Here is a 109,776-nt window from a genome sequence, read left to right as displayed (position 1 = left end):
CACTTGAGTTTATGCTCATGAGATCACTATGGGTGGGGCCTCTAGATGGCCTCAGGGTGAAGCCAGTCACCAGGAAGACCAAGTGGCCAGATCTCCTGCTGGACCTCCAAGCAGGAGTGGGGGAGGGGGCTGGAGGGGACGGTCTGTACTCTCTTCAGCAGTTGAGATTTAGAGAGCTCCTTCGTTGGTGAGCACATTGAACCCCGGGAGGATGGTGTGCCCCTGCGCCCCTCGCTTTCCTTGTCCTGTGCATCTCTTCCACTTGGCTGTTCTGAAGCTATAGCTTTTTTTTTTTTAATTATTCATCTTTGGCAGCACTGGGTCTTTGTTGCTGCACCTAGGAGACTGGGATTTACTCTGTAGCAGTGATGCACGGGCTTCTCATTGCAGTGGCTTCTCGTGTTGCAGAGCACCGGCTCTAGGCACACAGGCTCAGTACCTGCAGCACGCAGCCTCGGTAGTTGTGGCGTACAGGCTTAGTTGCTCTGAGGCACGTGGAATCTTCCTGGACGAGGGATCGAACCTGTGTCCCCTGCATTCGTAGGCAGATTCCTATCCACAGTGCCACCAGGAAAACCTAAGCTGTCTCTTTTATGATAAACCAGCAAATTGACGTAAATTGTCTGCCCAAGTTCTATGAGCTGTTCTCAGGAAAACATTGAAGGGAGAGGAAGAGAGTTGTGGGAACCCTCTGATTTTATGAGCAGGTTGAACCTAAGGTAATCTGGGAACCTGACACTTGTGACCAGCATAGGAAGTGAGGGCGATTTTATGGGACAGAGCCTTTAAGCTGGTGGAGTCTGACAATAACTTTGGGTAGTGTCAGAATTGAACTGAATTGTAGGACACCCAATTGGTGTCTGGAGAATCAGAGACTTGGTTGTTAGTGTTGCCAAACGCCCTACAAATATGCTATCGGTGTAACACTGAAGTTCAGTTTCAACATAATGTCTCATTGGGTTTACCTATGCTTCAATATTAGAGAAGGAATGTTCTTTGAAGAGGCCAAAAAAAAAAAATCACAATTCTGCATAAAAGAATTTTATTTAGCGATCAGATCTCAATGAATAATGCCAGTCATTGCTTGATTCTGTTAAAATGTGCTATTAGATATACTCTTAAAAAGTGTACAGTGCATCACCAAAAGCTATTTAACTTGGATTGTGTAGAGTAAAAGAAAACTTCATAAATCTTTGTTCTTTGATAAAATTTTTAAAATATAAAAATGAAAAAAAACTTCCAAAGCAGTATTCAAAAATAACAAATGTCACCTTGGACTATTTACAGTAAGATGCCTTTCTAATAGGAGAACACTCTTTTTTTTCTCACATTTTACTTGGCTGTTAGAGGTATTCTTCCTCCCCCACCTCATGATTTCTTCCATTCCTATCTTGCAGGAAACTGTCATCTTCTCTCTCATTCATCTTTGAGTCTTTCTCTGATGCGCCCTTTTCCCACTCTAAATTACCAGTAATTCTAGTCAACAGACGTTGGTTGAGCACCTAATGTGTGCCAGGCACTGTGCTAAGAAGTGGGGATAAACACAGAAGTGAAAAGTCGTTGAACCCCCTCCTCAAGAAGCTCAGAGTTTGTGTTGCGTTAAAAAACATTGTTCACATTATAGTCCTTGAAATCTCAAGTCCCTGCGAAGTGAATTTGGGGATTTCTTGAAACAAAGTGCACTCACAGGGTCTGTCAGCTTGGCCCACTCCAAGACATTTTGAATTTAGAATTCTGCTCATTTTTATGAAACACAGCCTCTATAAAGCCCAGGCCTACAGTTTGAGATCTAAACTCTTTGCAGGTGGAAACTACATGCTGAGTTGTAGGGCACTAGCTGAACCAGTTTGTTTGTGGGGGGAGGGTACCCTTCTAACTGGCTCCTACAAATTCTGAGAATGAAAAGCCCGTAACCTCCACCACCCCAATACAAAATTTAAGCGATGGGTCCATTTGAGAAACTCCCCTCTTATTTGAACCTCCAACAAGATGCTCTAAAACTCCTACCTTTGACAAATGTCCAGAAGGAGTTCTTTTTATCACCTTTGTGCTTTTCTGTGACTATTTTCTTAGCTTCAAACATAAAAGCAGCAAATTGAGCCTACAGGTGACCTTTTCCCCCCGCTTTATCACGGTTGAACCCCAAACAAGTTCAGTTCTTGCATTTGGTCTACATCTTTATCCACGAGACCTTGAAAGACCCATGGTAGTTCCTTACAAAAAAAAAGAAAGCAAATCACGAAGTAGAAAATAAAAACCAAACATAGCGTACTATGGAAGCAAAAACGAAACCACACCCTGGCTGCCCCCATCTCTCCATGCCTGGCAGACCTTGGTCCTGCAAATATTCACATTGGGAAATATTTTCCCAGTCACAGTAAAGTCCAAATCATGTGGTGGACTTCCCTCTCACAGCTTACAGCGTCGAATCTGGTCAGCCAACCACTGAGCGACGATGAAGGGAGTTTCTCTGGGAAAGTTCCATCCTTTGATCCCACATCGTCCGCAGATTACGAGGGGTCACATCTCTATACAGTGTCCGTCCAAGTAAATGATACTTGGTCCATTCAAGAGCCAGATTCACAATTTCCTCATGAGCTGGTTCCAAGCCCTTTGGATCTGAAGGCAACTTTGGGAGTTGGCACTGTTCCCACGTTACATTTGGCCTGCCCTACCCAAGGTAGGGTGATCATAGTGGCTGGAGTATGCGAAGAGGACAAGAAGAACAGGGGGTGTTGGGAGAGAGGGGAAAAGACGTGATCATGCACAAGCTTCTTGCTCTGTCGTGCATTATATTTTCAGTGTAACAGCGTGTGTTTCGACATATAGGGCTTGTGCTTTTTCGTAAAATAACTCGCCCTGAAAAGCTCATTTGGCAAATGTGGCCACGAATGTGTGTTTCTGCGCGCGCGTGTGTGTGTGTGTGTGTGTGTGTGTGTGTGGTTATATGTCAAGTCCTGTGGGTGTGTCCTGGCCCCTCCCTCGCTGCCACACCCACCTCCCTGGCAAGGAAAAGCTGAAGGGTTACACCTGGTCGGTTTGATACTCGGAAGCTTCAGACAGGCTTTCTGAGAAGCTTAGGAAGTTCTCCTGGTATTCGGAGCAAACAATCTCGTAGCGATAATGCCGGAACTCCACGGCAAAGGTGCCAAAGTAAGACAGGAAGCACATGACCAGACCCCACTGGACCCTGGCGGCGTACATGTGGATGCCTTGTGCCATGAGGATGAAGTCTGGGGAGAGGTGGTCAAGGAAAGTGCCTCCATTGGCCACGTTAAGGCTGGGCTCTTCTCTGGGCAGAGATAGGTGACAGAAAAGAGCCAAAGAACTTGACAGGGCCAGCTGAACTCTGTCTACATAAATAATACAAGGTCATGTTATTCAGCCCTTCCTTTGTGCCAGACATGCTTCTAGGCGCTTTCATGGAACACCTAGCTTGACGCTCACAACATCCTATTATCATCAGTTTGTTTAAAATAGGGAGCACAGACCGATGAACCTATTTTCAGGGCCGCAGAGGAGACGCAGACATAGGGAACAGGCTTGTGGACACAGCGGGGGGAGCGGAAGGAGAGGGGGGACGAATGGAGAGAATAGCATGGAAACGTCTCCACCACCGTATGTAAAAGAAACAGCCAGTGGGAATTTGCTGTATGACTCGGGTAACAAACCGGGGCTCTGTGACAATCTCGAGGGGGTGGGAGGGAGGTTCAGGAGGGAGAGGATATATGTACACCTAGGGCTGATTCATGCTGATGTATGGCAGAGACCAACACAATGTTGAAAGCAATTATCCTTCAGTTAAAAATAATTAATTTTTAAAAATAGGGAGTACAGGGGCATGCGTGCATGCTCAGTAGTGTCCAGCTCTTTGTGACCCCATGGACTGAAGCCCTCCAGGCTCCTCTGTCCATGGAGTTTTCCAGGCAAGAATACTGCAGTGGGTTGCCATTTCCTACCCAAGTCTCCCGTGTCTCCTGCATTGCAGGCAGATTCTTTACCTGTTGCGCCATCAAGGAAGCCCTTAACATAGGGAAATGGAGGCCAAATGGGTAACACACGTATTTGGTGGAACTGGGGTTCAAACACAAGAACTCTGAGTCCTTGCCCATGTATTCGACCACTATTCTTGATGGTGACCTAATAAACTGTGAGACTAGCTAAAGACTTATAATTCCAAAGTAATTATTTGGCCAGAAAAATAATGTTATATTTTTAAAAGAGACTGCAAATGACTATGGAACAAGGTGTACTTACCAAATAGCGAACTACATCCATATAAGCTGTATTTGTCTTTGCAGTGCTGCCAACGATGTTTAAGTGGCATTCCTTCCTCTAAGTTTTATTACTGTCTTTCAGACAATATTGTATAGGCTGGTTTCATTCCTGGTGTTGCATTAAACTTGTGCCCAAATAAAAATAGGCAACTAAGAAATCAAAGGAACAGATGATATGTCTATGCCTGAATATATATGAACTATATGCATATATGTACACACACATACACACACACACACTTCAGTATATATAAAGGTAGGAGCTTGGAAGAAGGAAGGTTCATAATATTTTTGATTGCAGGGGTCCCCAACCCCCAGGTCATGGACTGCTGCTGGTCCATAGCCTGTTAGGAACCGGGATGCACAGCAGGAGGTGAGTGGCAGGTGAGGGAGCGAAGTTTCCTCTATGTTTTCAGCTGCTCCCTATTGCTCTCATTACACCTGAGCTCCACCTCCTATCAGATCAGTGGAGGCATTAGATTCTCATGATAGCGTGAGCCCTATCTTGAACTGCCTGTCCAAAGCATCTAGGTTTGGCACTCCTGATGAGAAACATCCTGAAACCATCAGCCTCTCCCCACCGCCCCAGTCCATGGAAAAACTGTCTTCCATGAAACTGGTCCCTGCTGCCAAAAAGGTTGGGGACCGATGCTCTAGTGAAAGGCTAAGAGGTCAAGGACTAAATAAAGTTATTTAGAAAAGTCAGAAATGTTCCCTTAGAATTAGCTCTACCTTCAGAACTTAGACTTAAAATCTTGGGAAATTTTCAGAGAGCAAAAAAGTATGTGAGAACTACTTCAGCTAAACTTTGCTCTCCTGACTAGACTTGGATCCATTCACCAGGGAACCAAGAAATGGTTCCAAGTCTTCAGAAATAACATGGATCAGAATTGTTTAGTATAAGCTCAAAATTAAAAGTAACTCAAAACCCTCACATACTCTTCTGACTGAGGGTTCAAAATATTGCCAAAACAATATTATTATTACTTAATAGGGGAGGGATACATCTTCAGATCTCACACTGGCAGAATTCTGACTTTACTCATAAAATAATTCTGACCTATTTACTCAGATTACTAGTAATAAGCAACTTTTGGCTTGAATTTCAAGTCCTTTGATGTTCTCTATCTAATGTGACCATAGAACTTCAGCAAACCCCTAAAATGATTGAATGGCAGTTTGGGAAGGAAGAAGAAATAAACCCCTCTAAATACTCCACTAACTAAAGAACGTCTTTGAACACTAAATGTTTTCATATTTTAAAGCCACTCTAAGTAAAAGAACTGAGCCTGAGTTTAAAACAAACTGACACATTCCATGTGTGATCTTGGGTAACTAACCTCTGTTACTATCCTTGTTAAGTGAGGATTAAAAGCGTAGACATATTTAAAGTTGCTTATAATAATGCCTAGCACATTATAAGTGCCCAATAAATACTGGCTATTCATGAAGTTATACAGTTTCTATAAACTGTGTAACAGTTTCTATAACTGTAAAACATTCGTGTTCATTATACAGTTTGCCATCTAGGAACCTTATTCCCTTCTCCACGGTTTCCAGAGAACCTATTGGAGTGAACACTTAGGAATGATTGACTGATCTGACTGGTGGGCTAGGAACTGGCCCGCTTCCACTGGGCTCCACCCTAGACTAGTCCCTCTGCAATCTGTTTGGGGTTCAACTGAGTGAAGTGCTGTTCTCTGTCTTTTCCTGATTTCTCTACTTGTTACTGGGTGGATAAATTGGATTCTAACGTGTGAGATAGGAGGCCTGCATAATTCTCCCTTCCAAGTTTACTAGGAATAAAGGCTGATTTCTTCACACCCATTTGGCACCCATTTGTCTCCTTGTGACTGTTCTCCATTGGTTCAAACTCCAAGGGAGGAAGGGAAACAGCACATCAAAACCTCAAAATTATTTGTTTGGGACAACAGTGCAGGCTGTGGTAATCTAGTTCTTGAATTTCTTTTCCAGAAAAGTGTACTTGTTTTTCTGAAAGTTAGAAATGTATTTTTGCCTCTTGAAATTCATTTTTACAGCTTAATAAATTAAATGAAATAACAGAGCCAAGATAAAGTCACAAATGAAAAAAAAAATTGTCAAGATGGAAGAAAAAAAGCACAATTCCCTCTTGGGTTATGCATTCTATCTATTTCACAAAAGGAAACCTCACGCCATTTGTGATAAGGTGCATGCATGACACCATTCCTACAGATTGAAACAGTTTTGAGCAGGCAGCGCTTGTTTTATCTTTAGTTCTCCATCTCCTCTTTGGCATGAAAAGTAGGTCTGAGCGGTTTTGGTTTTTACTTTTACTTTTTGTTTTTGTCTAATATTCTGAGATGATCTGACAGTATATCCTAAGCAACTGAGAATGGCAATGTTCTCATCTTCTACAAGGACAAGTCCTCTGTGTTTTAATCTCACTGGCAGAGAACCTTTTCACACCCAAAGGATACAGAGGACCACGCAGAGAGTGATGGACGCTGAGAGAATAACTCGTGGAATTCCAACCTTCCGTCCTTCATTCTTGATGTTGACTTTGAGTGTCAGCGCCGCCTGAATCCAGCAGGTCAACGTGCCAAATCCAAAAGTCAAGGAAGTTCCGACATTATGGATTTCTTCATCATTTGTGAGCTAAGGGATGAACAGACAATGACTTGTGGAGGCCCATTCAGAAAATACATACAGGCCAATGGAACACATGAAGGAGAAAGAAATAGGTAAAGAGATGTTCTAAGAGCGGGCTAACAGATTGTAGAAAGAGCAAAATCCTTCATCTCCACTAGCTCTTTGGGTCTGTTCTCCATTGGTTTGAACTCTGAGGGAAAGCAGGGAAATGACTAGTACCCTCAAACCTCAAAGCATTTGCTTAGATGAACCAATGAATGAACAGGCAGTGGTGATTTATTGTTTGAATTTATTTTCCAGAAAAGCTTTGGGGAAAAGTAAAAGAAAAAGGCAGGAAAGTTACACATAAAAAGAGAAATGTCAAGTTTTTACAGACATAAACCCCAAACTCTGTTCTCTAGATTAAGAAATGAGACCAGAATCTGGCTGTGTATTTACTGATTGAGGCCAATTCTAAGCAGGTCAAGATTTCATTGGCCTGGACAACTAACAACACTGGTTGTTATCTACTCTGTTCTGTAATGTGGCCAATCATTGTTAGGTTGAACCTGTGCCCCCTGCAGGGGAAGCATGCAGTTCTAACTACTGGACTGCCAGGAAATTCCCTTTTCTCCCCCATTATAATAAGAAAAATGCACTTATGAGCTTTTGCCATATCTGGAGACCCATTAAAAGGCAACAGTGTTTGAAGATTCATGGTCAAGGCCTTCATACAGTTAATAGGTTAAAGGAGACCCATTTGGGTTGTCTCATTTGGAAGTGAGAGATGTAAACTGCTCAAATCATTGCCCGCTGATTTAAAAAATACACAGTAGTACAGTAGGATTTTTTTCTTCTTTGAGAAGAACCACCACCCAACAGGTCAAAACACATATTTTTGAAACATTTTAAATAATGATTCCCCAAATCAAATTCTTCTAGAAAACTGGCTTTCCATGTTGTACATAATCTGTTTATTTATTTTTTAAATCTAGTTTTAAAAATAGATGGTATATTTAGTAACATGGGTCAAATTTTTAAAAATTATGAAAAGAGTACAGGTTGAAAAGTCTGTCTCCTATCTCATATAGTAGTTACCTGGTTTCTCAATAGGCAACTGCATTATTTGTTTCTCCTGTAATCTCTGTAGATACTCCAGAAAATGTGCTGTGAAGAACATGTAGTGTCATTATTGATGGTTTTGAATATTTGTGGTTCAATCAGTGGGATTGAAGAAACCCATCAATGGCATTAAAGAAACCCATCAATGGGATTCTTTAGGGAACTTAAGTGAAAACCAAAATGTCTACTCAGTAACTTCCATCCAAGACCCAGTTGAAAGAAATGATAGTTATTGAGCTTTTTACAACATGCCAGCACTTGTAGCACAGAAGCATAAGTGGAAGAAAGACTCCCACCAAAATCTCAATAGAAAAAAAATGCTCTGTGCCCTAACATTTTGGAGCTCAACAGATAAACTCTCAAATATTCTCCTGATACTTCACTGTCCAAGGCAATAGGTTCTAAGAAGGCAGCTTTCTCATTATTGGGGTTGATATGGAATGAGACCTTGGGTAATTAGAGGAGTTGGTGGGATTGCAGGCCTATCTGTTAGATGACCTGTTAAGTAAAAAAATACTGTACCAGGGGATGTCTGGGGGAATGAGATACTGCTGCTGCTGCTAAGTTGCTTCAGTCGTGTCTGACTCTGTGCGACCCCATAGACGGCAGCCCACCAGGCTCCCCCACCCTGGGATTCTCCAGGCAAGGACACTGGAGTGGGTTGCCATTTCCTTCTCCAATGCATGAAAGTGAAAAGTGAAAGTGCAGTCGCTCAGTCGTATCCGACTCTTAGCGACGCCATGACTGCAGCCCACCAGGTTCCTCCGTCCACGAGATTTTCCAGGCAAGAGTACTGGAGTGGGGTGCCATTGCCTTCTTCCAATGAGATACTAATTTAATGGATCACCCGCACTGGGGAGTCAGGGCAAGAGTCAGTCTTAGAAAACCCACTACCGTATTTTCAGTGAGAACATTATGAAACACTCACTGGAGTGCTGAGTGTCTGGAATGCCTTCACCATTTGGATTTCACTCAGTAGACAAGGGAGGAGTGTCAGGATCAGCGTTTAATTGCAAGAAGGAAGTTTCTAGTAGCAGTATTTAGCAGAGGCTGGAGGATGCTGGGGAGGAAATGGAGGCAGGGAGAACAGACAACCACTGTAACAGTGCAGTGGTCTCCATGACTTAAAAATGAAGTCAAGAGTTGAGTGATGGTATTGACAAGGGAAATTATGCTTAAATGACCTTGGGTGTGTGTTAGTCGCTCAGTGGTATATGCCTCTTTGCAATCCCATGGACTGTAGCCAGCCAGGCGCCTCTGTCCATGGGATTTTTCAGGGAAGAATACTGGAGTGGGTTGCCATTTCCTCCTCCAGGAGTCCCTCCTCTAGGGATCAAACCTGAGTCTCCTGCATTGCAGGCAGATTCTTTACCACCTGAGCCACCAGGAAAGTCCCTAAATGACCTTGCACTTTTATATTTCTGGGAAGAAGAGTTAGGGTTAGTACATCTTTATACAAGTCACAGGTATTCTAAAGAAATTCTGGATTTTCAAACTAACTCCCATGTGAGCCTGCTAATCTGAAACACAAGCTTTCATCCAATAAGGATGTTCAATGTTTAATTATAGAAAGGCAATGGTTCTATTAGTTTTCTAGAAAGGCAGATTAGGACACAATTTGTTATGAAAAAAGTATACGGCACTTTGAAAGCCCTTGTAGAAAATACACAGCTATTTTAGTAGCTGCGTTTCCCAGTAGCTGTGCTCCATGTCTGATGTGCAGCGAGGACTTTCCCATGTATGGACAAGGGAAGCCTGGCATGCTGCAGTCCATGGGCTTGCAAAGAGTTGGACACGATTGAGCGACTGAACTGACTGAGGTGAGGCTCAATGATCAGACAGGCTGCCTGCTGGAGAACCTGTGCATTATTAGGAACCACTGTTAGAATGTTTTTCAAAGTCCATGGAGAATTTTATGGGCCACATAGTGACTATACCCTACTGGCTGTGATAATCATATAGGCGAAGCATGAGATGGAGATGAAAAAGGCCAAATGAAGTACCTGAAAATTACCAAGTAAGGTCATTCCAAAGGAAGCCAGACAGAGAGCCACCAAGCCACTAATATTCAGCCACGGATTTAAAACCTTTGGTTTCAGTTGTATGAAGCGCAGAACAGCTACCACAAGAGCTGGGAATAAAACAAAATGTTATAATTGAAAAATTGAAGTCACACAGTCAGACTAGGAAATAGCATTCTAAAGCCACAATGTGCAAAAGTAAACTTGTCATCGTACATTTTTAAATCTCTGAAATGACAATTTTTCAAAGAAAACTTGCAGGCAATGTTTCTGATTATTGAGATGTTTTATTTTAGCTAACCCGGGGAAAGAAGGAATTGAAGCAGCAGTGTTACATGTTACTTGGGTGATGCAAGATAATAGACTGGTAATAGTGTTGTTCCCAGAGTTTTCAAAAACAAGGTCAGCACAGGACAGACTGGCTTAGGAGAGCATTGCAGAGGCCTGGCACACAACAAATCAGATGCAGAGAGTCGGCCCATGGCACGAGAATTCACTGATTCAATCACCCTTTAATTGAGAGCAGAGTTAGGACAGATGGGGCAAGAAGACATGGGGAAGAAGACATGGTTATCAGTCTAGACAAACCTGCTCCTGCCTGTGCCAGAAATCATTCCTGGGTATGGGAAGGAAGATAAAGCAAGCATACAAATCCCTTCATTACTAGTTTACTCCCTCTCCCCTCTGATTCTACCTGTGGGTGTTCATTGTCAAAGGACAAAGTTCATCCAAATTAGGGCACTGACAGTAATAAAATCATGGAATCTGTATTTTAACCTAGCAGATCTGGGGGTTTGGTATGTATTAAAAATCATACTGTGATTATATTAAGAAAGCCCAGTTCTTTCAAATGATGTTAATTACTCATTTTAAAAGCCCACTCTTTTCAACCAAATTGTCATTGGAGAATCTGAAGAGAGAATGAAGGAAGTTACTTAGATTTCAAATGTGACTTCTAATAGTGACCTTGAGGCTAGTACATACTCAAGCCATTAATCTAAGAATCCCTTTTTTATTAATTGCTTACTGCAGGGATATTTTCATATTTATACAAAAATCTGGGAGAGCCTAGTCTACAAATGATTTTTAAAAAGCACTTGCAATTAATATGTTATAGCTAATATAAGGAAAGGCAGTTACTACTTCCTAAGGCAATTTATTTTGACATTAAGGTTTAGCAGGGAAGATGATTAGGAATTCAGGAATTATCCTATTTATATAGCAATTCAGTAGGTAATTATTTACTAAAAGTCTACCTTGATTACTGGCCAATATTAGTAGCCATTAATAAAGAAACCATCCACAAATTTGCATTTCTCAAGTCTGCTGAATTTAACAGTTTCAAGCTACGAAGTTAGTTCGTCAAACTGACTTTCAGTTCCAAGTACCTCTGGTGAAAGAGTGGTATACATCTTGGATAATATTTGGATTTCGGAAGCAAAACATAAATAAACCATAATTTATGAAATCTTAAATTGTTTGGCTCTGATTTAGCTTTTAGTATATTTATATTTAGCCCATAATTCATCATCAGATTAATAGATTATACTTGAGTTGATAATAGTTTTTCAACCTAATGGTTTGAGGGATCCAGTTAGGAGCTACAGTGCAATATTTTCAGAAGTCTATTAACAGTGACAACAATTATCCTTGTTGTTTAGTCACTAAGTCGTGTCCAACTCTTTTGTGACCTCATGGACTATAGCCCATGAGGAGCCAGGCTCCTCTGTCCACATTAGGAGATGAAAAAATTTCTATTACTTTGGGGATGGAAATAGGAGGAAGAAGTGGGGAGAGGAGACATTCACTACAAGCACCCCAACACAAAATGATCTTCAGAAATGGAAGCCATTAGATTTAGACCAGAAATCTCCACAAAGGGCATCAGGGGAGACACTTGCTAGTTACCTGTGTGTGGGTGTTAGTCAGGGCATAATGGCAAAATCAATCCTAAAGGAAATCAGTCCTGAATATTCATTGGAAGGACTGATGCTGAAGCTGAAACTCCAATACTTAGGCCACCTGATGCAAAGAACTGACTCATTGGAAAAGACCCTGATGCTGGGAAAGATGGAAGGCAGGAGGGGAATGGGATGACAGAGGATGAGATGGTTGGATGGCATCACCAACTTGATGGATCTGAGTTTGAGCAAGCTCCCGGGAGTTGGTGATGGACAGGGAAGCCTGGCATGCTGCAGTCCATGGGGTTGCAAAGAGTCGGACACGACTGAGCGACTGAACTGAACTGAGTGACAAAATCCCGAGGCAAATATGACAAAATGTATCTGAAATACATTTCAAATGTGCTTTTACAAATGACTAGTGGAGAGTATGACTCTGGGAACTCTCAGCTGTCATTCAGTTTGGAGGGCTAGGATGGTGCCGGAACTCTGGCCGAAGCCCCGACTCACTGCCGAGGCAGACGCCAAAACGGCTCTTCACCTTGGCCAGCCAGGTAGTTGGTGCCACTGTGCCCCCAGGGACACAGTCACTGCCACTCCTTGTGTTGCTCCTTTCTCGCCAATGAACTCTGGACGTGTGCCATTCCCCTGGCTCCAGTTATTCTAGCCTTCTCATTTGTAATCTGGATGGTATATCATTTCATCAAGAACAGATAATGAAATTAAGCAGGAAGCAGAAACCTTCCCGAAGACAGGAATCAACCCAACACTCCTCTAACTTCCAGAATTGCAACCCAAACACCACACTTTGCCCTTTTCACCTATTAACTCCATTATAAATCAGCTGAGGGCTTCCCTGGTGGTCCAATGATTAAGAATATGCCTTGCATGCAAGGAATACCAGTTTGATCCCTGGTCTGGGAAGATCCCACACGCCGTGGGGCAACTGAGCCTCTGTGTCATAACTACCGAGCCTACGTACTGCAACTCCTGAAGACCGTGCACCTAGAACCTGTGATCTGTAAGAGAAGAAGCCACTGCAACAAGAAGCCCGTGCACACGAAAGAGTAAGCCCTGCTCACTGCAACTAGAGAAAAAGCCAGAGCGACAAAGACCCAGCACAGCCAATAAATAAATACCTCTTGAAAAAAAAACCAAGCTGAGACAAGGCATACTTTCTTTTTAAAAGAAGATCTAGTTGAAATTTTATGGTTGTGGAAATAATAAAGTTTCTGGTCTGTTAACAATTTTATTAAGAGGTTTAAATGGAGGCAGATTCAGACTATCTGTTATGAAGTCCACTTACAACCAAGTAGTGATTTAATTATAGCTTCTTGAAAGGGTCTTCTGGGCAGTAGGGCCATTTCAAAGCCATCTTTATATATGCAAACCAATTTTTACCACATTAACATTCTGCTCAACAGATTTTTTTTTTAAGTTTTCCTTACATTTTTACGATTTTACTTACAGTTTTAGAAAAGATTTAAAAAACCCACCCATCTGTGGTTTTTGATACTTACAACAGTTCTTTGCTATACAGATGCTCTTTTTAATTTATCTCTCTGTTAAAAAATACAAATATTAGAGAGTAATTGCTTATTTTCTTTGTTAACTTTTTTATTTTGAAGCCGATAGGGTTCTTCAAGTTCAAACTCAAAATAGCAGCTCTTCACTGCAGTTGTAGACTGGTGCCTGGCCAAATTCTTCTTCATTTTGTTTAGTTTTACTGTTTATGCCTCAATAATACCTATTTATGACAGCAGTAGAACATAACAATCAATATGTTTTGGCTGAAGGAGGGAGAGAGGCTGCTGTTAGGTGAGCGAAATCATTCAGCTATTAACTTTATCCTCACAACCTCTCCAGGGCAGAAATATTTCTATTAAGAAATGTGTCTTACAGCAAAAGAGACGCAGATGTAAAGAACTCTGTGGGAGAAGGCGAGGGTGGGATGATTTGAAAGAATAGCATTGAAACATGTATATTATCATATGTGAAATAGATCGCCAGTCCAGGTTCGATGCATGAGACAGGGCACTCAGGGCTGGTGCCCTGGGATGACCCTAAGGGATGGGATGGGGAGGGAGGTGGGAGGGGGGTTCAGGATGGGAAACACATGTACACCCATGGCTGATTCATGTCAATGTATGACAAAAACCACTACAATACTGTAAAGTAATTAGCCTCCAATTAAAATAAATAAATAAATTTAAAGAAAGAAAATGTGTTTTAGATCATAAAAGTGCAGATTTAGGACAAAGAATATAAATAATTCTGTAAAGAAAATCACTGAGCATTTGATCTTTGATTAGTCCATCAAAAAACACAAGATTTTTGCTAACTGATTTTAATAAATACCACACCAACTCATTTGTAGGTTGCAAATTATAATCTGTATGGCTGCCAACAAGCAGGGACTTATATGAGGTCTTCGTTGTTTCTTAGGGCTTCCCCCACGGCTCAGTAGTAAAGAATCTGCCTACAGTGCAGGAGACATGGGAGTCACAGGTTGGATCCCTGGGTTAGGAAGATCTGCTAGAGGAGGAAACGGCAACCCACTCCAGTATTCTTGCCTAGAAAATCCCATGGACAGAATAGTCTGGCAGGCTACAGTCCATAGAGTCAGACAGAACTGAGTGAACACACAGCATGCAGGTTGTTTCTTAGAGTCAGTTATGTCGTCCAAAATGATAGTCTGAGATCTAAAAGGGACAGGCCTGGGGAGACAAAAGCAACCACAGTTTAAGGCAAGAATTATTAGGAAAATGATTCTTTTTCACTCCCAGATAAGTAAATAATAGATGGTTCACTCTCACTGAACACTAATCTTACTCAGCTTTGTGTCTACCAGATGGCACTAAAAGTGATGAAATATAATAAACACTGGATGCTGCAATACCTTAGAGCAAAAGCGAGTAAAAACTTAATTGCTTCTTGATGGAGCAGGGGAGGACTGGAGAATCAGATGCTGATGGATGTCATCTGCAAGAGGGGAACTTGTTTTCATGACTGTGTTTTTAGAACTGCTTTTATAACGAGTTAATCATCAGCTTTGTAAAGGGATAAATTTGTGAGCTGGGAGAACTGGCATATTTTAGATATTGCGCTAAGGACTATTGGGACATATCAATTTGTCTTAAGAATACAAAGGGTAATATGTGGCTTCTGACATGTTCACTGGTTTCTTTAAAGCCCCATGGAGGACAGACATCCTGTGACTTTTCCTCATAAGGGAAGTCTCCTGTGTATTATGATTAAAAGAGGTAATGTTTGCAAAGCACTTAGCATTGTGCCTGGAATATTAAGAGGCTGTCATTAATTACTGTTATTGCTGCGCTCCGTGGGGATGATGGTATGAATTGGTACCAACCTGCCTACATGGTGTGATTGCTGACGGACTGGAAAAGGTCTCTGACCCTGCAAGTCCAGAGTCACTCTTGGGACTTTGTGTTCTATTAGATGCAAATATCTCCTTAGCGGTCATTTATGCCTTAGTATGAGTACATTTATTACATCTTTTCTGAAGAATGGTATGAAGAATAGGAAAAAAGAGTGAGTACTGAGTTCCTACGCAGGAGACACGGGTTTGATCCTTGGGTCGAGAAGATCCCTTGGAGAAGGGAATGGCAACCCACTCCAGTATTCTTGCCTGGAAAAATCCATGAACAGAGGAGCCTGGCTGGTTACAGTCCATGGGGTCTCAAAGAACTGGACACAACTGAATGACTAACATGGAGACTGAAGGCAGTGAGGACAAAATCAGACTGACTAGCAATTCCCCTGGGGTCTCAAGGGAACATTCTCCATGTTTCTCTGCCTTCTGAACCAGCTAAGATTCTGCCTGTGGTGCAGGTTGGACCAACCATCTCCCTTGATTTTCCAGGGAATTTTATAGGTCTTCCCTTTCCCTACAGCAAAAATTTAAAAGGAACATGTAAGAGATAGTAGAAATTTTTTTTGGGGGGGAGGAGAGTTATAAATAGATGAAATAACAGGCCACCTCTTTGGGGGACAGGTGCTACAAAGGTCAAATACTCCCTCAGTAATAACATCATCATTAGATCTCACTTGGAGTGAAAGTCTCAGTATCCAAAAGGACCATGTCCAGAAAACTGCTGTTGAAGGATTTAGCTGTCACTGACTGGACCCAACAAAATGCCAGTGGTGATAATTGGTTGACCTCTTTTTCTTTTTTCTTGGACACACTGCACGACATATGGGATCTTAATTCTCGGACCCAGGATCAAACCCGTGCCCCCTGCATGGAAAGCATGGAGTCGTAACCACTGGACCACCAGGGAAGTCCTAACCTATTGAAAGACTCAGAGGAGTCCTTGGCCTGGAGGAGATGAGCTCGCAATTTGAACTGTGGTGCTGGAGAAGACTCTTGAGAGTCCCTTGGACTGCAAGGAGATCAAACCAGTCAATCCTAAAGGAAATCAACCCTGAAGATTCATTGGAAGGACTGATGCTGAACCTGAAGCTCCAATACTTTGGCCACCTGATGCGAAGAGCCAGCTCACTGGATAAGACCCTGATGCTGGGAAAGACTGAGGGCAGGAGAAGGGAGTGACAGAGGATGAGATGGTTGGATGGCATCACTGACTCGATGGACATGAGCTTGAACAAATTTCTGGGAGATGGTGAAGGACAGGGAAGCCTGGTGTGCTGCAGTCCATGGGGTCACAAAGGGTCAGACACAACTGAGCGACAGAACAACGAGGCTGATTTGGACGAAGACAGAGAGTATGGCTGGTTCCCACAACCCCCGGAGAGAAGCACTCAGAGAACAAAGAGGACAGGATATTAAACGAGAGCTTTAGTCCCTGAAGGAAAAGGGAGCTAGGGCCAGACATGAGTACAAAAGGTTTCTTTCTGTTTTTTATAAACCTGTGTTCCCATTTGCCAGCTTGATATGTGTAAAGGCACAGGGGAGGGCATGACCCTAATGATAATATCAACCTTTAGACTGAAAGATGATGTCTATACACATCAATATTTATCTCAGACCCTATGCATTTTTCATGCTTGCCAGTGAAAGAATATATAAAGCATTCTTTTTAAAGAAAACATATTGCACAATATTATATTCTCATGCAGGATTTTATGGCACATGAAATACATTATTTCATGCAGCAAAAGAAATAAAGTCAAGAATTGGCTGTAATGATTGAAGATGATAAAGAGAAAAGAAAATGGAAGGTAAGCAGGTGAATGTAAAGGGATTTATGAAAAAAAAAAAAAGACCCTCAAAACAAAAAATGCCCACTTTAGCATATTGACATGATATGATGCCAAATTATCAACTAAGCTCACCATACTTTTGAAATGAGTTTCTGGAGAATTTAAAATAAAAAAGAAATACCCCAAAGCATGTAAGGCATTCTTCATGTTCTTCTTACCTAGGAATGCTGCCATGTTCATAACTTGACTAAACACACAGCTTGCAGGAGGTTCATCACCTGCAATACTTGAAAAATATGAAATGTTTTATTATTTCTATAGTAAAATCTATGACTGTTTGTAATGGACTGAATGTCTATGTCTCCTCAAAATTCATATGTTGAAATCCTAACATCCCATGTGATGGTATTAGGAGGTGGGGCCTTTGGGAGGTGATTAAGTGATGAAAGTAGAGCCCCAGTGAATGGGATTAGTGCCCTTATAAAAAGGCCCCAGAGAGCTCTCTAGTCCTCTTTTTGCCATGTGTGGACACAGTGAGAAGATAGCAGTCTAAAACCCGGAAGAGGGTTCTCATCAGAACCTGACCATGCTGGCACCCTGATCTTGGACTTCCAGTCTGCAGAGATGTGAGAAATAAATTTCTGATGTTTGTAAGCCACCCAGTCTAGGATACTTTGTCCTAAGAGTCAGAACTAATACACCCTGCTAACGTTGCCTAAGATACAGCAGATCAGAAGAGAATTATCAAGTTACCTTATATATGGTGCATGCTTCACGCCAGGTTTCCTGGATGACAGAAAAAACCCAGAAGCTCAGGTTAATGCATGGTCACTTTTGCATAGTTTAACTTTACCAGTGGCAAAGTTCTGCTAAATCTACTGATGAACAAAGAGTTACCCAGAGATAAACTTTACCTTTCAGCTGAATTTAATGGGAAAATTTTGTCATCTTCCACAGCTATAAAGTATCTATGAAGAAAAAACAATAAAATTTATAAAACAAAGAAATTTTAAAAAAAGAATTATCTGTTTCCCAGTTTACTGGACTAACCACATTAAATCATATTTGCTTGTTTAACAGTCATTGAGTATAAGGACGTCCTTATACTCAATGATAAACAAGCAAATGTTTGAATATACATATGTATGTGTGCTCAGTTGAGTCTGACTCTTTGTGACTCCATGGACTGGAGTCTGCCAGGCTCCTCTGTCCATGAAATTTTCCAGGCATGAATACTGGAGAGGGTTGCCATTTCCTTCTCTAGGGAATCTCCTCGACTCAGGGATTGAACCCTCATTTCTTGAGTCTTCTGCATTGGCAGGCAGATTTTTTTACCACTGCATTACCTGGGAAGCCCGAATCTGTAGCATGTTAGTGTCAAATTAGCAAATCTTGCAAATAATGAGTCCATATCACCAGTATTCAATATTTGCTTTGCATAATTTATTACTCATACTTATTATTTACTTTGGGTGATAGAATAAAGAAAGGGAGATGGGGACTTCAGCAAGGCTGAGTTAGCAAACGTTATTTTAAAGTATTTACAAATACATTCACAAGAATATGACATACACAGTTGTCCATCTGTATTTGCAGGGGACTGGTTCCAGGATAAGCAGTGGATACCAGAATCTGTGGATTCTCACATCCAATAGTCAGCTCCACATCCTCAAACTCAACCAACTATGGACCACATAGTACTGTAGTATTTATTGGAAAAAAAAATCCATGTATAAGTGGACCCTCACAGTTCAAACTACTGTTGGTCAAGGGTCAACTGTACTCTCCTCACGTCCTCCTGTATACTTTCATTTCTAAGTTATTGATGATACCTAATACAATAGTTGTAAAGATAAAGTAAAATGCTATATAAGTAGTTGCCAGTGCGCAGCAAATTCAAGTTTTGCTTTTTGGAACTTTATGGAATTTTTTTTTTCCTGAATATTTTTGATTAGGAGTTGGTTGACTCTGAGGGTATGGAGCCTGCAGACAGAAAAAAGGGGGACTGTGCTATCAAGACTTTGCTTTTTTATCTACATTACACCTGAATCCTTAAATAAGAGAATACTCACACTATCCACAATCCAGCAGATGTAAACAAGGTAAAAACAAGAGGTAAAAACATCCATACACTGCATTTCTTCCCATCCATGCCTGATGCCTGTACCCCTGAAATAAAATGAACAGGTGTTAGTACCTAAGGCAAAACTTGGTCTCGCCCTTTCAAGATGGAAAGGAAGCTTACTTTAATGAAAAAAAAAAGCATATTTTATGAAACAAAGGCTCAAATGAGTATCATTACTGTCAACTACACAGGTAGGAAATCCCTTGAACAAGTAACATGTTAGACTGTTTTATATGATTACCTTGAATATTCCAGAATTTTATTGAGAATTGATGGAAAATTTCTTCTAAAGACCTGCATCCTTATGCAAGCATCAGTGTATTTAAGAAAGGACCAAAGAGTTTAGGTTAGGACTTTCAGGAGAAAATCTAGATAACCAAAGGCATACAACCTACTTTTCAGTTCAGTTCAGTCACTCAGTCGTGTCTGATTTTTTGTGACCCCATGAACCACAGCACACCAGGCCTCCCTGTCCATCACCAACTCCCGGAGTCCACCCAAACCCATGTCCATTTAGTTGGTGATGCCATCCAACCATCTCATCTTCTGTCGTCCCCTTCTCCTCCTGCCCTCAATCTTTCCCAGCATCAGGGTCTTTTCCAATGAGTCGGCTCTTTGCATCAGGTGGCCAGAGTATTGGAATTTCAGCTTCAATATTAATTCTTCCAATGAACACCCAGGACTGATCTCCTTTAGGATGGACTGGTTAGATCTCCTTGCAGTCCAAGGGACTCTCAAGAGTCTTCTCCAACACCACAGATCAAAAGCATCAGTTTTTCGGTGCTCAGCTTTCTTTATAGTCCAACTCTCACATCCATACATGACCACTGGAAAAACCATAGCCTTGAATAGATGGACCTTTGTTAGCAAAGTAATGTCTCTGCTTTTTAATATGCTGTCTAGGTTGGTCATAACTTTCCTTTCAAGGAGTAAGCATCTTTTAATTTCATGGCTGGAATCAACATCTGCAGTGATTTTGGAGCCCAGAAAAATAAAGTCAGCCACTATTTCTACTGTTTCCCCATCTATTTCCCATGAAGTGATGGGACTGGATGCCATGATCTTAGTTTTCTGAATGTTGAGCTTTAAGCCAACTTTTTCACTCTCCTCTTTCACTTTCATCTTTTTCACAACCTACTTTTAGTGCTATTAATGTTATTTAACATAGTTTTCTTTTTAAAAGTGTTTATGTATTTATTTGGCTGTGCTGGGTCTTAGTTGTGGCATGTATGATCTTTGATCTTCCTTGCAGCATGTGGAATCTTTAGTTGAGTTATGCAAACACTTAGCTGCAGAAGGTGGGATTGAGTTCCCTGAGCAGGAATTGAACCCTGGCCCTCTGCATGGAGAACGTGGGGTCTTAGCCACTGGATGACCAGGGAAGTCCCTAACATAATTTTCTAGTAATATGACATTTTGAAACTATCTACATTCATCATATTTTTATTTATTTATTGGCTGCATGGCATGTGGGATCTTAGTTCCCTGACCAGGGAGCAAACCCATGCCCCCTGCATCAGAAGTGCAGAGTCTCAACCACAGAACCACCAGTAAGTCCTAGTACTATTATTAACATTTATGGATTTATAGATCTATGGACCTGACATGTACATATGTCTACAGCTTGGCAGACAAGAGTGTGAGAAACAAATGGTTACTAAACAAATTAGCAGCACAGAAAGAAATGACAAATGCTTTGCAAATCTGGACTTTCCTCATGACATGTTATTGAGCAACCATCTCAGAAGACTCTAAAGATGAATGCTCTAGAAAACAATGTGTTGTGGATAACTTTAAATTTGCTTCAACCAACACAATGAAAAAGAATGCAGATGTCAGGCATTTTGAATATTGTATTTTAAAGGGAAAATATGTGAACAAAAAATTCTCCACAAAAATGACATGAAAACCAGAAGCTTCAGATATATCTGTGAAAAGTTATTGGTACAGAACAGAAAGAACTAATTAATTATCAGTTTCCTTCTTTGCCCAAATCTATCAGACGAAATTGATTTGAGACACTGGATGCCAACAATCCTTAAGGCAAAAAAGAAAGCTTGTTCCAAGAAACTAAAATGTCCTAAGTGACCTCCACAGGTGACCTGACAAACAGGATAATGTGATTAAATGCACCTCTAACAGTGGCTATTATTTTTGTTTGGCAAGGAAGGAGATGTTCACAGGGAGCTAAAAGCTCTGAATGCAGGTCTCTTGTTTGATTTGAACTAGTAGAGGGTAATGGAAATTTCAACAACCATCATCTTGCCTGCTTTAGCAACACTGTATAGAAGACTGATGACAACTAAAAGTCTCATGGCCCAGTAGTATGAGTGGATGGCTCAGACAGTAAGGAATCTGCCTGCAATGCGGGAGACCCAGGTTCGATCCCTGGGTTGGGAAGATCCCCTGGAGAAGGTAATGCTACCCACTCTAGTATTCTTGCCTGGGAATTCCCAAGGACAGAGGAGCCTGGATGGCTACAGTCCACGGGGTTGCAAAGGGTCAGACACGACTAAGCGACTAACACTTTCACAAGGAAATATCACTGCTCATTATTAATATTTCGGGTTTTATAATTAACCACAAAAAGTTACCTACTGGGTTTGAACCAGTGCTGACACATTTCTGATACTTCCATGATACCTACTTTCATGTGCTGAGATTCCCTGGCTCGTCCGAGTGTTGAAAACAGAGAGAGAACACAGACTTCCCTTCCAGGCTGCTAACCTGCAAGGACTCAGAAAGATCTTAGTTGTCAGAACTGACCTACCTGATTAGGTACGTCTTTCACGCTAAGGCACAGACAACTGGACCTAATAATGTGTCACTGAACAATCATGCTGTTGTCTAAACATCTATCTGAGTAGGGGTGTTAAATAAATTACAGAATCTAGAAGCTGAAACACATTAGAGCCACTTTCAATCAATTTGGTTCAATCGAATCCAATCCAAACCAGTTCATAACTATTGACAACCTACTTGTGACAGGTACTATAACGGGTGGTGGAAATACTCTAATGATCCAACTATTTATAGGTAATAGTCTGTGTAATATATAAAAACTGCTCTATGAGCCAGTGGTGCATAGCTATCCAGTTAACATAATATGGAAAATGATGAGCATTTTAAGCATTCACAATACAGTTTTTCAGTATCCATTCATTAATTTATGTACAGAATATTGTGGGCTCATAATAAAGCTACAAATAATGCTAACAAAATAATTCCACCAGTACCCAAAATGCAGAGGGAGTACAGAAAATAAGGATGTTGATTGAGCATGTAAACCAATTTTTCTGGATCTGGCCCTGAAATAGGGTGCTCCGACAGGATAAGTAGAACTGAAATGGTTATACCAGAGCAACGGATAGGAGACCTAGTTCTCAACCTTAGCTTTGCCAATAACTGACGCTGTAAGCCTGGGAGTTACTTAAATCAGTAACACCATTTTTCCATCTTGAAGACCGATTTCTGAGGCCCCTTAGGGTGGTGGAAGTTAAGTTCAGTATATTTTTACAGTAACAGAATTCTCCAGTACACCCAGAATTATCAGCCATAGAAGAACTCATGTATATTAACCATTTTTAAAATATACTGATGACAAAATCACAATGTCAACTGATTCATGTACAGTGAGAAACACAACTGCCAAAAGGACAAATACTCACACTGGATCCCCTTTTAGGAACATCTATATGAGAAATCAAACTTGGAAGTAAGAAAGAAGAGTGAAGAGAGTTAATGAGGTGATTCTAGGACTACGGCATTAAGCACAATAGCTTTGCGTGCTCACTGCCTTTCAAGAGAGGCAGTGTGGTGGACAGGAAATGGTGTGGCCAGGCAGAGGACTGAAGCCCAGTTCTGCCATTTGGTAGCTGTGTGATCTCTGGCAAGTTTTTTAGTCTCTCTCTCTTTTAAATTTGAGGCACATAGGACCTAAGTTTTCCCAACCAGGGATCGAACTCGTGCCCACTGCATTGGAAAGTGAAGTTTTAACCACTGGACCACCAGGGAAGTCCTAAGTTATTTCATCTCTTCAGCCTTAGTTTCATTATGGAGATAACTATTTTGTGGGGTTGTTCGGAGGATTAATGACAAGGCAGGTAAAGTACCTCACACATAATGCTCTGTAAATCCTCTGTAAATGGCACCTCTGCCAACTCGAGCTGCCAAGCAGGCCAATACTCCTATAAGGACAAGATACTCTCCCTCCAGGGCAGGGATGAGGACAGGTTAATGCTTTCTGCTCTGGGCTCATGCTTTTCTAGAACAATACAGACACCCTTCCTGGTAGTAATAGTTTCTTTCTTTGGAGATGACCCTCCAAAAAATTAATTAATACCTTTTCCTTACACATACACTGAAGGCCCACCTTTCTAAGTATCTACTCTTTGGTTATCTTTAAGTATGTGTTGCTTTGCTTACTTTATTTTGGAAGCATTTAAGGTGGCTAATGGCTACTCTCTTAAACTGTTCTATTTTTACTAGCTTAATTCTCACAAGAAAACCTTATGTTCAAATTATGGAAAAACCAGACTGTATCCTTTGTCTAATGAGAAATGAAAATTTCCCTTTCTTAACCAATGAGATGCCTTGGGAGGTGATAAGAATAAGTTTATGGATAATTGTTTTGTTAGCTTCTAACAGAACTACTCATAATGTTTACTTTGGTTATGTTTTTTGTTTGTTTTAGAAAATTCCAAGTTCACGGGCAGTTGTAAGAAAGAAAAGAGTGATCCTGTATATCCTTCACTCTATATCCCCGTCCTGTATAACCACAGTACAATATCAACACCAAGATACTGACACTGATACAATGCTTTCACTTTATTCAGATTACACAAGCTTTGCATGCTTTCCTTTTTGTATATGTGTATTTTGTTGTTCAGTCGCTCAGTCGTGTCTGACTCTTTGTGATCTCATGGACTGCAGCATGCCAGGCTTCCCTGTCCTTCACCATCTTCTGAAGTTTGCTCTAACTCATGTCCGTTGAGTCGGTGATGCCATCCAACCATCTTATCTTTTGTCATCCCCTTCTCCTCCTGCCTTCATTCCTTCCCAGCATCAGGGTCTTTTCCAATGAGTTGGCTCTTCACGTCAGGTGGCCAAAGTATTGGAGCTTCAGCCACAGCATCAGTCCTTCCAATGAATATTTAGGGTTGATTTCTTTTAGGATTGACTGGTTTGATCTCCTTTCTGTCCAAGGGATGCTCAAGAGTCTTCTCCAGCACCACAGTTCAAAAGCATCAGTTCTTTAGCACTCAGCCTTCTTTATGGCCCAGCTCTCACATCCATACATGACTACTGGAAAAACCATAGCTTTGACTAGATGGACCTTTGTCAGCAAAGTGATGTCTCTGCTTCTTAATATGCTGCCAAGGTTTGTCACAGCTTTTCTTCCAAGGAGCATGTGTCTTTTAATTTCTTGGCTGTAGTCACCATCTGCAGTGATTTTGGAGCCCCCCAAAAATAAAGTCTCTCACTGTTTCCACTTTTTCCCAATCTATTTGCCATGAAGTGATAGGACCAAATGCCTTGATCTTAGTTTTTTGAATATTGAGTGTTAAGCCAGCTTTTTCATTATGTGTATTTAATTTACGCAATTTTACATGTGTAGATTCATATACCACTACAGTCAAGGCACAGGACAGACAGTTCCCGTCACCTCAAAGATACCTAGGGCCACCCTTCTATAACCACACCCACTTCTCTCCCTCTCATCCTCCTTAATGATCTCTGGCACTCATTATTCTGTTCTCTAATTCTATAATTTTATCATTCCAAGAATATTATACAAATGGGATCATGTAGTATGGAACCTTTAGGATTAACTTTTTTTTTTAACTCAGCATAATTCCCTGGAGACCATCTAAGATTTGTATTGATCAATAGTTTGGTACCTTTTATTATCGGGTAGTATTCCATGGTATGGATGAATCAAGTGTGTTTATTCACCCCTTACAAGATATCTGGCTTATTTCAAGTTTTTGGCCATTGCAAATCAAGAAGCTATGAACATTAGTTTACAGGTGTTTGTGCAAACGTAATTTTTTATTTCTCTGGAATAAACACCCATAATTGCAATTGCTGGGTCATTTGATAATACATGTCTAGTCTTTTTATTTTTAACTCAGTCTCCATAGAGACTGTCAAAAATTGCCATTGCAGACTATATTTCAAGTCATCATGGTGGGGTATTGGGAAAAGTTTTCAATTAGCAATAATCACACCTTGGATAAACCTCATTGCCTACAAAACTGCCATTGTGCAAAGCTAAGCGTTTAGTTCTTTCTTAAAAATAAGATGTTTATTTTAATTTTATTTTTGGTTGTGCTGGGTTTTCTGTTGCTATGCTCAGGCTTTTCTCTAGTTATAGCGAATGAGGGCTACTCTCCAGTTGTGGTGCGGTGGCTCGTCTTGTTTCAGAGAACAGGATCTACATGGGCTTCAGTAGTTGCAGAACACAGGCTCCAGAGCACGCGCTCTGTAGCTGCGGTGCATGGGCTTAGTTGCTCTGCGGCACATGGGATCTTCCCGGACCAGGGATCGAACCTGTGTCCCTTGCATTGTCAGGCAGACTTTTATTCACTGTGTTACCAAGGAAGTCCTACATGTTTAGTTTTTAAGGACGTGGTCAAACTGTTTCCAGAGCAGCTGTTCCATTTTATATTCTTACCAACAATGTATGATTGATCCAGGGTCTTCATATCATTATCAGTAATGGTGATATCACTATCTGGTGTTACCATTAAATAATTGGTGTTAGCCAGTGCGGTCACTATTTTTTACGTTAGCCATTCTGATAGTTATATGTTTGATATCTCACTGTAGTTTTAATTTGCATTTCCCTGGTGCTAGTGATGTTGAATATCTTTTCCTGTGCTTGTTTGCCATCTGTATGCCCTCTTCAGTGAAATGTCTTTTCTTTTTACCCGTTTTCAATTTGAATTTCTCTTTTTAACAGTTGAGAATAAAAAAAAACAGTTTGAGAGTTCTTCATATATTCTAGATACTAATCTTTTGTGGGAGGATACCTGGTTTGGAAATCTTCAAGCCTGTAGCATCTCCGTTCTCTTAAACAAAGTCTCTTATTAAAGAATTATTTTAAGTTTTTTTATGTATATATGGTGAAATATACATAACACTAATTTTTTCTTTTTTACCATTTTAATCATTATAAGTGTACGATTCAATGGCATTAAGTACCCTAATATCATTATGTAACCATCATCACTATTCATCCCCAGAACTTTTTAAGTACCTTCCTATTGTTATGTAACTCTCACCACTCTTCATCACCACAATTTTTTCATCTTCCCAAACTGGAACTATATACCTATTAAACAATAACCCTCTTTTCTCCTGCCCCAGCCCCTGGTACCCACCACTGTACTTCCTATTTCTATGATTTTTACTAGTCTAGCTACCTCATGTGAGTGGAATCATACAATATTCGTCCTTTTGTGTCTGGCTTATTTCATTTAGTACAAAGTCCTTAATGTTCATCCCTGATGTGGTGTGTATCAGAGCTTCATTTTTTTTTTTCTTCATTTTTTTTCTTCATTTTTTTTAAGGCTGAATAACACACCATTGGATGTATATATATACACCATATTTTGTTTACCCATTCATCTATCAATGGACATGTGGGTTGTTTCCAGTTTTTGGGTACTTTGAATAATGCTGCTATAAAATATATATTACATATAAACAAATTCATGTCCTTGTTTTCAATTCTTTAGGGTATATACCTAGGAATGAAATTGGTCACATGATAATTCTACGTTTAATTTTTTGAGGACCACTCGTGACAGCCACACCATTTTACATCCACAGCAGTGATACACAAGAGTTCCAACTTCTCCATATCCTCACCAACCCTGGCTATTTTTTGGTTTCTTGCTGGTAGCCATCCTAATGGGTGTGAAGTGGTATCTAACACACCTAATGGGTGTGAAGTGGGTTTGATATGCATTTCCCTAATGATTAGTGATATTGAGCATCTTTTCATTGCTTACAGGCCATTTATATCTCTTCTTTGGAGAAATGTCTATTCATGTCTTCTGCACGTTTATAATTTTTTTTTTTAATTGTTGAGTTGTAGGCTGCTGCTGCTAAGTCACTTCAGTTATGTCCGACCCTGTGTGACCCCATAGATGGCAGCCCAACAGGCTCCTCCATCCCTGGAGTTCTTTATATATTCTAAATATTAATCCTTATCAGGTATATGACTTACAAAATTTTCTCCCAATATGTGAGTTACCTTTTCATTTTATTGATAGTGACCTTTGATGCACAGAAGTTTTAAATTTTCATGAAGTCCAGTTTATCTATTTTGTTGTTTTTGTTGCCTGTGGTTTTGGTGTTCCATCCAAGAAACCACTGTCAAATCCCATGTCATGAGACCTTCTCCTTATGCTTCATTCTAAATGTTTTATAGTTTTATCTCTGCCTATTCAGAACTTTTCTATATCTTGATTCAATTTCTGTATATGGTGCAAGGCAACCATCTTTTTTTGCATGTAAATATCCAGGACCATGTATTTAAAAGAAAGTCTTTTTCAATTTTGATAAATTCTAACTTGCCAAGTTTTCCTTGTGTGGATCATCATTCCGATGTCAAGCCTAAGAACTCTCTGTTTAGCGCTTAATAGCGAAGATCTCCTCCTGTAGTTTTTTCTAAAAGATGTACAGTTTTAGGTTGAAATCTGTGATCTGGTTTTGTCTTTTAAACTATAGATCTTTACCGTCTTATTCAATTGAATTAGACCCCCCAAATCACTTTGACAGGAGTCAGGAAATAGGTGATGAGCTAAATCAGTCTTCTGACCTAGTAATATGTTGTAAAGAAGATTCTTACAATGAAGAACATCTACTTCAGCCATAAGAAATCCTACCATGACTAGGTTCTTTGGCAGTTGACGAGTATGAGCTTAAGGACCACAGTGAGGTGTGTGTGTGTAGACAGCAGAAGCTGCCTTCCTTCCTTCACCTCCCTAGCCACATTTGAGTTACCATGGAGGCCAGAAGATCAAAGTAAAAAGCTCTTTTAGGACCAGCTTTGGTTTTGTGGTGTCTCAGATGGTAAAGAATCTGCCTGCAGTGCTGGAGATTTGGGTTCAGTTGCTGGGTGGGGCAGATCCCCTGGAGAAGGAAATGGCTACCCATTCTCGTATCCTTGCCTGGAGAATTCCATGGACAGAGGAACCTGGCTACTACAGTTCACGGGATCACAGAGTAGAATGCAGCTGAGCAACTAACACATTCTGGTTTTGTTAATCTACCAATGCCCCATCTCACATATCTTGATCCTTTTACTTCTTTCTCTTTCCCTAGTAGGAGAACAACTGTGGTAACTGAATAACTATGTAGTTGTTCAGTCACTAAGTCCTGTCTGACTCTTTGTGACCCCATGGACTGTAGCACACCAGGCTCCTCTGTCCTCCACCATCTCCTGCACTTTGCTCAAACGCATGTCCATTGAGTTGGTGATTCTATCTAACCATCTCACCCTCTGCCAGCCCCTTCAATCTTTCTCAGCATCAGGATCTTTTCCAGTGAGTGGCTCTTCACATCAGGTGGCCAAAGTATTGGAGGTTCAGCCTCAGCCTCAGTCCTTCCAATAAATATTCAGGATTCATTTCCTTTAGGATTGCTGGGTTTGATATCCTTGCAGTCCAAGGAACCCTCAAGAATCGTCTCCAGCATCACAATTTGAAAGCATCAATCCTTCCTTGGTGCTCAGTGTTTATTTATGGTCCAGTCCTCACATCCTTGACTGTATGGACCTTTGTCAGCAAAGTGACGCCTCTGCTTTTTAATTCACTGTCTAGGTTTGTCACAGCTTTCCTTATAATGAGCAAGCGTCTTTAAATTTCATGGCTGCAGTCACAGTCTGCAGTGATTTTGGAGCCCAATAAAAGAAAATCTGTCACTTTTCCCACTTTTCCCCCTTCTATTTGCCGTGAAGTGATGGGACCAGATGCCATGATCTTAGTTTTTTTAATGTTGAGTTTCAGGCCAGCCTTTTCTCTCGCCTCTTTCACCCAGATCAAGAGGTTCTTCAGTTCCTCTTCACTTTCTGCCATTAGAGTGGTATTACCTGCATATCTGAGATTGTTGATATTTCTCCCAGTAATTTTGATTCCAGTTTGTGACTCATCCAGCCCAGTATTTCTCATGATGGACTCTGCATAGATGTTAAATAAGCAGGGTGACAACATACAGCCTTGTCGTACTCCTTTCCCAATTTTGAACCAGTCAGTTGTTCCATGTCCAGTTCTGATTGTTGCTTCACAGTCCATGGGGTGCAAAGAGTCAGACACGACTGAGTGATTAAGCACAAGATACCCACAAACAGGTTTCTCAGGAGGCAAGTAAGGTGGTCTAGTGTTCCCATTTCTTTTAAGAATTTTCCACAGTTTGTTGTAACCCACACAGTCAAAGGCTTTAGCATAGTCAGTGAAGCAGAAATAGCCATTTTTCTGGAACACCCTTGCTTTCTCCACGAGCCAATGAATGTTGGCGATTTGATCTCTGGTTCCTCTGCCTCTTTGAAACCAGCTTGCACATCTTGAAGTTCTCAGTTCACACACTGTGAAGCCCGGCTTGAAGGACTTTGAGCATAACCTTACTAACATGTGAAATTAGCACAACTGTTTGGTAGTTTGAACACGCTTTGGCATTGCCCTTTTTTCGGATTGGAATGAAACTGACTTTTTCCAGTCTTGTGGCCACTGCTGAGTTTTCCAAATTTGCTGACATACTGAGTAGAGCACTTCAACAGGATCATCTTTTAGGATTTGAAATAGCTCAGCTGGAATTCCGTCACCTCCACTAGCTTTGTTTGTAGTGATGCTTCCTAAGGCCCACTTGCCCTCACACTCTCGGATGTCTGGCTCTAGGTGAGTGACCACACCATTGTGGTCATCCAGGTCATTAAGACCTTTTTTGTTTAGTTCTTCTGTGTATTCTTGCCACTTCTCAATCTCTTCTGCTTCTGTTAGGCCCTTACTGTTTCTGTCCTTTGTTATGCCCATTCTTGCAAGAAATGTTCTCTTGATAACTCCAATTTTCTTGAAGAGATATCTAGTCTCTCCCATTCTATATTTTTCCTCTATTTCTTTTCATTGTTCATTTAAGAAGCCCTTCTTACCTCTCCTTGCTATTCTTTGGGAACTCTGCATTCAGATGGATATATCTTTCCTTTTCTCCTTTGCCTTTCACTTCCCTTCTTTCCTCAGCTATTTGTAAAGCCTCCTCAGACAACTATTTTGCCTTCTTGCATTTCTTTTTCTTTGGGATGGTTTTGGTCACTGTCTCCTGTACGGTGTTACAAACCTCCTGTCATAACAGGAGGTAGCTGTTAACCTATAGTGCCTGTCAGTAGTCCTTCAGGCACTCTATCTGTGAGATCTAATCCCTTGAATCTATTTGTCACCTCCACTCTATAATCATAAGGGACTGTGTTATATACACCCAAAGAATGGGACTCTGTTATATATACTTTTCTTGTCCAAAATAACCTATCTGTCTTTCCTTAGCCCGTACCTAGCTGATAATGTGACCAAAAGAACCTGCAATAGAAAAAACACTGATATGCTCTATTCTTTCTGTGCTGGAAGAGGGTTCCTGGAGGTGCCCAGAGATGAAGATTTGATTTCTTTAAAAATATATTTCTTTATTTATTTGGCTGCACCAGGTCTTAGTTGTGGCACATGGAATCTTTAGCTGTGGCATGTGGGATCTAGTTCCCTGACCAGGGATGGAACCCGGGCCCCCTGCACTGGGAGCACAGAGTCTTAGCCATTGGACCACCAGGGAAGTTCCTGGTTTGGTTTTATAAGCTGTTCTGACTTGATAAGTTCAGATATTGAGTGCAAGTACCTCTAAAAGAAAAAAAAAATGAATTCAGTTCAGTTCATTTCAGTCGCTCAGTTGTGTCTGACTCTTTGTGACTCCATGGACTGCAGCACACCAGGCCTCCCTGTCCATCACCAACTCCTGGAGTTTACTCAAACTCATGTCCACTGAGTCAGTGATGCCATCCAACCATCTCATCCTCTTTCATCCCCTTCTCCTCCTGCCCTCAATCTTTCCCAGCATCAGGGTCTTTTCCAATGAGTCAGTTCTTCGCATCAGGTGGCCAAAGTATTTGGAGTTTCAGCTTCAACATCAATCCTTCCAATGAACACCCAGGACCGATCTCCTTTAGGATGGACTGGTTGGATCTCCTTGCAGTCCAAGGGACTCTCAAGAGTCTTCTCCAACACCACAGTTCGAAAGCATCAATTCTTTGGTCTATTCAGTTAACTCTCTTCACTCCCTCTTCAGTGTTACCTGAGAGGTGGTTCTCTTTATCTCATCCTTCCTGACACCATTAAAATAAACTGGCCCAATGCTTCCAGTCACACTAGCAAGTGTCACACAAAGTTTACTTATATTTCCTAGTGAGGACAAGTTCCACTCTTTCCCTGAGTTGTATCAATGTGGTACCTACCAGCTAGGAGGCCACATTTTTCTTTGCCTTCTTAAAGATAAGAGGGGAAGAAGGAAGGACTATGCCATATTCCTAAGATAGCTTTCTCTTTGCATTCTTAATTATGCTTCTATTTAATGTAATATTTACTCCATCAATATTAATCTTCCGACAATATCTCACAGGAAAAAACAGGATAATTGCTCCTGTATCCAAAATAGTAAACTATATCTGGAACAATCTCACCCAATGCATTTCTGAAAAAAGGGAGAAAAGAGCCAGAATTGCATAAACCTTCTCAAAAGGGTTCTGGCATTTAGACTCGGGTGGGAAGATTCTCCTCCAAATGGTGTCATTTATCCAAATGATTTGCAAAGCTGTTATCCAGACGGTCAAATCCTCGTGGCGTGCCAGTAATGCTAATCCTCCGGACATTTCTATTGGGTGTTTGTTTCTTTCAGTAAATAGCAATCCCTCAAGTCTGAGGCTTCCCTGGTGGCTCAGGCAGTAAAGAATCTGCCTGCAATGTGGGAGACCTGGGTTTGATCCCTGGGTTGGGAAGATCCCAGGAGAAGAGGATGGCTACCCACTCCAGTATTCTTGCCTGGTGAATTCCATGGACAAAGGAGCCTGGTGGGCTGCAGCCAGAGGGGTTGCAAAGATTCAGACACGACTGAGCGACTAGCAGTCTTCACTGTCTTTCATGGAGTCTCTGGTAGGGACCATCAAACACTTGGAGTCAGAGGCTGAACACTTCAATCTGCTCCCTGATTCCCTGAAGCTCTCCTTCTTCCTCAGAGGAAAAAATGAACTCTGTCAAAGGTCTGCAGTGGCTCTGCCATTGCCACTTTTATTCCCCTGTAAATCTTCTAGCTCTTTAAAAAATCTTTTGGCTGTGCCATGGCATGCAGGATACAGGATCTCAGTCCCCTGCGTATGTGCTCAGTCGTGTCCAACTCTGCGTCCCAGTGGACTGTAGCCCGCCAGGCTCCTCTGTCCGTGGGATTTTTCCAGGCAAGAATACTGGAGTGGGTTGCCATTTCCTCCTCCAGGGGATCTTCCCCACCCACGGATTGAATCCATGTCTCCTGAGTTTCCTGAATTGGCAGGCAGATTCTTTACTGTGGAGCCACCTGAGAGGCCCTCTTAATTCCCTGAAAGTGAAGTGAAAGTGAAAGTGAAGTCACTCAGTTGTGTCCAACTCTTTGCTACCCTGTGGATTGTAGCCTATCGGGCTCCTCCATCCATGGGATTCTCCAGGCAAGAATACTAGAGTGGGTTACCATTTCCTTCTCCAGGGGATCTTCCCAACCCAGGGATTGAGCCTGGGTCTGATCAGGAATCAAATCCTTCCCCCCTGCATTGGCAGTGCAGAGTCTTAATCACTGGACCTCCGTGGAAGTCCTAAGTCTTCCAGCTTTAATGCTCAAGAGAACATCTGGCCATTTGAAAATTTACAGTCTCATGGAAGCAAACAAAGTGTTACCTTAAGCCCAAATTAGCTTGGCACCCAAGCCTCCAACTATGTGAACATGATCTGAAGAGGGGGTCTTGAAAATGGTCATATATTCATATTTTTCATCATCAAATTCCAAACAGATGGCTCATACAGTATTATCTAATGAAGTTTCTCAAGTCAAAGAAGATAGTGTACTGTTACTATGATAACCCTTGAATTCAAGCCTTCTGCTCTTACAAGTGGTGGTAAAACTCCTCCAAGCCAGAATGGGAAAAGTAAAGCTCACTGGATCATCTTCATTTATGGATTTTATAATTTTACTTAATGAGAAACTACTTATGACAGTAAAATGTCTCAAAAGTTAAGATAATATCTTCTGGAGCTGGAAACAATTTTCTTGTTATGAATTAGAAGGATTTTATAAAACGGAGATTAGTGGAGAGATGCTGCTGTAATTCATGGATTTGGGAGCCAGATTACCAGGGCTTGGAATCCCAGCTCTGCCACTTATTACAGGGGTTGTGTGACTTCAGTTGTTCAGTCCCCTGTGTCCCAGTTTCTTCATCAGTAAAGTGGGTACAATAATGGTACCCACTCCATCAGGTTTTTATGAGGATTGAAAATACGTCTAAACCTCTGATAGCAGTGCCTAGCATTTGATGTCTTTTCAGTGTCTTAACTACAAGCTACTGCAAGTGATGTTTGGGATCTTCAGTTATCTTTTTTTTTTAAATTTTGTAATTTATCGGGAAGTAAGCTCTCTGCCAAAGCAATTTTTCATTCTACTCTTAGGGCCAGCTGGCATGAAGCAAGAAAGATTAACAAGTCACCACTAATGACCAGGATTGTCACAGTGTCTATGAACCAAGCGCATCCTTGATTTTTTTTAACCTTCAGGGAATCTTGAGTTATTTTTCACATGTGTCATACACAAATGTGGGGGGTTTGTGTTATTTTGTAATTCATTTACAATTTTAAATTGTAATGACAAGGACTATTGTTTTGTTTTGTCCTTAAAATGTTTACAGAGTCTCAGATATAAGCCAGCATAGACAGACATCTGCAAAACAACAAACTCAATATGCTGGTGGTTAAAATTCTGCTTTCAGTATTCTAAATCTGGGAAAGCATGATAGCTTGAGTGACCTGGTGTCACCCTAAAAATACATGACTTCCTCTAATCATAGAGATATAAACAATACTATTCAGGCTATGAGGTCAATTTCCAAAATAATTTCCCTGAGCACTGGAAAGAAACAGTATATTAGTTAAAAAGGGAAATCTGTGAAATATTACCATCTCTAAAAGAATAGGATAATTTCGACATAGAACCAATGGTGATTGGTTTTTTCCCCAATGTACTCTTGATTTCTAAAATCAATCACTTTGGGACTACCCTGGTGGTCCAGTGGGTAAGATTCCAAGATCCCAATGCGGGGGGCCCGGGTTTGTCATCTGGTTGGGGGACTAGATCTTGCAAGCTGTGACTACGACTCTGCACGCCACAGTGAAGGTCCCACAAGCTGCAATGAAGACCCAGTGCAGCCTAAATAAATATTAACAAAGAAAGATTTTAAAATATAGTCAATCACTTTCATTCAATTGACAGATGACTTATAGGAATCCTTTCATGTCTGTGGCCCAAATGATTCTTTTTCTCAGAAATAGATGGAACATACTGACCTCACATCATTCACAGAATAAATCCCAGAAGGAAGTCTCTTCTTCCAGTATTTCAGTTCAACAATATCCTCTTAGATTTTCTATGCCAAGATCCTCCTCAGAGTCCATTTATATCTTCAATAATATTAAAAATATTCCCCATGTGTGACAGATACAATTGCCAACCCAACAGTCATTTCTCTGCTTTGTTGTAGCTAACAGAATCTAGTTCTACTCAGGACAGCAATATGTTTAACCCAAGGGTATAAGTCATGACCAGTCTAAGCCCATCATAGATATCTCATTTTCCTTAGACAAATATATTTCTAGATTCCCTTGCACCTAGCCAATGAGATGCAAATGGGAAGGATTTGCATCCCTGATAATGGAAAGTCTCTTTCCTGCCCACTCTCCTCCTTTCCCACTTGGGATGCTGTTGTGAAAGTATGATACCTAGTGCTCTGGCATCCATCATGTAACCATGAGACCACAAATACAAAGAGCCACAGCCAACATACTAAGGATGGCAGAGTAGCAGGTGGAAGGAACTGACTCCTTGATAGTATCATTGAGACACTGCACTAAATTCTAGCCATTTCCAGCTTTCAAATTTTTTGTAGTGTGAACCAATGAAGTCTCTATTGTTTTATTCCTGTAGGTTGGCATTGCATCAAAATCTACCCTCCCTTCTTTCATTATAGCTAGGCAAGTAGCCAAGACATGGAAACAACCTATATGTCCATTGACAGACAAATGGATAAAGATGTGGTACACAGATATCATGGAATATTACTCAGCCATAAAAAGAATGAACTAATGCCATTTGTAGCCATACAGATGGACCCAGAGATTACCATACTAAGTGAAATAAGCCAGACAAAGACAAATATCATAGGATATCACTTATATGTGGAATCTAAAAAAAGAATGCAAGTGAACTTATTTACAAAACATAAAGAGACTCACAGACATAGAAAACAAACTTACGGTCATCAAAGGTGGATGGGGGAGGGATGAATTAGGAGACTGCGGTTAACACATACATGCTACTATATGTAAAATAGATAAATTACAAGGTCCTACTGTATAGCACAAGAAATTATATTCAATATTTTGTAATAACTGAATCACTTTCAGGTGCTGTACATCTGAAATTGACATGGTAAATCAACTATACTTCAATAGAAAGAAGATAATTAGATAAAACTGTTTAGAGAAAAAGAACAGACACAAGAAAAATGTCTTCCAAAATTTGGTCTGTGCCAAGAAAGTCCCTTGATTCTTTAAAAGAGAAAAAGAAAACAAAACAATCATCTGCTATGTCTGACTTGGAAGGCAGGCCACATTCCTATGGAGCCCAGGAGAAGTGATTGAAAAGTGCCTATATTTAGCATGAATTGGTTGTTCTTTGTTGTTTTTATCAAGGTCTTATAAGAAAGAGACAGGACCAGTGCAGAGTAGACTGATTTGCAATAGAGATGCGAAAGAAGAGGAGTAGAAATCTGGGGCCTTGACACATATTGTTGAAGCCTGGCTTGGGAAGTTTTGAGCATTACTTTACTAGCGTGTGAGATGAGTGCAATTGTGCAGTAGTTTGAGCATTCTTTGGGATTGCTTTTCTTTGGGATTAGAATGAAAACTGACCTTTCCCAGTCCTGTGGCCACTGCTGAGTTTTCCAAATTTGCTGGCATCTTGAGTGCAGCACTTTCACAGCATCATCTTTTAGGATTTGAAATAGCTCAACTGGAATTCCATCACCTGCAATAGCTTTGTTCATAGTGATGCTTCCTAAGGCCCACTTGACTTCACATTCCAGAATGTCTGGCTCTAGGTGAGTGATCACACCATTGTGATTATCTGGGTCATGAAGATCTTTTTTGTACAGTTCTTCTGTGTATTCTTGCCACCTCTTCTCAATATCTTCTGCTTCTGTTAGGTCCGTACCATTTCTGTCCTTTATTGTGCCCATCTTTGCATGAAATGTTTCCTTGGTATCTCTAATTTTCTTGAAGAGATCTCTAGTCTTTCCCATTCTATTGTTTTCCTCTATTTCTTTGCACTGATCACTGAGGAAGGCTTTCTTATCTCTCCTTGCTATTCTTTGGAACTCTGCATTCAGATGGGTATATTGTTCCTTTTCTCCTTTGCCTTTCACTTCCCTTCTTTTCACAGCTATTTGTAAGGCCCCCTCAGACAGCCATTTTGCTTTTTTGCATTTCTTTTTCTCGGGGATGGTCTTGATCCCTGTCTCCTGTACAGTGTCACGAACCTCCATCCATAGTTCATCAGGCACTCTGTCTATCAGATCTAGTCCCTTAAATCTATTTCTCACTTCCACTGTATAGTCATAAGGGATTTGATTTAGGTCATACCTGAATGGTCTAGTGGTTTTCCCTACTTTCTTCAATTTAAGTCTGAATTTGGCAATAAAGAATTCATGATCTGAGCCACAGTCAGCTCCCGGTCTTGTTTTTGCTGACTGTATAAAGCTTCTCCATCTTTGGCTGCAAAGAATATAATCAACCTGATTTCGGTGTTTGCTATGACCAGTGCATTCTCTTGGCAAAACTCTATTAGCCTTTGCCCTACTTCATTCTGTATTCCCAGGTCAAATTTGCCTGTTCCTCCAGGTGTTTTCTGACTTCCTACTTTTGCATTCCAGTCCCCTATAAAGAAAAGGACATCTTTTTTGGGGTGTTCATTCTAGAAAGTCTTGTAGGTCTTCATAGAACCGTTCAACTTCAGCTTCTTCAGTGTTACTGGTTGGGGCATAGACTTGAATTACCATGATACTGAACGGTTTGCCTTGGAAACAGACAGAGATCATTCTGTCATTTTTGAGACTGCATCCAAGTACTGCATTTCAGACTCTTTTGTTGACTATGATGACTACTTCATTTCATCTAAGGGATTCTTGCCCACAGTAGTAGATATAATGGTCATCTGAGTTAAATTCACTCATTCCAGTCCATTTTAATTCACTGACAGTGGCCACAGGACTGGAAAAGGTCAGTTTTCATTCCAACCCCAAAGAAAGGCAATGCCAAAGAATGCTCAAACTACCACACAGTTGTACTCATCTCACATGCTAGCAAAGTAATGCTCAAAATTCTCCAAGCCAGGCTTCAGCAATATGTGAACCATGAACTTACAGATGTTCAAGCTGGTTTTAGAAAAGGCAGAGGAACAAGAGATCAAATTTCCAACATCCTCTGGATCATCAAAAAAGCAAGAGTTCCAGAAAAACATCTACTTCTGCTTTATTGACTATATCAAAGCCTTTGACTGTGTGGATCACAATAAACTGTGGAAAATTCTGAAAGAGATGGGAATACCAGACCTCCTGACCTTTCTCTTGAGAAACCTGCATGCAGGTCAGGAAGCAACAGTTAGAACTGGACATGGAACAACAGACTGGTTCCAAATAGGAAAAGGAGTACGTCAAGGCTGTATATTGTCAACCTGCTTTTTTAACTTATATGCAGAGTACATCATGAGAAATGCTGGGCTGGAAGAAGCACAAGCTGGAATCAAGATTGCCGGGAGAAATATCAATAACCTCAGATATGCAGATGATACCACCCTTATGGCAGAAAGTGAAGAAGAGCTAAAGAGCCTCTTGATGAAAGTGAAAGAGGAGAGTGAAAAAGTTGGCTTAAAGCTCAACATTCAGAAAACTAAGATCATGGCATCCAGTCCCATCACTTCATGGAAAATAGATGGGGAAACAGTGGAAACAGTGTCAGACTTTATTTTTGGGGCCTCCAAAATCACTGCAGATGGTGACTGCAGCCATAAAATTAAAAAACACTTGCTCCTTGGAAGGAAAGTTATGACCAACCTAGATAGCATATTAAAAAGCAGAGACATTACTTTGCCAACAAAGGTTCGTCTGGTCAAGGCTATGGTTTTTCCAGTGGTCATGTATGGATGTGAGAGTTGGACTATAAAGAAAGCTGAGCACCAAAGAATTGATGCTTTTGAACTGTGGTATTGGAGAAGACTCTTGAGAGTCCCTTGGACTGCAAGGAGATCCAACCAGTCCATCCTAAAGGAGATCAGTCCTGGGTGTTCATTGGAAGGACTGATGTTGAAGCTGAAACTCCAAATACTTTGGCCACCTGATGCGAAGAGCTGACTCATTGGTAAAGACCCTGATGCTGGGAAAGATTGAAGGCAGGAGGAGAAGGGGATGACAGAGGAAGAGATGGTTGGATGGCATCACCTACTCAGTGGACATGAGTTTGAGTAAGCTCCGGGAGTTGGTGATAGACAGGGAGGCCTGGCGTGCTGCAGTCCATGGGGTTGTAAAGAGTCAGACATGACTGAGCGACTGAACTGAACTGAACTGACAGGTGGGAAACGCCAATGGCTTATGTATCTCAGACATCAGGAGATTAGAGATGAGAAAAAGCACGTTGCCTTTCTCCTTAAGTCTACTGTTCCAGAGGCCTGCATAGAGCTGCCATTGATATCAGTGAGGGAGGCAAGAAAGTAGAGAAAGAAGGCTCAAGACCCAGGGCTTGGAAAGTATTTGCGGAGAGACTTCTGGTCTGTGAACTGCCAAGAAGTTAATACATCAGAAGCCAGCTGAGTCAGAGGGATTTGTATTTCCAAAGGTACTACAGCCAAGCCAATAAACCTTGTGACCACTTACTCTGAGACCTCCGGCTGTCAGTGTAGAGAGAACAGTAGGGCCACCTACAAGGGCATGTCTCTAACGCCCGCTTCAGATGTGGCTAAAGGGGAAACTGAATAGGAAGAGCCTCCCCTCCCTCAAAGATGAGGCCAAGGGACACAAAGCCAAGGCCAAGAGGGTCCTCCTGAAGAAGAGAGCCAGGGTCAAATCAGGGAGCCCCCTCCTCTGCCAGGGCAGGGGTCTTGCCCACCGCCTGCTCCATGGTACCAGCATTGCTATGGGCCAGGGTCTGCTATGTGCATTTCTTTCTCCTCTTTTTCAAATGGGAGTTCCAACTGCAGTTTTCTAACCCCTGTTTCATCATTGTATATCAAGTGTGAGTATGAGTGTACAAGAGGAGGTAACTTGTATTTGAGATCACAGGTTGCCAGGCCATTAGAACCATATCCAAACCCGATGGAAACGACTGTGCATTCCCCAGAGACCATGGACTTTCAGGTGGTATGTTTACTCTATGGGCTCTTGTTTGTCTCCCTTGGGATGAAGCAGTTGGGTTCTCTGTGTTGGAAGGAGGGTATTCATGATACTTGGCGGCCAGAGGGCCTGACTGTGGCAAGGCTTTAGCCATCAACCTAGGTGTCCATCAACAGAGGGATGAATAAAGAAGATGTGGTATATATGCACAATGGAATATTATCTCATCCATAAAAAAGAATGAAATATCATTTGCAGCGATACAGATGGACTCGGAGATTATCATACTATGTGAAGTAAGTCAGACAGAGAAAGACAAATATATGATATCACTTATAAGTGGAATTTAAATAAATGATACAAATGAATTTATTTACAAAACAGAGACAGACTCACAGACTTAGAGAAATGAACTTATGGTTACCAGAGGGGAAGGACGGGAGAGAGGGACAGATTGGGAGTTTGGGATGGATATGTTCACACTGCTATATTTAAAATGGATAACCAACAGGACCTACTGTATAGCACAGGGAATTCTGCTCAATATCATCAACCTAAATGGGAAAAGAATTTGAAAAAGAATAGATACATGTACATGTATAATTGAATCACTCTGCTGTACACCTAAACTAACACAACATTGTTAAACAGCTATAATATAAAATAAAAAGGTAAACATTTAAAAAAATGATACAAATGAAATTATTTACAAAACAGAAAGAGACTCACAGACATAGAAAACAAACGTTATGGTTACCGAAGGGGAAAGGTTGGCGGAGGCGGGAATAAATTAGGAGTTTGGGAATAACAAATACACACTACTGTATGTAAAATATTAATAGATCACCAACAAGGACCTATTGTATAGCATATAAGTAAGTGTTGTCGCTCAGTCATGTCCGACTCTTTGCGGCCCCATGGATATTTGTGGCGCACCAGGCTCCTCTGTCCATGGGATTCTCCAGGTAAGAATACTGGAATGGGTAGCCATTCCCTTCTCCAGGGGATCTTCCTGATCCAGGGAACGAACCCAGGTCTCCTGCATTGCAGGCAGACTATCGTCTGAGCCACGAGGGCCATAGATGTAAAGCATAGGGAACTATATTTAATATCTTGAAATAACCTATAATGGGAAAGAATCTAACAAAGACTACACACACACACACACACACACACACACATATCTGTATCTATATCTGTGTCACTTTGCTTTACACATGAAATTAACACAACATTGTAAATCAACTATATTTCAATAAAAATGTAAAAAAGACTGTTAGCTAACTGTCTGTGAAAATCCATTCTCCCTTTCTTCCATCGCGTTAGAAGAACTAGGCATTTGGCTGCCCGGCCTCCTCTGCACTGGGAATTATCCACCGGATGAAATTCCTGCTAATGGAATGTGAATGGCAGAGTGTGTGCCACTTCCTGGCAGAGCGCACACCTCTCAAGCACTCATTTCCCGTGGGCTGAGCTGGCAATGATCAGAAGAAAGAAGTTACATTGAGCATGGCTTGTCATGAGAGCCTCCTCTCCCACTGATGTGGGACACCCGCCAGGGACTGATAAATGAGGAAACAAACCTTCATTTTTAAGGCACATTATTGCTGGGTTTCTTTTAACAGCAGCTGAATCTTTTACTATAGCTAATACATTCAGATTCTCTGTTAACCACAGCCCAAATATCTTATCTGATACCTGCCATTATTTCCCACAAAAATAATGAAGTGACTGTCCAGAGCTCCTGGAGAAGTACATGGATTCTGAGTTGATGATGAGTTAACAGAACCTTCCCTGATGAACCAGATCATACTCAAGAGTTCCAAGTGACCAGGTGTTTTCTCTAAGTATATGAAATAATTAAGGCCAAGGAATGGCTTCCTCAGTTAGCAGTGATTGATGTTATATATAATTTTTTTTTAAAGACCTTACAAATACTCAAAACATATGTTTTTCCTAAAGAGCTAGTTGTACTTTATAGATCTGAAATCAAATGAATTCTCAGGACATCCTGGGAGGTATAATAAAGGTTGGGTAACATTATTAATTTCATAGATGACAATGAAGTGATTGCTTTTAACATTTGTGATTCACCAGTTCTAAAGAATCTTTTCTAGACTTTTCACCACATGCAATTATTTTACAAGCCTTCCTGTCCCTAAGGCAAAAAACAAACACATAAAAAAACTATAAAGCAGTCTGATCACAGGCTAACTGAAAATGAAATCCTTGTGGTGGGAAGTCCCTGATCCAGAGCTTTGAAATAGCATCGTAACAACCCTTTCTAACCCAAAGTCGCAGCTCCAAGAACCCAAAACAAATGACTCCTCATGATGCTGGCACTCTCTTGCCAGGCTCTGACACCAACTCCTCAGTCCTGAAACAGACGCTAAACAAACCAGAGCATAAAAGAAATCCCGGAAGATAGGTAAGTTCAGGAAGTTCAAGGTCTGAGAAGGAAATGCAGGGAGAATCTTATGTGGCTGTGGTAGAATGCTATGGCTGGGAAATGCTAGGTTACTACTGCACATGATGGTCAAGTCCTAAGCACGGAACTTGGATCTCTTCATCCAACAAAATGACAAGCTGCTCATAGGATAAGACCAAAAGTGATGGTCAGAATGGTCCTTCTTCCACTCTCCATTACAGTGGGGACACAGAACTGAGCTGGATCCCTGAGAATGTGTCCCTGATCCAGACACTCTGGTATTAAATCTAGGCTCTGCCACTGAGTTGCTGGGTGAGTGAGGGATAGTTGCTCAGTTGTGTCTGACTTTTAGCAACCCCACGGACTGTAGCCCGCCAGGCCCCTCTGTCCATGGAATTCTCCAAGCAAGAATACTAGAGTGGGTAGCCTCTTCCTTCTCCAGGGAGTTGCTGGGTGATGTGCAAATCCCTTAACCTCTCTAAGCCTTGATTTTCTCATCTATAGAATGGGATCATAATAGTACCTCCTTCCTAGGGCTGCCATGATAATTAAGGAAGTTAATCCACGGCAGGCTCTTTGATAAGTATGCGGCAAGAGCTCAGTAACTGGAAGCCCATTTTTATAAATTGCTGCCTTACTATCCCTAGTGCCCAACCATTTGTGGTTGAGAAAAAGAAAGTAGAAATGCAGATTTATTCCAGCTTAACAGTGACTGCTTAGGAATTCAGTGAGGAACCTGAAAGAGAAAGGAAGATAGGCTTTTAATGTTCTCTCAGTGGAGCAGGGTATGACCTTGTACAAAAATCCTTCAAACGGTCTCTTAGAAATTATGCTGATGATTTCTTTGGAAGGACAAAAAAAAACAACATAAAATATCTGAGACCAGAGGTTGCTTTGCAGAGTTCAGACAGGCACCGGTAAAGGTCATACATCATCCTGCATCTTTCTCAAGGCCAGAGGAACTAATCAAGAACTCAGAACCTGAACTCCCTTGAACACTCAGAAGCGCTACATCACCAGAATAAAAACCAGTGAAACCAAGGACTTATAAAATGTCGTTAACTTGCCTGATGCCTAGTCTTCCACAGCCAGCTGGTGTTCCACACACACTGTGAAAGGTGACCTAAGGCAGTTTCTCATTTCACACAGTTCCCTTGAACAAAAAACAACCTGAAATAGACCTCAAAAATCATCAGCCTTGGGGCTTCTCTGGTGGCTCAGTGGTAAAGAATCCGTCTGCCAATACAGGAGGCACGGGTTCGATCCCTGGTCCGGGAAGATCCCACATGCCTCGGAGCAATTAAGCCTGTTTGCCACAACTATGGAGCCCGAGCTCTAAAGCATGGGAGCCGCGACTACTGAGCCCACATACGTGCTGCAACTACTGAAACCCATGCGTCCCAGAGCCTGTCCTCCACCACAAGAGAAGCCACCACAATGATAAGCCTGCGCGCTACAATGAAGCATAGCCCCTGCTTACCCCAGTTAGAGGAAAGCCTGTGTAGCAATCAAGACCCAGTGCAGCCAAAAAATAAATAAATAAAATTATCAGTTCAGTTTAGTTCAGTCATGTCTGACTCTTTGCGACCCCATGGACTGCAGCACGCCAGGCCTCCCTGTCCATCACCAACTCCCGGAGCTTACTCAAACTCATGTCCATTGAGTCGGTGATGCCATCCAACCATCTCATCCTCTGTTAATTTTAAGCACTTAGAAGGCTACCCTGGTGGCTGAGATGGTAAAGAATCCGCCTGCAATGTGGGAGAACTGGGTTCGATCCCCGAGTTGGGATGATCCCCTGGAGAAGGGAAGGGCAACCCACCCCAGTATTCTTGCCTGGAAAATTCCACAGACAGAAGAGCCTGGTGGCCTACAGTCCATGGGGTCGCAAACAGTCAGACTCAGCTGAGGGGCTAACACTTTCACTTTCAGAAGGCTACAGGGTATACTTAAGGGGCATGACTGCAGAATTCAGAGCAAAATTAGAAAAATCACCAACAAAGGTGGCTGCATAGTGAACAATGACATTTAGCGTTTAGCGGAGTAACATCCGTACAACCGTACAATCTGTACACAATCCATACAACCACATCAGTACACAATCTGTACAACCTGGAAGCATCTGCTAAGAGACTGGTCTGCTTCCCAACTCTCAGAAAGTAATGACTGGTGTGAAATTGGAACTCTAAACTGCTCAAGAGGGACTTCCCTGGTAGTCCAGTGATCTGCACTTCCAGTGCAGGGGACGCAGGCTTGATCCCCGGTTGGGGAACTAGGATCTCACATGCTGGGTGGCCAAAACAAACAAAAACAAACAAACAAAATCCAAATTACCTAACTTGCACAGTATACTGGGCCCAGAGGTCGGTCGTGCCCCTCAGTGGCTCTCCAAAGGCTCCAATGCCCTTCACCATACCAAGGATGCTTTGGCTTGGGTTCTGGGTTACTTTTTCAGGTCAGTGCTCTCCCAGCTGCCCCCCTCACAACTCAGATGCCAGCTGCCTTCTGTGGTCCATCTCTACTTCCCTGTGAAGATGGATCAGACGTATCCTGCATGCTATCCATTTTCTGAGAGTAAGAGGAAGGGGCATGGTGGAGGAGGGGGAATCACCCCCTATGACACTCACACCATCCCTCCCAAGTGTCTCCTTTTGGTTTTGTTAAAATCAAGCACAAATGGGGACCAGACTTGAAAATTCCCTGAGCAAAATCAGTTTAGTTATACAAGTAGAACTTAATTTGGTGTCTTTTGCAAGACAAGCAAGGCTAACATGACCTGAGTCACTTCTTGCTTCTGCCTCTGGGAAAGTCAAAAGTGAAACTTCAATCGTTCTCTGAAATTGATAATGACGTCATCACTAACCAATTCCCTTTCATTTAAGAAAATCCTAATATTGTAAACAACCACTGTGAAGAATAAACAGCCAATAGTATATAAGCTGGGCTTCCCAGGTGGCACAGTGGTAAAGAATTCACCTGCCAATGCAGGAGACGCAGAGGACTCAGGTTTGATCCCTGGGTTGGGAAGATTCCCTGGAGGAGGACGTGCAACCCACTCCAGTATTTTTGCCTGGGAAATCCCATGGACAGAGGAGCCTGGCAGGCTACAGACCATGGGGACCCAAAGAGTCAGACACTACTGAGCACACACATCACACCGTGTAAGTTGCTTTATAACAATATGCCTCTGAACCTTGTTCCATGTTTTGGTTTGAGGGCTCCTGTCTTGCAAACTCTTTATTTTGGGTATGTGCACAATAAACTTAAACTAATACGACTACTTCAGTGAGTCACTGGTTTTACTTCTGCTTTTTTCCTAAACTTTTGACAGTTCACAGCATCAGAAGTGGAATCCCAAGAAGATCCCCAATGACTCCAAGGTTGATGAGCAACAGGTGCCGGGACCCAGACAGCCCACTGTGCCTGCTCCTTTCTCACGGACCCTGGGGTTTGAGGGCTAAGTCTCTCGGATCTGAGCTCTCCTCTCTTTGCATTCTGAGTTCTCCAACTTGACTGTGCACTCTTGCTTTCTGTTTCTGTATGTGTAAGCTTCTTTAGAAGTCTGAGTGGGAGGGGAGAAACCTGTGATTCCCCGGGGTTTATCTAGCAGTAGGATTACTGGGCTCCGCATAGATTATTTGTTTCAGGAAACCTAAAGGTAGAAATAAGTTCCACCTGATCTGAATCTCCTACTCCCTTTAAAGACTCCCTCTTTTATATATATGTATGATCTTATGGCTCAGGATCTTGTGCCTTTCCAGAAAAACGAGTGAACTTTTAGATGATTTAGAATGATAGTGGCCACTACAGGGAAATTTCAATTTAGATAAGTCCACCTTAAGAGACACTCTTGAAAAGAGAAATATGTATATTATCAAGTGTGAAACAGATCGCCAGTCCAGGTTGGATGCATGAGACAAATGCTCGGGGCTGGTGCACTGGGATGACCCAGAGGGACGGGATGGGGAGGGAGGTGGGAGGGGGGTTCAGGATGGGGAACACATGTAAATCCATGGCTGATTCATGTCAATGTATGGCAAAAACCACTACAATCCTGTAAAGTAATTAGCCTCCAACTAATAAAAATAAAGGAGAAAAAAAAAAAAAGAAAAGAGAAAATCCCAAACTTCTCAGGGACAATGGAATGCATTCTTTGACTGGCCTGCAGAAGCTTCTAAAAGACAAGATGACTACAAAAGTATCTTCTGTAAAAGCATTCTTACAGAATGCCCCAGAAACCTATTGTAAAAGAAGACTTTGTCCATCTAAGCAGGTTATCTTAACTTAGTTCACCTGCCAGAAACACAATTTGGATCCAGTTATTCTTTTGAGTTTTGTACCTGAGACATAGCTAAAAATTTTAAATGAAGGCTAAAAGATCTGTGTTCATGTCTGTCTATGTTTATGTGTATGTATATTATTTTTGTGTGATATTTTAAAAAGAGTTATATTTAGTTGAATTAAATAAAAGTAATGTTTATATAAATTAAATTTTCCTAAAATTCTCAGAATATAAAATCTAACCCAAATGGTTTTTCAGGTTAATATGATATGGGATAATCTTTGATAAATGGAAGCTAGTTTAACTCCTAGAAGAAAACATAGGCAGAGCATTCTTTGACATAAATCACAGCAATTTTTTTTTTTTTTTGGATCCATCTCCTAAAGTAAAAGAAATAAAAGAAAAAAAAAAAGACACCTAATAAAACTTATAAGCTTTTGCATAGTAATGTGAGCTACTGCCAAAAGAAAAGGCAACCTACTGAATGGGAAAAATATTTGCAAGTGATATGACTGAAAGGGGATTAATATCCAACATGTATAAACAGTTCATACAACTCTACATAAAAAAGCAAACAATCTGGTTAAAAAACGGGCACAGAACTGAGTAGACATTTTTCCAAAGAAGAAATGCAGATGATCAACAGACACATGAAAAGGTGCTCAACATCACTAATTAACAGGGAAATTCAAAACCAAAATGAGATATCACCTCACACCTGTCAAAATGACTATCATCAAAAAGAACACAAGTAGCAAATGTCGGTGACGATGTAGAGAAAAGGGAACCCAGTGGACTCATTGATGGGAATGTACACTATTGCAACCACTGTGGAAAACAGCATGGAGATTTCTCAAAAAACTAAAAATAGAGCTACCATATAACACAGCAATTCCACTCCTGGGCTGTATATCAGAAAAAACCAAAGACACTAGTTCAAAGATACATGCACCCCAATGTTCACAGCAACATGATTTATAATAGCTAAGATACGGAAGCAAGCAGAGTGTCTGTCCCTCAACAGATGAACGGATAAAGAAGATGTGGTGTACATATATAATGGAATACTACTCACCCATAAAAAATGAAATATTACCAACTGTAGCAACATGGACAGACTTAGAGGACATTATGCTAAGTGAAATAAGTCAGAGAAAGACAAATGCTGTATTATATCACTTATAAGTAGAATCTAAAAAATACAACAAACACAGTTGTATTGAACTGTTATAGTGAATATAACAACAACAAAAAAAGGAGTCTCGGAGATAGAACAAATTAGCAGTTACCAGTGCACAGGGGAGGGGCAACATCGGGGTGAAGGAGTGGGAAGTCCAAACAGTTAGGTGTAAGAGAGGCTGTAAGGATGTATGGTACAACTTGGGGAATACAGTCAACACTTTGTAATAACTGTAAATGGAAAGTAAGTTTTAAAAACTGTATAAAACTAAAAAAAATTTTTAATAAAATAAAAGAATACTTTGGAAAAAAATGTAGTTTAAGGTTATTGGTTTAATAAAAACAGACATGTCTTCAGAGTTGTCGACATTAAATGTAATAAAAACATACAATTTTTCCTACCTGGGTTTTCTTTGTCACATAAGCCCATGCTATCTCTGTGTCACAAAATTTGTCAACAAGAAAAATAACTTAAGAGGACGTTTAGTTATTTGATGTCTAACAACTAAACATGATTGTTAAAAACAAGTAATTTAAATAAACAAATAAGATAAAAGTTTATACTAAGTTAAACTAAATAATAGATATTCATTGAATATCTAGATTATTTCCAAATAAGATCATATACTGAGACACTGATCATTAAACATGTTTATCAATGGGGAACACATGTAAATCCATGGCTGATTCATATCAATGTATGGCAAAAACCACTACAATATTGTAAAGTAATTAGCCTCCAACTAATATAAATAAATGAAAAAAAATTAAGTAAAAAAAGAAAAAAGATCATTAAACATGTTTATCTACTTTTGGCTTTTTAATTTTTACAGAGAGACAAAAGATAATTGGGTCTATTAATAAATGTCTTTTACCACAGTAAAAATTGTACTATAAAAAACATGTCTCTAAAAAGTACAAGTTTTCATAATTATACATTTATAAATTTGCTTAACTACTGGTGTGGCGCTCAGACGCTCAGTCATGTCTGTCGCTTTGTGACCCCCAAGCACTGGAGCCCACCAGGGTCCTCTGTACGCGGGATTACTGGAGCAGGTTGCCATTCCCTCCTCCAGGGGATCGTTCCCAAATCGGGGACCGAACCGGCGTCTCCTGTGTCTCCTGCATTGTCAGGCAGGTTCTTTACCACTGAGCCACCTAGGACGCTAATCCACCACAGGATGCTAATATGTGATAGACAATTGACAATACCTCTTTCCTAGCCTTCACTGCTGGAAGGCAAAAGCCACTAAAGGTTAAATTTTATAATTAATATGTAGGACAAAACTATAAGAAACAATGAGTGAAAAGGAACAATTTTCCATACAAAATATGGGAAGAAAATGGGAAGTATTTTTATATGCAGAGTATGCAAGGAATAGAAAATGTGTTTTTGTTAAGGAAAAAAAGGGTAAAGGTGTCTAAAATAAAGTAACTACTTGTTCCAGAGTAAGAAAGGAAAAGAATAAGACAAGACCTAAGTGAATATAGAAAGTCACAGGTTTGTGGAAAAGGAATTTTATGTTGTGAAGTGAAAGCTGACTGAAATTGAATGGATTATTATAAAGGTTTTAAAAATAATCTTTAATAAGTAGTGTCCTTATGTAAAACTAAAACTTAATATGCTTTCATCTGCTAAGCGGACAAAATTGTATTAGACCATTGGCCTGCTCCTAATAAGCTTCTGCAAGGTCTTTCTTTATCCTTAAAGTAACCTGCCTAGAAAACAAGGACTCTGTGTTTTATCCAAATAATTTCTGGGGCTTCACATTGTTTTCATCACATTTTTGATTAAGAAAACTGAGTTCTCTCTATTAAAAGAGCTAAGGTTTTTTTTACAACTATATAACTTCCTCGATTATTCTTTGAAATCCTTTGTCACTATGGTTGAATAGATAACTAGGTATTGTTTACAGTGACCTGTAATCCTATTTGTTCAAGTGTTTTAAACCTTTTGACATTTTGGACAAACTTCCCCAAACCAAATTCTGAGTTATCTTTTTGACCTTAAACTAACTTTGGGATTTTCCAGAGGGCCCATGGAAGATCCCAAGAGATACTCTCTCTCTCCTTATAAAAGAAAAATGTTAAGTTATTTAGGCTTATTTGATATGTTAATTTGCATGGGAAAGATGGTAAAATAAAAAGTAACATTTAACCATCTTAGATTATATTTACATGCTATATAAGTGCTCAAGAAATTACACAAAATTCCTAAAAATCTGATATGTCCTGGTACACTGCTATCAGTCATAATTCCAGTTATTATTTTATAATACTCTGTATCATAAAAATAACAATTTGCTTCTCAATTGTATCATTTAGGTGAACTTTCTCTCATGAGATCCTGAATGATTGTTATTTTTAAATCTTTTTTTTTTGTTGTTGTTATTTTTAAATCTTTTTATGCTCCATTCTTCTCTGAAAGTATTTACAATTGACTACAGCAAAATGCTTTATCTGCAAACAGATTCATGGAAAAGATGCTGGCAAGAACTCTAGAATACAGGTTTCTGATAACTTTAAGATCATACTACTGAATTGAGCAAGAATTTCTGAAGTTTAATGGAAAACTGATAGAATCATAAAGCTTCAAACCCAAGATGAAGCAAAACAAAAATTAATTACAGGAGACTGAATGAACTGATGAAGACAATCATAATTTTTATGAACTTCATTTAAAACGCTGTTGGTTCTTTAATGTTTTATTTTCCAGACTTAAAGGACCCTTTCTCTCCTCTCTTAAAAAAGCTATTTATAAAAAAAAAAAAAAAAAGCTATTTATACTTATACCTGTTTGATAAAGCATACTTTTGTAAACAAAAGTGAAAACATTTTTTTCTCTCTATCCAATCCCTCCAGAATTCAGACACCTTCATTAAATATTTTTTTATTTTTCATGACAATATATGTATTTATGTAAGTCCAATAAGAGTCTGTTCTTCTTGTAGTAGGACACAATTAGACAAGTTCTTAGATTGGTTTCTTATCCTAAAGAAACTTTAAAAAACTAATCTGAGATTCCTTATTACCAGACAATGTTAAAGAACTAAGGTTGACTTTAATCAATAAAACTTCAGCTGAAATGTTATATTTGAGAATATGCATAGAATTACAATTGTTACTACATTGATATGAATACTAAGACTAGACCTTTTGTTTTAACAAACAAATTAGTTTCACTGTAAATATCTTTGGCAAAAATGGGTAACTATAAAAATTGTATCTCAATAGAAAACTGAAGCATACCCATTCTCAGATTCTGGTCCAGTTTGTTGTCTTGGGGGCTGTGTTATTGACTTTAAACTTCAGAGACATTAGCACAGTAAATTACACATGAACAACCTTCAGGCCTGTTGCTGTGTGGGCCACTCAGGAAAGTTCAACAGAACAGCTGACAACTTCATCAAAGACAGCCAAACTGCTTGATGTATGACACAGGGAACCCAAAGTCAGTATTCTGTAACAACCTGAAGGGATGGGGTAGGGAGGGAAGTGGGAGGGGGTTCAGGAGGGAGGGGACAAATGTATGCCTGTGGGCCGATTCATGTTGATGTATGGCAGAGGCCATCACAATATTGTAATTATCCTTCAATTAACATATATATATAAAGATAGTCAAACTGCAAACCAGAGAAATCCATCCAACTGAGACTGCCACCCTCATTCCATCTGCTAAAGATGCTTTGAACTCAAACCTAGAAATATTCTCAACTAGCTGTTCTCCAAATTTCAAAACTGAATGTATAATTTGCCGAAACTATTACCCTTGGTTTTCTTTCTGTTTCCATAGAAACACTTCTTATTAAATTACCTGATAGTTCACATTACACAGACCCCCAATTTAGGTGAAGACTCACCTGTAACACTACCTCCTGAAATAAAACACCATCACATTCATCCTGTTCTACGTAATCAAGAGAATATGTGATTGCTCATACATTATGTTGGGCTATGTGAATCACTCAAAAAAGGTAGACTGACTTAGAAAGGTAAAGTCTGAATCTGATTATAACCCATTCGAATTGTTTCATTGGTGAAATCTTGGCCTCTGAAAATCTCTGCTCTGGGGAATTTTTCAATGCTTGGCTACTAACCTCCTTATAGTCATTATATTAACCTTCCTAGTGTATTGTATCCTCTTAAGGGTTTTAAATGCCTCTCGGCAGCCACACACACATCAGTGATATCCACCAGGATGAGACAACTTGAGGAATACAATGATCTAACCTCCCAGGTCTATGGTGTTGATGCAACTGCTAGTAACAGCAATTACAGGACCCTCAATTCTGATGACTATTGGATTCAGGGAATATGGGATTCTTCAGCCTGGCTACACCAAGAGTGGTAATCAAAAGTTACCCATTTGCTCATCCTCTGTACTGTACAAGTTATGCAAGTTGCTCACATTCTATGGCATATACGTTGCTAGACAAGTTGCTCAGACTCTGAGCTTGCTGACAGAAAGACCAAAGTGGGTAATTGTTAAAATCAAACACAGACGGAAACTAGACTTGAAAATTCCTTGAGCGGACAAAACCTGTTTAGTTATAAAAGCAAAGATGAATTTACCTCATTTTGCAAGATGAATGACGCTAACTTGATCTGGGTCACTTCTCGCTTATGCCTCTGGAATCCGTAAGTAAAACTAAAACTGTTTCCCTAAATTGATGTGAGATCATCATGAACCAATTTCTTTCATTTAAGGAAATTCTGATATTGTCACGAAACACTGTGAAGAATAAACAATCACTGCCTCCACACTGTATAAGCTACTTTATATTAATAACAATAGACCTTGGAGCCTCCTTCCAAGTCTTGGTTTGTGTGCTCGTGTCTTGCAAACTATATTTTTGTGGTGTGTGCACAATAAACTTATACTAATGACTACTTCAGTGATTCATTGGTTTTACTTCTGGTTTTTTTTCCCGCCTGAACTTTGAACAGTTCCCTTTACCATATGTAGACCAAGTCTCTTCCCAACTGTGGTCTGACTGTTCAGTTTCTGGAAAAGTACTGTTCTGTCTTTTAAGATGTGCCACTTGCCTGTGTTACTATTCCTTTTGTTATGGTATCTGCAAAATTCTCCTTTAAAGGTTCTGCAGCCCTTGGCCCCCTTATAAAAAACAGGCAGAAAAAATAGTTTTCTGTTAGAAAGAGCTCATCAGCAAATAGGCAATCTATTCTCTCTTTATATAACTAACTTCTAGCATATTATTCAGATTTTCATATCAGTTACACATCCCTTGATATCTTGAATTGTTCCTTGCTCGGTGTAAATTAAGGACAGATTCTTTAACTGAGCAACTCAAACCATTAGAATTCTCAGTATGTCGGAATAGGGGGAAAGTTTTGTTGATTCTAAAAGTGATTAGTTTTCTGGGGAGAAACAACTCGAGAGAAAAGAATAGCAATTTGCCAAAATAGTCTTTCGTGATAGAAATATCCTCACTTCTATTCTAAATCTATATTTACCAAGTCCCATTTTGGCTTAGAATATGGTATGCTGAACGCAGTTACTCACAAGAAAAAATTTTCCTAAGCAAACAATTAAGGCTACTTTCACCCCATTGTGCATATATTTCTATTCTGATTTAGAACTGTCTTATGAATTTTTTGATGTGACTTGCCTTCCAGAGTTTGAGCACTTTCTGGTGAATGATGAAGGAAACCTGCAAAGTTGAGAGCTTAGACCTTGGTCTGATGGCCCTACCTTATCTGTCTTTGCTGTTCGCCTTCTCACATGCACTGAGGGAGGGGCCATGTCATGCATTTTGTGCTCCTCATATCACTGGATTTGTGGATTATATGCACATGAAAGATAGAAGGTGAAGTCCCCAATAATGCCACACCCTAAACAGTTAATTGGTGGCACTTAAACATATGTTTTCCCAGGCTCCCCTCCCCCATGTGTCTAAGTCTGAAATTTTTTTACTTAATATATTGTGGGCAGCTTTATACATCAATAGACATAGATGTCCTCCTGACCTTGTTCCCCCAAACCTGCAGTATCCACTCCTCATTAACGGTGACTCCATCCTTTCTGATTCTCAGGCAAAATCCTCAGGGTCTCCTTCAGTGGCTCAATTTTTCACCCACCCTACACTTGGTATGCCAGGAAATCTTGATCTGAAACCTAGCCACTTCTTACCACAGTGGTCTGGTCATTTTAAAACATGGACCAGATCACTGTTTAGCTCAACTCCTGCTCAGGGTAACACCAGCCCCTTCCTCTGAATGCTCACTCTGCTCTGAATTTGTCCATGTATTTCTCCTGGCTCCAGACACTCAAGCTTCCATGTGAACCTTGGACACCTTCAGTATTTCCTGTGCTACCCCCCAGAAATGCACATGATTGCCCTCTCACCCCCATAAATCTTCACCCAAATGGGACCTCCTTGGGGAGAAAGTGAAAGTGAAAGAGTAAAGTGTTAGTCACTCAGTCATGTCTGATTCTTTGTGAGAGTAGCCTGGATTGTAGCCCGCCAGGCTCCTCTGTCCATGGGATTCTCCAGGGAAGAATACTGGAGTGGGTTGCTATTTTGTCCTCCAGGGTATCTTCCCGACCCAGGGATTGAACCTTGGTCTCCTGTATTGCTGGCGGATTTTTTACCGCCTCCCTGAAAACCCATTTTAAATCACCCTCACGCCTCACCTCCAGAATTCCCTGAATCACCTTGCTCTATTTTTCTCAAAAGAACCCAGAGTGATAATTTATCTATTTTATTAAAAGACTTTCTTCTTTGGCTAAATATCAGCTCCGTGAGGGTAGGGTTTTTTTCTTTTGGGCCAGGGTGTTTTTTTAAAATAGTAGTATAGTTGATTTATAACGTTGTGTTAATTTATGCAGTACAGCAAAGTGACTCAGATATATGTATGTTCTATGTACATATATGCTCTACATATACATGATTGATATATATATATATATATATATATATATATATATATTCTTTTTAAAATATTCTTTTCCATTATGGTTTATCTCAGGACATTGAATATAGTTTCCTGTGTTGTACAATAAGACCTTTTACTCATTCATTCCATATGTCATAGTTTGTATCTACTAACCCCAAATGTGAGGGTAGGAATTTTTATATTTTATTTCTGGCTTCATCCCCAGTGTCAAAAATAAGGCCTGGCCCATGGTAGGGTGAATACTTGGTAAAGAGTGAATGAAAGGCACTCTGCTAGGAAATGGGAAATAAAAAAATTTTAAAAGGCAAACAAAAGCAGAAGCCTTGGCCCAAGAAATGTTAAGTGTGAAAACAAATAACTACACTCTAAGGAATAACCTGGTCACTGCTACACACAAGTTGAAAACAAAGATCTATGCCTATACTACAGTAAAATGCTGATCATAGCGATCAAGACCATGGTAGAGAGGGAGGCATTTGAGCTGCTCTTGATGGGGCATAGAACTGCAAGATGCTGGAAGGAAAAGGAAGGTTATCAAGCAAGATAAACTGTCTAAAAAGGACAGAAAATATTTGTGGAGAAGAACATGTGAGGCAGTGGGGCTGATGCATGGAGCATTCAGCTGAGGAACAGGAGGTGGGAAGTGGGGTCCAGGAGGGTCTGCAGCCAGGCTGTGCGGCCCTGGAAGGCACACTTGGGAGGGGACTACATTCCTGGGTAATGGGGAGGTACTGACGGGTCCTGTATTAGCAATAATACGGTAAGTGAAAGCATTAGTCGCTCAATCATGTCAGTCTTTGAGACCCCATGGACTGTAGCCCACCAAGCTCCTCTGTCCATGGGATTCTCCAGGCAAGAATACTGGATTGGGTAGCCATTCTCTTCTGCAGGGGCTCTTTCCGACAGTGCTTTAGGAGGATGACATCCACGGTATCTGTCCACAGTATTCTCCAGAAACATAAAGACATGGGGAAAAGGCTAGAAGGCCGTAGGAAGGGCTGCTATTCCCATTTCTAATCACACTTCTCTGCCTTGGGAGTTATCTGGTTAAGAATGGTGAGCTAGGGACTTCCCTAGTGGTCCAGTGGTTAAGACTTCACCTTCCAATGCAGGGGGTGCAGATTGGGTCCCTGGTTGGGGAGCTAAGATCCCATATGCCTTGGGGTCAAAAACCCCAAACATAAAACAGAAGTAATACTGTAACTTTTCCAGTAGTCATGTATGGATGTGAGAGTTGGACTATAAAGAAAGCTGAGCGCAGAAGAATTGATGCTTTTGAACTGTGGTGTTGGAGAAGACTCTTGAGAGTCCTTTGGACTGCAAGGAGATCCAACCAGTCCATCCTAAAGGAGATCAGTCCTGGGTGTTCATTGGAAGGACTGATGCTGAAGCTGAAACTCCAATACTTTGGTCACCTGATGCAAAGAGCTGACTCATTTGAAAAGACCCTGATGCTGGGGAAGATTGAGGGCAGGAGAAGAAGGGGACGATAGAGGATGAGATAGTTGGATGGCATCACTGACTCAATGGACATGAGTTTGGGTGGACTCCGGGAGTTGGTGATGGACAGGGAGGCCTGATGTTCATGGGGTCACAAAGAGTCGGACACAACTGAGTGACTGAACTGAACTGAACTGAATATTGTAACAAATTCAATAAAGATTAAAAAAAAAAAAAAAGAATTGTGAGGCATACCCTGTCCTTGTTACCGAAGTCCATAACTGACCAAATGAAACAATGCAGAGAAACCAAACCATCGAATATGCATGAAATGGTTTTGATATAATGGAAGTAAGCACCAACAAAACACCCCAGAATATATTCTGAAAGTTAGTGGGGGTCATAGCACATAAACTTTTACTTCCTGTTGCATTAAATGATGGATTTACAAAAATAAATAGGTGCCTCTAGGAGGCCTGGCGTGCTGCGATTCATGGGGTCGCAGAGTCAGACGTGACTGAGCGACTGAACTGAACTAGGTTTATTTGGGGTGCAAAGAAAACCTGGCATCTTAGTGCATGAAATCAAAATGTGTACTGTGCTGAGAGGCATCAGATAGCCAACTGTAGGGTCCTGAGCATTCTATACGATGATGAAAGAGTGGGAGGAAAGACTTCCCTGGTGGTCCATGTAAGAAATAAAAAACTTAAAGTGGTTCATTTTCAAGAATAGCTAGCTTTGAGTGACAGCATGCTGATGTAATCGCCGACAGCCATAAGGCTTACAAAACTGGAAAGTCTGAGCAAACAAAGGGAGGGAGGGATGCCTAGGATTTTGGTGCAGGTTCATTTCAAAACATAAGAAGGAGAATAGGTGTGCAGGAAAGGGGGAAACAGGATGCCAGGGAGGGGGCAGCCCATAAAGAGGGAGGGAACAAACTTATGCGATGCCTGGCAAGATTGTTCATCCCATAGTACTCAGCCATTGAGGAACTGGGGGGAGGGATCTGTGTGCTAGGTATAAGATGCTCTGTGTAACCACTGTGGGTGTGCCTGCCCATCAGACACCTGATCTCGCAACACTGTCATTAAAGCCTCGCTTCTCCCTACACCTCAGGTCTCCAAGTCCATTCTTTGAGTTTGGGCTGGTGAACATGTTTCTCACATCCAGAGGCTAAGACTCCAAGCTCCCAATGCAGGGGCCTGGGTTCAATCCCTGGTCAGGGAACTAGATCGCATATGCAGCAATTAAAAACCCTGCATGCTGTAATGAAAATCGAAGATCCCACATACTACAGCTAAGACCGGTGTAGCCAAACAAATAATTTTTTTTTTTTTTAGAGAGGAAAGAGTGGGTAGGGTCAAATAACCTACTTTATTAAAACACAACACCTAAAAACGACCATAATTCAAAGCAGGGTCGCAGAAACTAAGATTATCTCAGATGTACCATTTTGTTCTTTGATCTTTTTTGAACAAAAACAAAATCTGCCTTTTTTTTCTACAAAGACATTCATTGTATATTTAGGCAGATATTATCCATTTCTAAAAAGAGTGAAGTATATCTTGGGAGCCCTGCTTTTTATCCTCTGTGAAAGAATAACCCATTTCTTTTAAATTGCAAACAAGTTACTTGCAGCTTTCACTAGTTTCTTCAGAAAAATATACAAGTAATTGTCTCCTTTATTCTTTCTTATTTATATACCAACCTAAAAAAAGGAGTTTTTTTGTTTGTTTGTTTGTTTTAAAGGAGATTTTAAAGGCTACTTCGCTCAACAAGTATTTACTAAGTGCCTTCCCTGGGTATATTTACGAAGAGGGCAAGGATTCTGCTCTCAAGGTGTCTAGAGGAGGAGTGGGACAGCGTCAGATAATTACACATGCAAATGTCATAGCTTTCATAATACAAACAAGCTCTACCAAGCCCAAAATCAGGCATGCCTAATCCCCCTGAGGAAGCTAGGGAGAGATGAATAGAGAAGGTGACATTTAAGATGGTCTGGAAGGAATTCACCAGGCAGACAAAGCTGAAAGGGAATCCTGGGCAGAGGAACAAAGCCATGGAAACACGATTAGAAAATGAACTTGTTTTACCACCAAAGAGGATTTCGGTATGGCTGTGGTACTGGGGGAGCCAAAAGCTCTTGCACAGTCTTGGAGAGAGACATGGATCAGTTCAGTTCAGTCACTCAGTCGTGTCTGACTCTGCAACCCCATGGACTGCAGCACGGCAGTCTTCCCTGTCCATCACCAACTCCTAGAGCTTGTTCTGGAGACACAGATATCTTGACCCAAAGCAGTAGCACTTGGGACATTGCGAAACACATGAATTCAAGATACTTTCTAATAAAATTTGTGGCTGTGTTGGGTCTTCATTGTTGTGTGCAGGTTTTCTCTAGTTGCAGTGTGAGGGCTTCTCGTTGTGGAGCATGGGCTCCAGAGTGTAGGCTGAGTAGCCCCACTGCATGTGAAATCTTCCCAGACCAGAGATCGAACCTGTGTCCCCTGCTTTGGCAGGCAGATTCTTAACCACTGGACCACCAGGGAAGTCCAAGAAATATTTTGAAGGTGGAAGGTGAAACCAGAAAGAATGCTTGAGGCATTTCATTCTTGGAAACATAGCTGAGACAGGGTCTGCAAAATACGCCTTTCAATGACTAGGAACCCTTTATTCTACTGAGGGAATTTTTGTAATTGGAATAAAATCAATTTGGGCTTAGAAAAAAACGATTTTTTTTAAAGAAGAAAAAAAATGATTTCTTTGAAAGGATCCATAGATTTTGTTTTAAAGGAGAAGTATATAAATGAAAGTACATTCTGAGGATCCAATCAATACTGAGTTAGCTTAAAACTCAACGTTCAGAAGACTAAGATTATGTCATCCAGTCCCATCACTTCATGGCAAATAGATGGGGAAATAATGGAAACAGTGACAGACTTTATTTTGGGGGGCTCCAAAATCACTGCAGATGGTGACTGCAGCCATGAAATTAAAAGATGCTTGCTCCTTGGAAGAAAGGCTGTGACCAACCTAGACAGCATATTAAAAAGGAGAGACATTACTTTGCTAACAAAGGTCCGTCTAGTCAAGGCTCTGGTTTTTCCAGTGGTCATGTATGGATTTGAGAGTTGGACTATAAAGAAAGCTGAACGCTGAAGAATTGATGCTTTTGAACTGTGGTGTTGGAAAAGACTCTTGAGAGTCCCTTGAACTGCAAGGAGATCAAATTAGTGAATCCTAAAGGAAATCAGCCATGAATATTCATTGGAACTACTGATGCTGAAACTCCAATACTTCAGCCACCTGATGAAAAGAGCTGACTCACTGGAAAAGACCCTGATGCTGGGAAAGATTGAAGGCAGGAAGAGAAGGGAATGACAGAGGATGAGATGGTTGGATGGCATCACCGACTCGATGGATGTGAGTTTGAGCAAGCTCTGGAAGTTGGTGATGGACAGGGAAGCCTGGTGTGCTGTGGTCCATGGGGTCGCAGAGAGTAAAACACGACTGAGAGGCTGAACTGAACTGAACTGAATCAATACTGAAACTAAGTAATAAAGCCAGAAGGGACTGAATTATTTCAAATTCCACTGCAGTGATTTTTCTCCAGTTAAAGTGGTCACAAACCAGGAAATCTAATTAAAGATGCAGGGGTGGGGGGCGGTAGAGGGAGTGGATGAAACTGAAGATTTGCAGGAGATAAAGATTTATGAAAACAATGTAATCAGGGTAAAAAAAGAGGTTAGGATAGCTCTTTAAGTAAAGGATAACATTTTGTTTGTTGTTTTTAATTGTTTTACAAAGATAAAGAAATATGCAGGTCTTTCTCTCAGGCAGAAAAAGGCTTAACAGCTTCTAATTATGGTTATACATTGAAATCCATGGCTGGGGGCGGACATCAGTCTATTTCTCCATGGCTCCACAGAACAAATCTCTACACTCTGCTTCAGGGAAGACCTACGATTGCTTTATTTTTGTTTAATTTTTAGTTGTTTTATTTCTTAATTGGAGTATAGTTGCTTTATAACGTTATGTTAGTTTCTGCTGTATAGCAAAGTGAATCAGCCACACATAAACCTGTATACCCTCTTCCTTGGATTTCCTTCCCATTCAGGTTGCCACAGAGCATTGCCCCTCAATTGCTTTAACCTCTTCTCATTCCTTCCTGCTAGCACCTGAGGGTGTGTCAATTGACCAACTATGGTGGGTGTGCACATGGACACCCAACTCGTGAACAGGCTGGGAGGCTGGGGCTCTAGACATATTAACTGCTGCGCCCTGGGCTCTCAAACCATCCTTGCCCAAGGCCTTGTAGAGCCTAGTAGAGAAAAGTTGCAAAGCCCATGACTTAGGCAAAGGAAAGAAAAGATTTACAGGAAAGCAGAGGGATGAATTTTGGGGTTGAGCTGAAGAGACAAAGGCAACAACATTTGAATCCAAAGGAAAGATAAAAACAACAAGAGCAAATTTCTTCTGACAACAATGATCCTGTCTGCTGAGATCAAAGGTATCACTGAATCTTTGGAACCAGCCTGCCTGGAAAGTATTTCTTGGAGAAATAATATCAGTGTCGGTAATAACAGCACCAACAACAACGATGAGATATTGGCAGCAGTTAACATACTATGTGCCTAATATTCTGCCAACCAAGTACTTTACATGCATTCTCTTATTAAGTCCTCACAACAGCTCTGTGGGGTAGAGACCATTATTAGTGCCAATTTACAAATGAGAATACCAAGGCTTACAAAAGTATAATATCTTCCTTCAAGTCACAAGGCTATTAAGTGGGGAGTCCATGCTCTCACCCACTATATTTGACTAAACTCTGTTATCCTTTATTACACTCACTAGTATTAAAAAACCTCACTAAACTATGATGCATAAAGGATATTCTAATTAATTAAATTTAGATGGCTTTGTTTTAAGTTTTACTGATAATCTTTCTAAAATCTGTTCTTCCTCAGTAAAGATAATGTCCTCAGCATAATTATACCTTTCACTAGTGACAGATGATCTTGTGTTGAGAATCATGATTTGTCTCCCCTGGGATGTCCTCATCTTTCCCTATGTAATTCTTATCCATCTTTCTGGAACAAGTTCCACTGCCAGCCAATCTAAGCAGAGTTTTCCTTTATAACTCAGCTCACAGTGGGGTTTTTCTTGCAAAATACTGCCTATATTGCAGAGTTTTCAGTCCAGAGAGTAAATCTCAGGTATTTCAGAATCATGCAGGGTAAATCATGTGAAAGGCTGGGCAGGATGAATCACAAGCTGGAATCAAGAGTGCCAGGAGGAATATCAATAACCTCAGATTTGCAGATGACACCACACTTGTGGCACAAAGAGAAGAGGAACTAAGAGCCTCTTGATGAAAGTGAAAGAGGAGAGTGAAAAAGCTGGCTTAAAACTCAACATTCAGGAAACTAAGATCATGGCATCTGGTCCCATCACTTCAGGGCAAATAGATGGGGAAATAATGGAAACAGTGACAGACCTTATTTTTCCTGGGCTCTGAAATCACTGTGGACAGTGATGGCAGCCATGAAATTAAAAGATGCTTGCCCCTTGGGAGAAAAGCTATGACCAACCTAGACAGCATATTGAAAAGCAGAGACATCACCTTGTCAACAAAGGTCCATCTAGTCAAAGCTATGGTTTTTCCAGTAGTCATGTACGGATATGAGAGCTGGACCATAAAGAAGACTGAGCACTGAAGAATTGATGCTTTTGAACTGTGGTGTTGGAGAAGGCTCTTGAGAGTCCCTTGGACAGCAAGGAGATCAAACCAGCCAATCCTAAAGGAAATCAACCCTGAATATTCATTGGAAGGACTGATGCTGAAGGTGAAGCTCCAGTACTTCAGCAACCTGATGCGAAGAGGTGACTCATTGGAAAAGATTCTGATGGTGGCAAAAATAGAGGCCAGGAGGAGAAGGAAGCAACAGAGGATGAGATGGTTGGACAGCATCACCGACTCAATGGACATGAGTTTGAGCAGGCTCCGGGAGATGGTAAAAGACAGGGAAGCCCGGCATGCTTCAGTCCATGGGGTCAGCAAAGAGTCAGACACGATTTATCAACTGAACAACAACAACAACAATTTCAGAATCAGACTCATGGATATTGTGGTGACGTTGTAAGGTGTCAGCTTGCCAGCCTAAACTAAGTGTTCCTGAATTTCCTTCCTGGTCTGTTCTTGGTGAGAATGGGGCACAAGGCATATTTTCACATGAGATTTGGAGGCAAAAGCGAAGCAGCAGCCATTTAAAAAAAGTTTATTTTGGAGTACTTTTAGAAGCACAGAGGCATTTTATTTTCATTCTCAGAAGGTCAGGGCAGATGTGTTTTTTTTTTGGCCATGCTGTGTGGCATACAGGATCTTAGTTCCATGCTGGGAGTTGAACCCATGTCCCTTGTACTACAGGTGGGAAATCTTAACCACTGGACCACCAGGGCAGTCCCTGAGGCAGGTGCTCTTGTAGCTCCCACTTGTGGGTGTTTATCTGCTGGCCTTCTCTTCAGTGAGGGGCACCCACTGGCCAAAGCTGCTCCCCTTTCCCGGATTCTCCTTTAGCGCCTCCGACTCCTGGGTTGGGAGTGTCTTTAGCTCCATGGCGGTGGCACTGGCTACACATGTGGGACATCCACATCATCAAGGTTTGAGGCAGAACCGTCCTGTTCCAGTCTGTCCTTGGGTTCAAGTTCACGCTCATGAGTTCCACCGTGGGGTGGGGTCTGGTTTTCCTTCACTTTCCCCACACACTCCCTTTACAGCTCTCTCTCCCTTCCCAAATGTTGGCCCAGATGGACTCACGCTCCAGCATGCAAGTGAAGACAGTGGCTTTGCACAGTTAGTTTAATCAGCTTACACTCATATAAGCTCAAATCCCTGTAACAATTATCCAAACACACATACACCACATCGAAACACACACACAAACACACATACACACACACACACCTATATATCTCTATTTGTGGTTCTGCTTGCTTTGAACTCCACCTGATAGATATGAATGGGTTGAACCCTTGAATCCAATGAGAACATTGCTTTTAAACAGTAAGATCTCACTGTGATGATTTATTCATGCCCAGAAGCCAGGTTCAAGGCGAGGGAAGAAAAAGAGTGGCTAAGAAGGGAGTGACAGGATGTCATGGAGGGCAGAATGAATAAAAGTAATCTGTGATCAAGTAACATGTCTACTTCATACCAGGCACCAGGCCTAGTGCTCGAAATATGAAGATCAATAATAACCCTGGACCTTATAATCTGTTGGAGAGGAAGAATTCTTAAAAAGCTAACTATAATAGAATAAGTGCTATATAATTGGCATGGATAAAGTACTGTGGGAAAACAGAGGAGGAAGTCATTAATTTTGTCTAAGAGGATTGGGGAGGGCTCTGCAGATGAGGTAATACTGATGCTGGGCCATGAAGGATGAATAGGGAATTCACTAGGTCAGGGATTTTCAAACCTTAGCAGGCCTCAGAAGCTCCTGGAGAGCTTTTTGTTTTTTTTAAAATATTTATTTATTTACTTATTTACTGGCTGCGCTGGGTCTTAGTTGCAGCATGCAGGATCTTTAGTTGCGGTATGTGGGATCTAGTTCCGTGACCAGGAATTGAACCCAGGCTCCCTGCATTGGGAACACAAAGTCTTAGCCACTGGACCACTAGACTCTGAAAACCATGGCTCTAGTGTGGAAAAGTGGGTAGGGTGGTAAGCATCCCCAACACAGCAGGGACAAAGCGGAAGAGGCATAAAAATTCATTGACAATTTTTTCCTTCCCAAGACCCTCCTTCTTTTGTTCTCCCATTTCTCTTACTATTTCTACTTTCTTTGCCCTCTCGGCCCATTATCTTGGACAAGTCAAGTTTTATGGTGTCTCTGAGGGATGAAAGCAGAGTTGTTAAGAAGGCAGGAGATGATACAGGCCTGGAGTTCAGGAAAGCAGGCAGTCTGGACATAACTGATTTGGGCGTTAAGCCTCCTGGTGATGGGGGAGCCATGAAAGTGCAAGGGAGACATCACTTAAGGAGAGTGTGGATGAGGGCAGGGGATGAGCGAGTGGGGAGGGAGCAGGAAGAGGGCAGAGCAGAGGGAGAGCTCAGCAGGGCCAAAGACAGAGGACCCGGGCCCATCAGGAGGAGAGGACAAAGGGGATACTGCAGAGGCCAGTGAGTGTGAGTCATCAGCCAGACAGGAGAACAAGGGAGAGTTTTGTTGCGGAAGCCAGGGAAAGGGTTTTTGTTGTTGTTCTATTGGAGCATGATTGCTTTACAATGTTGTGTTAGCTTCTGATGTACAGCAAAGTGAATCAGACAAGAGTAGCCGAAAGAAAATCAAAATGCCTAAGGAAACGAACAAGTATGATAATATGGACAAGCTGCATCTAAGAGGCCTTTGGGACATTCAGAAAAGAAATACACAGCTCAGAACAGAGGGTGAAGTTAAAGACAAGAGGTTTGGGAGTCAATTCCATAGAGTTTCAAGTCAAGATTCAAAGTTCAAGCCAAGGCAGCCATTCCAGTAATTCAGACAGTTTAGGATGAGAAGAGTCGACAGAAAATTAATCAGTCTATCGAAAAGAAATGAAAATTTTAATTTGAGGATTAAAATCCGGGAACAGTATCTCAGAAAGCTCCCAGAACTGTTCCACCCCTTACAAGTCAAAACACAGTTATGGAAGTTTTCTGAGACAGAAGGCTGAATGTCAGATGACATATTATTGACAGTTTGCACAATCCAGATCTAAGCATCATTGTGGTCTCTTACAAGTTCAAGAAGGAATGTTATTTTTTAAGGAGTTGTCTTGTTGATGCTGGGAAAAGGTTGCTGTTTATGGTTGAACAGGTATTTCTGCCAATAGGGGAGGTTTGGTCCTTGCATAATGCAGATATACAAGGTATGGTAGGGGAAAGAGAGGAGTCCAGAAGGCAGACAAATGTTTCATGTTTAAATTTTTCTTATCTTGGTATAAAATATGAATTTTATTTTATGGAAAAAAGATTGCAGAACACTCATGTTTAGAGGCAAGGGAGAAAGGGAAGGGCTTCCCAGGTTGCTCAGTGGGTAAAGAATCTACCTTCAATGTAGGAGATGCATGAGACATGAGTTCGATCCATGGGTGGGGAAGATCCCTTGGAGGAGGGCATGGAAACCCACTCCAGTATTCTTGCCTGGAGAATCCCATGGACAGAGGACCTTGGTGGGCTACAGTCCACAGTTGAAGAGAGACACGGCTGAAGCAACTGAGCACGCACACGCGGAGAAAGAGAGGCTGAGAAAACAGTCACGGAGGTTGAGCAAAAGGAAGAATATATTGTTAGAAAAGATGGTCAACAACATCAAATGTTTTGAGAGCTCAGCAAAGACCAGAAACAAGATAAAGTCATTGGATCTGGCAGTTCAGAAATCACTGATGACACTGGCATGAATGGTATTCAGACTATGGCTCAGAAGCTAGCGTACAATTGGGTTGAGAAAGGAGTGGGATGGGGAGTACTGTTCTAAGAGGTTTGGCTCTAAGTACACAGATGGAGCAACAGTTCAAAGAAAACCCAGGATCAAAGATCTTTTGGGATGGGAACTATGGCAAGATCAGCACAATGGATTATATAAACTGAGAATAAGAAGCCAGTGGGGAACATAAAAGAAGAGTATAATTAAGACAGTGAGATAACATGCTTGCTTCTTAAGTCAGAAAAATTTTAATAAAAATGACAAGAATTAGTGCTGGTGATAATGCATACTGGCATAATCTTTCTGAATTTGTCAAATATTGTATGTAGGAAGATGCAGGTCAGGTTACACTCAGGAATAAATGGGTGACCTTAAATATTTTCATTATAATAACAAAACATAGAAAGAATAAAAGAAGCAGTCTCTTCATGAATTTAGGGGAAAAAAAGACAAATATAAGGAAACCAAGAGGGAGAATTATAATAAAGCTAAGAGCAACAATCAATGCATTATAAAAAAGAGCAAATTAACACAAAGAAAAATCCAAGAGCTGGTTCTTAAACCACCACTGCCTTCCCCACAAAAAATTTAATAAATAAAATATCTTAAAAATGAAAATATGCAAAACTATGCTAGAAAATGTTAACAATATGTATTCACATTGACTGGTGTTACCAACTAAAGAGTATCACTTCCCATGAGGCTCTACAACCTGTAGCTCTATTAACCAGTTCAGGCTGTGTCCTCCAACACACCCTGAAAGGAATTCAGGGCAGAGATCAGGTCATTCTGTGTTCTGGGGAAAACTGGAAGAACAGGCCTTCAGAGAGTTTTATATTTTCAGAAGAAAATTTTATGAACCCAAATTCTTTCACCTGCTCACATGTAGAAAAGCACTAAAATCATTAATGGTGACATCTGCTCCTTGTGACTAGCAGGAAGCCTCCGCCAAAATGTGCGCTTGACTGCACGGACCCCCTTTGGCCAAAGTCATGTATATACTGACCTCACCCCACCCCCACCTCTCCAGAGCAGGGCCTTGGACCTATTAAAGAAGCTGTCAGCCCCAAATAAAACTGAACTCACAGGGCTCATGTTGTGCGTTCTTTTTCAGTGTACACCGTGTATATACATGTGTGTATATTTTTATATATACACAGCATATATAAAACAAATAGTAGTTACTTGTTGGGAGGAGTGGGAATTAGGCAGATAGAGGACATAGAGGAGAAGGCTTCTCAGGTGGCACTAGAGGTAAAGAACCTGCCTGCCAACGCAGGAGATGTAGGAGACCAGGGTTCGATCCCTGAGTTAGGAAGATCCCCTGGAGAAGGAAACGGCAACCCACTCCAGTATTCTTGTCTGGAGAATATCATGGGCAGAGGACCCTGGCCGGTTGCAGTCGTCACACAGAGTAGGACTGAAGCGACTTAGCATGCACACGTGGACATATAGGAGAGATACACTTCAGTATGTAACTTCATAATTTTTGATACTTGAATCATAGGACTTCAAAAATAATATAAAAGAAAATTCTAGAAAATAGAGAAGAAAATACTGTAAGCAATTGAATACTAGTACATTTGAAAAATCTCAATGAAATGGACTATATTCTGGAAATACATGAATTTCCAAAACTGAATCTACATGTAGGCAATCCAAATGGATCAAACTCAGAAAGAAATTGACGCTGGATAGAAATTTAAACTTTTGTTGAATAAATGTATTTCTTTAGCTTTACTACTGTGTCACTTTTGTAGGAAAAAAAGTTGTGTTCAGTGGAAAACTATCATCTAGAGGACAGCCTTCCAGGTTATCTGATTCTACGAAAGCTATTTTACAATCATAAATTATAGGTAATTAAGAGTAACACCATTATTATCAATACACATGCATATTCTGTTGTGTCTCATAGAAGCGCAACTGATTCCCCTTTTATCTGTGAGAAAACACTTGTGTTTTCATTTGTACATTTATTCATTCATTTCAATATTGCTTGTCTATAATTCAGTATTGATCTGTAAATATGTCCATTTGAAAAAGTTCACTTTGAACTGGTTATAACATCTGCTTGGCTCCCTTACTGATTACTGAGTATAATAAAGTCTATGACACATGTTCATTTTTCTATCTGTGTGAGTCAAAATTTTCCTTTTTTTATGAATATTATCCCTTTAACAGTTGCAAAATTTTAAGAAAAAGTCAATTTTAAACTGAATATATTATATTAGAACATGAAAAATATGAGAAGCTACTCAAAGTTTTTTGAAAATAGGGTATTTTTGATACCAAAAACAGAAAAGCATTATCTCCAAGAAAAACTATAGACCAATTTCATTTCTGAATAAAAACAAAAGACATCAACTCTGTTTTGAATTGATGAAATTTTATAATTCTTTACCAAAAATTATAAATTCTTCATTTTTTTCCAAATATCCACAGTTTATGCCCTTATACAAAAATAAATAAATAAATAAATAAAAGACAATAATCATTTCTGTCCCTGGATCTTGTGTGTGAGTTTCCTGAGTGGACAAAAAAAATCTCTTTGGCTCCATCTTCCCAATCCACAGATTGACCATTAGGGAACCACCCCAAAACATGCCAGTAAATATTCTGATAATCTCCCCAAATGACCACAGTTTAAGAAGTATTTATCTAAATTTACAAAAACAAAGGAGACTCCAAGTCCAAAGCACACTCAGTTTCTCAATGAATCAGGAAATCACAGAAATGTTTTCGTTCAATTAGATGGCGCGGTGGTAAAGAATCCACTTGCCAATGCAGGAGATGCAGGTTCGATCCCTGGGTCGGGAAGATCCCTTGGAGAAGGAAATGGCAACCCACTCCAGTATTCTTGCCTGGGAAACTTCAGACAGAAGAACCTGGTGGGTTAGAGTCCACGGGGTTGCAAAGAGTTGGACACGACTGAGCACTCACACACACAAGCACACACAAAGAATGTGAATCAGGAAAAAGGTTGTCTATTAACACAGGTTTCAGCATCAACACATCTGGTTTGTGTTAGAAGAGGTTACCACCTAGAACTTTCCCTGTGAATTTGGTTCCATAGTCAAAACTGAAGTTGGTGCCTTGCTCCAGTCTCCCCCCCTTTTTTTTTTTAACCCCCACCCCTTTTATTTTATTTATTTTTTACTGCAATCTGCTTTTACACCTTGGTCTTGTCAACTGTAGTTAGGCCAGGAAAGCTACTTTTTAGAATGAAAATTCTCACAGTTGGAGAGATTGCTTTTCTAAGGAATAAAATTCAGAGTGCAAGAAAAGAAGAAGCTACAACTAGATATGAATTATTTCAGAAGAGTGGAAATGCCTTAGGAATTACATTAACATACTTTTTCTATAAGAAAAAAAGAAAATAATATTATCACTTAGTCACTGCAAAGGCACTGTGTGAGATTTAAGGGGATTAGGATATGCCACCCCCAAATCTGCCCCTTTGACAGAACTATCGTGAAATAAAGGTTTTGGAGTTCCTGAAATCCTTCCTCTGCCTACGGGATTTCCCAAAGAACTCGATTGTGCTAAATCCTCTCAGAAGCAACTGTAATCTTTTTTATGCACAGTAGAAAAGTCAGACTTTGTCACATCATCTGCTCTCCCAAGGAAAGGCCAATCCAGCCAGAATCATTTGTTTTTCCCTAAGTTCCCCTTCCCCCCTCCCCTTGGAAGTTAGGTATATAGTCCAAATTCTTCATTTTTTAAATTGAGGTGTAATTGACATACAACAAAATGTTTTTGTTCAGTTGCTAAGTAGTATCTGATTCCCATGGACTGCAGCATGCCAGGATCCTCTGTCCTTTACTATCTTCTGGAGTTTGCTCAGATTCATGTCCATTGAGTGACACTATCTAACCATCTCATCCTCTGCCAGCCCCTTTCTCCTTTTGCCTTCACTCTTTCCCAGTATCAGGATCTTTTCCAATGAGTTGATTGGTCACATCAAGCAGCCAAAGTATTAGAGTTTCAGCTTCAGCATCAGTCCTGTGAGTGAATACTCAGGGTTGATTTCCTTCAGGATTGACTGGTTTGATCTTCTTGCAGTCCAACAGACTCTCAAGAGTCTTCTCCAGCACCACAATTCAAAAGCATCAATTCTCTGGCGCTTAGCCTTCTTTATGGTCCTACTCTCACATTTGTACATAACTACTGGAAAAACCATAGCTTTGACTATGCAGATCTTTGGCAGCAAAGTGATGTTTCTGCTTCTTAATATGCCATCTAGGTTTGCCACAGCTTTTCTTCCAAGGAGCAAGTGTCTTAACTTCATGGCTGTAGTCACCATCTGCAGTGATTTTTGAGCCCCCCAGAATAAAATCTGGCACTGTTTCCATTGTTTCCCCATCTATTTTTCATGAAGTAATGGGACCAGGTGCCATGATCTTCGTTTTTTGAATGTTGAGTTTTAAGCCAGCTTTTTCACTCTCCTCTTTCACATTCAAGAGGCTCTTTAGTTCTTCTTGGCTTTCTGCCATTAGGGTGGTGTCATCTGCATATCTGAGGTTATTGATATTTCTCCTGGCAATCTGGATTCCAGCTTCTGCATCATCCAGCCTGGCATTTTGCATGATGTACTCTGCATATATATTAAATAAGCATGGTGACAATATACAGCCTTGACGTACTCCTGTCCCAATTTGGAACCAGTCCATTGTTCCATGTTCATTTCTAACTGTTGCTTCTTGACCCACATACCGGTTTCTCAGGAGACTGGTAAGGTGGTCTGGTATTCCCTATCTCTAAGAATTTTCCACTGTTTGTTGTAATCCACACAGTCAAAGCCTTTTTCGTAGTCAATGAAGCAGAAGTTTTTCGGGAACTCTCTTGCTTTGTCCATGATCCAACAAATGTTGGCAACTTGATCTCTGGTTCCTCTGCCTCTTCAAAACCCTGCTTGTACATCTGGAAGCTCTTAGTTCACACACTGCTAGCTTGAAGGATTTTGAGTATAACCTTACTAGCGTGTGAAATGAGCACAACTGTATGGTAATTTGAACATTCTTTGGCATTGCCCTTCTTTGGGACTGGAATGAAAATTGACCTTTTCCAGTCCCATGGCCACTGCTGAGTTTTCCAAACTTCCTGACATATTGAGTACAGCACTTTAATCGCATCATCTTTTAGGATTTGAAATAGCTCAGCTGAATTCCGTCACCTCCACTAGCTTTGTTCACAGTAAAGGGTTTCCCTGGTGGCTCAGACAGTAAAGGATCTGGGTGTCAATGCAGGGGACACAGGTTCAATCCCTGTGGCGGGAAGATCCCCTGGAGAAGGGGATGGTTACCCATGAGCTGCTAAGCAGGGCAGCAGGAATGTTTCCTAAGGCCCACTTGACTTCACACTCCATGACGTCTGGCTCATTAGTTCCCGGATCCTAACCACCCTTTTGAGTACTCATCTCTGCTCACTCCCATGTGAAAGCAGGATGCACATGCTAATAAACTTGCTTTTTTCCTCTAGTTCCCCTGTCTTTTGTCAGTCCAATTTATCAGGCCTCAGCTGGAACCTAGTAGGGTAGAAGGAAAAAGAATTTTTCCTCCCCACAGATTCTATACCCATTCCTTAATTTTTTTTAAAGGAAGCTTTAAGAAGAGTAGGAATAGAAGGCTATTTCCTTATCATGATTTTTTTAAAGGTCCACAGAACAGCAACCTGGTGGCTCAGATGGTAAAGAGTCTGCCTGCAGTGCAGGAGACCCAGGGATCGACCCAGGTTCAATCCCTGGGTCAGGAAGATCCTCTGGAGAAGGAAATGGCAACCCACTCCAGTATTCTTGCCTGGAGAATCCCATGGACAGAGGAGCCTGGCGGGCTAAACCCCATGGGGTCGAAAAGAGTCGGACACAACCGAGTGACTAACACAGAGAAGAGCAATGGCCCAAAACCATTCTTAACCATGAAACCATAGCAGAGACATTCCCTTTAAAATCGGGAATAAACTGAGGGTGAATCCTATGAGTGTTCAGCTTCCCTTGTAGCTCAGTTGGTAAAGAATCTGTCTGCAATGCAGGAGATCTGGGTTCAATTCCTGGGTCAGGAAGATCCCCTGCGAAAGAAATGGCAACCCACTCCAGTGGGACACAAGTTTGTGACTAAACCACCACCTATGAGTGTTCATTTAGCATTGTTCTAGAAACTCTAGACAATGCAGTGACATATAAACTAGATATAATAGTTTATACTAAATTTAATGCTGTAAAGAAGGAAGCAAAAATCAAGTGTTCCCAGGTGCTGGGCTGGTTTACCAATCTCGCTCTCCCCTTGTCCTTACAAAAGATTTAACTGAAAAACTATTAGACTTAACAAGAGAACTCAGCAAAGTGGCTGGATAAAAAACAAACATCTAAGAAATCAATAGCTTTCCTATGTACTAGCAATAACAATTACAAAATATAATAGGAAAAAAAAAAACCTACTCACAATGAGCAACATGTAACATATGGAGGGAAAACTTGACTAAAAGATAAAAAGAAAACCCAAATAAATGAAGAGACAGTAAAAAGTTGTCAATTCCGTGCAACTTACCCCCAGCAGTGTATCTTTAACTGGGGTCTAGGGATTACTGCTTTACAATCCCTCAGATGCTTATTAAAATTCAGATTCCTGGGCTGAGCCCAGACTTAAAAGAAAAACAAGAGGGGTAGGTTTTCAAGAAAATTATCTTCTTACTAAGCCCCAAGTGATTCTAATACACATTAAACTTTACCAACCACAGTTTTACATAGGTTTCATAAAACTTCAAGAAGATTCCAACGTCATCTGGAATGAGAGCCAAGAAGGGGGCTGCCCTGACATCTGTTAAAGTGTATTATAAACTTTAAAAATACATATAAAAACATCAAAAACTTCAATAATAAAAATAATGTGGCCTTTTGCAAGAAACAAGAAACAAATCAACTGAACAGAGCAGTCCCAAGAGAAATTCCTGCATTAAGTTACAGAAGTATAATTGTTTCTGTGTGTTAAATGATTACATCACCAGGAAACTGCTGCATCTTTTTTTTCCCACCCACTTTGGAGGTTTTGTTTGGAATGATCCGATGCTACATGCGGAAGTGACTTGGTTGGGGAGGCCACAGGTACCTGGGTTGTAAGGAATAATTATATGACTTAAAATGGGTTTTTGCTGATGATCAGTCTGGTGTGGACTGGTATAACACCACAAGGAAGTGTTTGAAAGTGAAAGAGACGGATTATATTCACAGGTTCTAGAAGGGGGAGGCCTGGCAGAGGACTACAAGGGAGAAGGGGCCGGCAGTCAGTAAGTGGGTTTAGTCAAGCCGGGTAGGGAGCAGAGAGGGGGAAAGAAAGAAGGCACCTTAGGCAGATGACTTTAGTAGGGGCTAGGGGAGTGTGCACAAGCGGAAGACATGAGGGGATATCACGGTGCTTTTGAATGTCACTAGGTCAAAATCAATGGCACCCCACTCCAGTACTCTTGCCTGGAAAATCCCATGGACGGAGGAGCCTGGTGGGCTGCAGTCCATGGGGTCGCTAAGAGTCAGACACGACTAAGCGACTTCACTTTCACTTTTCACTTTCATGCATTGGAGAAGGGAATGGCAACCCACTCCAGTGTTCTTGCCTGGAGAATCCCAGGGACGGGGGAGCCTGGGGGGCTGCCGTCTATGGGGTCGCACAGAGTCGGACACGACTGAAGTGACTTAGCAGCAGGTCAAAATCAGGGGAGAGGGTTTCCCTGGTGGTTCAGTGGTTAAGAATCTGCCTGCCAATGCAGGGGACATGGGTTCAATCCCTGCTCCAGGAAGATTCCACATGCCGAGGAACAGGTAAGCCCACGCACCACAACTACTGAAGCCCATGCACCTAGAGCCCATGCTCTGCAACAGGAGATGCCACCGCAATGAGAAGCCTGCACACCACAACTAGGGACCAGTCCTGCTCACCGCAACTAGAGAAAGCATGCTTGCAGCAATGAAGAATCCAGCACAGCCAAAAATAAAGAAAATGAATAAAATTTTTAAAAGAAACAAAATGAAATCAGAAGAAAAGAAGAAGAAAGACACTGTGGTAGGCACCAGCCTATTTCTAACCTGGCCACCTGGGCGTGGGTGCACATAGCCTGTTTGTGGGGATGTTGAGGAAGTAGGAAAATATGAAGTTTTACAAATTTATAATAGCATACAATCGGCCTTCTGACGCTGCAACATCACTGACAATACCAGGCGGGCTGGATGACGTTTGCCACCTGGGCTGCGGAAGTATTAAAGTGAGCAGAACAGTTTGACTTGGCCATGGAAGGCTAACTCTGCTATAGGTGACAATATATGATGAGAATATGGAACCCAGTCCCACCAGGCATGTCACTTTGTCGGCAATAGCCAAGAAGAGAACAGGACAGAGTCTCTGATTCTAAAGAAATCTTTCAGAAGATGCTGGTATGAGAGAGCTTTACCTCTTGGCCCAGGCCTTGTAGTCTGGCCTGTATCTGGGTTAATAATGCCATACAGTAGGAGGTACGGTGTGTGATGAGAAAACAGCTATTTTGAGTTGCTGCTCAGGCATTTTATAGTATATTTTATACACTGATAGTAGGTATTTGGGGCTTCCTAGGTGGCTCAGTGGTAAAGAATCCACTTGCAAATGCAGGGAGGTGCGGGTTTGATCCCTGGGTCGGGAAGATCCCCTGGAGAAGGAAATGGCAACCCATGGGCCTCCTGCACTGCAGGCAGATTCTTTACCATTTGAGTCACCAAGGAAACCCCAGATAACTAGTGGGAAGCTGTGATATAATTCAGGGAGCTCAGCCCAGCACTCTGTGATGACCTAGAGGGGTGGGATGGGGGGAAGGTGTGAGCAAGGCTCAAGAGGGAGGGGATATATATATATATATGTAATATATATATATATAGTTACAACTGATTCTCATTTTTGTACAGAAGAAACCAATACAACATTGCAAAGCAATTATCCTGCAATAAAAAATAAATAACCAATTAGAGTTGAGCCCCCAGAAAAGCTAGTAACCTTGGCTCCAACCACCTTATCGGTAAAAGGTGCTTGCTACCCTGCTCTCTATCTTCTGCTCCCCCCACCCGCCCCACTATGGAGGGCTGCCCTTCTCCTGGCTCATTGCACGCCCCCATTTCTGGGATCTGTAAGTAATAAAGCTTTACTTTACTTTCATTGTGTGAGTGTACTGAAACTGAACCATCAAACAAAAGAACCCGGGCTTCCACTTTCCCAATGTGGCAGCTCAGATGCTGAGGAAGTCACCTGCCAACTTGGTAAGGGGTGGCCTGTGCCTCCTTGTGATTTGCATGTTTCTTTTTAAAAGTATTTATTTATTTCTGTTTATTTATTTGGCTGCGCTGGGTCTTAGCTGCAGCATGTGGGATCTAGTTGCCTGACCAGGAATCAAACCTGGATCCCGGCACTGGGAGCACAGCATCTTAACCACTGGACCACTAGGGAAGTCCCTGATCTGCATGTTCTTAATTTAAGACGCCATCTGGGGAGAAGGGCACACCTTGAATGGCACAAACCCCTCCCTGGCTAGTAAGTAGTCAAGAGCCAGTCTGTCATCTATCACCATGTGAGTTAGGGACTCACGGGCTTGTTGCCTAAGGGAAAGTATTTTGTCCAGCCTCTGAATGATCTGAAAAGGCCACAGAAAGGTGCTGGTTGGCAGTCAGGACTTGACTTTGTCTGAGAACAGCCCCTATACTGGTGCCAAGGCTGGTTGCTCCTGAGGCTATGGCAAACCTTATCAGGATAGGAATCAACATTGTCCTTGGGTTGACAGCAGCCAGAAGCACCTGGTGGATAAAGAACTTGGAAACCCTAGGGTAACCGTTGCATCCTGGGGTATGGTTTCCTTAGGAAAAGTGTTGGTGGGGGAGCCAACCAGGAAAAATATACAAGGTGCTGGGTCACAATGAGTCTGGGTCACAGTCGTACCTGAAGGTGCCGCTATTTAGAGCACAATATACTGTGTTTAACCAATGGGGAGGGGAAAGAAGGTCATGGTTGGGGAAAGAAGGTCATGGTTGGAGAAAGAAGGCAAGAGACTGTGGTTGCAAGTTGGGTGCGGGGAGGGTATAAGAAAAGGTATCAGGGAATGGGCGGTCCTTTCCCCAGGAAGTCAAAGGGCTGGTTGATGTGAGACATGTGTCTCTTGGAGAAAGTAACAATCTGCATCAATTTAATTTAAAAAAATTTTTTTTGGCTGCAAAGCACGGCATGTGGAACTTCCCTGATCAGAGATTGAACATGAGCCCCCTGCAGTGGAAGCGTGGAGTCTTAACACTGGACCACTAAGAAAATCCAAAGATTCCCTTTTTGGCTGTGCCACTTGGTGTGTGTGATCTTGTTTCCCAGACCAGGGATCAAACCCAAAACCCCTGCATTGGAAGTGCAGAGTCTTAATCGCTGGACCACAAGGGAAGTCTCTCTATTTATATTAGTAACCTCTATTTCGCCCTTTAGCCATGGAGGCAGAGGGTGTATGCTTTAATAGAGAGCAAGGAGTATACTAGAATCGAGGGCTAAGCAGACAGCAGGCTCAGGAAGGAAAGAAAAATGTCCCACGTCCACTTTGTGCCACAGGAGAGGTGGTCCGTGGGTGTCCCTGGGGTGGAGGTTTTAGTGTAAGAGGTGAAGACATCTCAGACACAGAGGGTGAAGTTGTCTCCAATGCTGTGGTCTTGTGTTGGGGCGATGTCATCTCCAGCCATGAGATTCTGGGCCAGGACGATGTTGTCTGGGATGTGGGACTGGGGGACCCTTTCCAAGTGGGTACCCACGTGAGTTGCTGTGAACTTCCAGACTGTAAACCAGCGGAAATGCCTAGGCCAGTAGTAATAAGACCAATGGTCAGCAGAGTGGTGTGTGGCTGTTTTAGTTTTGGTGCAAGTTCTGGTTCAAATGAGTCCTTTCTCAGGCGAGCAGGGGCCTGGCCTGTGGAATAAGCTGTGGTTAATGACTCCTAGGAAAGTACGTGCCCTTGATCTGACTTCTAGCCTGAAGTGGTGAAAGGTAGATTGAAAATTTCTAAAAATAAGTTAAGGCTTGGGGCAACATAGAGAACTTGAGAGTTTACTATTGGTTGTACTAGAATTGAAAAGGGGTACTGAGTGCTTAGTCGTGTCAACTCTTTGTGACCCCGTGGGCTCTAGGCCATCAGGCTCCTCTGTCCGTGGAATTTTCCAGGCAAGATTACTAGAGTGGGTTGTCATTTCCCAACCCAGGGATCGAACTTGCGTCTCTTGTGTCTCCTGCATTGGCAGGCATATTCTTTATCACTAGTGCCACATGGGAAGCCCATTTGAGAGACCAAATGTCTCTCAATTAAACTGGTTATTTGGAATCTCTCAGGGACATAAACATTCTGTGGGAGACTTCCTTGATGGTCCAGTGGTAAGGAATCTTCCTTGCAATGCAGGGGACTTGAGTTTGATCCCTCATGGGGCAGGGCAACTAGGCTGGCAACTTGCAACTACTGAGCCTGTGTTCCACAAGCAGAGAGCCTGTGCATCGTACTGAAAAGATCCCACACGATTCCATGTGCCATGACTAAGATCCGACAGCCAAAAAAAAGGTCCTATCGGCTACTTTTCCAAGTGTCCTGCATTGTGAATTCTGAACCTTGAAAATGTGCATCTTGGTTACTGCCAGTAACGTCTATAACTCTGAAGGCAAGGAGTGTCCTGGCAAAGCCTTGTACTGTGGCTTTAATATATGCAGTGTGTGCGTGTGCTAAGTCACTTCAGTCACGTCAGACTCTTTGCTTCCCTATGGACTATAGCCCACCAGGCTCCTCTGTCCATGGGATTCTCCATTCTCAGGTGAGAATACTGGAGTGGGTTGCATGCCCTCCTTTAGGGGATCATCCTGACCCAGGGACTGAACGCGTGTCTCTGATGTCTCTTGCATTGGCAGGCAGGTTCTTTACTACTAGTACCACCCGGGAAGCCTCTTAGTATATGTAGAGACCTGTGCAATTGTGGTTTATATTCTGGGTATCAGTGAGGCAAGAGATTTCTAAAATATTTCACCCTGAAGGGGATAATTTTTAGGCTATAGCCCAACAGTTTGTAATAAATATGAGATGGGGCCATTGTTGGCCTGGGTTTCCAGGCAGTGAGATGACCCCCTGGAGTGTGGCTGAGTATGCTGTTGCTTGGGTCCCCTGCTTTATCAGAGACAATCTGGCTCAGGACGATCTGGAAAGGGGCAGCATCCCACTGAACTCCATCCTGTATGAAGTGAGAAGCGCCACCTGTACCGTACGTGAACTCCCACTGCTCTTCCCTCAGTTAATCCAAAGACGCCTTCCAGGTAGCCAAGTGGTCTGGGGGTGACCTTCTCCAGTACCCTGGCATCTGGCAAGGGACAGAGGTCTAGGGAAACCACCCCTCCTGTAGGTGGAATACACCAAAAGGCCCTAGTGGGGCGCCCTCTTGTCTTAAGGAGGCCTTGGGAGCCGTGCTAAGCTTGTGGCATGCTTATGATCCAAAGCAGAAGCACTCCCAGTGGCTCAGATGGTAAAGAATCTGCCTGCAATGCGGGGGACCCAGGTTTGATTCCTGGGTTGGGAAGATCCCCTGGAGAAGGAAATGGCTACCCACTCCAATATTCTTGCCCAGAGAATCCCATGGACAGAGGAGCCTGGTGGGCTACAGCCCATGGGGTCGCAAAGAGTCGGACATGACTGAGCAACAAACCACACATACAAAGCAGAAGGGACAGCTGGGTATGGAGGGTCACAGGCTCCAGGTCTGTGAGAGCTTCTGTTTTCAGGAAAGCTCAGCAAGTAGCCATCACTCGTTGTTTTAATGGTGTGTAGCATAAGACCAAGGGGGCAGTTTCTTGCATCAGAAGCCCTGGGGCAACCAATGGCCATTATATTAATAAGTGGTCTGGAGACTTCAAGAGGCTGCCAAAGCCTCTATAGGAGGAGTTTTTGAAGACACTGGTAGGAGTGCCTATAGATTTCAATTTGTAAGTAAAATTCATAAATGAGAAGTATGTTGTCATCAGAATCCAAAGAGGGACAAAATGATGTTTAGTTACTAACATACACTATAATGTGTGTCCTGTGCATGCCCTTGGAGGAGACTGTGATTTGTTATTTTTCCTCTACTTAGTTCTTTTTTTGTCACTGTTGGTTTAATCAGTAAGTAATCTTGGACTAGGATGATGTTTGCTACCTCTGGTTTTTGCTGGGTTCATAAGGTTTGCAGCTCCTTCCTTCCTCCCTTCCTTCCTTTTCCCTTGGGCTTGTAGCCACCAAAAGTGGCAGTTTGTCTACCCAACACTTTATTTATTTAGGTTCCTGCTAGCACTGGTCTTTAGCTGTGATAAAGGGGAAGGGAGAAGAGGAAGGACCGGCTTAATTCCAGGCAGAAGCCTCTCTGGGACTGCCTTCCCCTCCTGCCCCCAACCAACCACAGGATAATCAGCCCATTTTTTCGTTCCCTCTTTTTTTTTTTTGCTGTTTTGGTAAAATTTTTTTGAGTGTTTTGTATCTCCCAGCAGCTATTTTTTTTTTCCCTCTGTCTTTGGACAAACTCCTGGTGGTCTCCAGTGACTGCAGCTGTGAGGAAGGGGGTGGGAGATGTCCTCTCTTGGGGTGGGGGTCCCCATCTACCTCCCTCTAGAGGGGCTGGGGTCTATAAGCAGGAGATCTGGAGCAGCCTCAAGTTCTTTGTTCTGTGCCAATTTAATTCTAAGGAGACTACTAGCATGTCAATAGCACTTAAGTGGACCCAGAGATCTCAGGTATTTTAGGGGGGCAGGATTAAAGTGCTCCTCCCCTCCCCCTACACATCCCACAGCCCTTTTTTTTCCCCACTTGGGCCACCTGTCTGCATAAACGGGATCCCTGATACTCTATGGGTTTGGGGGCTGAAAGAGGGATATTGCAGATGGGGTTGCCATCCCCAGCAGGACGGATCCTTACAGGACCTCATGGCTGACACTCTGTGCGGGGTCTCCCGAGACCAAATGAGGAGGCAGGGGTACTCCTGGTGTCAATCAAAGCCACAGGGCAGTGTGGACGGGGTCATGAGCCGATACCACGGGCCACAGTGACCCCTCGGCTGTGGGCGCTGACACTCAGCCCTTGGTACCACTTCATGGTGCCTTAACCAACATACAGGTGGTAGAAGGAAATGGCAGCCCACTCCAGTATCCTTGCCTGGAAAATCTCATGGAGGAGACTGGCAGACCATAGTCCGTGGGGTCGCAAAGAGTCAAACACGACTGAGCACAGCACGGCCTAATTAGTCCAAGCTCTGTCCAGTCAAAGCTATGGTTTTTCCAATAGTCGTATATGGATGTGAGAGTTGGACAATAAAGGAGGCTAAGTGCAGAATTGATGCTTTCCAACTGTGGTGCTGGAGAAGACTCTTGAGAGTCCCTTGGACAGCAAGGAGATCAAACCAGTCAATCCTAAAGGAAATCAACCCTGACTATTCATTGGAAGGACTGATGCTGAAGCTCAACCTCCAATACTTTGGCCACCTGATGCATAAAGCTTACTCTTTGGAAAAGACCCTATTTCTGGAAAGATTGAGGGCAAGAGAAGAAGCGGGCAACAGAGGATGAGATGGATGGAAGGCATCAATAATGATTCAACAGACATGAGTTTGAGCAAACTTAGGGAGATGGTGAAGGACGGGGAAGCCTGGCCGGCTGTAGTTCATGGGGTCACAAAGAGTCAGACATGACTTAGCGACTGAATGACAACAACCAGGATGCAGGCAAAATGACAGGCTAGCTGCCCAGTGGCTCTGCTTACCTGCAGCCCCAAGATGACCAGCCTTCTCCTGTGAGGCTCGCAACTGGGAAACAAGATCCTGGGACGTTCCACTGGGCTCAGGGCATGGTCTGCACTTTAGGGTGGGGATTCTTGGAGCCTAGGTGGCACTTGAATACCAAGACAGAGCCTTTCAAATGCCTGAGCCCAGGTGCCACAGCCCATTCATCATCCAGAGCCGTCCTGGGGCATATCCGTGGGGCTTTCCATCCCTGGCTTAGATCATCCCATCCTCCACGCCAAATGCATTGCAAGGAGTCATAACATTACTTAAACTGTTGTTGGGGTGTTTTTTGTTTATGGAGGATCAGTCTGACAAGGACATGTAACACCACCATGGGGAGGGGTATGAAAGTGAAAGAGCTTGGTCAGACGTAGGAGTCCTAGAAGAGGGAGGTGCGGCGGGACGCGGAGGGGACCACGCGGGAGGAGTGCCCAGGGAGCGGCTCAACCGGGCAGGTAGCAGCCGAGACAATGCGGCCCCGAGGGCAGTGCCTTCACAGGGGCTCGGGGAAAGTGCACATGCCAAAGATGCCAGGGGATTTCATTGGTGTCTTTGAACGTCACGAGGTCACAGTCAGGGGAGGGTCAGAGGGGAGCTTATGGCACCTCCAGCCTATCACACTGACTTGGTCATCCAGGCAGGGTGCCCACAGCCTGTCTGTTGGATGTTGATGCACCAGGAAAACATGAAATTTTTAAAATTTACAATGTCAAAGAATGCTCAAACTACCGCACAATTGCACTCATCTCACACGCTAATAAAGTAATGCTTAAAATACTCCAAGCCAGGCTTCAGCAATACGTGACCGTGAACTTCCAGATGTTCAAGCTGGTTCAAGGCAGAGGAACAAGAGATCAGATTGCCAACATCCGCTGGATCATTGAAAAAGCAAGAGAGTTGCAGAAAAACATCTATTTCTGCTTTATTGACTATGCCAAAGCCTTTGACTGTGTGGATCACAACAAGCTGTGGAAAATTCTGAAAGAGATGGGAATACCAGACCTCCTGACCTTCCTCTTGAGAAACCTGTATGCAGGTCAGGAAGCAACAGTTAGAACTGGACATGGAACAACAGACTGGTTCCAAATAGGAAAAGGAGTACGTCAAGGCTGTATATTGTCAACCTGCTTATTTAACTTATATGCAGAGTACATCAGGAGAAACGCTGGGCTGGAGGAAGCACAAGCTGGAATCAAGATTGCAGGGAGAAATATCAATAACCTCAGATATGCAGATAACACCACCCTTATGGCAGAAAGTGAAGAAGAACTAAAGAGCCTCTTGATGAAAGTGAAAGAGGAGAATGAAAAAGTTGGCTTAAAACTGAACATTCAGAAAACTAAGATCATGGCATCCGGTCCCATCACTTCATGGCAAATAGATGGGGAAACAGTGGAAACAGTGGCTGACTTTCTTTTTCTGGGCTCCAAAATCACTGCAGATGATTGCAGCCATGAAATTAAAAGATGCTTAATCCTTGGAAGGAAAGTTATGACTAACCTAGATAGCATATTAAAAAGCAGAGACATTACTTTGCCAACAAAGGTCCATCTAGTCAAGGCTATGGTTTTTCCAGTGGTCATGTATGGTTGTGAGAGTTGGACTATAAAGAAAGCTGAGTGCTGAAGAATTGGTGCTTTTGAACTGTAGTGTTGGAGAAGACTCTTGAGAGTCCCTTGGACTGCAAGGAGCTCCAACCAGTCCATCCTAAAGGAGATCAGTCCTGGGTGTACATTGGAAGGACTGATGTTGAGGCTGAAACTCCAATATTTTGGCCACCTGATGTGAAGAGCTGACTCATTGGTAAAGACCCTGATGCTAGGAAAGATTGAGGGCAGAAGGAGAAGGGGACGACAGAGGATGAGGTGGTTGGATGGCATCATCGATTCAATGGACATGGGTTTGGGTGGACTCTGGCAGTTGGTGATGGACAGGGAGGCCTGGCGTGCTGCGGTTCATGGGGTTGCAAAGAGTCGGACACAACTGAGCGACTGAACTGAACTGACACCTCAGGTAGGGAAAGGAGTATGTCAAGGCTGTATATTGTCAACCTGCTTATTTAACTTATATGCAGGGTACATCATAAGAAACGCTGGGCTGGAGGAAGCACAAGCTGGAATCAAAGATTGCAGGGAGAAATATCAATAACTTCAGATATGCAGATGACACCACCCTTATGGCAGAAAGCAAAGAAGAACTAAAGAGCCTCTTGATGAAAGTGAAAGAGGAGAGTGAAAGTTGGTTTAAAACTCAACATTCAGAAAACTAAGATCATGGCATCCAGGCCCATCACTTCAGGGCAAATAGATGGGGAAACAGCGGAAATAGTGACAGACTTTCTTTTCTTGGGCTCCAAAATCACTGCAGATGGTGACTATAGCCATGAAAGTAAAAGACACTTGCTCCTTGGAAGAAAAGCTATGACTAACCTAGACAGCATATTAAAAAGCAGAGAGATTACTTTGCCAACAAAGGTCTGTCTAGAAAAGCTATGGTTTTTCCAGTAGTCATGTATGGATGTGAGAGTTGGACTATAAAGAAAGCTGAGAGCCGAAGAATTGATGCTTTTGAACTGTGGTGTTGGAGAAGACTCTTGAGAGTCCCTTGGACTGCAAGGAGATCCAACCAGTTCATCCTAAAGGAAATCAGTTCTGAATATTCATTGGAAGGACTGATGCTGAAGCTGAAGCTCCAATACTTTGGCCACCTGATGCGAAGAACTGATTCATTTGAAAAGACCCCGATGCTGGGAAAGATTGAAGGCGGGAGGAAAAGGGGATGACAGAGGATGAGACGGTTGGATGGTATCTCTGACTCTATGGACATTAATTTGAGCAAGCTCTGGGAGTTGGTGATGGACAGGGAAGCCTGGCGTGGTACAGTCTATAGGGTTGGTTGCAAAGAGTCAGATATGACTGAGCAACTGAACTGACTGACAAACTGGGGCAATATTTATAAGCAGTGCAACCAAAGGATAATATTCTTCATTTATAATGACTGTATAAATAAGAAAACAGCAAATGCATTAAAGTAAAAATGGGCAAAGACATTGCAAAAGATTTTACAGAGGTATTTCTCTGGTGGTCCAGTGGTTAAGATTCCATGCTTCCAGTGCAGGGGACACAGATTCTATCTCTGGTTGGGGAACTAAGATTCCACATGCCACTTAGCCAAAACAAATTTTTTTTTACAGAAAAAGAAATTTCCATGTTAAGTACACAGAATTTTGTCAAATTTATGAACAATTCATGAAATGAACTTTTAAAAATCAGTTTCTATTTGTACCCAATCCAAAAAAGGTTTGTTTTTTTTTTTCCCCAATGGTAATACTTAAATTGGGCGAAGCTGTAAGTAAATGAGTACTCTACAACGCTGATGAACCAGGCCATCTTATGCATTTTGGAAAACAATTTGGTAATAAGTATCAAGAGATACTTTGATACCTGTTTTTTGCCTTTGTATTTCTACTCAAAAAAAGTGTAGTGGGTTAAATATTGTTCCTCTCAAGTAAAATAAACCTAAGTCCTACCCCTCATTACCTATGAATGTTACCTTATTTAAAAACAGGCCCTGTGCAGGTATAATTAACAAAACATCTTAAAAACAAATCATCTTGAATATATACTGATGGCCAACAGGCAAATGCAAAGTTGTTCAACACTGCTAATTATTAGGGAAATGCAAATCAAAATACACAATGAGATTTCACCTTATGCCCATTAGAATGGCCATTATCAAAAAGATAAGAAATAACAAATGTTGGAGTGTCGGAGTAAAAAGAATCCATGTACCTTGTTGATGGGAAGGTAACTGATGCAGTTACTATGGAAAACAATATGGATATTTCTCAAAAAATTGAAAATAAAGCTGCCATGTGATCCAAAAATTAAAAAAAGAAAGAAATCATCATAGATTTAAGATATGGCTTAGATTCAATGACTGATGTTCTTATAAGAAAAGAAGGGGACACAGAGAGACATACATAGAGAAGGCCATGTGAAGACAGGTAGAGACTGGAGTGACGATACCACAAGGAATGCCAGGAGGTGCCAGAAACCGGAAGAAGCCAGGAGTGATTCTCCCTCTAGAGCCTTCAAAGGGAGCATGACCCTGCCAACACCTTGGCTTTGAATTTCTGGTCTCTAGAACTATGAGAAAATAAACTTCTGCTGGATTAAGTTACTGTGCGTGCGTGCTAAACCCAACTCTTTGCAACCCTATGGAGTGTAGCTTGCCAGCCTCCTCTGTCCATGGGATTCTCCAGGCAAGAATACTGAAGTGGGTTGCGTGCCCTCCTCCAGGGCATTTTCCCAATCCAGGGATCCAATGCATGTCTCTTACATCAAACCTGTATTGGCAAGAAGGTTCTTTACCATTAGGGTCACCTGGAAAGCCCTAGTTAAGCTACTAAGTTTGTGTAATTTGTAGTGGTAGCCTTTGGAAACAAATACACTACAGAAACAATCAGCAGTGAGAATAAATGTTTACACATAAAGACGCTCATCTTTGCATGATTTATGCTTTTGCTGTTCAGTTGCTAGGTTGTGTTTAACTCTTTGTGATCCCATGGACTGTAGCCCAACGGGCTTCTTTGTCCTTCACTATCTCCCACAGTTTGTAGCAGTCCAAAATTAGGGAAACTTAAAGCAATGAAAAAAACAGGAAGATTAAGGAAGTTATAATAAACCATAATATATTCTGTAGCCATTGAAATATGTTTTGAAGAACTTCTAATGCCATAGGAAAATGCTATTGTACTTAAGTGTAAAATTCAGGATACAAAAGCATATGTACAATGTCACCCCCAAATACAACTGCATTACAGTTACTTATTTTTTGAATTTTTTATTTTTTATTTTTATTTTCTGAATAACAGTGATGAACAGCATGAGTAAAAAGTCCTAAACAGAAAGGAGAACATAAAGTCAACAATAGAGTAAAGGAAAAGCAAATCATGGCCTAGGAGAGTTTATCTCAGGAAATATATAGTTATTATTACGAAGATATGCAGTACACTATTGAGTCAAATAAGATTAACCCTATGAGGATGTTGAAAAGGCTGACCAAATTCAGTGCTCATCCCTTGCAAGATATCTAGGAAAACTAGGGTTAGAAGGATTTTATTTTATTTTTTTATAGAAGGATTTTATAATGGGTATCTCTTATAAGCCAACAGCCAATATTATTTTTTTGACATGAAAAGGGAGCTTTCCTATTAAAATAAGGATGAATCAATTATGATGTTAAAAAAGAGACAACAGTCCCCAAATGGAGTCTCTTGTCCTAAGCCCACATCACCAAACCAAGAGTTAATACCAAAGCTAACTGCTATTTCAACCTCTCCCGGGCTGTAACCTTTAACCAGTCAGACTGGAATTACTTGGTTAGCACTAGCACAGTAATCTGCTTGACAGACTCCTGTCTTCTCCCAAAAGAAGGGGACATTGCCTGAAACAATCCACCCTTTGTACAATAAATTTTGTGTCCTGCCTCCTGCCTATAAAAGTCTTCCATTTTGTACAGCTTCTAGAAACTCCTTTCTGTCTTCTAAATGGGATGATGCCCAATTCAAGAATCATTAAATAAAGCCAGTAAGATCTTTAAATTTTACTCAGTTGAATTGTTTTTTTTTTGAAAAAACAACTATCAACACTGTTTGGGCAGATTTTACCAATTCATCAAAAAAGAAACAGAAATAAAGGGCTTCATTATAAGAAATGCAGAAATGGAATTATCTGCAACAATAAGGTCAGAGAATTGATTAAAATATTATTTGAATTAATGAGCATTTATATAAAGGACTGGATAAAAGATGAAAATTCAAACAGTTTTTTATTATACAGTAAAGAAACAGAACAGAAACATAATAGGTTTACAAGAGCAACAAAACCCATAAACTATCTAGAACTATCTGTAATGAGAAATGTACATGAAAAAAACTCACAAAATTCTGACAGACAGAAAAGTTTGAATAAACACTTCTGGAGGGTTAATTAGAATGCTGTGAAGAAAGTCACTCTCACCAAATTAATTTAGAGATATCAAAGAATTCAATAGAAAAAAACTCAAGGGGATTAATTTGGAATTTGACAGTGTTTTTAATGTTCATCTGGAATAATTGCTGAAATACACAACTATATATAAAAACTGTGTCTAAGTCCCCTTTTGCAATCTACTTAGTAAGCCTAAAGAAAGTTAGTTTTATTTGAAGATTCACAAAATAATTCATTCAACATCTCTACCTGTTCTTTTAGTGGTCAAATTAATAGAGAAGATATTACCATTCATTACTCAGGAGGTTTCAAAATTGAAGGATATTTTCTTTAAAGATTTTTTTTCCCTTATGCATTATATCTTTTATACTTTATTCCCTTTTATCCTGGCTAATTTCCTCTAGGGAAATGCCAACCTCTGCAAAGCTTTGTGGTTATTTTGAAGTACCCAACAAAACCTTTTTATTTACATATTAAACCTTATTTTTATACTGGCATAAAGACAGGCTGGTATAGTAAAAGGCTGGGCTATATTTGAATCACAGCTCTGCCTCTTTCACAGTATGCTTCAATTTATTTGTTTTTGAAAAGTAGATTAATATATCCAACTCAAATATTTGTCGGGAGGATATATTAATAGTAACATAACTATGACCTAGCACAGAGCTTGGCATATACTAGAAAATTAGTAAGTGTGATTAACTATGTTTATATACTTTCTAAGTGTGGTCTTCTATCTCTGTATTTACCCAGTTTTCGAATGTAACTATTTACCCTTGTTTAATCCAATCTCATGATCGTTAGACCACCACTGTTCACATATGTTTCCAGTGCTAGGCTGTGATCTCTTAGCAGGAGAAGGCCATGTTTTACTCATAGAGCTCCGTCGAGACCAATGCTCTCTGCATTTCAGATGCCCATTGATTGAAAGAAAAGAAAAATGAAAAATGAGGGAAGAAGGAAGATGGAGTTGATCCTCACAATGTATGTAGCATGTTTGCACTCCAGCAATAAAATTTTATTTCATTATGGTGGTGCATGGCGCTCAGTCACTCAGTCATGTCCGACTCTCTGTGACCCCATGGACTGTAGCCTACTAGGTTCCTCTGTCCATGGGATTTCCCAGGCAAGAACACTGGAGCAGGCTGCCATTTCCTTCTCCAGCATATCTTCCCAACACATTATATCTTAAGTTTAAAAAAAGTCTAATATTTTAGCAGATCTACTAAATTAGTTATGAAAAGGTAAATTGACACACACAGATCAGACTAAATCACTGAAGGGCCCAAAATAAACCACAAACCAATCTGTCCATAACAATTATTGAACTCCTACTATGTATTTAAGTGATTTCAGGGTTCTGGCTCTTTATTCTGTCACCTATCCATGGTTTAATAGTGAAGAAATGTTGATGTACTGAAACAGCCAAAATCTCATGTATTATAAAAGTCAAGAACTAGAGACTTATGAGTCCCATAATACCAATAGTAGTCCTGCCTTGCTCTACAATATTATTTTGTTTTACTGCATATGGTCTAGACTCCAGGGCTTTATTTATGAGCAGTGGAGTGGAATTACAGCTGCCAAGAGGAAAAGGTTACATTTTTTAAAAACTTATACTACATATAAAACAAGTACAATTTTCCTGAATGCCTAACTGGTGAGCTTACAAAATTTTAATATTATCAAGTTAATGTATGAGTCATTAATGAGAAGATACTAATTTTCAAAATGGTACCTAAGAAAGCTCTAAATTAAATATAATCAAATGCAAAAATACAGGAGAAGCTAACCAATGTTCAGGAGGGGACAGGGTTTAGGGAAAAGATGGGGAAAGGGCCTTAAAGCTACAGGCACAAGTCAGGTCTTCCCTGGTGGGCCAGTGGTTAAGACGTCTCACTTCCACTGCAGGGGGCATGAGTTCGATCCCTAGTCAGGGAACTAAGACCCCACATGACAAGTGTTATGGCCAAATAAAAAATAAAATAAAGATTTAAAAAGCTATTTAAGTGTAAATAGAAGGGACAGGGAGGGCATTTCAGTGTGGGAACCTTGAAAACAAAAGTAAGAACACAAATGACAGTGAACAAAAGTGTTAGTTGCTCGGTTGTGTCTGACTCTTTGCAACCCCATGGACTGTAGCTCACGAGGCTCCTCTGTCCATGGGATTCTCCAAGCAAGCATATGGAGTGGGTTGCCATTCCCTTCTCTAGGGGATCTTCCCAACCCAGGGATGGAACCTGGGTCTCCTTCATTGCAGACAGATTTTTTACCATCTGAGCCACCAGGAAAGCCAAGATTAGACTCCAGTGAGTGGGAAGTAAAATTCTACATTAGAGAGGAGTTGGAAGTAAAACATGGATAGATAAAATGGGCTCAGATTATATATGGTCTTGAAAGGCCACACCAGGAGCTTGGATTTGATCCCACAGTAAGATACTATCTCAAGAGAGTTCTTGGCCTGGGGAGACCTGACAAGAATGTAATAATGGGGAGATGAGGCAGACAGCACTGTGTGAAGGAGACTCTAATGGCCAAGAGGCAGAGAAGCCAAAGTGGAAACTACTGCAGTATTTGCACATAAGAAATCAGTATTATTTAACATCATCTTAAAAATCTCTACTGCCTGGGAATAGACCAGTTATTTCTACATAGCCCTTCCCTGGTGACTCAGATGGTAGAGAATCCACCTGCAATGTGGGAGACCTGGGTTCAATCCCTGGGTTGATCCCCTGGAGTAGAAAATGGCAACACACTCCAGTATTCTTGCCTGGAGAATTCCATGGACAGAGGAGCCTGGCGGGCTACAGTCCATGGGGTCACAAAGAGTTGGACACAACTGAGTGATTTGCACTTTCACTCACTTTCTACCAAGCAAACAATCGAAAAATAGAGCATGCAGCAGTGCCAGGCCAGGGCAACGTAAGGTCAGGCCTTCTCTGAATTTACACTTTGCATCCAGGTGGTCACGGGTGTTACTAAAAGGGTCCGGGTAAAAGACACCCTAAGTGGGCTTTAGAAAATGTCAAACGGAACTGAATTACCACTAACCCAGTTAAGATAAGGAAAGAGCCAGGACTAGTACTTCATAGTGTGTCCAATACTTGGTAAGCATGCACGCATGCTCAGTCATGTCCAACTCTGCAACTCCATGGACTGTAGCCCACCAGGATCCTCTGTCCATGGGATTACCTGTGGACAGCAAAAATACTGGAGTGGCTTGTCATTTCTTCTCCAGGGGATCTTTCCAACCCAGGGATCAAGCAGGAGTCTCCTGTGTGTCCAGTACTGGCAGGCGGATTCTCTACCACTGAGCCACCTGGGAAGCCCCCAGCACTCGGTAAGACATTACCAAATAAGTAGTACCTTTATGTGAGTACAGAAAGGCGAACTGACCTTTCTGGGGCTGGGACGGTGGCAGGCGTAGGGTTCGCAGCTGTGCAGACACAAAACTGTTCCATGCTTCAGTGCCTGTGAAATTCTTTATGCAATGAGCCACCTGCATTAAACTTATTTATTTATTTTATTTATTTATTTTTTCATTTATTTTTTATTAGTTGGAGGCTAATTACTTCACAATATTGTAGTGGCTTTTGCCATACATTGACATGAATCAGCCATGGATTTACATGTACTCCCCATCCTGATCCCCACCCCCCACCGCCTCCCTCTCCATCCCATCCCTCTGGGTCTTCCCAGAGCACCAGCCCTGAGCACTTGTCTCATGCATCCAACCTGGGCTGGTGTAAACTTATTTTTTAAAAAAATCAGACTAAATCATTGAGGAGCCAAAAATAAACCATAAACCAATCTGTCCATAATAACTACTGAATTCCAACTATGTACCTCAATGATTTCAGGGTTCTGGCTCTTAATTCTATTGCCTATCCATGGTTTAATAATGAAGAAATGTTGATATATGGCAATAGTCAAAGTCTCGTGCATTATAAAAGTCAAGAACTAGAGACTTATGAGTCCCACCATGGCAATAGTAGCCCAGTTAAGGTAAAGAAAGACCCAGTACTTTCTTTAGTGTAAAATACTTACAATATTTCACAGTGTGTCCAACACTTGGTAAGACTTCAGCAAATAAGTACAACGGTTTTGTGAGCAACACTTTGCAGAGCCCATTCACATATTATATCAACAGCTGGTACGTATAGAACACTTAGGGTGTTTAGGCACATTGACTACAACCCTAGGAAGTAGGCAGCGTCATCCACTTTCACAGATGCCCAGAGGACAGTTACTGCTACTTCCTGGAGCCAGAACCGGGGCCCAGGGACTGTGCTCTTAACACTACACTCTACTGCTGCTCATCCTACTTGCCCTTTCAAACAACCTACGAAATAAGTAAGACGAATCTGATTTGTTTGAAAAATATTTATAGAGTTCTTACTCGCCAGGCCTCATACCACACACTGAGTTTCCAATGATGGATGAACCATACCACCCCTACTCTGAAGAAGCTGACAGTCTAGTAAGCAAAACTGACAGATAATCCACGTTTTCCTGATGAACAACAGAAACTCTAAGCTTCCATAAATTAAATATCTTATCCGAGCACACAGCCGGCTAGAGAGTGGTCAGGCCAGGGCTTAAATGCTGACATCACATCTCTAATACTTACTCCAGGTAATGATGTTAACTTCCTTTGCTGGCCTACTGGGCAAAAACAAAAGAAAACAAAACAACAATATCATAACCAGGACTATCTAGTCTAACCCAACTTTTATAAAAAGAGCCTGATCTTGGTAAGAAGGAAACATTAAACCAAGCTATTGTGATTCCGATGCAAACAGCACAGACCACTTATGCCAATTTACAAATCATTTCAACAGCTGGAAAATCTATCATTTCAACCATTAATTGTCCTGTCATCAAACATTTTGGCTAAACATATTTCAGATACTTTGGGTGAATCGCTTACAATGGGCCACTTTTCTCAAGGAAAATCAAGATAAATTCTTGTGGTCTGCAAAGCTAACGATAACCCCAAAAGATTCAGTTCCACAGTAATTATAACCATTTTCCATTTTTCCTTCTGCTCTTTTAATGCTCCCTAAAGGAGGCCTAGAACCTTTCTTTCATATGTAAGAGAATTGTCCCAAACGACCTAACTGTACCAGCCTGCAAAATCTGTTTCACAAAACTTGGCCCATTACAACTTTCAGAGTGAACATTACACAATAAGACTTTAAGCCCCTTTTGGCCCAGGAGTAACTGGCAACAAGTGCAGCAAGGATTCATTAGCTGCTTTTACACAGAGGATGTTTAAACCCTGCACTCAAGCCATGCCGGTAGTAGATCTTTTAACTTGTTTGTTTTTTCTCAAAAGGGTCCTGACTGGGATCAATCACACATGTGGTGTAGGCAGCTAGTCACGATCATATGACTTGGAGGGTAATAATAATGGCTTCCCAGCCCCTAAATAAATCCCCTCCCAGCCTCTCAAAGTAGCCAAATTTAAGGAAGAGAAGTTCGATCACGGGGAGCTAATAGGGTTATTAAGGAGGTTAACAGGTATTTGTCCTTGTGATACTGGAGATGACTCCTGAAAGTCCCTTGGACAGCAAGGAGATCAAACCAGTCAATCTTAAGGGAAATCAACCCTGAATACTTGTTGGAAGGACTGATGCCGAAGTCCAGTATTTTGGTCATCTGATGCAAACAGCCAAATCATTGGAAAAGTTCCTGATGCTGGGAAAGATTGAGGGCAAAGGAGAAAAGGGCATCAGAGGATGAGATAGCTGGATAGCATCACTGATGCAATGGACATGAACTTGGGCAAACTTCAGGAGATGGTGAGGGATGGGGAGGCTGATATGCTGCAGTCCATGGGGTCGTAAAGAGTCGGACACGATTGGGCGACTGAAAAACAAGTATTTACCAAATGTGTGCTATGAGCCCAAGACAACAGGAGACCAGGCATAGCCCATGTGACCAATGTCATTAAGACATAAATGCAGTGCATTTCAATAAGTTTAATATCTATTTTTGTTGTTGTTTAGTCACTAAGTCATGTCCGACTCTTTTCCGAATCCAAGGACTGTAGCCCGCCGGCCTCCTCTGTTTATGGGATTTCCCAGGCAAGAATACTGGAGTGGGTTGCCACTTTCTTCTCCAGGGGATCTTCCCGACTCAGGGATTGAACCCACAACTCCTATGTCTTCTGCACTGTTCACAAAGGATAGAGTAGCATGAAGGGCCTTGGGGGAGTCTTCCACCTACTCTTCCAGCCTCATTTCTGAGCATCCAAGGAGCCAGCCCCTCTCAACAACCAGTGGCTCCCCAAGCTGCCCAGCGTCGTTGCCCAGGCTCCGTGCTAAGGGCTGCAGATACAAAGATGTAGGCAGTCCCCACCCCCAGGCGGCCCACAGACAATCAGGAAACACGTGCAGTGACAGATGGGTGCAGGGATTAGGGAGCTCTGAAGGGAGGAAGCTGATCCCGCACTGAGGGCAACGGGAGGGCAGGCGAGGAGGAAATGACCCTGAGCTATGTCTCCAGGGATGCAGGGGGTTCCCATGCCCTGTGGTGGCCTGTGCAGGGCATCCCACCACCGTGGGTGCAGGAAGCTGCGTTCCTGGTGCTCAGAGCAGAATGGGTCAGGCCGTGAGTGGTGAATGAGAAGCTGGGAGAAGGGCAGGTGCCTGGCACGGCGGGGATGACTACAGTGTAGCTGATGTGGCTCCACTGAATGTTCCTTCAGCATTTACAACAGGGATGTGTGCTCATTGCAAGCACTTCAAAAGGTACACAGCAGGAAAAAGAAGATGAAAAGGGTTCCAAATCCCGTAGGCTAGAACTGAAAAACCAGTCATTTCAAACATTAAATATCCTGCCATCAGTCATTTTGGCTAAACATTTCAGATACTTTGGGGGAATCATTTACACTGGGCCACTGTAAGGATGGCCTGTTAACATTTTGATGTACAATCTTTTATACATATATGTATGTATTAATATGTTTATATATTATTTTACCTATGCTGTGCTGTGCTGTCTCTCAGTCATATCCGACTCTTTGTGACCCCGTAGACTGTAGCCCGCCAGGCTCCTCTGTTCATGGGATTCTCCAGGCAAGAATACTGGAGTGGGTTACCGTGCCCTCCTCCAGAGGATCTTCCCAACCCAGGGATGGAACCCAGGTCTCCCGCATTGCAGATGGAATCTTTATGTCTGAGCCACCAGGGAAGCCCAAGAATACTGGGGTGGGTAGCCTATCCCTTCTCCAGGGGAACTTCCCGACCCAGGAATCGAACCGGGGTCTCCTGCACTGCAGGTGGATTCTTTACCAGCTGAGCTACCAGGGAAGCCCACATTTACCTACACTAACAAATACATTTTTCTTTAAAAATGAAATCATTTAAAGTGTGGTGGATTTCCCTGGCGGCTCAGACAGTAAAGGATCTGCCTGCAATTGAGGAGACCTGGGTTTGATCCCTGGGTCAGCAAGATCCCCTGGAGAAGGGAGTGGCTACCCACTCCAGTATTCTTGCCTGGGAAATCCCATGGACAAAGAGCCTGGTGGGTTACAGTCCATGAGGTTGCAAAGAGTTGGACACGACTGAGTGACTAACACACACACATATACATACAATGAAATATTATTTAGCCTTAAAAAGAAAGAAAGTTCTGGGGACTTCCTAGTGGTCCAGTGGTTGAGACTTCACCTTCCAATGCAGGGGGTGCAGGTTTGATCCCAGGTTAGGGAGCTAAGATTCCACAGGCTTCTGTGGACAAAAGAACAAAACATAAAACAGAAGCAATACTGTAACAAATTCAATAAAGACTTTAAAAAAATGGTCCATGTCAAAAAAATCTTAAAAAAGAAAAAAAGGAAAATTCTGACATGTTACAACATGGATAAACCATCACAACATTGTGCTAAGTGAAATAGGCCAATCAGAAAAAGACAAATGCTATACAACTCCGTTTATATGAGTACCTGGAGTAGTCAAATTCATAGAGGCGCAGGTAGATGGAGGTGACTGCTGTCTGTGGGAGGAGGGGGGGAAAGTGAGCAGTTGTTTAAGGGGTGGAGTTTCAGTTTTGTAAGATGGTAAGATTTTGGAGATTGGCTGTACCTATGTGAATATACTTAACACCCCTGAACTGTATACTTAAAAATAGTTAAGATGGTAAAGTTTATGTTATGTGTTTTTTTTTTAACCACAGAAAAGAAAAATAAATAAAATGTGAAAAAGAAATTCACTTGATAAAGCTATTTTAATACTTTTTTCACTCATTTTTTTGGGGATCGCCTTTCCACATGAGATACACACACACACACACATATATGCCACCATCAATATTTCAGATAACTCTATAGTATTCTAACGTAGTTGTTGATCAGTCACTCAGTCATGTCTGACTCTTTGCAACCCCGTGGACTGCAGCATGCCAGGCTTCCCTGTCCTTCACCATCTCCTGGAGCTTGCTCAAACTCATGTCCATTGAGTTGGTGATGCCATCCAACCATCTCGTCCTCTGTTGTTCCCTTCTCCTCCTGCCTTCAATTCCAGTGTAGAGATCTACCTTAATTTATTTAACCTAGGAGAATTACTTTTTAAGATAGATGAAACCTGCAAAGTCTTGGTTGATAGGCAGGAGCTGTGACAGCCGATGGGAAGGAGTCAGCAAAGGGTTAAGAAAGATGCAAGACCACAGAAGAGAGAGGAATATTAATAGAGCAAAAGTTCCAAAGAAAGCATGAGGGGACTTCCCTGGTGGTCCAGTGGTTAAGGCTCCCCACTCCCAATGCAAGGGAGCATAGGTTTGTCCCTGGCCAGGGAACTAGATCCTATAAGCCTCAACTAAGAGCCCATGTGCCACAACTAAGACCTGGCACAGCCAAATAAATTTTTTAAAAAAGACCATGCTTATTAAAACAACAAAACAAAAGTGAAACAACAACAACTAAAAAAAAAAACCCCACAAAGATAGCATGAACAGATGGCATTCAGGGTTCAAGTATTGGGCCAACCTTAAACATGGGTCAAAATGGACCACATCCCTTGAGGAAAGGAAATGAAGATGAGTACAAATATATATATTTGGGTTCGATTCCTGGGTTGGGAAGATCCCCTGGAGAAGGAAATGGCAACCCACTCCAGTATTCTGGCCTAGAGAATCCCATGGACAGAGAGCCTGGCAGGATACTGTCCATGGGGTCGCAAGAGCCAGATATGACTTAGCGACTAAACCACCACCACCAATATATTTGCACTTGTAGAGAAAAGTCTGGGTAACTGAAGAAGTCAAGAGATGACATCTTAATGAGGATAAAGAGGTAGAGAAGTAGGGCATGGAAGAGTCGGAAAGATATATAGCTATGTTCAGAAATAAGACACAGGTTAAAATTCCTGAAGGTGAAAATCTACCAGCTGGACAAGGATCTGGGTGAGGGTTGGGAGTGAGTAGCTGAGGTTCTCAGAGGACTCACTGAGCAGGTCTAGTGATTCTGAGGCCAGATTCACACTTAGATCACCTGGGATGGTGCTGTCCCCAAGGGTTGACCAGAGTCAGGAAAGGGAGGTACGGGAAGACCAGGTATTCAGTTTTTCAGGCAACAAACAAAAGTGACTGGAAGCCAGATGGAGTGTAGCGGTGAGCAACAGTGAAAGGTGGTTGACCACATTTAGCCTCAAAGTTGAGGAATAACAAGCCTTTTCATGCAGTGACCCATGGAAGAGGGTGACAGAGCAATTAGCCAAAAGGTTGAGAACTTTACTCACCCTGGGGAGAAGAGGAAAAGAGGGAGGGAGGGAAATCGACAGAGGACCGGAAATGACGATGCCAAGAGACGGTGAAAATACAAGACGTGAGGCATGGGTCGGGGGGCAGGTGGGTTTGAGAGGTTGTGTTGGCACAAGTTACGGTCCTGCAGAAGGACATGGGGTCATGGACACAGGTGGAAGGCCAGGCTTGAGCAAAGGAGGGAAAATGACTGTGGAACCCAAATCCAGTCTCAGAGAAGTGGTAAGAACTGTTACTAAGGGACTTCCCTGATGGTTCAGTGGCTAAGACGCTGTGGAGCAGGGGGCCTGGGTTCAAGCCCTGGTCTGAGAACTAGATCCCACATGCCGAAACTGAAGATCTCTAATGCCACAGCTAAGGCCCAGTGCAGCCAAATACATATATAAATATATATATACACACACACACATATATATATAGAAGAAGGAAATGGCAACCCACTCCAGTACGCTTGTCTGGAAAATCCCATGGACGGAGGAGCCTGGTAGGCTACACAGTCCATGGGGTCACAAAGAGTCGGATATGACTGAGCAATAGGTTCTACATATATATATATATATTATATATATATATATATATATACAGAGAGAGAGCAAGCTGCTACTAAGTTCATAGAGAAATGTGATTTGACTTCTGGTTCTCAGAGCACAGTCTCCAGAATCTCCAAGTTCCTCACCATGTTTTATTTTTTCTCTCTAGCACAACAGCCATATACTATATCATTTCCTTGTTTATTTCTGGTTAGCTTGCTCCATTAGCATATAAAGCTCCCTGACGGCAGGCATGCTGTCTGCTTTGTTCACTTCATTATCACCAGCACTTAAGTCATATCTGCACACAGTAATGCCTCCATAAGTCACACTTGTTGAGTGAATGCATGAATGAGTAAACAAATAAATGATAAAGGCCAGTTAGGATAAGGATATCCCGTGAGGTTTGCTAAAATAGCAGGTAGGGTCTCTGCCAGGAGGAAGCAATCTTACAGTCTTCAGTCCTAAAGGGACAGAAAATGTTGGCCAAGCTCTGCTCCCAAACTCTATCTGCTCTTTTTTTTTTTTTTCCATCTCCTCCTCTTCTCGTGACTACTTCTGATCCTCCAAGACTCAGCTTGGTGTCACCTCCTCCGGGGAGCCCTCCCTGATGTCTCCTCTTGGGTGCTCTCAAGGCACCCTATAGTTCTTCTATTACTGTGCTTACCCTCCTGTCTGATAACTGTTTACCTGTTGGTCTCCCCCACTAGACTGAGCAAGGATAGCAAATCTCATACACTTAGTAGGAACTCCATACATGAGGGCCAAATACACAAATGGAAAGCACTGGACATGTGAGTTGGTCAATAAAAGCCTGCACTTTTCCTCCTTTGAAGTTCAACTCGGCCACACACAAATTCATACTTTGACACCACTGAACGAGAGGGCCCTTGTTGCCAGGGCATCCAGGTGGGAACACAGCTCAACTCCCAACACTAAACATAAGCTGGAGCTTTTCTGTTTAAGGTAAGATTGAGTTCTACTGTCTTTCATGCGTCTGTTCCCCTCTCTATCTGATTCTGGGCATCCCTGTGATACTATGGGTTGCCTTGCTCATCTGTGATGCTTCCCAAGTGAAAGAGTGTGATAGGACACCTGGTGAGCCTTGTAAAAATCTCTGTTTTAACTGATCTGGGGTGCAGTCTGCGTTTTTACAGATTTTCAGATGATTCTACTGCACAGCCAGAGTTGAGAACCATTACCCTCTGGCCATTTGCCATTTTCCCCTGGCTTGTGGCGCTGTCCAAGGTAGCAGTTCATCAAGCGCTTCTTCACCCCAATGTCTGCCCAGACCAGCCATGGGCAAGGGTCAATGGTCTTTTGAATAACCCCAGGGGAGGGTGCTGCACCTTAGGACCTAACACGTTAAAGCCAAGTTTATACAGTTAGCTGTGTTGGAGAAGGCCACCGTTGGGTGTTCAGACTAAAACTAGGCTGTCCAATAACCACATGTGACTACTTAAATTTAAATTAATACAAATTTGAAATTGCTCTAATTAAAAGTCCAGCTCCTCAACTGCACATTCAAGTGCTCAATAGCTAGTGGCTGCTGTATTGGATAGTTCAGAAACAGAACATTTCCATTATCATAGAAAGTTCTGCTGGTAAATGCTGATACAAAAATATTCCTTTCTTCAGAAAATAATCTATGTGGTTACATTCATCTTCTGCTAGTCATGGGCAAAATGAGCCACACAATATGCAGAGGGTGAACACACTGAATCTCTGGTCATTCCTTCTCAGATGAGTGACAGTGGCCCTTTACCTATTTTCTTTTCTTTTTTCTTTTTTTGGCCACACTACATGGCCTGTGGGAACTTAGTTCCCCGACTAGGGATGAAGCCCATGGCCCCTGCAGTGGAAGTGTGGAGGATTAATCACTGGACCACCAGGGAAGTCCACCCCTTTCCGAGAATAAGAACAAAGAAAGGAGTTCTATGCTCTTTTGAACAAAAGTTTTCCTGGACAGTTCCGCCTATGTATTAGGGCAGCAATGGTTTTCCAACTTTTTTGACTGCAACTGACAGTAAAAAATACATATTTTACATTATAATCTTGTATACAGATATATACATATATAACAAATTAAAAGTTTTACAAATCAATATTTATCCTTACTACATATTTTGGACTTGGATACTTTATTATTCTATTATTTTCTATTTTCTGATTTATTAAAAAAAATAAACCTACTTAACTGTTCTCATAGCTCTGCTGGCCAGTAGTTTGGAAAACTACTACCTTAAGACATAAGTGGTCCACACAAAACTGGGACTGAATTTCACACTGCAGAGTTAATAGCCAGCTGGATAGTAATAGCTAACATTTACTGGGCACTTAGTATATGCCAGGCACTGTGTTAAATGTTCTATATTCATTGCCTTGTTCATTTGACATAATAACTCCATAGAACAGTTGTCCAAGAACCGTGAAAGAACTGAGGTTTTACTTGCAGAGGTTAACAGAAGACACAAAACTCCCAGGGTGGAGACAAAGGACTTTAGCATCCACAGCAACAGCGGTAGCCAAAGCATCAGCATTTCCTTGCACTAGTTCCCCAGCTCCAATTCCCAGGGCATCCAAAGAGGGCCATAACACCTGCATATGCAGTGAGTAGCTTTACTGGAGAGGAACTCTGAGCTGCAAGAACTCAAATCCATTATATTGAATCTTAGCAAGCCTGCTCTGCACTTCTGAGGACAACAGTATCTCAAGCATCCAAGACAATTTACTACACAAACATCCTTGTAAAGGCAATCTAGACTGAAAGGGCAGCCAGTGCCTCTCTTTGTAAGTCCTGTCGAAATGCAGGGGACGCAAGAGCTGTCTCCCAACAGCAGGTACCATACTTATCCCCACTTTGTACATGAGGAAAGAATGATTTTAAAAGGATTAAGTAGCTTATTTAAGGTTACATAGGTCAACTTGACATCTAAGTGTATGCTGATAACACCTTTCGCAGCCATTAACAGTGAAACAGGAAGACGGAAGAGAGATGTCACTCATTTAGTCATGCAGCTGTGAAATTTGCCCCTACAGAAAGTAATTTGTTATATATAATTTGTAATAAGCTATTTTCTTTTCATATTTTCTTCCAGAATCCCATAGGAAGAGTATCAAATGAACAAGTCTTTTCTATAAAGGGCCAAAGAGTAGAGATTTTCAGCTTTATGGGCCAGATGGATTCTGTTTCAATTGCTACTCAACTCTGGAGAGGGAGTGCAGAAATAGTCACAGGTAATTCATAACCAATGGGTGTGGCTATCTTCAAAATAGTGCAATTTGCTAACTCCTGTTTTCAGTGGGATACAAACAAAATTTTTGTTTTGACAGACAGCCCAGTGGGATACAAAAAAAAGTTGCATAGTAATTTCTACACACAATGGTTTAATTGGAAAAAGAAGGTAAATAAGCAACAAGCAAGCAAATCAAGAGTCACATGGAATGGAAGCGCGCCTGGCTTCTATGTCGGAGTCCTCTTAAGTCAGCCTGGATAAACAGTATGTCAAGAACTAATGTAAAATATTCATAGATTAAAAGTAGAATAGCGTCTATACAAGGGCTTCCCTGGTGGCTCAGTGTAAAGAACCCGCCTGCCAATGCAGGAGACATAAGAGATGCGGGTTCCATCCCTGTGTCGGGAAGATCCTCTAGAGAAGGGCTTGGCAATCCACTCCAGTATTCTTGCCTGGAGAATCCCAAGGACAGAGAAGCCTGGCGGGCTACAGTCCATAGGGTCACAAAGACTCAGAATCGCTGAGCAACTGAGCACACACACATGCAAAATCTACACATCATCTCTCTGTGATGACTGTGGTTATGCCAAGACTCTAAGAAATAACTTATGTGACTTTCAAAGGGTTTTTCTAGCTATTAGATGCTCAAGAGGGGAGCAGTTATCATCCAGAACAATCCTCTTTAATTTTTCATGTGATGACATTAGGTAAAAAACCTACATTATGAATAAGGGGGAAGTAATAGTGAAAAAAAAAATGGTACTCTAGGCCAGGGACCATTCTAAGGATTTCACAAATAATGCCCAATAACTAACAAAGAAGACCATTTCTGAAGTGCCAAAATGTATGGCTCAGTGAGTGAACACTCACGTGGCCTGATCTTAAAAAAAAAAACAAAAAAAAACCCACACACACATAGAGTGCCATTATTTGATCACAGTGGTATTCTTTCCCCAAATCAGTTTACTGGAAAATTGTTGTCTTTATTTTTACATGCATACATATACATCAAAATTTTGTTTGCTCTTCTTTTTCTAATTCTTTTAGACTATAGATTAGGTTGTTTATTTGATATTTTTCTTATTCATACAATCAAAATTTTAGTATACAAGTGGTAACCCACTCCTTTTCATAGAATCAATTTTTATGCTGCATATAAGCTCAAATTAAAGTGGAAAAACACCAATCAAAATGTCACAGAAAAAATAATCAGCTTTCTCAAGAACAATTCTATTAGCTGCAAAAATTATAGGGAGATAAATATGATTCTTGTAAACACTGTGCTGTTATTGACAAGACCGGCAAATTTTTCAAAATGACATAATTTTGAAGTCTAGGCTATGTGGGAACATAATACCACAAAGAAGAAAAACTGTCATCCATAAGTTAATATTCCTGTTACAACAGTTGGCACAATTTAGATACTATTGTTTCTATGTAAATATACTTTAAATTTTGGTGAAAAGTAGAACTTATTTTAGGAGATAGATTTCCATTGAAATTCCAGAACAATTACATTTCATAATTCTAAGTATAATTCACAAACACTTCAAGTTCAATAAAAAAAAAAAATCATATTTCTATTTGGTTTGCTTTACCATGGTATCAAAACCTCTTAATTAACACCTTTCACTCATGAGTCAATAGAATGAAAAATCATTTGAAGACTATTTTATTAACCAGCCCAGTTTAAAAAATACAATAGTCATTTTAGCTATGTACAGTTTTAATTTATGTTTCAAAACTTCCAGTTATTACCATTTAAAATATTTCTTTGGCAGCTAAGTCATCATAAGTGTAAAAAAACCAGGAAGACATCTACTTTGTTAATACATGAAATGCTTGATGAATACTAAGTCTATGCTATCTTTGGAGACATTTATGTTTACATTTAGTTGAAAGCCATTATAATTCATTATAATTACTTCAGAGTTAAATAACACCATTTAAACTACAGGCTAATTTCCGCTACTGCCATAGTTAATCACAATTACTTCTTCAGCTTTGTCTACGTTAGCCTAAAAATATTACATGACTTTCAATGTCTTGTCAAAGACACGTCATCTCATTTCTTTGCATTCCAAAGATAAAGCCTGTATCACTATCCTCAGAGATGGATAGTTCTGAAGCCCTGAACAAAATCTGCATATCTTATGGGTTTTTAGGATGTTAGACACAGCCTCTGTAGTTTTTAAAGAAGAAAAGTAACCATAATGACAAGCTGTTGCCTTTTCTATTCAACCTGACAAAGTCTATGAACAAGTGATCGCTCATATTTAGTTTGACCTTTAAGAAAAACTGAACTCTACTTCTAAAGTGAAATTAGTTTTACTTTTCAGATTGTTCTGGAGCTGAGGAAGGGTACAAGGAGATTCCTAGCCTCAGTTTTAGGACATCTCCTTTTATATGAAATTCTTAAAGCAACATTGTTCTCCTTTTATTATGTTGAAAAATAGGTCATGAAGCACTTCCAGGTAGAAAGTGATTTTGAAAAAGAAATAATTTAGAAACAAGTAAAAAGTGGGGGGTGTATGGGATGGACATATTTAGACCTGTTGTGACTATTTGCTACAAAGCAGTGTGTAGAAGTGAGGAAGTGATCAGGAGGGAAAGAAGACTGAGTTCCTAGCTTCTGGGACATCTGGGTTTCTTTGGGCCCCAGACTGCCTGTCAGTTAAAGAGCATTAAACTTTAGAGGCCACAGGCTGGCAGCAGTGAGGTCTCCTTCAGCTAAAATGTACAACGACTCCCCTCTCACTCATCAGGCCTCGTCTTACGCAGAAAACAACTGTCGTCAGCTCGTTTCCGCACTTGTGCAATGCTGTACAATTTTGGAGCCTCACAGGTCTGCAGACACCCATCTGTGTATCCCTACTGCATCACAACATGCGAGCCAAAAGAGTTGAACTTTATGGACTCTGTCACCAGACATCCAGGTTCAGCGTTCTGCATGGAGTCCTGTCTCAGATGGGTGTTTCCCAAAGTGAGTCTCAAGCCTAGTTTCAGAGGCAGTATTTCACATCACGATCCAGGATACATACATACATTTACCTAATAATCAAATGCATAGGGCTTCCCTGGTGGTCCAGTGGTTAAGAGTCCAGCTTGCAATGCAGGGAACAGGGGTTTGATCCCTGATGGTGGACGCTTCCACATGACAAGCAGCAACTAAGCCTGGGCATCACAACTACTGAGACCACGCTTAAGAGCCTGTAGTCCGCAACAGGAGAAGCTACTGCAACGAGAAGACCATGCACCATAACCAAAAGTAGGTCCTGCTAGCCACAACTGGAGAAAGCCCACCGGCAGTAACAAAGACCCAGTGCAGCCAAAAATAAATAAACAAATGAACAATGAGTAGGTTTACACAGTGCTTATTGCACAGACAGTCAGAATTGGAGCCCAGGGGTCTCGATTCTGTAGTGCTTTTGACCACCTCTCTCCATTATCTCATGGCCTTGCACTTACATACATGAGGGAACCAAACACTTCATCAAACCCTAGTAACTCCCACTAAGAGGGATGCACAGTGATAATTCCTATTCTAAGATATATATTCCATCTCATTCCCTGGCAGTTGAGTTGTTAAGAATCTGCCTTCCAACATAGGGGATGTGAGTTCGACTCCTGGTCAGGGAACTAAGATCCCACATACCATGAACCAGCTAAGCCTGAGTACAGCAACTACTGAGCCTGTGTCCTCTAGAGCCTTTGAGCCACAAGGGACGATCCTGTATCCCGAAACTAAGACGTGACGGGAAGTGAAGTGAATTGAAAGTCACTCAGTCATGTCCGACTCTTTGCAACCCCATAGACTATACAGTCCATGGAATTCTCCAGGCCAGAATACTGGCATGGATAGCCATTCCCTTCTCCAGGGGATCTTCTGAACCCAGGGATCGAACCCAGGTCTCCTGAATTGCAGACGGATTCTTTACCAGCTGAGTCTCCAGGGAAGCCCAAGGCCTGACGTAGCCAAATATATATATATATATATATGCATATATATATATATATTTTTTTAAATGCTGATACAAACCTATCAAATTGATTTTCTGACTCAGACTATGTGGTTTGAAAAATACTATGGTAAGTGCTGTATGAAAAGATTTTTGAAAAACCTCAACAGTAAAAAAAGTTAAATAAGTATATGCATCTCATCTTAGAAACTTAACATGAGGTAGTGCATTGAAAATCTCAAAAAAAGGGGTGGATTATATGGAACAGTTCCTAAATTCACTCGAGCATCTCTATCCTCTTGTGGAATGGACACTAATTTGGGAAATCTTATCCTATAGTGTTAAGACCTTAAGGGCAGGGACAAATTGGGGGTTAATTTACTTTATATTTTGTGCATTCTTAGTCACACAGTCTCCTCTGACTCTGTGACCCCCTGGACTGTAGTCTGCCAGGCTCCTCTGTCCATGGGATTTTCCAGGCAATACTGGGGTGGGTTGCCATGCTCTCCTCCAGATCTTCCCAATCCAGGGATCAAATCCACGTCTCCTGCATGGCAGGTGGATTCGCCATCTCTATGCATGAACATTTGTGTCACATTTTTAGATAACTGATTGAAGGAGAGTCCCTTCCAGAGAAGGGGAGCACCCAGAACCCCCGAGCTCTGGCCTGGGGAGAGGTATTCCAGGTACCTAGGCTGGGTGAGGCACCGACTTTCTGCCTCTCTAAATCCCCCTCCACTTGGCCTTCCCTGACAGTGCAGTGGATGGTAGTTCATCTGACAATGCAGGGGGTGGGGGTTTGAAGATTCCATGTGCTTCAAAGCAATTAGGCCTGTGGGCCACAACTACCAAGCCTCAGTATGGCAGCTACTGAAGGCCACGTGCCCAGAGCTCCGCTCCCCAGCAAGAGAAGCCCACACACCACAAGAGGAGCCCCCTACTCGCCACAACTAGAGAAAAGTCAGCGCAAGGCATTGAAGACACAGCGCAGCCAAAAAAAATCAATCAATAAAACTATTTAACCCTCCCCTTGAAATACTGAAAAATATAGAAACTGACTCTAAGAATGAATGATTCCATGATGGGTAAACAAGCAAATAATAAAACAAGTTTAAGAACACAGACACATGGGGACAAGCATCTAAACAAATCTGAGTGATGCTTATTTTTGTCGCCAGCAGACATATGGAAATTAAAAAAGAAAAACCACTTATAGAATAGAGTTGAACTTCAGCATGACACACCTTCTTCAGGGTAACTGTGAATATTTTTTCATAACAACAGGATTAGAGTCAAATCTTAATCCCTGGTTCTATTAAGGCTGATCTCTACTTTCTTCTAATTAAGGGTAATTGCCACTAAGTACTATCTCTGCAGGAAATGGGGGTGGGGTAGAATTTAAAGCTGCAGGGTCCAGTATGGTAGCCACAAGCCCCGTGTGGCTATTTAAATTAATTTAAATGAAATAAACTTTAACATTCAGTTCTTCAGTTATACTAGAGACATTTCAAGGATTCAACAGTGACATGGGGCTCTTGGCTACCAGGCTGGGCAGACTGTAGAATATTTCCATAATTGTGGGAAGTTTTATTGGACAGCACTGATCTAGACAAAGGCCATTCACAGATGTTAAAAAGAAAATTATCCATTTCTCCCTTCATAAAGAGTTCCAAATGCTACCTAACGGAGCTGGCATGACTTAAAATACTGTGGGGTTGAATGTGAAGGTTACTGCCAAAGATGTCATTATTATTTCAAAGTATCATTCCAATTGGCCAAATATCTCTCTGCATTAAGATTTTCCATTTCCACAAGTTATCTTTCAAAATTCATACATGCCAGGAAATGATATTTGGTGATAATAATAACTTGTTAAAGTTCTACTAATTTATGAGCTAGTGCTAAGAGAAAATTATGAAGGAAAAAAATAAAACCATAAAGATACATGGCACCATTAGCTCTGAGAATAAAAGTTTATAGTTAAAACAAGTAGGGATGCCCTTAGGATAAAGAAAATATTTATTACACACATGGGTCTGTTTCTAGCCTTTTCATGAATTTAGACTCAGATTCTGTAACATTTGGTTTTTGCATCACATGTTGAGAACTTTAGCTCATGTATCATTTGAGCTTCACAGCACCTGATCAGCACTCTAGCGTGGATTCTGAATGTTGTAGATTCTTCTCCTGAAGGGGAAAACAGAGGTCATGCATTATCTTGTCAGTGTCTGTCTTGCTTAGTCAGTTACCGAACTGATCCCAAGCGGCCAGATTACGCTGAAACCAAATGGCTAGGATTGCAGGGGCCAGCTAGCTTTTCGTCCTTCATGTCTCCAGGCTGCCCTGCTAATCTGGCCACCGTACTGCACAGGTATGCCTAGATCACAGGCAAAACAAAGAAGAAAGACCCACAGGAGTGTCAAGGCAAGTGCCATCACTCTTGATGATCACAAGCAGATAAAGTGAGTACAAGAAAACCCTGCAAGGTCATCATAAGCATGACCATGATAGTTCTAAAACAAAGCCTAAACATAAGGCATTACTATGTTCATGCCAAAAAAAAAAAAATTACTCCACAGAGTAACCTATCTCCCCCCAAAAGCAACTGGTGAAAGGCATCTGATGAGAAATATAGGAGTTAAGCAACTGCTATAAAGACACTTTAAGGTCAATTTAAATAATCCAAACAAATTGCCTTCAGCTAAATGGCAGGTTATAATAAACATGCGTTTCCCAAATACTTTAATATGTTTGTTCAATGTCATAACATCTACCAACTGTCATTATTGTCAGCAAAACTTCTTCATCCTTTTATTTACCATGTCCAGTTTATGAACTTCCAACTTGGGGAGTTTGCAAAATATTTATTAAATACTGTATAAATAAAAACCACCATTAAAATTCTTATGCTTATGCCTTGAAGATTAAACTCATATTTCTAGCTATTAAGAGACGGTAGCTATAGTTAATCTTAGAAACATGGTGTTTCCGGGACACATGGAAGAAAAAGTTTGGGATTTAATGCACGAGAGCTGAAATTGTAAAATACTTTGATTTGCAAATATCATATTTTTTATGATTAAAAAAAACTAACAATTTTTCCTTAAAAACTTTAAGTAGGTCAACCTATTAACTGTTGCCATGGAGCTTATACATTCACATTTGCCTATCCTTTTGATGAACTGCAGCCCAGGATGGAGTTAAAAAACCTGCCTTTGATTCAAGCACAGAAACACAGAAGCCGAAATTAATATTACCGTTTAGGCTGTGTTATTGTAATTGATCCAAGAACTTAAAAAAATATATTATTAGTATATTTGGCTGCCTAACAGGACTTCTCCTGGTCTCCCACAGGAAGTGGGAACCGTCTCACTCCAGGAGAAGGGTTTCCATCCCAACTGGGCTGTGTTCTCACATTTGTAGTCACAATCCTGGCTCGACAGGGAAAGACAGTCTGGCTGGGAAAAAAAACCTGACTTAAAAAAATTCAGGGAAGTGTCGGGGATATAATAAAGTGCTGTGGAGGTAGGGGTGGACGGAGGAGAGGGATGAGTAGAAAAAGGGAATATGGATTCAGAATGGGAAAATAACCCTCTGGTTCTCCGTTGGATTCATTTAAGGAGGAGAGAATCGTTCCACAACGGCTCTCTCCATAATCCACAGCTAATCACTCTTTTATTGCAGCGAAGGATCAGACAGCCTCGGTCGTCACCCACTCACCGGCGTCTCGCCGGAGAAACCGAAAATCCCATTTCTTCCTCATGGAGCACCGGGGAAGGACGGCGAGGCTGTTGGTTGAGTGGAGGGCTGCGCACAGGGCAAGGCAACTTAGAGCCCCTGCCCGGCTCCCCGCGCCAGCCCGCCGCGGCGAACGGGAAAGTGGAGAACGGCGCGCGGCGCGGAGACCCGGGAGGCCGAACTTGGGGTCGCTTCCCCCCCGCCTGCCCCCGACCACCACCGAAGGCCCGGGCCCCCGATGGGGCGGCGGGCGGGGACACCTGTCAAAGGAACCGGACCCGAGCCGCAGCCGGCGGGCGGCGCCGGGGCCCGGCGGACGGCACTGCGGCGGCGGCGGCTGGGACCGGGAGCGCCGGCGGCCACCGCGCCTCGCTCGGGGCGTGCGCCCGCGGGGGATCCGGGGGCGGCCTCGCGCCCAAGGCGCTCCGGGGAGGGGGCTCAGCCGAGCAGGGCCCCGCGGCCGGGAGGACCCCGCCGCCCGAGCCCCTCTGCGGCGCCCGCCGCCCCCGGGGTCTCCGCCTCGGGGCTGGACGCGGAGCCGAGCCCGATGACCCCGGGCTGCCCAGCGGCCCCGCGCGGAGGAGGGGGCGCCGCGCCTACCTGCTCCCGGTGCGGCGGGGCCGCGGTCGCCTTGCGGGGCCGTGACCTGCGGCGGCGGCAGCAGCAGTCGCGGCGAGGAGGGCGCTTCCTTCAGGAAGGGGTGGGATCTGCCCGCCCGCCCGCCGCGCCGCGCCGCGGCCCGCCCCCGACTTATTCTGGGGTCCCGGCTGCCAGGCCACCCGGGGAGACTCCCCCCACCTCACCCCCCGCTCTCCCCACCCCGGGTCTCCGGCTCCCACCACCCCTCGGGGCCCCGCGTGGTTACCCGGGGCTGGAGCCGAGCGGCGCCGGTGGGACCGCTTCTTTCGCCTTTGTGGACGCGATCGCCTGGCGCTTGCCGCTCACCCAACAAAAGGAAGGACGGAATCTGGGATCCTCCGCCTGGCGGTTATTTATTCCTGACCTGTTGTAACCTTCTGGTCGGCTCCCTTCGGTCCCCACACCTAGGGCTTTTGCACAGAGCAGCTAAAATTCATTTTCGTGCCCATCGGCTGAATGCAGTTCGCCGCCGCTCGGCGCTCTCCCGCGGTTTTCTTTCATCGGGAAGAACAAACACAGGGCCAACTTCTGACCCTGGCGAAGAGCGGCACTCCAAGGGCGCCCTCCCAGCGACAGCTTGCTGTCTTCCTCCCAGAGTCTCGTCTCTCTTAAAACTGTCTTCATCGGCATTTGAGTAGCTTTCCCCACCCGGGATCGCAGCCTATCAGGGGCACCATGTCGGTGACCTCTGGCAGCGGCGTGGATCAATTATTTTTATCACGCGCTCACGGGTTAACTTCTCTTCCAAAGGCATCCTTACGGTGCTCCCACAAGAGAACCCCCTTTATTAACTTGCCTTGGGCTGACCTCTGCTCTTTTGCTGGGCGGGGGCAGGGGGCGGGGGGACGGTCTGGGAGGGGGAGGCGGGGGGGGGGGCCTCCCTGCCACACCTGCCTCTTCTCTGCTGCCTCTCAAAGCACGTGGTTCAAATCCTCCAATTCAACCTTCCAGAACTGTTCCTTCCCCCACGATATACTGTTCCCCCACGATATACTGTTCCCCCACAATACACTGTTATCTGTGTATTGATTTGTTTTTGCTGTTTTCTCCTGGCTAACTAGACTGTGAGCTTCTTGAGGCCAGGAATCTGGCCTCTTCTGTTTCCCTTCCCTTAAGGTTAAAACATCTGGGTAAAACAGCCAAACCAAAAACTTGAAATCCTCTGCTGCATTTTGTAGGGGTGAGTCTCTGCCCATTTTTCTGAGGAGAGTGATAGTAGCTTTCATCATCTCCTCAGTGGTCTCTCTCCAGAGTTCAGAATTGCTTGAGACCAGTTCCTGAATGAACCCCAGCTCTGAAGGGAGGACCTTCTCCCAACTCCATCTCTCCTAATGCCAATCATTTCTCTCTGAAATAACTGAAGGAACCCTCTAGTTACCCTTGATTCCGGTCCCTTCTTTGAAAACTTCTGAATTCATCCAAACAGTTAGTGGTCCCTTTCAACACTGT

At 41.9% G+C, this 109,776-nt stretch overlaps 1 protein-coding gene and 1 non-coding gene across 4 annotated transcripts; both read right to left on the bottom strand.

Moving 5' to 3' along the window:
• Nucleotides 1-1,025: 1,025 nt before the first annotated feature.
• Nucleotides 1,026-109,035, bottom strand: TMEM150C (transmembrane protein 150C). 3 transcript variants are annotated; one of them, XM_043906358.1, is made up of 8 exons: nt 108,692-109,035; nt 19,188-19,284; nt 18,030-18,083; nt 17,869-17,901; nt 17,334-17,401; nt 10,013-10,140; nt 6,737-6,914; nt 1,026-3,233 (listed from the first exon to the last, which is right to left on the bottom strand). In XM_043906358.1, exons 2-8 carry the CDS (start codon nt 19,265-19,267, stop codon nt 3,025-3,027), a joined length of 750 nt encoding a protein of 249 aa, XP_043762293.1. In that variant the 5' UTR covers nt 19,268-19,284; nt 108,692-109,035; the 3' UTR covers nt 1,026-3,024. The 3 variants fall into 3 exon arrangements, with proteins under 3 accessions (XP_043762293.1, XP_043762292.1, XP_043762295.1); XM_043906357.1 differs by having other exon boundaries at nt 108,554-109,034; XM_043906360.1 differs by lacking the exon at nt 108,692-109,035 and adding an exon at nt 108,289-108,416.
• On the bottom strand, nt 25,375-25,515 carry LOC122696690. The gene has a single exon (XR_006341820.1). It is a non-coding gene; the product is annotated as a U4 spliceosomal RNA (small nuclear RNA).
• Nucleotides 109,036-109,776: the final 741 nt, after the last annotated feature.

This window comes from Cervus elaphus, chromosome 6, assembly GCF_910594005.1.
Source record: "Cervus elaphus chromosome 6, mCerEla1.1, whole genome shotgun sequence".
Classification (NCBI taxonomy): domain Eukaryota; kingdom Metazoa; phylum Chordata; class Mammalia; order Artiodactyla; family Cervidae; genus Cervus; species Cervus elaphus.
This window is presented reverse-complemented; position numbering and strand designations above follow the sequence as displayed.

What these genes read in the sequence shown, in the direction of transcription:
- TMEM150C (XM_043906358.1), bottom strand. Translation starts at nt 19,267, where the DNA reads ATGGATGGGAAGAAATGCAGTGTATGGATGTTTTTACCTCTTGTTTTT. An exon ending in TCTGCTGGATTGTGGATAGT is followed by an intron (nt 18,084 to 19,187) that starts GTGAGTATTCTC and finishes TTTTCTTCATAG; the next exon opens with ATACTTTATAGCTGTGGAAG. An exon ending in CCTTACTTGGTAATTTTCAG is followed by an intron (nt 6,915 to 10,012) that starts GTACTTCATTTG and finishes TTCATCCCTTAG; the next exon opens with CTCACAAATGATGAAGAAAT.